This window comes from Pipistrellus hanaki (genome assembly GCF_964339955.1).
Source record: "Pipistrellus hanaki genome assembly, chromosome: 1".
In the NCBI taxonomy this organism is placed as follows: domain Eukaryota; kingdom Metazoa; phylum Chordata; class Mammalia; order Chiroptera; family Vespertilionidae; genus Pipistrellus; species Pipistrellus hanaki.
This window is the reverse complement of record NC_140503.1, coordinates 37,012,613-37,130,675: the sequence shown is the minus strand read 5'-3', so window position 1 is coordinate 37,130,675 and position 118,063 is coordinate 37,012,613. Positions and strand designations below refer to the sequence as shown.

The 118,063-nt window shown below is 38.3% G+C and overlaps 1 protein-coding gene and 2 pseudogenes across 10 annotated transcripts; 1 reads left to right on the top strand and 2 right to left on the bottom strand.

Moving 5' to 3' along the window:
* The first annotated feature begins 288 nt into the window (after nucleotides 1-288).
* LOC311611814 (small ribosomal subunit protein uS15m-like) lies at nucleotides 289-4,783 on the top strand (annotated as a pseudogene). The gene is made up of 3 exons: nucleotides 289-315; nucleotides 1,183-1,800; nucleotides 4,643-4,783. The product of its transcript is annotated as a small ribosomal subunit protein uS15m-like (transcript).
* An 11,025-nt stretch (nucleotides 4,784-15,808) lies between these two features.
* On the bottom strand, nucleotides 15,809-101,840 carry DDHD1 (DDHD domain containing 1). Of its 8 annotated transcripts, XM_084877596.1 has the most exons (15): nucleotides 100,735-101,840; nucleotides 76,122-76,295; nucleotides 75,537-75,557; nucleotides 66,181-66,282; nucleotides 62,821-62,949; nucleotides 61,282-61,429; nucleotides 49,178-49,284; nucleotides 43,343-43,449; nucleotides 37,243-37,505; nucleotides 35,626-35,701; nucleotides 28,897-29,046; nucleotides 26,886-27,138; nucleotides 25,728-25,919; nucleotides 23,146-23,229; nucleotides 15,809-18,452 (listed from the first exon to the last, which is right to left on the bottom strand). In XM_084877596.1, exons 1-15 carry the CDS (start codon nucleotides 101,642-101,644, stop codon nucleotides 18,271-18,273), a joined length of 2,898 nt encoding a protein of 965 aa, XP_084733722.1. In that variant the 5' UTR covers nucleotides 101,645-101,840; the 3' UTR covers nucleotides 15,809-18,270. The 8 variants fall into 8 exon arrangements, with proteins under 8 accessions (XP_084733722.1, XP_084733728.1, XP_084733724.1 ...); XM_084877602.1 differs by lacking the exon at nucleotides 25,728-25,919; XM_084877598.1 differs by lacking the exon at nucleotides 23,146-23,229 and having other exon boundaries at nucleotides 100,735-101,839.
* On the bottom strand, nucleotides 54,506-57,460 carry LOC311630497 (large ribosomal subunit protein mL50-like; annotated as a pseudogene). Its single transcript has one exon. The product of its transcript is annotated as a large ribosomal subunit protein mL50-like (transcript).
* Nucleotides 101,841-118,063: the final 16,223 nt, after the last annotated feature.

The window sequence follows — 118,063 nt, the reverse complement described above, 5'->3', positions numbered from 1 at the left end:
TGGGCAATACATTACAGAATAAAGTTATTTAGTTCCATGAAAAAATTGTCTTTGATTTTCTTTTAAAAATCCGCAATTACTTAGTTGCCGACCCAATATGTAAACTGGTTCTCCTACTCCCAGAGGGCACTGGCGTCAGGAATCCAGAAAAGTGGAGAAACAGAGGCCTCTCCACCCTCAAGTCTCCTTGGCAGAGCAGGCAGGACCAAGGCTTCCCTTTGAGAAATACAATCCGGGATTCAACCCTGGCAGAATTTAGGGAGCCAAACAAGAGCTTCATTCAGGCTCATGAGGGTTTCTACAAATAATACTGCTGTGAGAATCTTTCTGACTACTGAGCATGCATATTAACCAGTTTAACTTTTGTTTCTTGTTTTTAGTTATGGCAAATAATCTGGGTCAAGCAATCCCCCTTCTCCCTGTTCTGTCTAGTGACACGTATTTCTACAAAGTCTGACTGAGGCTAGTAGAGCCATCTATACCAGTAGGACAGGCTTTCAGCTCCTTCAGGTAGGGAGCAGTAGAGAGAGGGGAGTTTGGCTTATTGAGTTTTCTCTCTCCAGCACTTGGGACAGTCACAAGTAAAAAGTAAAAGGCTGCTAGATTGCCTTGAATTAAAAGAAACAGAACTAACTGGTTCATCATAATACCAAAGCGGCACACACAAAAAAGGAATACTGGCTAGGTTGCTAAAGAATTAAATTAATAGATAAAGCAACTTCTTGGCAGGGAGAGAAGCTAGAGATGTATTATACTTTTTCTTGATCTGCAGATTATAGCTTGACTCACTGTATAATAATTTATTAAGATATTAGGGAACAGAAAAAGGCCATTTTAAGGAAAGTCAATAAAAAGTGTATTTTTTAAAATTTCAATTGTCATTAGGTGTGTTGTTTAGGAAAAGTTAATTGCCAACAATTCCAAAATAAAAAAACCCATAAGACATTTAAATTTATAATTATATTTACCTAATAGAAAAAGAAGAATTAAGAGCTTCATTCTCTTCACTAAAATTTAATTCTTCCCCTTTAAAAGAATAAACAACAAAATTAATAAGTAAGCCATGTTTTAATAGAGAAAGCACACCAGGCTGAGGGCTGCGAGGAGGGTGCGGACTTCCCCCGGGCCACAGGCCCCAGCCCATAGGTGGAAGGTGCGCCCAGCTTCCCCTTGACCCTCCAGGTTCTCCCCTCACCTCCTGGCCATCTCTTCCTCTTCCTCATCCAGAAACCAGTCCCGCCCAGCCAAGGAGATGACCTGCCCTCTTCCACATTCCTCAAAGATTACCAAAAGGTCCTTGGCACTGAGAAGGTTGATGATGTGATGAAAAGACTCTTGTCTTTGGGAATGGGGAACCAGAAAGAGAAACTAAAATCAAGAAAGAACAATTGTGGCAAACCCTGAGGACACCAGCTTCCCAGAGGCTCAAATTGTTGCCTTGAATGTCAAAATCCACAATTATGAAGAACACACAGGCAGAAACATGAAAAGAACAAAGCTCGCAAGTGCCATTTGCTGATGAGCATTGGCCAGAGGAAAAAGATGCTCAAACATTTTGTGAGGCCAACTACAATGTCTTTGAGACGATATGCATGAGGATTGAGTATACCTTTGGCCCTCTGCACTACTGAAAAGCCCACTACCGCTAGGCGACCAAGAAGGCTCTGTGCATTTGGCTTTACCAGGAGGTTCAAAAGCTGAAGAAGCAAAAAAGGGCCTTGAAAGCAGCAGCAGCCTGGAAACAAGGCCAGATGAACCCAATAAGCTCTTCCAAAGCCGGACCAGAGGCCATCAGGAAAAGCAATACATTTTGTTCAAGTTTTTTTTTTTTTTTTTTTTTCCAAAGGGGGAGAATAATGAGGGTAAACTATCCCCACAAGATAGCATAACATTATAAAACTGTACCAAAACAGTGTGCTCTGTGAATGAAGTCAATGGCATCCATTCCAGAATCCAGAAATAGACTTACATATGAATAATTTTAGCATGATAAAAGTGGCATTTTAATTAAATAGGGGAAGGATTGATTATCCCCTAAAAAAAATGTTTCAACAGTTAACCGAGATGGGAAGAAAATACTTCACTCTGTATACCAATGTAAATTTGAAAAAGATCAGCAGATTTAAATGTCAACAAACTGATTCATAAACGTACTAGAAGAAAAACATGGAAATATTTTTGTGAGTAAATACTTAGGAAGTTCTTTGGAGGAAGCAAGTATTTAAAAAACATCTCAGGAAAGTCCTAAGAAGTTTTATTTCCTGACTAAGAATTGGAGAATGGGTGAGCTTATATCTCTGAACATTTCTTGAGAAAGGAGTGATGAATACCCAGCACTTCCATTGGCCTGCTTAATGCTGTTGATATAGAAATGTATTGCCCATTTCATAATCTCATTGTGCAGGTTTTGAGTGGTGGGGGGTGTAGCCCAGATGTCAGTGGGATTACTTTCTCCTTTGAAATTCAAAGGAAATTACTTGAGCTCTTGTGTTCCTCCTCAGGGAACTCTGGGTAATTTAAGCAATTTCCAATCACCTCAGGATTTGAAGAATTACTTTGATTTATCAACTGTTTTGCTTTACCACATGCTTTTACTATTCTACATTGTTTTGTCCCAAGTGAGGAATATCAGCCCTTTCCCCATTGTTCCCCTAAATTATCATTCACACAGGCATCTGTGTGTGCAGCAAACTTTACAGAGGTTTTTGGTTTCCATGTCCCTTGGAGACAGACCCCTTTCATACCTGGGCTCTAGGGTTCTCCACTCCTCAGCTCAGTTCTCCTATTATACAGAACTATTTTGAGCTTTTCCAGGCCTGTCCCAAAACATGTTAGTGTGTTTTGCAAAAACAATGGCTCCTCTAAGGGAATGTGAACCTTGAGGCTGCAAGGTGGAGTACTGGCAACGACTTCTTCTTTGGCTTTTATGTGAAGTTGGGAGCAAATATTCCCCCACTGGTAGTGGCTACAGTCAGTTGTTATTTTTTTTAAAATATATTTTTATTGATTTCAGAGAGAAAGGGAGAGGGATGTGTGTGTGTGTGTGTGTGTGTGTGTATGTGTATGTATATATATATATATATATATATATATATATATATATATATATACACATCCCTCTCCCTTTGATATATGAACATCAATGATGAGCAAGAATCATCAGCTGCCTCCTGCACACCCCCTACTGGGGATCAAGCCTGCAACCTGAGCATATGCCCCGATCAGAAATCAAACTGTGACCTAATGGTTCATAGGTCGATGCTCAACCCCTTAAGCCACTCCAGTGAGGCCATTTTGATATTACATAATTTCCTTCATCTCCATCATAGGAAGAACTGGATTTCATAGTCATCTGGATACATTTCCCTCCATTGCCTATCATTATTCACCACATAAAAGAAACAAACAATTCAAAAGTACAACAAAACAAAACAACAAAGTCATTTTAGAATTCCCAGGTTTATGAGAAAGTATGTGATCTAAATTCTACTGAGCATATTTAAATACAATTTTTATAATGTTTGGACCACTCAAAGCCTAGGGTTCATGGGCAAGAGTTATGACTTTAAAAGTCATTTAGATTATTAGATTGACTTATAGCCATGTCTGGGCCAACAATTCTGTTACTGAAGTTCTTTCAGAATGCTCAGACAGATAGTTAAATCATCCTACTTTTAAAGATCCTGGTCCTTTATTTCTCTAAATGTCTGGGAAAGACACTTCTTTCCTATTTTTTACATTCTACAATCTCCCATATTGCTCAATATTCTCAAAAGAAGAAGAGTATTTAGATGGAGGTATGTAAATTTATCAGGGTTGTATTGTTTGTTGTTTCTTGAAGACATACACCCACTTTGGGATAGGTAACTCATGCATACAATTAAAAATTCAAAAGGCACAAAAGATTATATAGTTAAAAGTGGTGTCCTCCCCCACTAGTCCTTCAATTACCTAATTCTCATTTGCAGAAAAAGCCATGAGAATTAGTTTATCTTAGAGGTATTTTCGATTACCCCCACTTCCCACAATAGTATACATTCTATATATTATACACTCTATCTTCTATACATACTGTTCTCCGTTTTGGTTTTCACTTAACCATGTAGCCTGAGGATTGTTTCATGCCTGTACTTATAGAACTGCCGTACCTTTAATTTTCTTACTCTTTTAAAAAATATATATTTTGTTGATTTTTTACAGAGAGGAAGGGAGAGGGATAGAGAGTTAGAAACATTGATGAGAGAGGAACATTGATCAGCTGCCTCCTGCACACCCCCTCCTATTGGGGATGTGCCCACAACCAAGGTACATGCCCTTGATGGGAATCAAACCTGGGACCCTTCAGTCCGCAACCCTTCTATCCACTGAGCCAAACTGGCCAGAGCTAATTTTCTTAATTTTTAAACTGCACATCCTTCCACTTTATGGAGATAACATCATTTATTTAATAATTCCAAATCCATGGCCATTTACATTGTTTATAATCTTTTTCTGTCACCAATTCTGCAATGAATTACTTTATATGTAGGTCATTTTGCTTGTGTGAGAATATCTGAAGGGTAGCTTTGCAAAAGCAGACTTGCTGAGTTAAAGGGTATGGGCATTTTCAATTTTAATAGCTGTTGCTGAACCCTCCAAACAGGCTATACCTCTTCACATTCCCACTAGCACACATTTGAGAGTACCTGTTTCCCATTACTTTGATCAACAGAGCATGTTATCGAGCATTTTGAACTTTGTCATTATTATAGGTGAAAAGTGGTATCTTGTCCTTTCAGTTTAGATTCTTCTTCCTTAAAATGTCATCTCCTTCATAAACTAAGTCGGTCTATTTGATGCAGTTCTGGTTTTTCTTAGTGTATCCCCCTGATCTCTCTTGTCTTGTCACACACCGTTCCTCTCTGATCACGGCAGCTTTCTGCTATGTCTTCCTCTATAGTAGGTGTAGATCATCCTTATTACATTTCTTCCCCCTAAGAGGTTTCCTGGCTATCCTTGTTTGATTGTTTGTTTTTCTATATGAATTTGAGAAATTTTTTCTGGCTTCCAAAAAAATGCTGTTGCATTTTTATTGAGATCATATCCCCATTAATAGATTATTTAGGAATACTATGACTCACTTGTTAAAGCTTCTTAAAGGCTTACCATTTCTTGTTCATATCTTCTGAGTCCTGTCTTCTTTGTGCTTATAACAACATCGTAAGTAAAATGTTTTCTTATTCATTCTTCACAGCATCTTTGAAAACAGGGGCGACAGAAGGTAAGGGATTAGCCTGATTATATTTGATAGAAAGCCCTAATCCAGTTTTATACCTAGTATTTGGTAATGCCTCACCAGTAGGTTTCACTCAAATTCAAACACAAAACAAACTTTTCTACCGATATGTAAGCACGCGTCTGTGGTGTGTTTCTTGCATCAAGATCTGTGGCCCAGCACTGTTGAATGCATTTTGATTATTGAGTAACCATCTCAAAAGAATTTTGAAACCACAATTGGCTTGAATGCTATATAATAACACACAGGATCCTGGCCTGTTTCCCAGAATTCTCTTCTGGTTTCCTAGCAAGTTTGGTCATGCCTGGGAATTTGCTGAAGATGGTACTTGGACCAGTGACTTCCTGAATGTGACATTGAGATCAATGGCATTTGTCTGCCCGAGGGTTTTAGGACTATGATTTTTAGATATACTGCAGTCTTTACTGCCCTGGTGCTCAGGCAGCCGTGGTACACGGTGCAGACAGAAAGGGCAGTTTGCGAATTGGTTGTGAAAGGAAAAGATCTTGAGGGACAACCTTCTGTTGCAAAAATCTGAGTTACATACCCGGGCACGCTGGCCTTGCAGCTGGAAGATCGTCAAATCTTCAAATAAATAACTGAAGGATTTAAAAACTATCTTTATGCCACCCTTGCTTGACAACTGGCCACTCACTAAAGGTCAGCCAACACTTGATAAACAGTTGGTTATGTCGGCTACCTGGGCACTTCCTACCATCACCTCCCAGTTCAGCTAATACGGAGGGCGGAGAAAGAGCTTGCATTCATTGCTGAATTAGTTAAGGACACACATACGTGTTGACATATGTCTCTGAGTGTATTTTTGGATTACATTTTCACCACAAATATTGTCTTCATAGTTTTGTGTTTAGTCAACACTGTTCTCTTCAGTGCCATGTGCAATTAAGAGCCTACTTAGGTAAAATATTTTTTAACATGGAGAGCAGTATGATATAGGTAACGTCTGAGGTTTTTGCTACCCCATAAATGAGAACATTCTTTAGCTGGTTCCTCTGTAACAAAAGGACTACTGTGTTCTAAGCTGGAATGTTATGCAAGAATCTGAACAGCATAGTTTACTGAAGGCTCAGCCTGTTTAGAGCCATACCAAAAAGTAGGACAAAGGCCAACAGCAAAAATGTGGGGCAAGTTTTAAGCAATGAAGTTAAAGGCGTATGGATGTTGAAATATTTAATTCTCAAGGCTGAGACCAGGCTGTAAAATCTAGCTATGAAAGTATATAGATGAACCATGAACGGCATAGCTATTTGATTCAATGATCTCACTGCTGAGCATTAAGAGGGTTGCCAAAATCATGAAACCCCTCCAAACAGAGAATGGTGATGGCGTCAGATATCACTTGCCTTTCATTCCCACTATAATGGTAACACGTTAGGCTGTAAATATTAACGATTTTTAAATGAGAAATGGGTAGCAAAAGTAAACGAGGCATATGTCAATTTCAAGTCTAGACAAATAACACAAATTTTATGGTTCTCATGTTAATAAGATTGTTGTATCAACCAAGTCCTATGAGACATACTTTTCTACAAACATGACTGTGCTCCCGCGTCTTAAAATTTGCTTTAAGTAATCATTAAGTTCTGTGGTCACAGGATTCTATGAATGTCAGCTGAGTGGAAACCTGAGTCTGACAAGCCTCTCAGAGAAACTAACACATGATTTAAACGAATGGGAGTTCTAGTTTCTCTTGGTGACAATTATTCACTCCCCTAGGGTCCCTGTACAGCTGAGAACCTGAGTGCCTTTATCTCTATTAATCATTTGAGAGAACTGATGGAAAGGTTTCAGGGTCTGAATTCTGGGATTATGACAGATTACAATACAGGGTATTTTCAGCCTTCTTAAACCTGGGTAATGTGGCCTGACCATCCCCGGGACTATTTTACTCCTGGGTAAGAATATTTAGCGGCTGCTTGTGCTGCAAGGAACACAGATAAGATTACATTCCTTGGGCAACTCACGTGTGAAGACACGGGTCCTTCTCCCAGCTGACGGAGGCAAAGCAGGAAGCGCTCGCTTTGGTTTATTCTTCTGAGGAAACAGGCTCCTTTCTCTCCCACTTGCTGGCACTGTGGATGTTCTCCCGGCAATCGAGACCACCAGCAGGAGAGTTAGCTAGAATGTTGACACCGAGTTACCATGCTCAGGCCTCTCTACTGGAGACAGGTGTGTGGGCTCTGGTCCCGAGGCCCACCTAGAATGGGCCTGCAGCCGGGGAGGCGGGGAGGCGGGGAGCACAGGTTTTAAGTGCTACCGTGTGAGTGCTGACTTCCACGGGGCCACACCACCATCATCTTGCAGCTGTGTGCCTGGGGGCTTTACCTAAACTTTCCTGTCTCTTGATTGGTTTCCTTGTTGGAAAATAAGGCCTAACTACAGTATTTACCTCATAGGGGTACTGGGCACATTGAATGAGGAAACACACCTAAAGGCATCTAGAACAGCAGACCCTTCCATGTTAACAATGACTTTAATGGCCACACGATTGAAGATTTAATCTATCTGGCTAGTAAGCTTCCACTCCTGTGTATGTAGATGTATCCTTGAATCTTTTTAGGGGAAACATGAGCAGAGAAACCTTCGAGACAGGTGGTAGTAGCAAATCTTTATAAGCATACATCTGGTTGAGAAAAATTCCCAGGATTTGAGGTGTCAGAAACGAATGTCTAAGTTGGCGTTACTCTGAGGGGTGGGCTCAGACAGCCCCCAAAGATGCCCTCTGCTGCCTAGGCGACTGTCCACTCGCACCACCTGTGTGAGTGCTGACACCCTGACTAGGCCTTTCTTCGCACTGAGCTGAGATTCTTCCCACAGAAGTCATCATTAGTACACCACGTGGCCAGTCAGCCATCAGAGGCAGATGTTTTGCGGAGGGACTTATCTTGGGGTGCATTTATATTGAGGTACAGGTGATCTTTAGCCTCCAAAAAGGTTGTGGACCTGGTTAATTGCTATTTGACACTTAGAATACATTCCCTTCTTTATAAATAAAATACAACAAAACGCAGTACTGTCTCTCACAAAGGCAAACTAATTGATCAACTCTCACTTCCCATGAACTCCATCTTTTCTTTGCGAGTCCTCCCTTCCATAATGTTTCAGTTGCAGAGGTTAAGTCTTAAAGTACTGTCTGCTATAGAGAACTGGAAGGAATTGGAAATGCACTGAAGACCCTCCCCCCAATTGTGAATGCAGTGAATACTTCAGAATAAGTAAAAGTTCAATAAATGGAGGGAAACACAGCAAATGCCGGGGTGAGAGAACAGCAAGTACAAAGGTAGAGAGCTGTGAACACACGCGGTTATGCTTAGGGAATAGCATATGGCAAGAATAAGGTGACCAGACGTCCCTCTTTCCAAAAATTCTTTCCAAAAATCGGGTCGAAGGACAAATTGTTAAAAATCGGGTCTGTCCCGCCAAAAGCGGGATGTCTGGTCACCTTAGAAGGAAGTACTTGGTCAGCAGGGAACTGCCACTGAGTCACTGTGGGGCACAGGTTGTGGAGTGCCTGTAATTCTAAACATGTAGTTAGGCATTTTCCATTTTCACAGGTACAACAGTCTTTTAAAGTGGTACACCCAAGTTCTATTTTCAAGCTCATCCTGATGTATCCTTCACGCTCTTCTGCTGCATCTTAAGAACTATTTTAACCCATTTCTTTGGTGGTGAACAAAGCAAGGTCTCTTTTGTCTGATCCCAGGTAGAGTTTACCTTTTCTCAAGGTTTCTTCCGATTCAGAAATTTCCATGGATTTTGGACATGTGATTTCCCTACTAGAGTGTAAACTCTATGAAAGCAGGAGTGTTTATATTTTTAAACGCATAGCATGGCACCAGTCTAGATATACATAATTTAATAAACTGAAGCACCTATGAGGTGATGCCCTGTGGGAGGTCCCATGATGATTAAGACATGCTCCCTACCTTCAAAGAATTGCAAAGGAGTTGGAATGAGACCTGTAATCAAACCCCAAATCAAGGCAAATGAATGCAGTGCAGCTACTGAGGTATTGTTAATGGTGGCACTATGCACTGAATACATCTCCCCAAATTCACATGTTGAGACCGAATCCTTAATGTGATAGTTTGGAGGTGGAGCCTTTGGGAAGTGACTAGGTCATGAAGGTAGAGGATGAATGAGATTAATGCCCTGTAACAGGGACCCAAAGAGGTCCTAGTGCCTTCTGGCATGTGAGGTTGCAGGGAGAAGACAGCCAGGAGATGGAGGGCTCTCACAGACTCCGAGTCTGCTGGTGCCATGATCTGGGGCTTCCCAGCCTCCAGGACTGTGAGAAATGTTTATAAGCCACCCGTAATGTTTGTTTTTTCTATAGCAGCCTGAAGGGACTGTGACAGGAGATTCAGAAGCAGTTATTAATTTCAGAGGATTGGAGAAAGGCTTTATGAGACACTATCTCAAGGACAGAAGTCCCACTAGGGATATGGAGGTTATTTTTGCTCAAATGATGACTAACTTGAACTCTTCTGGATCTAACAGAGAGAAACCCACCTGAAAATAGCTTAAGCTAATAAAAGTGTAACTGGGAAATCTAAAGATGGCATTTGCTTCAGCCCCCCAAGACCTCCTGCCTTGTCCCTGTGTATAAACTGCCTTCTCCCCCACAGCAGGTGGACACAACCCATGTGGCCGAAAAAAGGATGGAACCTGGCCACCGATGGCTCCATGCTCATATCACACCATGTGCCACTGGATTATATTGAATAGCCGTAGAAGGCTATCCGCATTTCAGGGCCAGCAAATAAAATCTTATGGAGGGCTGCTGCTTGGTCTGGTTTGGGTCATGTGCCCATCTCTGGGCTCATGCTGGCTCGCGGGGCGGGAAGTATGGTACTTCTCACTTGGCCATGTACATGGTGCTGCACCTGAGCTGTACTAATAGGGACTTACACAAATCAGAGCATGATTTTAGCCAGGAGTGAGGAAAGTTGCAAAGACTGTTCTAGGATCTGTAGCCTATTAGACTCACATGGCGTGAGCAGGGCCAGGGCAGTCCTTCATGAGGAGATGGGGAGGACCCAGGAGAAAATTTGTTGGGCAGATTAAAAACAACAGGTAATCACTACAATAAATAAAATGCATGCACTCATAGGAGAATGGCATGCAGTTTGCTGTGACAGAAATCTGATGCTGAAGGCAGGCAGTGGCAGATCAGGCCGGAGTTGGACTGGGCTGTGAGGAACCTCCAATGATAAATGCAGCTGTCAAAAGGCTTCAGTCAAGGGAACGCTGTGATCAGACATACGGCACCTCATTCCCCTTTCTCAGAAACAGCTTCTGGGCTAACTTTTCTGAAATGTCTAAGTTGTCAGACCATCACGATCATGCACCAAGTCTCCTTCCTTCCCCACATCTGCCATTTCTTCCTCCCATCCTCACATTGTTCCAAATGTGAGGATGGGAGGAATCCTCACATTTGGAACAATGCCTCTCTCGAAGGACCTCCCCACCCCTCTCCAGAAGAGAAGAGGAGACACAGCAGCAGCGCCCGGTGCAGAGCCCCAGTCCCTACTTCATGGGTGTAAAATGCCCGGGATGCTATCTACGTCATCCCTACATCCTGGACCTTTCTTTTCCAATCTAATACCACATTTTAGGGGATGACTTTGTCTAGCACTGCAGTTCCTGGGTTCTTACATACATCTAAAATCCCACTGTGCAGCCCGCTGGTTTGGCTCAGAGGTTGAGTATCAACCTATGAACCAGGAGGTCACAGTTCGATTCCGTCAGGACACATGCCTGGGTTGCCAGCTTGATCCCCAGTGGGGAGTGTAGAGGAGGCAGCCAATCAATGATTCTCTCTCATTATCGATGTTTCTATCTCTCTCTCCCTCTCCCTTCTTCTCTGAAATCAATAAAAATTTAAAAAATCCCACTGTTCGGTCAGTCTGGCGCCACCCAAAGGGTGGGGCATGGGAAGGTAAATGGAAATGTAGTAGTAGTTGCAATCTGCATGGGTTTTGGGGCTTGACTTCCTACTAGTCAACCTACCTTCAGATCAGCCTGAGAACCACATCATCTTTTGAACCCTGAACTGAGAAGTTGTGTTTGAGTGGATTATACTCTGAAAGATCAGAACTTGCCAATCTTTTCCTATATGTGTACTTTATCCTCCGATGTTCTTGAGCGAGACTGTGTGCCACCATAGCCACCAACCCTCCTAGTAGGAGGTTGGTGATAATAGCTCATCAGTAGGTAGATTTTAATATTATTCATTCCTCATAAACTTTTTGGGAGGATTACCAGGAACTGTACAGAATCAGGAGGGTTACATTCCCAAGAACGCTTAGATCAGCCTATTCTCGTAGGCTGTTTACTACAGGGCACAATTACTTGCTTTTGGTGAATGAGGTGGCACATGGATCAATTTAGCTAGAGAAACACAGTATAATCCAGAAAATTACACTTAACTCACTGACTTAAAATTATTCAGTGTTGCTCAGTGGTTTAGAGCGTCAACCTGCGTACCCAAGGGTCACAGGTTCAATCCCGGACCCCAGGCAGGGTGTGTGCGGGAGGCAACTAATTGATGTGTCTCTCTAACATCAATGATTCTCTCCCCCTTCCTCCTTCCCTTCCATTCTCTTTGAAAGTCAATGAAAAAAATATCCTCAGATGAGGATTAACAACAACAAAAAAAGAAATTATTCAGTTCTAATTGAGAAATATAAAAACCAGACAATTCTAAAATCAGTTACAGTATCCCCCCCCCCCCCCGCCCCCCCATCCAAACTGATCACTCCAGAGATAGAAACAGGAACAATCCTTCAGTAAAACTGAGGAGCTGAGAAAATTAACCGGCCTTGACCACTGAAAAGGAAAGTAACGAAGGGAAGGAAAAAGGCCACGTAGTTGGTACCGCAGTCATGAGCGCGAATAGTACTGTTAAGGAGAGGGACCCCAAGAGGAGACACAGCAGCTGAGAAAACACGCCTTTCCGGCGGGGACGACCTCCCCACAACATGCCTCTCTCGAAGGACCTCCCCACCCCTCTCCAGAAGAGAAGAGGAGACACAGCAGCAGCGCCCGGTGCAGAGCCCCAGTCCCTACTTCATGGATGTAAAATGCCCGGGATGCTATAAAGCCACCACCATCTGTAGCCACGCACAAACGGCAGTGTGGTGGGTTGGCTGCTTCACTGTTCTCTGTCCGCCAAGAGGAGGAAAAGCAAGGCTTACAGAAGGATGTCCCTTCGGAAGGAAGCAGCACTAAAAGGATCTCAAATTATGATAAATGGGAAACTATCTCAATAAACACATTTTAGATAATACATACATACATACATACATACATACATAGATGGAGAAAAACCATCTTTGGGGTCTCAGGAGAGTCACAGTGCCAGCTGCTTCAGAGAAATGTACCTACGAGCAAAGAGCAAAGGACTCCCCAGGTGCTTCCTGGCAGAGATGTATGTACCACGACAGCCAGAAAATAGTTACACCTTTAACAAAAAGCACACAGGAAATCAACTATTCTCAGAGATCAAGCAGAGATGGTAGTGAGTGTGGGTGCAGTCAAGGGAAGAGATGAATGGTGCTCACAGATATCTGATGTTCGCAGGCGAAAGCATTAAAGGTGAAGTGTTAATATACTTGTTTTTCATCTTACTCCAACAGAAGACCAGATGTAATCTTCCTAAAGAATAGCTTTCCAACACATCCTGATAACTGCAGGGTGGGGAGGAAGCAAGTTGCACCCTGTTGTGTATAAACGAAAAACCATAAGGTAACAGACAATACTAAGCACACTCCCACAACCTCCTCAAACACAAAGACAGAGGAAAAGTCTTATGATTTGCCAAGAGACTATTTTTGGGGAGAACACACGCGTGCGCAGTCACACACACATTTATACCATTTATAAAGGCAAAACCTTTTCTCCCGTTCTCCAAAATGTGTATCACTTAGAATTTAAAATTCCTATTAGTTAACCTATGTTGTAACTATTTTAAAAGGGTCTGCTTATAATACATTGCTAAAAGGCTATATATAAACATCATGAGAATGAAAGGAACATTAAACATTTTACACTATGCAACTTTTCCCTACCAAATTTGTGTTGGTCGCTGGAGTGAAAAACAAAATGTTTCCTGGGTATTTCTGTTTTTTCACTCTTTTGCTTTTCTTTTTCCTGGATACCCTGGGTCTGAAACTGAAAGGAAGGCTGTCCGGACCAGGGAGGGCATCTTTCAAGAGGGTCAGGGAATAGAGAGGACCCCAGGGAACTAACTCAAGCCTGGAGGTATTCTGAGTTTGCAGCACCTAAAGCATCAAATTACAAAGAGGGCTGGGGTAAGGGGTGGGGAGGAGGCGCAAAAACAGAGGGGCCATTTCTACCTTTAGGAATTCCCTACCTACCAGGGGAAGGAAATAGGTAGTGTGGTCTTAGACATAGCTGGCAATTAGGACAAGGTTCTAATTCTGTCTTTGGCTGGCCATGTGATCTTAAAGGGTAGGAAGGGCCACTTGTCAAATGAGGTATTCACAGGAAAGGATGAATCTTCATAATAAAGGAATTAAGTGTGGTGGGCAACTCTAAGTATGTTCCAATTTTTTAAAAGTCTGGTTAAATAAGTTTAGAAAAACTCCCCTCCCTCCTCCCTCCCCCATAGCCCCAGACTCACACTTTTAGTGTGTCAAAGGCTCCCAAAGCCTTGCTGTAAAGGAATCTTTTACATTTGTCATTTCCCAACACACGCTTTGGAAAATTATCTCTATACCCCTTTCAGCTCCAGAATCCTGTTGTTCACGATATCCTTCCTTGGAGACTTCACTTCTTCCCTCTTTCTGTTGTGTAGTCTTTCATTGAATCTTTGGGCTGAACCTAATGTACTATCCCATCACTTTCCTTTCCATGACCTCTATGTTATTTAAATGCTCGCATGGAACTGAAATAGGGTGTCCAGCCATGGCGGCTCAATGGTGGAGCATCGACCTATGAACCAGGTCACGGTTCGATTCCTCATCAGGGCCTAGGTCCAGGTCGTGAGCTCAATCCCGTGTGGGGCATTCATGAGGAAGCCATTAATGGTTCTCTCTCATCACTGATATTTCTACCACTCTTCCTCTCCCTTCCTTACCGAAATCAATAAAAATATATTAAAAAAACCACACGGGGTTGGACTAGATGATCTCTAAAATTTGTTCACACACAGAAACTTTAAGATTTTTTTTGAAAATGATCACAAACATCCACTAAAGTATGAAACCTGGGCTGTTCCATCACAGCACTAATGTTTACAAACTGAGACCTTTGAGATGAAATCCTATATCCTGCCTTTCTGTATACTACCCTAAGCTCAATACTATAAACATTTCCTTGGCAACTTCCTTCTGCCCTTGGTCGATGCAAAAGGAGAAATGAGGGAGGTGGTGTGGGAGTTCCCTAGCCCCATCTTCGAGGTAACAGAGTTCAATGGGGATGCCTCCTGCCAAGTGTGCTCTGTTTTTCTTGTAGGCAAAGGGTTATAAAACGTTAGGGAACTATACATATTGCCCATGCCTAACCACAAAAATATTTAATGAATGTGCTTCCAGTTCAGCCAGGGCACCATCTGATTCCTGGCAGAGGCTGAGGCTTAGAGATGGCAGCAGAGCAAGATAAGAGGCAATCTGAGAATAACTGCACAAGTCAACTATCCAACAGTCACACGTGTTAGTCATATTCCAGTTCTCCAGCGTCTGAATGCCATATCCTTTTTGTACCCAGTCCTGACCCTTCTTTAACATCCCCCTTTTTAATCCTCATTTCCGTCCTAACAAAAGATTAAAAAAAACAAAACAACAGTAAAACATACACTCAAATTAGTTTCCGCCGCTGTCCCAAAGCCTTTTTAGTAGCTGGAAAGACAGAAATATTAACCAACCTAATTAATCAAACAGCAATGCACTAATTTCCCCTCGTCCAGGCCTCCCAATGAACCCCCTGGGGTAGGTCTGACTCCACAGCAGTGCATGGGGTCACCGGCCGTGACACTGCACTGGCGACTTTTCTGTTCCTGTCTACTCTTTGCAGGAACAGAGCTGGGATGTGGGGTTTTGAAGCAATGCTTTGGAGAGCAGGATGCTTCAGTTCACAATAAAACACAGCGAGGAAGAAAATGAATGTTTACATGTCACAGAGGGCTTCCATAGAACATGCTCAGTGTGAGAATTTTCAGAGGTTGACAGATGCAGTTTGACAGAAATAAATAAAACAAGATTCCCACGCTTGCTTCACATATAAAGGAGTAGTTATTGGAAAAGAGTATACTTTATAATTATGTTCCAAAACAGAGTGACACTGGATTATAAGTATAATTACTATTAAAAATAAAGGAATAAACTAAGAAAAGGCTTTAGCAAAGGCTAATTTTAAAGTAAAAATAAAACAAAATTTAATCTAAAAACATTTTCATTTTACGTTTAAATAACCCTAGGGAGCCTAACTGGATTAAAATTGAACGATCTGACCAGTAATCAAAAGAATCATCATAGCATGTACACAAAATAGAGAATAAAATTTTAATGGTATAAAAAAACAAATCTTTTTGGCCAATTTAGTACTTGCTGGAATAAAGTTGTAAAATGTTACTCAGTAACTGACTTAGCTTCTAAATCAAGCCAAAATCATACATATTCTGTATATTACTTGAGTATAAACAAGTACATTACATGATAACATGCAGACATGGAAACAAGAAGAGTACCGTGAAGTCAGAACTGCCATCTCTGTTGACGAAGTAATGAGCTGAAAACAAAACACCTGCCCAGTAATCTGGGCTATCTCATTTTGAAAAGGGGGTTTTAACTGTTGTTCCAAGGGTTCAAATTCCATGTGGCTAAGTTTGATTTTGTTTTCTGGATATGAAAAATGGGAAGCCGATATATTTCGACAGTTATGGGAATATATATTTTTAAACTTAATATTAAACTCAAAAAGGGCTCTTCACACTCCAGTGGTTAAGAATGAATTCCTTAAAGCTCTTAGGCATTTGAGTGCCATGCCACCCACAGCAACGTATGCTCAAGCATTTACTAACAGTTGTATGAGATGCGTTGAACTTTCCTGAGAACTAAGTTAGACCTAGGAAATAAGCAGGGTATGAAAATGACCTGAGTTTACAGGAATCTCTAAATTCAGAAGAGATTACTTCAGTTTTGCTAAGATCTCATCAAAAGCCTTTTATAGCAAGGGTTTCGTAGTCACATATTGGGTCATGGAACCTTGGAATCTTTTTAAACACTAAAAAGGAGTGTTTTATGTTGTGCAAATTCAATGAAAGGCCAAAACAGACAAGAGGACTGACTGATGGTGCTGAGTAAAACCTACAGGTAAGCCACAGATCCCACTGCCTTATAAAGAAAGAAGGCGAGATGTGCAATTGGCCAACTGTGCACCAGGCTGACGGTTTCTGGAAGCTAGAAAGATCCTGTGCGGGAAGTGAAGACAGCACCTTAAGTGGAACCTAGTGGAAGCCACTCAGAAACGAGGATGGTTGTGGCAGAGACGGCTACTGATCCCCTCTAGGTGACTCTTCCTTTGTGTGTGAGAACCCAAGAATGTGTAAGACAAGCAGAGTAAAGTATCAGCTTCAGTCATTTTTCCAAATTATGAATTACAACTTCTGTTACCGTTTGCAAACTACTAAAAGGTAACCTGTGAATTATTAGTCATTGCTATCAAAGAATATGATCTTGCTTCAAACTGAGCTCTTCTGATTTGCTGTTATCTAATTCAAGGCACTTTACATGTTTTGGTGCCTTCGTGTATTAACATGTAACATGAAAAAAACACTCATTTACTCACCTCGAGGAGCTACTACATGGACCACTGACTCTTAAAGCACTTTGAGCTCATCAGATGAAAAGCACTGTGGGAATGAGTAAGCCGAGGAAAACTCTTCTAATGCCCTGGAATTCTGATCTGTTGTGCCTTATGTCTCAATCATGTTTTCTGAAACACTTTTAAAATAGAACCTGTTAGTGGCACTCTGTCCCTTTATTTATGTTGTTTGGCACATAGATGTTTATATATTTAAAATAGTTGTCATATTCCTGATTCCAAAAAAGTTTACTAAATTTTCCAGTAAAGTTAATGAAATGTACTCCTTATGGAGTACTATGTTAAGTTTAGAAGTCTTTAGCTTTCTCTGAGATACATGTGACATAATAAAAGGTTCCTTTTTTTTTTTCTCAAAATAATTCAACTAGTGTTATTTTGTGAAACTACAAGTTTTTAATGAAAAAAAAAAAATACTCAAGGTATGCCACAGTGTCTATATATTCATCTGAAGAGTACAAAGATAAGTTCTAAAAAAAAAAAAAGGGGGGCCTTAACACTATAGAAAATAAATGTGCTTCTTAAATTGTTCAAAGAAAACATTTAAAAAAACAATGTTTCATACATTGAAATAAAGCAATTTGTCAGAAATAATAAATTATAAATACAGTAGTTCAAATATTGTTTCTCTTTTAGCATTAGTTTTGCTAAACAAGTTAAATTCAAAACATTAAATCTGTTACACTCCTTTTTCAAAGGAATTGTGGAAATCTAAAACAATGATACCACCTTATGATCTTTACATAGAATATACTACATACTGACCATTTTAGATTTATAACATATTTTGATTAATACGTTACATTCAACCCATTAATATGTCTTTATATTTGGGAGAAATTAGATTGCAATTTAAAACCTTGAAGTTTACCCAAATGTTCCTTACTTCCAGGTCTTGCTTGATTCTCTGCAGGGGGTTCTATCAGACTCTTAATTAAAATGATGAAAACTGTAAATTACTTCTTTTGGACTGAAAAAATGTTTTGTTTTTAAATAAAATAAAGTGCTTTTAAATTCAAATATTTCTTGCTCTAAACAAAACTGAAACATACTTAAACCTTAAATCTCTGTATCTTGACACACTTTAATAGAAAAAAATCATTATTGGACCATTAATGTCTTTCACGATTTCAAATCGGATCTAAATCGGGTTTTGCATTATCATCGTGCTCATGTTTGTGCATGAAGGTTAAAAGAAAGAGGGCAACATCCAAGGATGACCAATAGGCAGTATGTGACGTGACAGCTGACCAATAGCGGCTCTCCACAAGTCCTTCTCTGAGTTCAAAGTCAATTCTGTGATCCAATTCCACTAAAAAAAAGAAAAAAAAAAGAAAAAAGAAAAAGGAATCAAACAAATGAATAAATTATTACAATAAAAAAGGTTCCAAATAGACTTACGAGTTGAGGATAAAAATTTAGCTAATAGAAGTGATTCTTCTAATGATAAATATGTATATATATTTTAAAGTGACTTTCCACTCTAATTATATGGAAAAAGCTCAGAAGAGCCTTATTACCTCAGGATTCTACGTGGTAAGTCCTTTTTTTGTGTGCCCAGGTTAATATGGAATAATAACTTAACAAACAAACAAAAATTCACTACCAGGCCGATGTGGCTTAGTGGTCTGAGTGTCAACCCATGAACCAGGAGGTCATGATTCGATTCCTGGTTAGGGCACATGCCCGGGGTGTAGGATTGATTCCTACAAGAGGGTGCGCAGGAGGCAGCTGATTGATGATTTTTCTCTCCCCCTTCCTTCTCTCCCCCAAATTAAATAATTTCAGTTGGTATATTTGGAGGGAAAAAAATGCTGGCTTTCCCTTGTGCCTAACCTGTAAAATAAGGAAAGCAGCCCTCCTGCAGAATTATGGGCCAGGATTTCATGCAATAATACCTGTGGGAGTGCAAGAGGTCACTAACGACCCCTCCAGAGCTCTGGGGATACTCTATAAGATAACCATCTTTTTACAGTTCCATAGTTTTCTTCCCCACTTGGCAGCCTAGATTTTTGTCCAGCTAGCAGAGCCTAACATGTGGAACATACATGTGCTCAATAAGTGTCTGCCGTGGCTGGGAACATTAAACTGGGAGGAAGAGTGCTGATCCTTGGGGGATAGGACTTCATTTGTAACAATGCTGCACTCAACAATTCAGTGAATTTAATCACATCTTTTCTAAAATCCACAAAAAGTCCTTGTAATACCTGTTCCAACTAACTCCTTTAAAATTGTGAGTGAGCCAAATAGTCAGTATTTTGAAGGGTCCATCTTCAAAACAAAAAACACCCAGTCCCTACCACTTAGACACAGAAAGTCTGTTCACTGTCCAGAGCCAGAAGATGTGAGAAGTGGAAACTGGCAAAAATTGAGGAGGAGGTTGGAGAAGTTGTTGGGTTTTGTTTTACACCGAAACTTTGGTAATTGCATATAGGAAATCATATCGTTCTAGAGACTAATTTCATATAAATGTTAAGCAAATACTTATTTTAACAACTATTTTGTGACAATACTATTTGGTGACTTAAAAATGCATCTACAGTTGTTATTTTTCTTTTTTTTAAAATTTGAATTTTAGAGAGAGAGGGAGAGAAAAACATCAATTTTTCCACCTATTTACAAATTAATTGGTTGATTCTTATGTGTGCCCTGACTGGGGATCGAACCCTTAACCCTAGTGTGGGGGAAACTGAGCTATCTGGCCAGGGCTACAGTTGTTACTTTTCTATTCACTTGTTCTTTTCTGACACGAAATGTCCATGTATCCAACTATACATTTTCCAGTAAGGTTTACATTCCAGCAGCATGAAATACCAATTAGGTTATTAAACCATTTGTTAGATATATGGACAGAGGCTTTTATAAGGTTTTTTTAAACTGTCATTTAAATTATAATAAGCTAATCCGTAAGTTAGAAATAGCTGAAAGCCGTATGTGGAAGCTGAGTAGTAATGTCAGCTGCTTTTATCTTCTGTGTTCCATGTGTCACTGGAGGTACATTCTGGCACAACGGACAGGAAGATGATAAAAGAGGAAACGAATTTTCAAGCACGATGAGAAAGAGTCAAGGTGAAGTTAGTTATAAAGGAAAAGGAGAAATAAGAGAAACAGAAAAGATGAGAAACCTATGCATGAATATTGGTGAAAACCACCAAATAACTTCTAACTATTCCCTTTAAAATGCTACTGTAGAATATCTTACTACCTAGTCTAACTAATCTTAAATTGAACCATGTTTTAAAGTCAGAGTGTGAGACTTGTTATAACAAGTGCTATTGGCTCCACTTTAATATTATGTACCTAAAATTTATTCTTACTATGCTATTCTTATGTGTAGCACTGCCTTTCATGTATTAGACAGTGAAATGCCTAATTTAATTGTTACCCTTGTTATTCTTATCACCTAGAGGGACTTTAATAATTGTTAACTGACTGGCCCTTCCTATCCCTTTCTATTTATCTTAGTTTGTCCCTACCAAATGGGATCTAGGTAGCCAGCTTGTATCTGGTGAAACTGTTCTGTCTTGCACCTTCCTTAAACAGTTTACATCAAGCAGTCTGGCTGCTGGTGTGGCTAACCTCACATTTGTATTGATTCTACAGGTGGATGGATAGAATTAGGTGGGCTTATGTCTCACCTTCTCTCCCCTATGTATAGAGATTTCCCAAGGGACTGAGATTCTATAGGACAGCATCATTCTATACAGGTGGGAAAAAGTAGGTTTATAGTTGCGAGTATGCAAAAACAGTTTATTCTTGTATTAGTATTTTATATTATTTTTCATACAAACAACTGTACACCTACTTTTGCTCCACCCTGTATGTGCTGTGAGTTGTCTTGCCCAAAGTGGGCCCAAATCTACCTGGAACTGCCATGGATCTACTTTCCTATTTCTATATAAAAGCCGAGCGACTGTTATGGTGGAATGACCGGTCATTATGATGTGCATTGACCACCATGGGGCAGACACTCAACACAGGAGCTGCCCCCTGGTGGTCAGTGCGCTCCCACAGCTGGAGCACTGCTCAGCCAGAAGGTGGGCTCAGGGCTGGTGAGTGCAGCAGAGGTGGCGGGAGCCTCTCCCACCTCCGCCACAGCGAGCCCAGCAGTAAAAAGAGCAGTGAGCAGGTGGGTGATAAGAAGGGAAAGGTCCCGGACTGTGAGAGGGTGCAGGCAAGGCTGAGTGACTCTGGGCTCCCCTCACCCCTGCCAGCACACGAATTTCATGTACCGGTCCTCTAGTTACCATATAAAGAATGGGCAGCACAACACAGCTTGGTAGTTTTCCCTCAGTTTCTCTCACTGAGTTAAGTCAAAGAGAAAAAACCATAAAATTGTCACTTTATCCTTCTTTCTCGGATGACTAAGTGCTAGAATTCTCCTATTCACAAAGGAAAGAATAAGATTCCTGAACAGCTGAAGAGAAGTAAAAACGTGAAAAAAAATGTTGGCTTCTAATAATCATCAGCAGTTTGCTTATACGCTTTAAAACATGGACCATTTTCTTTCCCGGGGAGGCATGCAGACGAGCACATTTCCCTCCCTATTCTCCAAAGCAAATGCCTGCAGTCCACACCGAGTGAAGGGAAGTGTCTTCAGTGCTGGGCTTTCATCAGAGGATTCCTTTGTGCACAAGGCTTGTCAACATGGATGTCTTACTAAAAAGTAAGCAACATCTTTCTGGGCAGTACCTAAGTCTGTTTCATCTTGGAATCTTTTCTAGTTGACTACCTTGGTATCTTGGCTCCTGATAAACATTTAGTAAATAATCTAGAATGAATAAAAACAGGGGAAGAGAAATAGGAGCCATATACATATTACCAAATGAGTTACTTTGGTGTGGTTACGATTAGTGGTCTAACAGCCTATGTAGTTGGGAAGGCTTTAAGACAGTGGATACAACAGCTGCTTGAATGCAGGACAAATGTATGAATAAACTGATTTTCCTTTCTCCAACTAAATATGCAAACTGAATTATTTCTTTACATAAGGAACAACTACATGAGCAGAGACCAGAGTGAGCACTTTCATAAGCTCATTTCTCGAGGGGAATTCATTGAGTTAGATCAACACAAACTGTGGCTAGGGAGAAACAAACACACAAAAAAAATGAAATCAGCTTGTTATACTAAAATATTTTAAAACTTGTATCAAGTAAGAGTTGTTTTGAAAACAGAAAAAAGGCAAGCAAATAAATATATTGTGATTTGGATATAGTTAAAACACCCAAAGAAAAACCTGTAACATATCTTTTGTTAAAGACAAAATACAGTATTTTTTAAAAAAATGGAAAAAGGAGTTGTGGAAAAAGGAAAATTGATAAAAATAATTTAAACTGCCAAGATTAATCCTTCATGATATTTAGAATTTACTGAAGGAGAGTGAAAACATCTCTTGTATCCAAAACTAATTTTTTAAAGCAAACCTACCCTTCCAAAGAGTATTAAATAGAGGGTGTCTTAAAAAATGTATACGCACTTTGAATTATTTTTATCGCAGTGTTTATTAAAATACAATTCATTTTAAAAATTGAGCTATCAGCTATTAAAAATATGTATACATTTTTTGGTGACACACTGTATTTTTACTAAAACCAGATATCAGCTATGACATACTTAGTATCAGCACTAAGTGGTAGTGTTACTAATATCTGAAGTAGCTAGAAATAACTACATCCTTTATGGTATGAAATCCTTTTATATCTAGTGTAGTACATAAGAAATATAGTGAAGCCTTTAGGATAACAAAGAAGGAAAAAAATGACGTGCTTTTCTCCCTCTCTAAAAAGTTCCTTCACTGTAGGAATATCATATATTTTAGCACATAAGGCATTAATCAAAGTTGAGTTTCAGAATCACTACCATTTAAGATTAGAAAATATAGAAACATAAAATAGTCTATAGGCTGATTTCATAGAAGTAATACAATTTTTCAATGAGCAGAACTCTCTAAGTAGAGAGCATTTTCATAGTATTCTGAATGCTAGTCCTAACATATACCATACCGAGGGCATTATCTTTATTCTGCATTACATTTTCCGGAAAAAGAAGATGTGGGAGACTTAAGAACGACTCCTGAAGTTTGAAATCTGTGAAAAGAAAACACAAGATGCTGTAAAGTGTTGGCTGATAGTTACAAATGGCCTTCAATGATGCAGTGGCCAAAAGTCAGAACAGTCCTCTCAAATAAGCCGATTGAACCTAGCCTACATAAAGAAGTGCACATTTTGATTTTTGTAAAGATTTCTTTCATGAAAAATGTAAGCCTAATTAATTTTGAAATAAAATGTCAATCTTTTACATCCAGATATCCCTAGAATGTATAGTTCATTTAAGTTCTGATCTAGAGAAAAAATAATGCTGCAAGAAATAGATCTTTCCTTTTTATATTATAAACACAGGGGAGCATAAGAAATGAAATAGTAAAACCACTAGGAATAAACCTAGACTTTTAAAAAAGAGATGAAGATTAGTTAGTGCCATCAAATTGATGACAACTGATAGAACTTACTCTTCAAAGAGAGAAACTCTGATTGATCATGAACTCAAAACCTGTGTCCATCTTACCTTCAAAGAAAGAGGGAATCAAAGTTGGTAGATTCAGAATAAAGATTATGGAGAATAATCGAGGCAATGAAGGTGAGCAGAAAGAAGGAAAGAAGCCAGAATCACCTAATCACAATGACCAAATTCCAAAAGGAAGGTTTAAACAAGTTTTATGATTTGCAAAAGATAGCCAAAATAGCAATTAAGACTTAAGCAATTTGTTTAAATCAGGATTACACAGAAGAGCATATTTTTGAGGCAAGTCCAAGAATTAGTAAGGCAAATTTTGAGGATTTGATTTAAAAGACAGAATTCTAATATAGGAGTAGTGGCCCAATTTTAATAGTTATATCTATATCTAGAGATGAATATATGCAAACAAGATTCATGGTTAGCTCAGACTTAGTTGTGTGTATAGTTGACTAGAAATTTACCATTAGGCCCAACAAAGAATTTATATGTAAGAATGACAGCAAATGTATTTTGTTAAGCTATCAAAATATATGATGTAATTCAGCTAAGCACCTCTATTCACCGTTGTCCTGAAATAATAGGTTTCTCTCTATCATTTTGAATATTACTGTTAAAAAAAACCCAAAAACTAAAGAATAGTTTTCCTCCCTCAGATCCTATAGATTGTCTCTGTCTTCACCGTCCTTTCTCTTATGCTACTTACTCTGCTCTTTTTGTTCTCCCATTCTTCCCACTATTGACTAGCATCTTTGTTGTGCATTAACATTATGAGGAATTGTGACTTTTTATCTATCCTGTCACAAGATTCTTTGAGAAAAGTTATTTTTCCTCAGTAGTTTTCTTTTAACATCTGCATGTTACAATAGACGTTTGTATTTTCACAATCACAATCCTGATATTAAGTAGAAGTGAGAGCTTAAGTCACCAATAGTATAGGAATTACAAGAACATATGAAATTTGTACAAATATCAAAGTATAAAATGAATTTTCTAGGCAGCATTCAAAAGGCTTGCAATTAAAGAATTTCCAGCACTTAGAATCTGACAAAGATAAGATCAAGTTAAAAAAATGCCATTGGTCTAAATAGAAATGTCCAATGTCCAGGATATTAATCCTGGGGTGGGGTTCACTTGGAGAAAGATCCAGCTTCTAAGAGGCCACAACTGAACTTCCTTTTAAGCATGTTTTACAGATGGCAATGCTGGCCATTTTGAAATTTAGAGCAGCAGACACAGTAAGAAAACAAGTCTTTAAGTATCTGAAATAAAATATTTAAACATCTCTAGAGAAAGTTTTCCTCTTCCCATAGTCACAGAAAGGAAGTAGGCTAGTTTCAGAATATACATTTCCTTATATAAACTAATGGGAAAATAGGACTTGACTTTTTAGTCTTATTTTACTGGACACTTAGAAGCGAGGGTCAAGTTTAGACCCTTGGAAGTAAATATATACTAAGTAAGTGTATTAGTGTTTCACAACAATTCAAGGTTTTAGACCTTTTAAGTCCACTGGAAAAAAATTAAACATAGCTCCATTCTAATGCCACATCCAGAATAAACTATCCATTCATTCACTCATCTCTCAAGTACCTGCTTTGCACCAGTAGTGGGGCTAGAACTGGAAGCCATCGTTTTAGTATTGGGTTGGATAAAAGAACAGTGGGATAAGTAGCAGAATGGCTTTGGCATAGTGGTTTTGAAAAAGTATCAAGAGTAGATACAGCATAGGTTTGATGCAAATACATGAATTTTTAAGGTTGAGAAGACCATATTTTTAAAAATCTAGTTTTTAAAAACCAGGGGGTGCTTACCTCATAGAGATTTGTTTTATGCTTGATGCTTAAGACCCCCATGCCATAAGGCCCTGGTTATTATTAATTCACCAATGCAGAGAATAAAACTGCATTTACCTGGGATTAGTCTTAAAAAATATAAGCAGCAGAAATAGATTTTTTTTTTTAAAGCTTTAGATTTTAGAGTTGACTGCCTGTGTTAACATCATAATCCTCTCTGCTCTCCTCAATTAAAAAAAAGAAATAGCATAAAAAAAAACCCAGTATGAACTAACATGCAGAATCAAGAAAGCCAGAACTGCTATGTGGAAGGGTCTGTGTTGCCACAGTGGTAGTAGGAGGCGAGGCAGCTGGCTTCTTCTCGTCTTCCATTGAGTCTTTAGGTGTCTCAGATGGCTGTGCAGTAGATGAACGTCCAAACCTTGAGAACAACATTCCTCCAAGTCCCTTTCCAATGCTAGCAGCCCCTGTATTTCACAAAACAGGGCAGTCATTCTGCTGAATTACACCACATACCAAGCCAACGAGCACCACCCATAATTATTGCCAATTGGCAGAGGCACCAAGCTCTAGTCATTTTTTTTCCAGAGTGGGAACATAAGTTACAATTTATATTGTAGGTTTCTAAATAAAAATGTTGTTGAACAGAGAGTACAGACTTTATGAATATAGCTTACAAAAGAATAAAGATTCTATTTTACTCAAGTAATCATTATTTATTAAAGTATTTGGTAAGATTAGAAATATACGACATAGGCATATATTTACTGTTATATGCTTAACATTGAAGTTAGGTGGGTATGTAATAAAAAGTTATCAATAAACCAAACTGTATGACAAAGAGAAAAAACAATTAAACCAGAAGGTAAAGCCTATTTAGAGTGCCATCTTGTGGCATTTTATATTAAGGCAACTTATAACCAAAAGCAATGGGCAAATTCAAGTGGCACATTACTGAACTCCAGGTGCTACACAAATATGGAGAGCATTCAGAGAGAAATTAAATATCCTTGTTGCCCTCAGAAAGGACACAATTTAAGAGACTTTTGGGACATGGATCAGAGAACGAGATGGCAGGGGCACTCTTAGAACTCAAGTACCTCCTCATTTCACAGATGAGGAAGCATTAAGATCTATGAGACTTGCCCAAGATCTCACAGGAAGTAGTAGGGACAAGTTAAAATGAGGGACTTGATTCTCAGACCCTTGTGCATTCAACTATCTCACATCTAAAACTACCGGATTGGATCTAATTAGAGAAATTCAAGGTTTTTGGCCCTCAAATATGAACAGCGAGAGGGCAGTTGATTCTAAACACATGGATTAACTATTGGATGGTTTGTAATACATAGAATATTTCCAAATCTCCCAAATTTAATGCCTGAATAAAAAGTACTTATATTCATGAATAAGGAATATTAAAGAGAAATTACCTAATATGCTTGCTTTGCCTATATTTGTTATAGATTCTCCATAGTGTCGGCGAGACAAGACAGGTGAGGTCACAGGGCTTGGTAGTGTGGAAATGCCTTCATTCTCTGAAACTGAGGTAGATTCTTTGCACGGGTGAAGAAAGCATGGCTTCATATGCTCATACGGTAAAGGATTGGAAGTATTATACCAGTGTATCTGGACAGGTGAAATGTTGCTGTAGTGTTTCAGTATTAACGGTTCTAATCTATAAGCCTTGATTAAAAAATAAAAAAAAAGAAACACAACATTAAGGCTCAGATTTTAGTAAATTCTGTTTATTCTTATTCTACTGCATGCTCAGCAGACATTAGGGTATTTTTTAAAAACCTGATAATTTCTAACATGTATTTCCAATTTGTTCACTCTTAATAACAGTAGTTGATCTAATATTTCCTTAATATGGGACTATGTAAAAAAAAAAAAAAGAGTTAGTTTATGATAATAGTACTCAGAGAAAAAAATTCATTTTTATTATGCCCTGATACCATCTAACAGATTAATTTTAGTCTCACAAATAAAGCAGAAGCAGTCAAGAGTAAACTGGAACACAGTAAATAAAGGCATTTATTACTAACTTAGAAGCTCTTAGAAACTTTACTTTCAAATAGATTAACATAGTAACACACAAACAAGATCCCAATAGAAGACTATTTGTCTACTGTGAAGTGGAGGCGATACAGCAGAAATGGCAATGGATTTGGTGTCAGTATCCCCCGAGTTCATATTCTAGCCTCTGTGACAAGTCTCAGTCTCAGGTTCCTGAGCTATAGAAAGGCGGTAACACTTCCTCCCATACAAGGATGTTGGAAATAGATGTTTGTAAAAACTGCCTAGCACAGTTATGACATAAACACTAAAAAAGCACTACTTAAAAAAAAAAATCACAAAAAACCATAAAATAATAAAAATAATTTATATTAATGAAAAGAGTTTGGAACCCTCCTTTATAATTGAACAAACTTTAACATTATACAAAGGACAATGAAAGCTCAGATTTCACCTATTAACTCAAGTTCACTTTCAAGTTATAAAAAAAAAAATGAGTACCTATGAAGTAAACATTATCATCTGCATCATATAGATAAGAGTCTCTGAAATGACTTGGGTTAAGACTGTGCAGTCTGTATTTAAATTTATTTCTTAAAGATAGCAGTTCAGTTAAATTTATTTCTTAAAGATAGCAGTTTTGATTCTTTAACATATGGAAAATTTTCTAAAATTCTAGTGTTTAGTCAGTATTTTATTTATTTGGTACTATCTAACAATCTTTAAAAAAACTTTACACAATTATATAAAACTATTTTTCAGAATGCTACTTAAAATAGTTTGTTTTAATTTTAGGCATATCTATAGCATAGTCCCCCAAAGGGTTTAAGGAACCATTTTTTTTTCACCTGAAAAATGATGATTTAAACTATTTACCTGGATGAAAGACCCTTGGACTGTTCGTATTAAAAAATTATTTACAATAGAACATGTAAAAACCCCCAAAATTTATAATCCCATCAGGCTAAACCAAGCTCTTCCATCTTTTCATGTTTAATACATAATATTTAAATATTTTCATTTCTAAGGGAATCTACCACATACATTTTCAATATTGTAGCATATTTTAGAGAAAAAATATTTAAAGTGAGATTCTCAAAATTTATGATTGCTAGGTTATTGGTTATTACAACTGGCTATGGTTTGGAAATATAGAAGATTCTCATCCCTTGTATTAGTTATCAAGATAATATTTTTACATTATATTATTATACTATAAGTACAACATAAACAGGTCATCTCTAAGGTATTTTACTTCCTGAGTCCCACATCATCCAAAACACAAATGTTTTAAAAATATGAACCTATGCAAATACAAAAGATAAATGAACTCTTTCTCATTAATTCAGTACCTAGTAAGTTTCTTATAGATTCTTTTAGGAACAATTTAATATTGAGAGGAAAATATCTGTATGTGCAACTCACCACTGGATCCGTTGGGTGAAAAATATTTAGTAACCGGTTACAAATCTCTCTGGGCAAAATATGGTCTTGACTTCCAGTGTTCCCTGGGCGAATGCCACGCAATGCCAAAAATACTGCTAGTGGGGATCCCATGCAGAAGAAATTCTCAACCTAAAATATTCAAGCAATTGACAAGTTAAAAAATGGTGAAGTGTTTTTCAACAGAATTTGAGCACAATATAACATATGGTAAAATACGAAAAATAAAATTATCTTCAACTATGTCTTTTTTTCTATGAGCTTTGTCTAGATGGCATATGCATTATTTTTTAATTATATGCTAATCATTAGTTATTCTATACAATCTTCCTAGCAACAACTTCAAATATATCTTTCAATATAATAGAAAATGAAGGATGAGAATGATAAGAAGATTAATTCCATTGTGTTTCTACACACTAATCAAAGATTTATTAAACTACTATTTTGTGTGAAGTAATATACTTGGTTCTATGGAGGATATAAAGACAAAAAGAGAGACATCTATTATACTTTCAACAATAAAGATAAATTTTAAAAAAGATGAATAAGGCAGAGCTTCTACACTCAGAGTTTATAATCTTGTGAATGGTAGAATAAAATAAATTCATAAGTTAGGGAAAGTATGCTATATGACAGAGATTCACAACCTTTTTCATTTCATGGCACACATAAACTACTAAAATTCTGTGGTATACCAAAAATTAATTATATATTTTTGCCGATGTGACAAAAAAAGGTATAAATAAACCTTGGCTATTTGACTAAGAAAATTGGACTTCATTTTATAGGTAGTGAAGGAGAACAGGATTTGATCCATGTTTTAGGAGTTTAAATTCAAAAATTGAGAGGCTGGTGATTTGGAGACAAGGTAGGAAATTATTGGAAGAGTTTAGGCAAAAGATAATCTGAACCCAGGTAAGACTAGCTATCCCATTCACAAATGAAACTATGAGGGGCCAGGGTAGAGTCAGCATGCATGGGTGAAGACATAAAAAGTTTGAGATATCTGTAACATCTCTAATGGGTAGCTGAAATTTAGGACAAGAGATATAGAACTGGATATGCCACCATCCAAGTCTAGTTTTTGCCATTATGGAAGTGATATGTAAAAGCAAAAGAATGGGTAAGATTGCACAGGAAGCCCTAACTGGTTACGCTCAATACATAAAGTATTGGGCCTATGGTCTGAAGGGTCCCAGGTTCGATTCTGGTCAAGGGCATGTACCTTGGTTGTGGGCACATCCCCAGTAGGGGGCATGCAGAAGGCAGCCAATCAATGATTCTCTCTCATCATTGATGCTTCTATATCCCTCTCCCTCTCCCTTCCTCTCTGAAATCAATAAAAAAAAAAAAAAAAAAAAAAAAAAAAAAATATATATATATATATATATATATATATATATATATATATATATATATATATATATATATATATATATATAAAGACTGCTTAGGAAGTGCACAGAATAAAATGGGTTTAGATAGAACTATGAGGAATGTCTTCATTTGATTAGCAGGTAAAGGAGGAAAAAAACAAAGGAAAAGTGAAAGGAGAAAACTAACCAGGAAAGTGGTATCATGGCAAATAAGGGAGTAGAGGGCATCAAGAAAAATAGGGTGGTCAACTGCATTGGATTTCATACAGAACGAAACATTTTTCCTTCTAGACCCACCCTAACTGTCTCATATGTACCATATCTTGATGAGTGAGACACCCTAAATTCGTCCTTCCCTCTACTGGTAATCCCAAACATTAAAGAAGTCATTCCAACAGATTCTAACATTTCACTTCATCTCCTCTCATCTGGACTAGACTATAACAGTGTCCCTGCCTTCAATTTTATGTTATCTTTTAATCCCTTCCCACAAAGCCTCTGAAGTGATTCTTTTTCTCCAAATGTATGTATGTATGTATGTATGTATATGTGTGTGTGTGTGTGTGTGTGTGTGTATATATATATATATATATATATATATATATATATATTCATATTCATATATATTGAAATGAAACCTTTATGTTAAAGGAAATTTGAGAAAGTTTTTTTTTTTTTGTTTCTAAGGAATTGAAGGCTGAAGAAAATTAACTTGTGTTAAGAAAATTAAAAATGTAAGAAAAAGCATTTAAAATCAGAGTGACAGATAAAAGTATCAATTTCTGAAGAAAAGATCAAGGTCATCTATCTATCTATCTATCTATCTATCTATCTATCTATCTATCTATAAAAAGGTTAAATGTTCATCCATCCAATTGGTAGCTATGATGCTCACTGACCACCAGGGGGCAGATGCTCAACACAAGAGCTGCCACGATGTGCACTGGCCATTTAAAAACAAATGGCACCATGGGCCTGATGCCAACAAACCAACACTTGGCTTCCCCCAAGTGGGACACAGGCACCACCACCACCAGGGAGCGACACCCCACCAAATTGCAGCCAATGCTGCCAAGACTCCATGGCACAAAATGTGACACCCAGCCCAGACCAGCCTGAAAACGGTGGCTGTGGGCACTGGGTAATGACATCATGTAGCCACGCCTGGGTTTCTCTCTGTAGTAACTAGCATCCTTGGAGTTTCTTCAGCCCAGAAATCCGACTTGCTTTATAGCCAGGTGCAAACATTTTACAGTTTAACCAAATGTTTATGAAGTGTTTTTCTGTGCTTCATTTCATTTGATCCTCACAGAAACCCCGGAGATAGGAGATTGGGTAGAATCCTATTTTCTTTTCATTAGCAAGATGCAAATAGTGATATGAGAATATTTCTTCTAATTTTCTTTCCATGTGCACAAATCCATGCACCAGGACACTAGTTTCTTCTAAAAGAGAGAAAAATAAAGTATGCCTGGGTTGTCCCCTTCTGGAACCCCTATTATGCAGATATTGTTTTGTTTTGTGTTGTTCCAAATTTCCCTTAGGCTCTCCTCCTGCTTTTTGTTTTTTCTAGAAGATGCTCTAATTGGGTATTTTCCCCACTTTGTCTTCTAGCTCACTGATGCTGTCCTCTGCTTCTCCTAGTCTACTCTTGATGTTTTCTATTCAGCAGCGATGTTATTTTTCATTTTTTCTTGGTTCTTTTTCATTTCCTCTTGGTTCTTACTCATATTGTTAAATTTGTCTTCTATTCTTTTCAGACATCATATGACCATTTCTCTGAATTCTTTCTCTGACATGTTGCTTGCCTCTATTTCGTTTACTTCCTTTTCTGGTGATGCCTGCTTTTCTTTCATATGCGGGCTGTTACTTTGTCTCCCTATGGTCTCTCTTCTCTGGATGTCTAGTTATGTAGTTCTCTCCCTCCTTATCCCAGGGGAAATCTGATCTTTCAGTGGTGGAGTGTAGAGCTCCTCTGAATCTGCATAATTGCACCAATTGGGGACCTGTGTTCTGGAGCTCCAAAACTTTAACTTATGATTACCTGCTCGGCATAGGCCACAGCCTCCTGTTAACCCTGCTTTCTAACACCGACCCCGTGAAGAAAGGGACATGCAGAAGGTTCCAATCGCAGAGAGCATGTATCAATACTCTCGCTTCCCCCCCGAGCGTGGACGGATTTTTTCCCCCCCTATCAAATAATTTTAAAGATGAAAAAGAGCTTTAGACATTTAGTCTATCCTCCTTGTCCAGAGATAACTAAAAAGATGAATTCAGAGATGTTTAATGATTTGGCTAATATTACATAATTAGTTGGTGGCAAATCCTCCTGATCAGAATAAAAGTTTCCCACTCTCCAGACCAGTTTGTAAATATCTATGTTTTTCTTGTATTAAGTTCAGTGGTCACTCATAACAGATCTAACACCCTGTATTCTGAAAGTAAATCTATCTGCTAATTAATAGGCACAGAAATTAGAACTCTGGAGTCCTAAATATTAATTTTCCAATTCATCAGCTCTTCCTTTTTAAACTTCAGATTTCTATGCTTTCTATACTTTTCCTCTCTGAGTAATTAAACAGCAATTAAAAATCCCTATTATTAGACTACATATGACTTTATATTATACTAGAGGCCCAGTGCACAAAATTTGTGCAAGGGTAGATAGAGTCTTTAGGCCTGGCTGATGATCAGGACCAATCAGGTTCTCCGTCTCCCTGCCTCATCCTTCCCTCACTCTCTCAGCCCTGCTGCCACCACTGGTCGCCTGCCGTGTTCTGTGCTGCCCCTGATGGTCAGCATTCATCAGTGTATGACTGAATTCCTGTTCTCCTGGCCAAACTCCTGTGGGGAAACTTTGCATATTAGTTTTTATTTGTGTGTGTGTGTGTGTGTGTGTGTATGTATATATATATATATATATATATATATATATATATATATAGATTAAGATACACAGTTATGGTGCATAATTTCTAGTAATGTGAAACTTTAAATCCTCAGTTTACATGCAATATCATTTTAAGTATTAGATTCAGGTATACAGCACAGTGGTTAGACAATGATATACTTTACAAAGCATTCCTCCAAATTCTTACTATTTAAAAAAAAATTCTGTATGTTTCCATTACTTAACCTCTATGTCAGGGGTCCTCAAACTTTTTAAAGTGGGGGCCAGATCACGGTCCCTCAGAGAGCTGGAGGGCCAGACTATATGAACTACTAATTCCTACTGTAACACCTCGGCTGTGCTCACTGCCCAAAAAACCTGGCGGGCCGGATCAGACTCCTCTGCGGGCCGCATGTGGCCCGCGGGCCATAGTTTGAAGACTCTTGCTCTATGTTAAGTTCCTGTGATTTGCTTTTGACAGCTCCATTCTGGTGCTCAAAAACCCTAAAAAGCTTTGCATTGTACATATCAAATAAGAGAGGCCCGGTGAACAAAATTCATGCACGAAGGAGAAGGGGTGTCCCTCGGCCCAGTCTGCACCCTCTCCAATCTGTGATCCCTCTCACTGCTGGCTCCCAACTGCTTGCCTGCCTGCCTTCCTGATTGCCCCTAATTGCTTCTGATTGCCAGTTTGATTGATGCCTAACTGCTCCCCTGCCAGCCTGTTCGCTCCTAACTGCCCTCCCCTGAAGGCCTGGTCCCCCTGAACTCCCCTTCCCTGCAGGCCTGATCACCCCAAACTTCCCTCCTCTGATGGCCTGGTCACCATTAACTGCCCTCCCCCACAGGCTTGATTGCCCCCAACTGCTCTCCCTTGCAGGCCTGGTCCCTTCCAACTGCCCTCCCCTGCTATCCATCTTGTGGTGGTCATCTTGTGTCCTCATGGGGGCAGCCATCTTTGACCACATGGGGGCTGCCATTTTATGTGCTGGAGTGATGGTCAATTTGCATATTATTCTTTTATTAGATAGGATAAGTCTTTACTTCTAGCTCTTCCACAGCCCCCTTTCCCTGAGTCCTGTCCATGACAGCCCAAATGGTTTGCTCAAGCTGCTCCAAAATTAAACACAGGTGTCATCTTGTGCTTTGGTTACATATTTTTCATTGACTGAAATACCAGCTTTCCATCCCTAGAATCATCCACTTATTTTTCTCTTTTTTCTTTTTTTTTTTTTTAAATATATTTTATTGATTTTGTACAGAGAGGAAGGGAGAGAGTTAGAAACATTGATGAGAGAGAGTCATTGATCAGCTGCCTCTTGCACACCCCCTACTGGGGATATGCCCGCAACCAAGGTACATGCCCTTGACCGGAATCGAACCCGGGACCCTTCAGTCCCCAAGCCTACGCTCTATCCATTGAGCCAAGCCGGTTTCGGCCATCCACTTATTTTTCTTACCATCCACAAATAGCTGGTCACTAAGGTTTGTTAATTCTAACTACTAAATATTTCCCAGATCTGCCTCTTATCCCCCCTCCCCCTCACTTGAGATTATTTTGTTTTTCTTGGAGGTACTACCGTGTTTCCCCGAAAATAAGACATCCTCCGAAAATAAGACTTACTTACAGGTTTCCTTCTGAAGGCATCCCCCCCAAAATAAGCCCTCCCCCACCAGGCTAAACATGAGAGATTTGGTCCACTGATTCTGAAAGAAATGGGAGTCACAAGAAATTCACCAGGAAATGCAGGAATTGGATTGTTACGATGATGTTCCAGAAGATGATGACATGATTGTCATTGAATAAATGAGTAAATTCTTGATACTGTAGGATTCACAGTTTGTCTGGTTTGTGTTGACAACTACCGTACTACCGTAGTTGTACGTATACAGGTAATAAATTTCCTTTATTTTCATTTAACAATAAATGTGTACTGTATTCTTCTTCATGGAAAAATAAGACATCCCCTGAAAATAAGACCTAGTGCATCTTTGGGAGCAAAAATTAATATAAGACACTGTCTTATTTTTGGAGAAACAGGGTAACATTATATCCCTCCATATCTTTATGTTTTTTCTTTTACACAGAATAGCATTTTTTCCTTTCCTCCACTTGACAACATTCCAGTTTATTGATAACAAGTATAAGTGTTATTCCCTTGTGATCCTCTATAGCCAAAATTAAAACCCCCTTTTCATACGTACATCATCCTGCACACTGCTAATAACCCCAATAACACTGTGTTACATATCCTAAGGGCTGGGGAACTGTCTTGTTCATTGTTTTCTTTGTAGAATCTATAAACTAGCAATGCCCAACATATGTGTTCAATAAATTAATTTGATAAAATAATAATTTAGATTTCACTGAATGTCATGCTGCAAATGCTGTCTGAAAAAAAAGTGAGACAGATAATGAAAATCTCATCAGTCTTTTCTTACCTTAAATTTCAAGGCAGGTATTTGTGTCATAGATGATGACTTCAATCCATTTAGCCTTTCTTCTATTTCTCTCAGCCTAGGAAGCAGTATAAAATTATGTATACATTTGTTTTTATAATTTCATAAATATTAAAGTCTAAAGAATTAAAGACCCATTATTTAATTCCTCAAAATCAATTCCTAATAACAGTATTTATTAAGTGTACCTGCTGGAGTACAGAAAGTCTATAAAAGTTTACAAAATAATTAGTAAAAGTATTCTGACTTTTTATAATACCTGCCACTAGTAGTATTTTTTGGTGGATCCTCTAGTAAAATGTGAGGCAAAAAGCAAATCTATAGCCTGGCTAGTGTAGCTCAGTGGTTGAGCTTCATCTCATGAACCAAGATGTCCCTGTTGGATTTCAAGTTAGAGCACATGCCTGGGTTTTGGGCTTGATCCCCAATAGGTGGTATGCAGGAAGCAGTCGATAGATGTTTCTATCTCTCCCTCTCCCTTCCTCTCTCTCAAAAAACCCAAAAAATAAAAATAGCATATAAAATAGCATATATAATACATATACCTTTTTAAAAAATCACACCAAATGTTCATACCATATATATTGCTTTTCTTTTTTCTATTCTTAATAATGAATCTTAGAGATCCTTTTAATTTCATTACTTTCTGATCCACTTTAATCTTTATAACAGCTGTGTAACTGTCTATTTCATGAACAAACCACACTTTTTTTCAACCCTTCTTTGCTAGTGAATATTTGGGTTATTTCAATTTTCCCCGTTAATTGTTCCATATCTACTTATATTTAAAAAAGGGTTCAATTCATTTTATAAGCCTGGTAAAAATTTTTTCTTTCTTTCTGGATTTTATGTCTAAAATGCTGTTCTGAGGTTTACCAATATGACATTTTTGAGTAGATACTTTAGGTATCTACTCTGGTACTGAAGATTATATATAAAACCCTTAAACTTCCATAAGATTAAAACAAACCCAAGGCTTCCTGAGTAAAAATTGGGTATTATATAAATTGGTGATTTTTATATAATGCTAACTACCAGAATGAGTGATTTTACACTGTTTTATTAAGTTGATTGGATAAAAAAAAATTGATTGGATAGTTACTAAAATGACAAAGAAGAAAGAGCATGTAACTACAGATGAAGAGAGGGGTGTAGCAAACTAAAAGACAATATCCAGAGGGCCACAAGTGTTCAGATAATTATAAAATCTATCAAAAACAGATTTGCCAAAAAAGGCTAGAAAATTATTTCTAGAATAATAAGACAGGTAAGGGCATATCTTTAAGATTAGTAAAACTACAAAGGATTCTACAGAGTGATTCAGCTTGGAATAAGTTTTAGATTTCACTCCTAATAAATTGTGAAGGAAAGACAGAAAGAAAGAGGCAGATAACAAAACCATTTATTTTAATTCTAGAGGAAAATGCATATAATTAGCATAAAAACAGTCTCTCCTTGATTAGCCATGTTACCTAGTAATCTTTGTATCCTGAACAATGTATTTTTTCTTTATTGTGAAAATCTTAAAGTTTCCTCCTAAGAATCCCTGCAATTCCATGAAGACATTTTAAATTCTTTTAAGAGACTAGTGTATTTTACCGTCGTTTTGTTATGTAGAGTTCATCAAGAAGGTGTCGTTCTTCATAGCTCATCCATCCTTCATCAGGCAACTCGTCTTCCCTCTGCATCAACTGTTCATAGAATCGAACTGGATTCCAGCCAGTCATTATGTCATAAGTGATTACACATCCCAGTGAATGTGACACTATTGAGACTTTACCCCCTTTTTCTTCAAAGTCTGGATTCCGAGAACAGAAAAGGGAATATAATCGATTCAGCTCTTGCTGAAGGCCTTTAACTAGCTGTTTGAAATAAGAGAACATTATCATATTAGAGTAATCACTGACACTATAAACTCTATTTCTAAACATACATTACTGGCCAAATATATCTAGATTATTAAAATTAACTCAGGTGCCTTAAAATGTAGCAGGAAATGAAGATATGCATTATTATAATCCATATCATCATTAAATAATAAAGGCAGATACTACATAGATACATTCATAATCCTTAAACATGCTATATGAGCCCAGCAGTTACATACATTAAGCAAAAAAGGTTCACAAAGATTCCAGTAAGCTTTTCAAAGAGCCCATGAAAATTTTTCCTTCACTGCAACTTACATGCAATTCTAAATCTTTGTACCTTGTAATTTTTAGGCCTTAACTGAGTTTACAATAACAGGTATAATTATATAGTATATATATTATTACACTGTGCATTTAGATAAGAATGATAGAATAAAATGTCACTGTATGATTAAGAAAAAGCTAACATCCATCTACTTGATATTCCAAAATTACCAAAAGTTGGTAATACAGATACAAGTAAAAAGTTGTTTTACATGGCTGGAAAGCAGAACCTTTTAAGGTTTTGGCAGTGGTCTCAACCTTTCTAATGCCGTGACCTTTTAATACAGTTCTTCATGTTGTGGTGACCCCCAACCATAAAGTTATTTTCGTTGCTAGTTCATAACTGTAATTTTGCTACTGTTAATGAATCGTAATGTAAATATCTGTGTTTTCCGATGGTCTTGGGCTCTACAGCAGGGGTTCTCAACCTGTGGGTCGCTAGCAGGGTTGTCTAAGATCATCGGAAAACACAGATATTTATACTATGATTCATAACAGTAGCAAAATTACAGTTATGAAGTATCAATGAAAATAATTTTATGGTTGGGGTCACCACAACATGAGGAACTGTATTAAAGGGTTGCGGCATTAGAAAGGTTGAGAACCACTGGTTTAGGCATTCATAATGTGGGAAGTATTTTAGTCATTTTTCTTTGAAATTTAGCTTTAACAAATGGTGCTGAAATATGCTATGAAGTCAGAAGAATAAGTTTTTCTTGTTGTTTTGTTACTCAAATCCATACTGGACCTGCATTTGAAGGCAGTTCTCTACTCTTTGTTATTGTTGGGTATTATAATTAATGGTAAATTTCCTGCTTGACATTTAATTTCTTATTTCAGTACTTCTTATGCCAGCTGTTACTCCAACATACAAATATTAGTTATGTGTGGCTAACCTTTTACAAAGTAGGCATTAGATGGCCTTTCAAAAGCTTAAAAGAGTTTCCATTTGCAATCTTATTACTTTGTCTCAAGGACATCAAGACTCCATCACATTTTACTGAACATTCTCTACCTGTTCATAAACTGAAAATCATCTGAGCATTCATGCATAGCAGGATTAGCAGTGGCATGAATGAAGTCATGGTGTTCTCTTTGTTGACATCTCATATAAGCAACAATGAGGGTTTGGTTAAAGCTACTGAAACCATGTATTGGTTCTGATGAAATATATTCAGCTAATGAAGGAAGAAAAGGACAAGGTGAGATGGTAGCATGTGGAAGGATGATAAGCTACCCTTTCTCTAGGGAGGAATGCAAACTTTTTACTTCAATTGGACATTTTAATTTTTTCCTGAGGAAAAGGAAAATAATTCCATGCTTTAATCAATGGTTCTCCAACTTTCAATGTACAGCAGAATCGCTTGGAAGGCTTGTTAAATACATATTACTAGGCTCCATCCCAGAATTACTGCTTTGGTGGCAAATGCATATAAAAGCCTTCTAAGATATAGGTTGTAAGTAATTCTAGTCAAATAGTTTCAGTAGCAGGCAGTGTGATATGAAAGTACATGCTCTGTTCAAAGTGAGCTATAATGTAATGTTTTAGTTCTGATAATATAATGCTTGGCTTTGATAAGAATATCAACAAACTTTAATTTTTTAAATCATTTTCCTCATTTATAATCTAAAGGCATAGAAAAAGCTAATGTTTAGATAAAATTAGTTCCTTTAAAAGCAACATTTGGCCGAAACCGGTTTGGCTCAGTAGTAGAGAGTCGGTCTGCGGACTGAAAGGTCCCAGGTTCGATTCCGGTCAAGGGCATGTACCTGGGTTGTGGGCACATCCTCAGTAGGGGGTGTGCAAGAGGCAGCTGGTCGATGTTTCTCTCTCATCAACGTTTCTAGTTCTCTATCTCTCTCCCTTCCTCTCTGTAAAAAAATCAATAAAATATATTAAAAAAAAAAAAAGCAACATTTGTTAATAGTTTTTACTTTTGAAGGCCTGGTTTTAAGACTCATACCATGTAAATCTAGAAACTCTAAAAGATATATACTTATGTACTCTGGCAAAAGATACTTAATCCATTTGTTTTTTAAAATACCAACTTCTTTAAATGCTTTAATAAATCATCCACTTAGTAGCAAAAGGAGAAATCTACCACTCTGCTATATCTAAAAAGTCAACTCTGATTAGGTTTTTCTAATTAGGTTTCCTTTTTCCTATCTGATCCAATTATATTCTTCTAGCTAGGATCCCTTTGTGACCAAGTATATTCATTTGGGACATCTGGATCAAGATTAATGATATATCCTGTAATCTTAATTTTATTATCTCTACAATATTATCTAATTAAGTCAACTAACCTTTTACAAAGTAGATATTAGATGGCCTTTCAAAAGCTTAAAAGAGTTTCTAAATCTCATAACCACTACCCTAAAGTTAAAATTTATGAAGCAAATCAATCCAAAAGGAAAAACCCCAGCATTTTAAAGAGAAAATCCAAACATAAAATATGGCTGACTATAACTAATCCTTTCTCCTACCTGATTCAGGATATTTTAATGGGAAAAAATTATTTAGACAGTTTTAGTTATATGTATCAATTAAACAAATTTCTTAAAAATAAAATTGTTTTTTAATTACAATAGAATTCAATCAAACAATTTTCAAATAACAATGACTAGATACTGCAATAACAATTTTAAAAATAATTCTTCATTTTTAAATGCTATTAAAAAGACTTCAGTTGTATGTAAGAAATACAGTTGTCTCTGATTTTTCACATTACTTTACTTAAGGCTCTTTAATGCTATTTTGAAAGTCTGTTTTAGAAACTTAGTTCTATTTTAGAAACTGGTTCTCAGAAAGTGTAACCTGAGAAGTACTGATTTATACACAACACTTTTTCTCTATGTTCTTTTAGTGATTATTTGCACAATTATGAGTTAGAATCCTCCCATGGGCACCTCAGAATCTTGAGTGAAGAGGAACCTTGGAGATGAGCTAATTTAAACTGTGGTGAAGGGAGGAGTCCCTTCAGTACCATTCCTGATAAGTTATTCAGCACCCATCCCAATGAGTATCTCTACTCTACAGTGGTCACTTCTATTTAACAACATTCCCCCCCCCCCCCGTTGTATTGAGATATAATTGACATATAACATTATATAAGTTTAAGGCATACAACATGATTTGAGATATGTATATATTGTTAAATGATCAACACAATAAAATTTAATTAAAACCCATCACACTTCACATTATTCAATTTTTATTTACCTTGTGATGCTTTTATTTTTTAAAGGCAGCTTTAATTATCTAAGTCCTTCATTAGTAAACAAATGTGCTCCTTTCCATATTGTATTTATTTATTTTTTAAAATTAATACTCACCTGAGAATATATTTTCCATTGATAGAGTAGGAGGGCAAGAAGAAGAGAAACATTGATGTGAGAGAGACACACTGATTAGCTGTCTCTCACACTTACCCCTACTGGGGCCGGGGATCAAATCTGCAAACCAGATACATGTCCTTGACCAGAAATTGAATCCAAGACCCTTGGGTGTGCAGGTTGATGCTTTAACTATTAAGCCATTCGGCTAGACCTTTCCATATTTTCTATTCTCTGATACTAATTTCACTTATTTCTAGAGTTAAAAAACCTAAGTCTAGCCCCTGACTGGTTGCTCAGTGGTTAGAGCATTGGTTCACAGATCAAAGGATTCGATTCCCAGTCAAGGGCATAAACCTCACTTTGCAGGTTCGATCCCTGGTCCTGGTCAGATGCATGCAGGAGGCAACCAGTTGATGTTTCTTTCTCACTTCCATGTTTCTCTCTCTCTCCCTGAAGATCAATAGAAAAAATATCCTCAGGTGAAGATTAAAACAGAACAAAACAAAAAAAAGGTCTATTCCTTTTTTAAAAAAATGGTAGCCCTTGAAATAGAGATACACAATCACAAAATGAAAATCTAAGGACAAAAAAAATTGGGGACTCATCTCAGTACATTTTAGTCTGAACATTCAGGATATATTCTTAGGAGTCTACCAATGATGTGTGTGTGAGTGTGTGTTTATGTGTTTGTCTATAGCTGTGTGTGTGTGTGTGTGTGTGTGTGTGTAATATGCTTTCAGCCATTTCTGCTCCTGCTCCCATTGGTTTCACTTACAATACTATAATTCAATTTTCTAAGCTTTAGGGCCCAGTAGATACAATAAAGAACTATGAACATATATATTGTAAGTATTATACTTCACCAACTAAGCCATCATTGGCTGGCTAGAATTAGGTCCAAAATAGCAGTTCTCCTTATAGCTTCCTTTAGTATTTTAATCAGATCAAGGCAGACCTTGCCCAATATTGGTGTATGGCAATAAGGTGATATAGAAAGAGGAATGAAAAAGAAAAAAAAATCTTAAGGAGATGGCAGTCAGAAGAGAAGGAAGTTTCTGTGGTAACCAATCAAACGTACTTCTGTAGCTATCTATATAAAGGATATCCTGGATGAAGTCAGGGGATGACTTCTAATGAACAAAATCAGAAATGGTTGTCTTGGAGCAGTACAGAGCAGCTCTACTGGTAATTACTCCTTGCATCCCTTTCACCATCCTTCAAACGAGGATACAATCATATCTACTTCACAGGGTTCTAAGCAGGATTAAACAAGTTAATGCATGTTAGATAATTAATAAGGTTATGCCTATGCAACACAATTCTTTTTCTCTTACCAATAAAGTGAAAATGCACTGGTAGAGATTCTCTCATCCCTCTAAATAAATTTTCAGCCCTTATCCACTTTAGGGTTACCTTTTGTGTTACATAAGTAACATTACCATTTAACTATACGAATTTACTATAGACATGCCAATAAAAGCAAGTCTGTTATATACAAACTAGAGGCCTGGTGCACGGATTTGTGCACCAGTGGGGTCCCTTAGCCTGGCTTGCGCACTCTTTCAACCTCAGATCCCTCAGGGGATGTCAGACTGCTGGTTTCAGCCCAATTTTCAAAGGCCAGGCTGAGGGACCCCACAGGTGCACAAATCCATGCAGCAGGTCTCTATATGCATATAAGATCTTTGTTTAATCTCTTCCGGCGTTAGTCTCTCTTCCCCCTCCCCCCACCAGTTCCACGGAGATTCACCAGTCTGTTCAATGTTTCCATGCCTGAGCACTGAGCATTTGCCCCCGGTGGTCAGTGCGCATCATACTACCGATTACCTAGGTTTTTATATATATAATTTGAAGGAATTTTCTTTCTAAAACTCTTTTGTTAGGACAACAACAGACATAATTAATCAGATTTATGAAAACTGTATTTTTCAGAGAGCTGTTTTCTAAACAATCTTCTACTTCCAAGATTATTCATTTTATTAAGGGTACTAATATAGAGTTTGAAGATGTTCAAATTCACTATTAATACAGGCTATTTATAGATTAATGGATTCCTGTAATTTCACACGTTTGTAAAAAAAAAAGCATAAAATATTAAAATTCAGGATATATACCCTATAACTCTAAAAAATAACCAACAGCAATAAGATAATCATTATACTTACTTCATCTCTATAAAGTGGGCTAGTATAATACATTATGTCCATTGCACTGCTGTTCAACATATCCCTTAAACCTCGTACTTTGTCAGGAGTAATGGAATCAACAGTGTCTACAAACAAACAGACAAACAAACAAACTTACAGAAGATCTGTCTTTGGGGAAAAATAAATTGTGAAAAAAAATTACATTATCTGAAATCACAGCTATTTAAGTTAACATTTCAATATGCAAGACTAGTTTTGGATCTAATGATATTTTCCTTCTTGCAAAATATAGCAAGAACAAAAATAGACAAAAAGGGGAAGAGAAAGAGCATTAAAGGATGAAGGCCATTGTCAAATCTATGAAGCCTGACCATTTTCTGTACTGGCGTTTGCGTGATATTCTGGGGTAGTCAGAGCAAACCAGGCCATCTCTATTCCTGGAACAGGTGTTAAGGGACACGATCTCACTCTTTCTGTATCTCCTTTTCTGTTTTGGACTATGCACAGGGCCTGGCAATACCCATGTGGCACTGGTGGCAAACCAGCAACAAATTAAAAAGTTTCTTTACACTTTACATTTATCTATTTTTAGTAAAATAAAGATTTTATGAGGAAGAGCTGTCAAATTAAAAATATGCACAAAGACATATCGGCAATGGGCAGCTGCAGTAATAAGATAAGGTTGGTGTAAGTTACTTTGGAAAAAAACCTGTACATAAACTGTATTGCAAATATGTGCAGACTCTGAGTTTCAGCTAACTTATGAAAATTCTACCATGGGAAGACTATTCTATTAAACACTTAATAAGATAATTAGAAATGCAGAAAAATTTGCATTTCTCATAGAAATACGAAGAAGTTCTATGCTTCTAATAACACTGTTTTATGTTTCCTGGTGCACATGTGCAAGATTTTCCTTAGGGTATATATATCTAGGAGTGAAACTGCTATGTCACAGGGCACATATACATTCGACTTTACAAGATAATGTCAAACTGTCTCCCCAAGTGATTGTACCAATTTACAGTCCCAAAAATAGTGAATGAGACTCCTCACTCCTACACATCCTCATTGAAGCACAGCCTCACCTTAAATTTTTGTTAAACTGAGGTGTCAATGATATTTTATTGTGGTTTTAATTTGCATTTATTATTACACTAGTGAGATGCATATTATATATAGTATATACAATATTTTAAAATATTAACATATAAAACATATACATATCGTATATAAATAATTTTTTAAAAAAATATATTTTATTGATTTTACACAGAGAGGAATTGAGAGGGATAGAGTAAGTTAGAAACGTCGATGAGAGAGAAACATCGACCAGCTGCCTCCTGCACACCCCCCACTGGGGATGTGCCCGCAACCAATGTACATGCCCTTGACCGGAATCGAACCAGGGACCCTTCGGTCCGCAGGCCGACGCTCTTCCACTGAGCCAAACCTGCTTCGGCTATATATAAATAATTTCTTTTAGTGCTCTCTTTTTTATTCTGGATATTAAAACTTTGGTGGCTATATCGGTTGCTCTGTTGCAACCCCTCTCCTTAGTTTGTGGTTTGTCTTTCATTCTTTATGTCAAATGAAATAACTTTAATCAAGTTTATCCATGTTACTTTGTAGTTGTGTTCCCTGTCTTAAGGAGATACATCCTATATTTTTCTAACACTTTAAAAAAGTCCTGGCTTTCACATATATTTGATCCATTTGGAATGTGAGGTAGGGATTGTTTTTACTCCTCTCCTCTCAAAGAATAACCAGTTACCAAATACTATTTATGGAATAGGCCATCCTTTCACCAATGATCTATAACAGTGGTCGGCAAACCACGGCTCGCGAGCCACATGCGGCTCTTTGGCCCCTTGAGTGTGGCTCTTCTACAAAATACCATGTGTGGGCGCACAGGTACAGTGCGATTGAAACTTCATGGCCCATGTGCAGAAGTTGGTCTTCGGCCTGGGCGAGTCTATTTTGAAATGGCGTTAGAATACTCAAGGGGCCGCCGGGACTGGTTTGGCTCAATGGATAGAGCGTCGGCTTGGGGACTGAAGGGCCCGGGGTTCGATTCTGGTCAAGGGCATGTACCTTGGTTGCGGGCATATCCCCAATAGGGGGTGTGCAAGAGGCAGCTGATCAATGACTCTCTCTCATTGATGTTTCTAACTCTCTATCTCTCTCCCTTCCTCTCTGTACAAAAATCAATAAAATATATTAAAAAAAAAAAAAGAAAAAAAGAATACTCAAGGGGCCAAAGAGCTGCATGTGGCTTGTGAGCCACAGTTCGCTGACCACTGATCTATAGTATCAGCTCAGGCATATATCAAGTTTGTTTTCTAAGTGCAGGTCTGTTTTCCGGAGTCTCTAGGCTAGTGCACTGACCTATCCTTGTGCCAACATGACTCCCCTCATTCCCTCTTGTTCTGTATCTTGGTTATTTTGGAACATTTGCTCTTCTATAATAATTTTAGAATCAGCTTGTAAAGTTTCAGGAAAAACTATTAGGATTTTGATTGGAAGTGCATGAAATCTATAAATCAATTTAGGAAAATTAACAACCCTAAGACATTGAGTCATGTAATCTAAGAAAATTATCTTTATATTTATTTAACTTGTATTTAATAGAACAGTTTTTTCATTTTTAATATAAATGTACATATTTTATTAGATTTATTTCTAGGAACTTAAAAATGATTTTGCTATAGGTAAATACCTTTTATCATTATTTAAAAATTTACAAACAGTAAAAACCACTCTTGGGTTTTTGGTGGTTATTATTGTTAATCCTCACCCGAGGGTATTTTTCCATTGACTCCTTTTTTAGAGAGAGTGGAAGAGATGGGGAGAAACAGAAAGAAAAACATTGATGTGAGAGAGACACATTGATTGGTTGCCTCCCCTACAGATCAAGCCTGCAATAGAGGTACATGCCCTTGCTTGGAATTGAACCTGGGACCCCTTCAGTCTGCAGGCCAATTCTCTATCCACTGAATCAAATTGGCTAGGACAAATAACTCTTAGTTTTAATGCACATATGGTTTTACATAATTATCACCATGATTAGGATACAGAATTGTTTCATCACCTTAAAAAAACTCCCACATGCTGCCTTTTTTAATTCAAACCCTAGCCTTCCCATAAACCCTGGCATCCACTGACCTGCTCTCTGTCCCTATTGTTTTGCCTTTTCCAGTATGCCACATAAATGCAGCATAAGTATGTAAACTTTGAGACTGGCTTCTGTGAGACTGTGGATAACAATAAACATATATTTATAGTTTTTGTCCCTGGTTTCTAGCTCAAGATTCCTAAAACCCTTGTAATCTCCTGAGTAATAGGGGTGACCAGTATGTCTTTTATTATTCATAATAATAATAAGCCTCTTTCAACTATACTTAAGCTTATGCTAATGAGGTGAGTCTTGGAAGATGGGGCTGGTTGCCGGAGGAACCAACCATATAAGTAGAGGTTGAAGTTTCTGTCCATTGAATTAATCATCAATAGCCATTTAGTTAATCAATTATATCTACATAATGGAACCTCCATAAAACCCCTAAACAACAGGGACTGGAGAACTTCCAGATAGGTGAACACACACACACACACACACACACACACACACACACACACATGTATGTATGTATGTATGTATGTATGTTGTTAGTCCTTACCCGAGGATTATTTCCCTTTGATTTTTAGAGAGTGGAAGAGGGGGAGAGAGAAACATTGATTGGTTGCCTCCTACACGTGCCCCTACCAGGGGTGGGAATGGAGCCTGCAACTGATGTACGTGCCCTTGACCAGAATCAAGCCAAGACCCTACAGTCTGCAGGTCAATGCTCTATGCACTGAACAAAACTGGTTAGGGCCATCTATATCCTTTAGACCAATAAATATAAATAAATGTTTCCTGAATTTTTTAATGTAGATCTAGTAAATTAAACCTCAGGATGGGCTTATAGGACTCCCTCCCCACCTCCCAATTTATAGCAGGCAACAATCTGGGACTTGTGATTGGCATCTGAAGTGAGGGGAGTCTTGTGGTACTTTAATCTGTGCTATATCTGGGTAGTATAATAAATGAGTTAAATTGTTGGACACCCAATTGGTGTGCACTAAGAACCACACAATTGGTGGTAGGGGGATAATCACGCCCCCCACACCTTTATTTGGGGTCAGATGTATTGAGAATAGAGAGTGATATTTTTCCTTTAGCTTCTTTTACTCAGAATAATGCCCCCTTCAAGATTCTATCTTAATTTAAATATAACAAAAAATTATAAACTTTTGAGGGTTTTATTAAACATGAATTCATCTATGAATTCCTGATTAGCCCAAGAAACTTATCTGAATGAGTGGGAAAAGCCCAAAAGATAGTATTTTTACATTACAATTTTCACATATGAGCTATTGCTGATATGAAGTCTTCTTTGATCACTAGCATTTTTGTTTTACTGTTATTGCAATTTTTGATGCCATTTTGGTCTATTAGCTATAACTGACATTCTTGCCTATGAGACAGAACATGACTTGAAAATCACCCAGGGAGGCAGTTTAGCAATGTGAATGAATCAGAGCCATGGCATCAAACAAAGCTAAACTCTGCTTACTATTCATAGGTAAATTCACCTTTTACCGAGTTTCAGTTTAATTAACAGTAAAATAAGACAAAATAATGTAGTTATTTCATATATTTGTGAGAGAATTGAGATACTCCATGAAAAATGAATTGCAAAGTGCCAGGCACACAGTAAAGGCTCTACAAATGGCAGCTGCTATTGTATCTAGTATATTCTCTCATTTCCAGATTATGTAAATAACAAAAACATTCTATTTTAATGGTTTTCATACTGAAAGGATACATTTTGTTTAAAATATGCATATTTTGGCTAACAATTCTTTAAGAAGAAAATAAACACGATTTACTTAACAACAAAAGAAAACAAAAATCCTGATATTTTACCTTCCAAATATAGGGAAGGGAAATTATTAGGAAGAGAATGTAAGCTCATAAAGAATTGTACCCTAGCTGATTTGGTTCAGTGGATAGTGTCGGCCCTGTGGACTAAAGGGTCCTGGGTTCGATTCGGATCAAGGATACATGCCCAGGTGGCAAGCTTGATCCCCAATAGGGGGCATGCAGGAGGCAGCTGATCAATGATTCTCTCTCACTGATGTTTTTATTTCTTTCTTCCTTTCTGAAATCAATAATAATAATAAAAATGAATTGTGATAATATGTTTTAAGAGTATTGACAAGTTAGGTGGCTCCATTGTGTAATGAATAGTGCACTGGACTTCTAAAAATAAACAAATTACTTTTTTGTCAAAAACTATAGAAAACATTTTGTTCTATCCACATACCATCCACCCCCACCCTCCCTCCCCTCCCCAGTCCATAGAGGGCATGCATGGAAACTGCTATATGTGAAATCTATACGGTGCTCCTAAGTCAGTATATAACTATTTTTAAAATCAATGAGTTTTATTTTCTTAAGTGATCTAGAACAAAGAATGAATATACCTCAAGACAACTAAATAAAGACCCTTTGTTCCCAATGAGCATCACTCTGTTGCCATTGGCTAAATCATTTGTTATTCCTCACCTGAGGGTATTTTTCCATTGATTTTTAAAAAGACTGGAAGGAAGGGGGAGACAGAAACATTGATGTGAGACACACACTGATTTGCTGCCTCCTACAAGTGCCTGACTCTGGCCTGGTATGGACCTCCAAACCAGATAAATGCCCTCGACTAGGAATTGAACCCTTGATTCTTTGGTGTGTGGGATCTATCACTGAGCCATACTGGACATGGCCAAATCATTTAATTTTTAAAAATACTGTACCTCCATCAAGAGTAAGTTTTGACCGCCACTCAACAGGCAGAAATTCAACATGTGTTGCATGGTTGGAAAAATGTCTTTCTTCTATTTTTCTAGCAGCCTCTCTCATCCTAAAAACAACAAAATAAAAACAAAACAAAACTTTATCAGAATAACTTCACAAATATAATTATACGGTATAAGATGTTTTTATTATAACACTTAAACTTGTTTATAACCACAACCAATTATGTTTTCATTACCATTATACTATAAAATGGTTCATTTCAAAGCATATTCTGTCCATGTCAAATGTTCCTTCATATTTGGTCCTATGCAAAATGTCCATGCTTAAGACAATGTTGCTAGGCTTAAACAGCCCATAGCACTTATTTATGCTTTTGGTTTATAGGATTAATACATAAAAGATATATCATGTTTTATTAATTCAACTAGAGGCCCAGTTGTGCACCAGTGGGGTCCCTTGGCCTGTCCGGCAGGATTGGGCTGAAACCAGCTCTCCAACATTGCCTGTGGGGTCCTGGATTGTGAGAGGGCACAGTCCAGGCCAAGGAACCCCACTGGTGCATGATCAGGGCAGGGGAGGGATGTGGGAGGTTGGCTAGCCAAGGAGGGACCCCAGGAGGGCATGTCCAGCCCATCTCTGATCAGTCCTGATCAGCCGACCCCAGCAGTAAGCTCACCTACGAGTCACAGCATCTTCTCCCTGGTGGTCAGTGCACGTCTAGCAAGTGGTTGAGCGTTCTTAGCATATCATTTACATATTACACTTTGATTGGTGGAATGGCCAACCGGACGACTGGACACTTAGTATATTAGACTTCTATTATATAGGACTGTATGCCAACAATACCTCTCCTTGCCTAGGTAGCCTAGATGGGTCGGCGTGGACCAAAAGTCTCCATGGGCATTTTGGACAGGAGCAAATATAAAAAACCTTTGTTGTGGACCAAATGTCTGCTAATCTTGTGGATATCACCATCACAATCAAGATACAGAATAATTCTATCGCCCCTTTTCCCAGCTGCTGATAAGTGCTTGGTCCTTTGGAAGCACTAAGGCTGAGTTGGGGTGAGACCCTCACTTCATCTGGGGACCAGCACCGCTCCTCGCTGTGCTCACCCAGCACTTGCTGGCTCCATGGCCTGGTCTCGGAGATCATCTGCATGTGAAGTGCCAATGATGGAGGATAAGATCAATGCTCCATTAAAACAGCCGGTGTAAATGTTGAACCTTTCTGGCCAGGCTTATTTGCAAAGGCTCTGACTAATATCAACACTGGGAGCCTCCTTTGCAGCGAGGGCTAGTGCACCTTCCCCACAGCAGTGCTGTACCAGAAGGAGGTCCTGCCCCCTCCATCATTGTTGCCCCACTGAAGAGAAGAAAGTGGAAGCAAAGAAAGAAGAATCTGAGGAGTCTGATAAGGGTTTTGGCCTTTTTGACTAAACAAACCTCTTTTGTAACAGATTTAATAAAATCTGAACTCTGGGGGGAAAAAGAATAATTCTATCCCCTCAAACACCTTTGGAGTAGCACTTTCCCTTCATAATACTTTGTAAATCCCAGCTATCACATTATTTCACCTGTAGATTAGTATTTGTTTCTAAAATATAAGGAAAATATAACCCATTCAGTATTATTATATCAAATAAACTATTTTGGCAAATATATAGTTCAGTGGTACCCTTTTCCCAAATTATAAACGTTAACATTTATAATAACCCTGAAAATATTTTATTACACTTGGTTAAATTGAGCTCCAAATACAAACCATGCATTATAATTGGCAGATGGCTTTTAATCTACAGGTTCCTCTCTTTTGCTTTGTAATTTTTAAAATATGTAGTTTCTCAGAGTCTGATTTTTAATGACTGCATCTCAATGGTGTTATTTGTTCTTTGTTCCCTATTTCCTGTAATTTGGTAGTGAGATATAAGGGTTTGCTCTGATTCAAGTTCTACTGTTTTGGCAAGACTATTATTCCACAGGTACATACATCTGGTTTTCTCTCTTTTTGGTGATGCTGGCTGATGACCACTGATTAGATTCATTAGTTTATTATGGATGAAAAAAGGTGCTTGGGTACTTTTAAATGCTATAACTCCTTATACTTCTAAAAATAAAATTTCTCAATCAGATATTTATCTATATTATGGTATACCAGATAGTTTTGCAAAAAAGGCAAAATAAATGGTTAATTTTTCCCTTTTATTAACAATTTTCAAAATACTGGTTAGGTTTTATATATACAAGGTGTCCCAAAAAATGTATATACACTTTAATAGCTGATAGCTCAATTTTGAAAATGAAATGCATTTTAATAAAAATACTGCCTTTATAATTATGGGCAATTTGTATAATTATTTGAACAAACGTTTATTTAAATCCCTTACCCATTTAAAAAATTGGGTAAGGGATTTAAATAATTTTTTTTTTTTTTACTGTTGAATTAAGAGTTCTTCAAATATCCTAGATGCTAACCCTTATCAGATATATAATTTGCAAATATTTCTCCCATTTTGTGGGTTGTCTTCACTGTTTCAATAGTGTTTGTTGAAGAATAAGTTTTAAATTTTGACAAATCCAACTTATGTATTTTTTTCTTTTATGGCTTCTAGTTTTGATGTCATGTACCATTTTTTAAAAGGCCATTCTTTCCTCATTGAATCATTTTAGCACTCATAAAAAAAAAAAAAAAAATCAATGGAACTCTCAATTCTATTCCATTGTTCTATCTTTTTATCAGCCAGAACCACAATGTCTTGATTACTAGAGCTTTGTAGCAAGTTACAAAATTGAGAAGTATAAGTTCTCCCTTTGTTCTTTTTCAAGATAGTGTGGGGGCTGTTCTGGGTCCCTTGCTTTTCTATGTGAATTTCATTATCAGCTTCTCAATGACTTTGTAGGTCAATTTGGGAAGTACTACCATCTGAACACTAAATGCTCTAAGAAGGTACAACCTGGGTTGTCATTTCCATTTATTTAGGTCTTCTTTAATCTCTTTCAATGACATATTATAGTTTTCAGTGTGCAAATCTTCCACTTCTTTTGTTATTCTTATTCCTAAGAATTTTATTCTTTTTTTAAAAAAGTTTTTATTGATTTTTTACAGAGAGGAAGATAGAGGGATAGAGTTAGAAACATTAATGAGAAACACCGACTAGCTGCCTCCTGTACACACCCTATTGGGGATGTGCCCGCAACCAATGTACATGCCCTTGACCAGAATCGAACCTGGGACTCTTTAGTCCGCAGACCAACGCTCTATCCACTGAGCCAAACTGGTTTCGGCAGTACTTTATTCTTTTTGATGCTATTGTAAGTGGAAATGCTTTCTTAATTTAATTTTCAGGTTGTTCGTTGCTAGGGTATAAATACAATTGATTTTTGTATACTGATCTTGCATCCTGTAACTTTGCTGAGTTCATTTATTAGCCTTTATAGTTGTATGTGTATGTATGTATGTATGTATGAATTCCTTAAGATTTCCTATATATAAGATAATTTCATCTGTAAACAGTTTTATTTCTTCCTTTCTAACTTGGATATCTTTTATATCTTTTTTTGTCTAATTGCCCAGGTTTAAATCTACAGTACAAAGTTGAATGGAAGTGACAGGAGGAAATACCTTTGTTTTGTTCTTGATCTTGAGAGAAAGCTTTCAGTCTTTTGCTGTTAAAATATGCTAGTTGTGGGCTTATAGATGCTCTTTATCAGATCAAGGAAATTTCCTTTTACTTCTAGTTAAGTCACATGTGTCTATTTTTCCTTTTGCTCCGTTAATGTGGTTTATAGTACTCTTGATTCTTTTAAATGTTGAACCAATCTTGCATTTCTGGATAAATCCCACTTGGCCATCTATAATAATAAAAGTGTAATATGCAAATTGATCCAACTACCGAACAGCAGAACAACTGTTTGGACGACCTTCTGGACAACCACGCTATGACACACACCAGCACCAAGCGAGGCAAGGTGGGCATGATGTGATTGTTTGGGGGGCCCCACCACTGCCCCATGATTACCCCACAGAGGGAGGACCAGGCCACCCTCTGTGGGGCGACCAATTGGGGGGGGCACTCCATGATCTATCGCCCTACAGAGGGAGGCCCAGGCTGCTGGCCAGTGAGGTGATTGATGGTGGAGGGCCTTAGTGATTACCCCAGAGGGAAGCCCAGGCCACTGGCCAGCGAGGCTGTGGTGGGTGTGCAGGGCCGACCAGCGATCACCCCGCAGAGGGAGGCCCAGGCCAGCTAAGTGATCACAGAGGGAGGCGGATGATGGTGGGGGTCGGGGGAGGATGGTAGCGCCACACGGATGGTAAGCAGTGGCAGTGGTAGGGGCGGGGCCAGCTTCCAGCCAGAAAGCCCCGACAGGCCCTGATCGCTGGCCAGACCTAGAGACCATAACCAAGAGGTCCCAGATTGTGAGAGGACGCAGGCCAGGCTCAGGGACTCCCCTTCCACCCATGCACAAATTTTGTACACCAGGCCTCTAGTAGTGTATAATCCTCTTTACATGTTGCTGGTATTCGGTTAAAATTTTTTGTGTTCATAAGTGATCTTTATTTTTATTCATAGGGATTATTGGTCTATAGTGTTCCCCTTCCTTGTGATGTCTTTATCTGGTTTTGGTATTAAGATAATACTGGCTTCATAGAATAAGCTGGGAAGTCTTCTATTTGTTGGAGAGTTTGTAAAGAATTGTCGCTGATTCCTTTTTTGATGTTTTGTAGAATCACAATAAAGTCATCTGGAATTGAGCTTTTTTTGTGTTTTGAAAGGACTTTTTTTTATTATGAATTCAAATGTTTTACTTATTAAAGGTCAATTTGGGTTTTCTATTTCTTATTACTTATTACCAGATCAGTTTGTCAGTTTGCGTCTTTCTAGAAATTGGGCCACTTCATCTAGCTTATCTAATTTGTTGACATAAAATTGTGCATAGCATTCCCTTATAATCCTTTTGAATTTTGTCAAGTCCCCTTTTTCATTCCTGATTTTAGTAATTTGAATTTTCTATTTATTCTTGTATAGTCTAGATAGAGGTTTCTCACTTTTGTGAATATTTTCAAAGAACCATAAAAATATATTTTCTTCATTGTGCTTTATAAACGCATAGTTTATCATCATATATTAAGTAGTTGTTTATCAACTAGTCTCTTTTTAAAAATAAATCTTTATTGTTTAGGTGTTTTTATTTTAAAAAACAAATCTTTTTTAAAAATAAATCTTTATTGTTTAGGTGTTTTTATAGATGTTCCTCTTTCCCCCCCCCCCATAGCTCCCCTCCACCCGATTCCCCACCCCACTCCATTCCCTTACCTCCCACTACTATCTTCATCCATACGTGTAAAACTTTTGTCCAATCTCTTCCCACATCCCTCAGATCCCCTTCCCCATGAGAATTGTCAGTCCACTCCCTTTCTATGTCCCTGATTCCATTATATTCACCAGTCCATTCTGTTCTCCAGACTTTTTATTCACTTGATTTTTAGAATCACTTGTTGGTAGGTATGTATTTGATATCTTTTTGTTGTTCATAATTTTTATCTTTACCTTTTTCTTCTTCTTCCTCTTCTTAAAGAATATCCTTCAGCATTTCATGTAATCGTGGTTTGGTGGTGATGAACTCCTTTAGGTTTTTCTTGTCTGTGAAGCTCTTTGTCTGACCTTCAATTCTAAATGATAGCTTTGCCGGGTAGAGCAATCTTGGTTGTAGGTACCTGCTGTTTATCACTTTGAATATTTCTTGCCACTCTCTTCTGGCATACATAGTTTCTGTTGAGAAATCTGCTGACATTCATATGGGTACTCCCTTGTAGGTAACTAACTGTTTTTCTCTTGCTGCTTTTAAGATTCCCTCTCTGTCTTTTGCCCTTGGCATTTTAATTATGATGTGGTCTTGGTGTGGTCTTCTTTGGATTCCTCTTGTTTGGGGTTCTGTGTGCTTCCTGAACTTGTAAGTCTATTTCTTTTACCAGGTGGGTAAAGTTTTCTGTCATTATTTCTTCTAATAGGTTTTCGATATTTTGCTCTCTCTCTTCTTCTGGCACCCCCAAAATTTGGATGTTGGTACACTTAAAGCTGTCTCAGAGGTTCCTTATATTATCTTCACATTTTTGGATCCCTTTTCTCTTTTTGTTTTTCTGTTTGGGTGTTTTTAGTTTCAGATCTTTGGTTTGATTCTTGGGTACATTGATCCATAGTTGAGTTTCTGTAAATTCTTTATTTCAGTGTATTCTTCTTCTTCTTCTTTTTTTTTTTTTCTTCAAGAAATCTACTTTAATTTCAATAGAGATTACTTCAGAATGAACAGAATCATTCGCCACTATTTCTAGTTGTGCAGTAAACCAAACAGTGTAACATCTTTCTATGATATCCCCCCCACAGACTTTTATATTTTTATTATACATGTCTAATCTGTTTGTTCAACTGTATATATACTGCTTATACTACCTTAGACTTAAGAGTATTGACAGAATTAAAACATTTTCTTGCCTATGAAGAATGCAACCACTTCTGAACATGCCATAGCCTTAAATTTTAAACCCAAGTTAGAGTATCTGAATAAATTTTTCATAAATTATTAATGAACTGTTTCTATTTTTTTAATGTTTCAGCAAATGTGAAAGTCTTTTTTTATTTGTTATTTGTCAATGCGTGATATTATGAGAAGATAATGCATTCTTCCACAGAATAAGTGGTTTTAGAGAACAGTTCTGATAGTATTTCAAAGTATCAAAAGGTCTGATAGGTAGCCTCCTTGTTGAGGGGGAGGGGGGGTCGATGATTACAATTAATTTCAATTCCTCTTCTGAATTGCTCAGTAGCCCCAAGTGATTTTTATATTGGGAGGCAGATGACTGGCCACAAGTTCATCAAATTTAGATCTGTCTTGAACAGGCACATTATAGAACTCAAGAACATATCTGACCCTGCACATCTCATGGAGCCTGGAGTTAGGCACCGCATGGCCCAGGTCATCAGCTAACCGTGCCAAGAAGCTGAACTTCAGACAACCATCATCCAGGGAGATGTCCTGCCAATTGCTAGGAGCAGATGAGCCAAAAATGTCTTGATGCTAGATTCCAAACGACTCTGGAGATCTTCGGGTGGTATGTATGCTGTTTCGTAAGGGCGGACATGCCAGGATGGGTTCTTTCTTCACCTTCTCTACTGTCTCGCTACTACAGGCTTTTTCTGTTCTCTGAATCGAGACCAAAATTCTCTACGTGGGACCGCTGTGATTATCCACGTGAGGCCTTTTCTTGAAAAGCCGAGCACTGAGACCACTGCCATTGCTGTGGAGAGCTCCAGACAGTGTATTCTTAATTTCTGACTGGTCCTTTTCCATTTGTTTATTTATTTATTTTTGGCATTCTTATTAAAGTCCTTGAAAGTCTCATCAAGTTTCTCAGCAGTTTTTAGAAGATTCTTGAGTAACCTTATGAATGTGGTCCTGAACTCCCTGTCGTCTCGTAGTTTGCTTTCCTCCATTGCCCCCTTTTGCGACATGCCTCTGTGTCTCCGCATTTTGGCTGCTTCCCTATGTTGATGGAGCAGCTTTGTGTGGTAGATGACCCACAGGGGCCAGTAGCTCAGCCTCCTCAATCACCCGAGGTGGACAGTCTTGGTACACCCCTTTGTGGGCTGAGGGCAAAGTCTTGGTGTAGTTAAGCCTTGATTGCTCTTGGTACCCTGGGAGGAATTGTCCTCCAGGCCAATTGGCTATGGGGACCCGCTGTGTTTATAATGGAAGAACTGCCGCGCCGGAGACACGCTTATGGTTTAGGACTTGTTTCAGTGGGGCTTTGGTGCTCACTGAGTCTGCCTCTTGAATGTGTCAGTTATGGATGTGAGGAGTTGAAATCTGTGTCTCACACTGACCACTAGATACACTGCCTTCTGATCTCCAATGAGGTGCAGTTCAGGTACTGTCTGAGGTCACCCTGCAGGAACTACAGTCCTCTCCTCTCTGCTTGGGATTTATAGATTATGGAGCTGACTGAACTGGTTTGCAAGTTAGCAGTGATAGTGAAGGCAATTCATATGCAAAAGTTGCTGCTTGGAGCTTGGGTGTTTGTAGATTGTGTGGGGTAGAGTCTCAGGGCGTCACTAGGCTAGGGCATGGCAAACAGCAATGGCTGGCAGTGAGCTATTCCGCGCCTCCAACTGCATTCCCCCATCTCGTGCCCCAGTGCAGCAAACAATTATTCCTCCACGCAGCTCTGCAAGCCAGCCACCCTCACTTTCCGACCTGATGGCAGACAGTCCAGCTTCTCCCCGTAGGAGTTTTGGTCTCGTGCGTCTCCCCTTCGGGTTGAAGAATGCAACGCAGCCCATATCATGCACCCCCGTACCTCAGTTTTTCAGCGTTTGTGCACTGAATGCTCCCCCCTCTTTCCGTCTGGCTGTAGAACATCCATTTAACTAGCCCTTCCATGGCTCTAGGTGATAGACATTTTGACTTTTAGTTGTAGTTTTGAAATTTTTGTGCACTGCTGAAGTTTAGGTGTGTTTACCTATGCCACCATCTTGGGTTCTCTCAACCAGTCTCTTACTGCTGAGCATTTGCAATGAATAGCCTGGTGCATATATCTTTTTGTATTTTTTTTTAATCCTCACCTAAGGATATTTTTCCATTGATTATTAGAGAATGGAAAAAAAAGAAGGAATTGAGAGAGAGGTAGGGAGGATAGGAGGTAGAGAGAGAGAGAAACATCAATGTGCGAGAGAGAGAGAAAGAGAGAGAGAGAGAGAGAGAGAGAGAGAGAGAGAGAGAGAGAGAGAGAGATAAACTGGTTGCTTCCCACATGGGCCCTGACCTGGGGAAGGAATTGAGCCTGAAATTGAGGTACATGACTTTGGGAATTCAATCCACGACTCTTTAGTCTATGGGCTGATGCTCTAACCACTGAGCAAAACCGGCCAGAGCTCTTTTGTATTTTTGCTGATATCTTTGACTTAAAAGTAAGTTTTGTGAGTTACTTTCAACAATAAAGATAAATTAAAAAAAAAGAAAAGACGTAGTTTGCTGGGTCAAAGGACAAATGCGTTTACACTAATAAAAGAGCAAGATGCAAATTTACCGTACATTCGTGATGCCCACCAGCCAATCAAAATTATGCAAATTAACCCAACAAAGATGGCGGGTTAATTTGCATATACAGGCACCCAGCGGCCAGGGGCAGGATGGGACCTTGTGTCGTCACCAACCCAGTAGCTCTAGGCCTCAGGGCAGTATGGGAAGATGGAAAGTCAGTTCAGGGCTGGAGCAAAGGCAGAAAGGCGGCTCCAGGCTGGAACAAAGTGGTGCTGGCAGGGAGGGGAAGGAAGGCCCATTCTTGCATGAATCTTCGTGCATCGGGCCTCTAGCTATTGCCATATACACTCTCCTCCATTGTTTTTCACTAGAAGTATGCCCATTACCCACAGCCTGACCAAAAGAGTATACTGTCAAATTTTGGGTTTTTGCCTAATCTGTCAAGAAATGACATCTTATGTAATTTTAATATACATTTTATGAGCATGATTGAGCATTTCCTTTTCTGGGAATTGGCTGATCTTCCTTTAGCTCAATTTCCTGTAAGGTGGTTAGACATTATTTCCTTTATTTTTAGAAGTTGTAGATATTAACTGTTCATCTGAGATATAAGTTGCAGATGTTTTCTCTCAGTTTGTCTATGTTTTGCCATATGGCTTTTTGGGGATGATTTAATATTTATCAATATTTTTCCTTATTGCTTCTGAATCAAGTCATAGGACAGTTTTCTCTATTCCTAAGGTGCAGAAGAATTCAAACTCCCTTCAACCCTATCTTTTAAATTCATAATACTTGTATGGTTTCATTTCTTACGTTTAAATGTTATCTAATTCAAATTTATCTTAGTGTGAAAAATGAACCTAATTTTATTTTTAGCCATATTGTTATCTAATTATCCCAATACTATTTGTTAAAAAGTATTTCTTCATTTTTAATATATTTTAAAAGGCATTATTTACAACATAATATAGTTAACTCTGTAACAACACCAGTTTGAACTGCTCAATTGCACTTATATGCAGATTTTTTTCAATTGACCTACACAGTTTAAAACCATGTTGTTCAAGGATCAACTGGTGGTTGGGATTTTTTCTACATGGAGGGCCAATTAAAGTTATACACAGATATTCAATAGCAAAGGACATCAGAACCCATAACCCTTGTGCTGTGCAAGGGTCAAGGGTCAACTATAATATTTTATTGATTGTATATCCCCACAGTTGCCATTTAAAAAAAATATATATTTTATTGATTTTTTAGAGAGAGGAAGAGAGAGGGACAGAGAGTTAGAAACATCGATGAGAGCGAAACACCGATCAGCTGCCTCCTGCACACCTCCACTGGGGATGCGCCCACAACCAAGGTACATGCCCTTGACCGGAATCGAACCTGGGACCTTTCAGTCCGCAGGCCGAAGCTCTAGTCCAGGGGTCCTCAAACTTTTTAAAGTGGGGGCCAGATCACGGTCCCTCAGAGAGCTGGAGGGCCGGACTATATGAACTACTAATTCCTACTGTAACACCTCGGCTGCGCTCACTGCCCAAAAAACCTGGCGGGCCGGATCAGACTCCTCTGCGGGCCGCATGTGGCCCGCGGGCCGTAGTTTGAAGACCCCTGCTCTAGTCACTGAGCCAAACCAGCTTCAGCAAAGTTGCCATTTTAAAAGATCTAAATACATTACAAAAAAAACAATTTCTTTTTCATCCTCTCAAATATTCAGTTTTAACAAATATGAGTATATAAAAGAAAAAGTATTTTAAAATTTCTATTATTCTACTCACATATTCATTTTTTACCCCCCTCCACCCTGCTCCTGCCCCTTCCCCAGGCCTTTACTCCACTGTTGTTTGTGTCTATGGGTTATGCATATATATATGTGTGTGTGTGTGCGTGTGCGCGTGTGTGTGTGTGTGTGTGTGTGTGTGTATATTCTTTGACGGCTATACAGTTTTTATATTTTTCATTGTGAAATAATTATTAGGAAGTGGTAAGTTTATCTGAATTTACAAAAACAAAAAAAAAGTTCATTTAGACTAGTGGTTCTTAACCATGGACAATTTTTTCCCTCCAGAGAACACTTGGCAATGTCAAGAAACATTTTTGGTTGTTACAAGTAGGGGTTTTAATTGCAACTAGTGGGTAGAGGTCAGGAATATTGTTAAATATCTTTTATTTATTTATTTATTTTTATTATTATTGTCAAATATCTTACAACTGATAGGTCAGCCATCCACATTAAAGAATTATCTGGTCAACACCAAAAAACAGGTTTGGCTCAGTGGATAAAGCGTTGGCCTGCGGACTGAAGGGTCCCAGGTTCGTTTCTGGTCAGGGGCATGTACCTTGGTTGTGGGCACATTCCCAGTAGGGGGTGTGCAGGAGGCAGCTGATCGATGATTCTCTCATCAATGTTTCTAACTCTCTATCCTTCTCTCTTCCTCTCAGTAAAAAATCAATAAAATATATTAAAAAAGAAAAGAAAAGAATTATCTGGTAAAAAAAACATCAATAGTGATGAGTTTGAGGAACCCTGATTTTGAGTTAAAAACTCAAAAACACTGCATTTGTTTAAAATGCTGTTCTTTTTTAGAGTAAACTTATACAATTCTAAACTCCAAGCATCACTACTAGTAGTTCTCAATGATCACATAAGTAGGTATTGAATAGGCAAGCAGCCATTTCTACTGAATCACTTGGTTATAATTATCTGGAGTGGCTTTTTTTAAAAAAGGAAGAAAATATGAAAGAAGATAGTGAGGAACAAAGTTTAGATTCTAAACTAGATAAAGAATGAATTCTGCCGAGACCGGTTTGGCTCAATGGATAGAGCGTCGGCTTGGGGACTGAAGGGTCCCGGGTTCGATTCTGGTCAAGGGCATGTACTTTGGTTGCGGGCATATCCCCAGTAGGGGGTGTGCAAGAGGCAGCTGATTGATGACTCTCTCTCATCGATGTTTCTAACTCTCTATCTCTCTCCCTTCCTCTCTGTACAAAATCAATAAAATATATTAAAAAAAAAAAAAAGAAAAAAAAAAAAAGAATGAATTCAACAAAGAACTCACATGGCTGTGTTTTTTATAATTCTTCCTTGGTCCATCTTCTGCCCGATGCCATGCACAACGAACACAATGTGGGTTGTCTGAGATGGTTTGTCTTCTAAAGAGGCTTCTTCTACATAACCTCTATGAAGTCTGGTCCCACTACTTGATGCTGTAAAAAATTTATGACTCAAAATTTATTGTTTATTCCAAAAATAGCATTCTCATAATATATTGAAAGAAATAATGAAAAAAATAAAGTACTATTAAAAAAAATTTCACTGGGTTAGGAAGGGATAAAATTTATAAGATGATGTATATTGATTGGCTTTGATATGAAGTGTTAAACTGGACAGGAAAAAAAATAATAAACTGGACAGGACACCAAAGCCAGAAACCATAAGGAAAAATAAAACAAAGGAAGGAAGGAAAAAAGGAAGGAAAGAAATACTTGAATACATAAAAATTTTAAATTTCACTATAAAAAAATACCATGAAGCAAAAATAAAAGATGAATAACTGGGAAAATTTATACAAAATATGATACACAGTAAGTTAATTGCCTAAATATACAAAGAGAGCTAGCTTATGAAAAAATGAAAAAGATAACCATTCAAACAGCAAAACAAGAAAAAGATATAAGGTAATTCACACACACAAAAAAAAACCCCAACTAATGAACATATAAAACAATATTCAAGAACACCTGCTATCAAAGAAATTAAAATAAAAAATTGGATAATAGAATAAACTAGATATATCAGACTTGAAATTTTTTTTTTTTTAAATTCATTTTTTGATAATGCTCTCCTATCTCCCCTGGTACCATTCCCTCTTTTCCTTCTTTTTTGTCAAAGGTCTTTAAAGAGTCGTCTAATACCCTGCCTCCATTTCTTTACCTTGTACTTAAGCTTCAACCCATGCCACTCTGGCTTCTGACTCATCAATCCATCTAAATAACCAATGACCTCCATTTCATTAAGTCCGATGAAAAATTTTTAGTCTTCATCTTCCTTAATACTATGGTTCTATATTGAAGCTTTATTTTCACACTAGTATCTTGGATTTGACTGCTTTTATAGATATAAAAGAATTTTTTATTAATCTTATCAAATCATTCTAAATATATTATTCATTGATGAATACATGTTAAGTTAATCACCTTAATAAATGTTTCACTTAACAGGTCAGTAAATTGTCATTAATTATAACACATACTTAAAACATACTAAAAATAGCCAAAACCGGTTTGGCTCAGTGGATAGAGTATTGGTCTGTGGACTGAAGGGTCCCAGGTTTGATTCTGGTCAAGGGCATGTACATTGGTTGTGGGCACATCCCCAGTGGAGGGTGTGCAGGAGGCAGCTGGTCGATGTATCTCTCTCATATATGTTTCTAGCTCTCTATCCTTCTCCCTTCCTCTCTGTGAAAAATCAATAAAAATATATTTTTTAAAAATAATAAAATATACTAAAAATATAATTTGAATAGCCTATTCTAAATAAAAGAGAAAAATTCAGGTTCCCAAAATTTTAACAAATTATAGCAATATTTAACAATTACCTTTAGAAAATCCCAGTTTTTGGGTAACTGTTCTTGCAATTTTAGATGTTGTTGCATCACTATAAATATATACTTCATCCATATTGTGCCAGTCCACGTGGTTTCGAGTCAACTTGAAACTATGAACAGCTGTTGCAAAAAGGAAAAACTGATTGAAGGTCTCCAAGATAAACTCCAGTTGTGTGAAAAATTATAATACACAGATTTTTAATTAAAAAAAATCCTATTTCATTGATTTCATTGAAACACATATTGATGTAAAGCAAGTAATGGATAGGGACTTTATTTTGTAAATGATTAGCCATGCTATAGGGAATGACTGTTTATTATAACAACATGGAATAGTGGCTTAACTACCATAAATTATAACCTCTAACATGTAGTTAATGTGTTTTTGTAAAACACTGCCTTCCCAGGTGATGTACTACTCCAAAGTCCTCGGCATCTTTAACACAGAAACTTAAGTTCCACTTCTTCTGTTGATTTTTACTTTTGGATCTGTGAAAATTTCACTCAGTGCAAAACAAAGTCTCATAGAGAAAAAAATTATCTTTAAACTGAGAAGAAAATAATCTAATTTACTCGAGTATAAGGAATTTCTGGAATGGATACTAAAGCCAATTATTATTGGATATTGCTCACCATAAGAAAAATTCAAAGTTGAAAGATGTTTTAGTAAGAAATCAATTTTTTTTTTTATTATAATGCTCAAATCAGTATGTTTATTGCATTTCTATAACTGCAGTAGTAAGCCGTAAAAGCTATATTAAGGTGACCAGAAATCCCGCTTTTGGCAGGACAGTCCCGATTTTTTAACAATTTGTCCCACATCCTGTGGCGTTTTAAAAAGAAGTCCCAAGTTTTGGAAAGAATGCACGACAAGCTAGGGAACGGCGGGAGAACGGGAAGGGAATACATGGTTTTCGGCGGCATGTGGCTATTTAGCCAGGATATGAGTTTTATGTTATTTTTGTTAATTTTATAATGTTAAACTTTAATAATAACAAATAATTGTTGAGAACTGATTATCGAGAACTGCTTATCAAAGTTCGCATTGTTGATCAGTTGTTAGAATTCAACCACCATTGTTTGGACTTAACGAACAATGGCATTTTTGGGATTGGCAATGACTAACTGTCTCTCAGATGATACACATCGTACTGTGTGCTAGTAAGCTAGTTAAACAAGTGATGTCATTACAAATCAGCTATTCAGATAATTTAGGTAAGTTATTTATTTATTTCATAAAAATCATAAATTTTCTTGAATTTAGCAGACAGTACTTGTATTATTTATATTTTATAGTGGCAGCAAAAAGTCTAGCGCTAGCCTTGAAAGTGACACTTACGACTATACATAATTTTTATTTATTTATTATATTTGTAAATTATACTTATGTTAAAATTTAAAAAAAATATTACAATACTATTTTTGCATTCTATGAAAATTTTTGTTGCTCCATATAGACCAAATTTTTAATCAAGACACCTCCCCCCCCCCCCCCCCCCCCCCGCTGCCCCCCATCATTGGTGTCCCGCTTTACCAATGTTAAAATCTGGTCACCTTAAGGTATATGCTCCAGAAATTCATAAATTCTGTAAGGCAGGAACTATATTATGTATCATTAGCACCAAACACAGTGTCCTTACAAAGTGTCTGACATGTATCACAAAATTATTAATGTTTGTGGAAGCAATGAACAAAGGAGATTGTCATAACATGCCCACTAATTCATAATTTAATAATTATTATATTTTAAACAACTTAAATATTTCCTCTATCTCTGATATAGCTAGGCACCTTCAAATAATTATGCTTGATTTATTTTCTAAAAATCCTCTTTAAGCAAAATATTATCTCACATTATATACAAAGACACATAGGTACAAAGAGATAAAGTGACTTGACACAGAATAATTACTGGCACAATCTAATATTCTTTTGATTTGAAGATGGGCTGAAAATAACCTCAAGCCAAATATGAAAAAATATATATAACCTTGGTCAATATTTAAGATCCTAAGACATTTTTATGTACAGTGAAACCTCGGTTCTAAAACTTAATTTGTTCCGGTATGCTGTTCTGGAAGCGAATTGTTTGAAAACCGAATAACTTTTCCCCATTAGAAATAAGGTAAGTTGATTAATCCATTCCAGACCTTGAAATAATTCCTGTTTAACCTTTCTTATATACTGTACATGTCTAAGGTACTGTTTAATCTATAAATACTTCCCTTAAATTTATTGAACCACTATCCCCTACCAATCTTAAAGGAATCAATTTTAGCATTCAGTTCAGGGATGTCTTTCAGGTCAGTATGCAGCATCTTTTCTTGTTTCTATATCACTGCCTCTGAAAGGACTGCTACTGGTTAACTGCTTTTCCTTTATCCAAATCAGCAAGATTTTCTTCCTCTTCAGTTGCCATGATCATTATTTCTTTCACACCCTTAGCAACATTAGCACTCTTGATGGCCTCGTTATGTTTGAAAAATTGTGCTAGATTTCATCAGCAACAAAAGCATTCTTTCCTTTGTTGCCTGAAAGACGCTTTTTGTCATGCTGATGTATCAGCTTGAAAGGGTTGTCAGTTCAAGGACTGAAGCTTGGTTGGACAACCTAGACATTTTTCCTGTGAACAACCAAATTGTTCCAGATGGGACATATTCGAGAACTGAGGTTTGACTGTAAACCTGTTTCCTACAAGAATACATAGAAAAGTAAATCCATTCCAGGAAAATGTATTTATTAGCTTTGTTACAAATGTAATTCAAAAATTTTTTAAAAAACTAATTTGTATTTAACTTACCTGCCAGGGCACATTACTAACATTGAACACAAGACCGAGATGCAATTAACATAAGAAACAATAATATCTTCAGTTCCAAAGAAAACAACGTACAAACTCAGCTTTATAAAAGGACTTTTCATAAATTAAAGAAAATATTTGACTACATTTAACAATTATTTACTTTTCTAATTTTATGTTCAATCCAAGTCACTATTTTAAGCCTTTTTGTCTGTTTCTAAACCATATTTTCGTTAAAATAGTTTTGAGCAACATATGGTGAAAACAGTGAAACTTCAAGATCAAGATATTAAGAGAATCGTGTTAGGCCAACAAAATTTCATTCTTAAAACTGGCGAATATCCCATTATTGGACTACACATATCATTTACAAATGTTTATAGCACTTATAATTAACACTAAAAAAATAGCACTATGTATATATTTTTATGCTTTAAATACTGATACTAATAATTTCTATGTCTTAAATACAACTGAATGCTCTAAATACAACTAAGTGCTATAAGCCAGGAATATAACTACATGGAGAAATGAAACTACAATTACTGTACCTTGGGAACGCTTTCGTTTAAGACCTGCCGCATCTGTACTCGCCTTATATCCTCTCCATTTGAACAGAGAAGGGAGGGAGAAGGGAGGGAGGTGGTAGGCAACTAAGAAAGCAAAAACACTGAGCTTCAAAGTAAATTTTAAATGAGGTTTGCTATTTTGCCTTTTTATTTTGTTAACTTTAAAAAATGAGTTGTATTTGACAAACATTCTAAATGTTTTATTTATGTAATTTCTAATTAAAAGTCAGTGAAGCAAATATCAATGTTTATCAAATATATGCTCTACTTTTACTGAAAAATGGCAAACAATATCTAGATTTCTGTTAAAGACAACTATGCAACCATTATTTTTAATGTCTGCATAGGTAGAATAAAAAGACAGAGCACAGCACTTCTGTATGTGCAAGAGATTTATAATCCCCATCTTTACAATACTAAGGTTACTTATTCTCACCCAATTTGTGGCTATGACAGCTGAAAACTGATGTGCAAATTGAGAATGCAATAAATAACATTTTAAATATCTAATTCAGCTTTCAGTGAGAAGATAGGACAGTATACATTCCACTAGATGTTTTCGACTACTGGAGTATAACGGAGCCTTCCTACAGAAACACAATATCCTTTTCACAACTGTTCAAGTGGTTAAAGGACTTTTAAAAATGAAACTAAAAACAAAACAAAACAAAACAAAACAAAACAAACAAAAACAAATTGGATGCTCTACTTTGAGTTATTAATAATAAAAAATGAAAGATTAGTGATAGAATAATGAAAAAAGGTCATTAGTAAAAATATATGCTGACATCTTGTAAGCATGAAACAAGCTACACCAAGTACAGTTGGTCAGACTTGATATCTGGCAAATCAGTAGATGACTTGAACCTTAAAATCACCACTTCCCCTGTCAAATATTGCTAATTATAGATTGTTTTTATACTTTAAGGATAAAAGTAAAATTGCAATTACTTTACAATCCACTTTGAATTTACAAATCCATTTGTTAATAGTTCAGTTAATATGAACTACCCGTGTTTCCCTGAAAATAAGACATCCTCCGAAAATAAGACCTAGCGCATGAAAAGATAAGACATCCCCTGAAAATAAGACCTAGCGCAACTTTGGGAGAAAAAATTAATATAAGACACTGTCTTATTTTCGGGGAAACAGGGTATTATGCACCACCGAACCTTTGTGATTTAGTTTAAATTTATGTTCTAAAGCATTTGATTTTCATCCTCACTCCCTTCTACATTAATGTGACATTCAAAGTTTAGTTACTGTGCAAATGGGAAAATATTTAATTCCTGTTGTATGGTACTATAAATATAAAAAAAAATCTTTACATACAAAGATGAAGTATAAAGATTGGTGCAATCACTGTAATTGAGAAATGCTTACAAGGCACTTTACATAAAAAACTATAGACTAGGATTAAAAATGGGTAGTAATATGATTATAAAATCATTTCATTGTCACAGGGGGTGGAAAATGACAATTGAAACAATTTTCATCACTAAAAGTGTTTCTTTGTTCATGAGCCTTCTGGTCAGTTACCAAGAAGTAGATGTACTACTTGTACAAAACATTTAGAAAAAAATATCAATAGGAAAAAGCTAACATATCCAAGTAGATCAAAATGGCATAGATTTGACACTTTATTCTTATTTATTTATTTATTTATTTGTTTGTTTTTAATATATTTTATTGATATTTTACAGAGAGGAAGAGAGAGGGACAGAGAGCTAGAAACATCGATGAGAGAGAATCATCGATCAGCTGCCTCTTGCACACCCCCCATTGGGGATGTGCCCGCAACGAAGGTACATGCCCTTGACCGGAATTGAACCCGGGACATTTCAGTCCGCAGACCGACGCTCTATCCACTGAGCCAAATCGGTTTCGGCTAGATTTGACACTTTATTAACCAAGGAAACAGAACTTAAATTTTCTAAACCTACTAGTACAACTAACATGAATCAATTCCATACTTACTAAAAGAGAACTTATGGGAAATATATTAACCATAATGACCACTTTAAAATTATGCAGAAGCTTTCAGAAAGCTTGTCAAGATGCAAAAATGAAAGGCTTTCCTTTCTAAAGGAATAGTATAAATTAGGAATTAACAAAAGGGCAAACACCCCAAAACATACAAGACAGAGGAGCATATTTATTTAAAACATTTTTATAAAATTAAATAGATATGGTTCTTTTTCCCAATTCCTATTTTCACTTGAAAGTCATTTGCTCTATTTGTTACAACATCCTGTTAGCTTAGAGAGCTTAATTTTTCAACTCAAACTATCACAAAAGTATAGTAGACACAAAAGGGTTGACTATCAATCCAAATAGAAATCACTATTAAAAGAAATTCAAGCCGAAACCGGTTTGGCTCAGTGGATAGACGCGTCAGCTTGGGGACTGAAGGGTCCCGGGTTCTATTCCGGTCAAGGGCATGTACCTTGGTTGCGGGCACATCCCCAGTAGGGGGTGTGCAAGAGGCAGCTGATCGATGACTCTCTCTCATCGATGTTTCTAACTTGCTCTCTCCCTTCCTCTCTGTACAAAATCAATAAAATATATTAAAAAAAAAAAAAAAAGAAATTCAAGTGCCAAAAAGCATTACTTTTTTCAAAAATAAACATTTAGTTAGAAATTCCTATGTTGTGTTAGCAAAAATATATATTAACTCAAAATACAATTGTAAGTGCTAACTTTTTAGATGCTAACATTTAATAAAAAATTTCTTTTAAAATCCTGCAGAAAAATAAAATATTTAAAGTATAAAATAGAGCATTTCTAATAAATTTCTTTACTATAATTTACCTCTTAAAGACACTTTCTTCAATATGTAATTCTAAAAGCAACAGAACATCAAAAAGGTGGTTGCTGATGGCATACTAATTCCTAGAATGGAACAACTCAGTAACTTTTCCCTTTATAAAAGCTGGCAATCTGGTTAAACTCAACTTCAGGGGAAGAAGGCCTGTGCATCTCAAACGTGCCAAATGTAATGAGAAAACTTCTGCAATCTTCTCGGAACTCAGAGAAATTAAGTTAGATAAATTTATAAAAATTAACAACTAAGAACTAGATGGTGGGAATTCTCTAAACCTTCCCCTTTCCTCTCCTGCCCCAGTCTTTTTGACTTTTGAAATTCTATATTGATGTTTGGGATATCCCTATTCAGCAACAGAGACAGAAATGAGTACAACTTTACATGACAAATGTTAAATGTTGTAAATTCTTACAGATCTACTAACAGCTGTACAATCATAGCACTCGAAATTAGTTTGAACAGTAAAAAATCCACTTTTAAACTTTCAACCCATATGCAACATTATATTAATAATGTGACTCGTATAGACAGCATATAGTTGGGTACTGCATTCCTAACAAATTTGTCAAGCTCTGCCTTTTAATTGGATTGTTAGCTCACTTATATGTATTTACTATAGTTATCGATATGGGTCAATTTAGATCCATCATTCCCATTTATTTTTTCTTTATTCCATCTGTATTTTGTTCCTCCTTTCCAGTTTTTGTTTTCTTTTTTCTTTTTGTGTGTATGAGGGTTTAATTAAATGCTTTTTACTATTTTATTTCAATCCCTCTACTATCTTTCTCTTCTTCTTCGTTTTTGTTAATTCTCATCTGAGGATATTTTTCCATTGATTTTTAGAGAGTAGAAGGAAGGGTGAGACAGAGAGAGGGAAACATCAATATGAGAGAGACACTTAAATTGGTTGCCCAATCAGGGCTGGGGATCAAGCTTGCAACTGAGCTATGTATTCTTGACTGGAATTGAATCTGGAATCCTTCAATCCGTAGACTGATGCTCTCTATCTATGGAGTCAAACTGGCTAGGGCTTTAAAAAAAATGTTTCTTATACCTTTTTATTATGGAACTAGAGGCCCAGCGCACAAAATTCGTGTACTGGGCAGGGGGTGTCCTTCAGCCCAGCCTGCACCCTCTCCAATCTGGGACCCCTTGAGGGATGTTAAACTGCCTGGGTCTAAACGGGCAATCTGACATCCCTCTCACAATCCAGGACTGCTGGCTCCCAACTGCTCGCCTGCCTGCCTTCCTGATTGCCCCTAACCATTTCTGCCTGCCAGCCTGATCACCCCCTAACCATTTCCCTGCCAGCCTGTTTGCCCCCAACTTCCCTCCTCTGCCAGCCTGGTCACCCCTAACTGCCCTCCCCTACAGGGCTGATCGCTTCCAACTGCCCTCCCTTGCAGACCTGGTCCCTCTTAACTGCCCTCCCTTGCAGGCCTGGTGCCTCCTAATTGCCCTCCCCTGCTGGCCATCTTGTGTCCACATGGGGTAGGATCTTTGACCACATGGGGGCAGTCATCTTGTGTGTTGGAGTGATGGTCAATCTTGCATATTACTCTTTTATTAGATAGGATAATTTTAGACATAGTAAAGTTTCAAAAATAGTACAGCTTCTCCTAATGTTAGTGTAGCTATAGAAAAACTGTGAAAACTAAGACATTAACATTAGTACCATACTATCAACTAAAATAGAAACTTTATTCAGATGTCTCCAGTTTCTTCACTAATGTCCTTTTCTGTTTTAGGGCCCAATCCAGGCACCATGGTGTCTTTTGTTGTCACGTTTTCTTAGTCTTCTCTAACCTGTGACAAATTCCTTAATTTTTTCTTGTCTTTCATGACTTTGACATTTTAAAAATATTTCACTTTCAAGGTATCATTGACAAAATATTTAAAGTATACATTGTGGTGAAGATATACATTGTGAAAGGTCCCCTCCATCTAGTTAATTATGACCTTGATATTTTTGAAGAGGTATTTTGCAGAATATCTCTCAATGTGAGTTTATTTTTTCACAAACAAATTGAGGTTATGCAATTTTTGGCCACAGTGAGGTGCAGGAGTAACTCTTTTAGTTCAACTGGCTATTTTTTTTTTTTTTTTTTTGGCTGATTCCTGCTTTATATAGATGAATTAGAAAATGAACAAGATACTAATCTAGTACTAGATTGCAGTATTTACAAAATTACTTATTTGAAGGCCTGATTTTATTTGTATGATTCATCGCCAGTGAAATTTAGACTTTCATTTGTTGGCTTCTAGATAAATGTCTCTTAGCCTAGGAAGTGGTGTGATAAGAACAGTGTTTTTATTTTAACTCTCAAAAAATAAAAAATTTAGATGAATTTTTAAAAAATCTAAATCACAAATCTTTGTGTGCTAAAAGAGTTATACACAATCTATTTAATTCAATGCTTACTTTGAAATCAGTAGGAAAATTAACAGGGAGAAAATACTAAACATCCAATATACTGTGGCAATAGTTATCCTACCCAAAATATAAAGTCAGAAAGAAAAAGTACTATTTTAGTTTAATGTCTTTCAAGGCAAGAATTCTGTTTAGTTTCTTAGCAATTCCCCATAGAACGTAATAAGAGTTGCTAAATACTATATTTTAAAATGCTTTCAATTATTAAATGGTATTTTTCCCCCCAGAAAGCCTCACCTGAATAACGCCACTGCACTGTAATAACAACTCTCTTTATTCCAAATCTCTTTTCAGAGTGTATAATAGTCACTATCTACTGTGTTATCTTGTACTTACTCATTGTAACTGTTCTCATCTGTAAGCTTTTCCTTCCCAAAAGGCTTAATTCTAGAAACCCTATTTCTTAAAAAAAAAAAAAAAAAAAAAAAAAAGTGCCTAGCACACAGTATTATGTGCATGTGAAAGCATTCAAACTCTCCTGAAAATATAAAGAGCCAGGCTTTATCAGATATAAATGAGAAAATTTAGGTGGAAAGATCTTTCCCCCTTCAAATTAACATGAAATTTCAGAAGCCTAGTGGTAAGAAACAAAATAAAAGTTTGTAATATTTTATCTTTGTAGTTGTAAATTTGAGTTATTTTTCTAACAAAGATATCTCTTTGGACAGCAAATTTTTTTTTCCTTAAGACCAATGATAATTTTCAAATGTACTACCAAATTTTCCATAATCTTCAAAGTCAAATGTCACATCTTAATACATAAATGTATTAAATATCGAATAACCAATAAAATGGTTGGAAATTTAAGACAACAGCATATATACTGAATTGAATTTATAACCTTTGTTAATAATAAAATATGCTGATATTTTGTTGATATGCCATAGTATATTTTTTGAAAAAAGTTTTCTTCTAATGAATTTCAAAGAATCATCATTTTGAAATATTACAATGCAAAAGTGTTTAACAGTTTAACAAATTTCCTGTTAATACTAACTAGAATTTTACCACTCAGTGTATTTGGTATATCCTTAAAGCTAGCAAAAAATATTATTATAATATCCTACAATGATACTCTAGAATCAACATATACACACAAAGGCATAATGAAAATCTACTCACACAAATAAACTATGTTCTTTATCAGACTTATTTAAATGATTGGCTCATTTATATTAGGGTACTGCGAAGAAAAGGGAAGTATCCTGCTACATTTATCCTTTTTTAAAAAAAAAAGTGTTTTTTTTCATTGATTTTAGAAAGAGTAAAGGAGGAGAGGTGGGTTGGGGAGAGGGAGAAAGGGAAAGAGGGAGAGACATAAAAGAGAAGGAAGAAAGGAAGGAAAGGGAGGAAGGGAGGGAGGTTGGGAGGGAGGGAGGGAGGGAAGGAGGGAGGAAGGGATTAATCAGTTGCCTCCTGAAAGCACACCTACTGGGTTCCACAATCTGGGTGTGTGCCCTGAATAAGAATCAAACTGGTGACCCTTCGGTGCAGAGAACCACGCTTAACCAACTGAGCCAAACTGGTGAGGACTACATTTAACATTTTAATAGGGAGTAGAAATATAGATGACACGTGAAATTCTAATTTTTACTGTAATAGAAACAAGATTCCAAGTACATGGGATCTAGAGATAAAACAGAGCTGACGAACTTGTACAGGATGAATTAATATGTGGAATAAAAAATGTTTTGAAAATAGATTGAAAAAGAGAAACAATCTACTTATATTTTTATGATTCACACCACACTTTTTCTCCTCTAAACTCTTAGGATTTAGGGGTTTATTTTTCATACAGACAGTCCTCGGATTCAATGTATGTCATTTTGTGGTTACCTCGCCATCTCCCGTTTGTTTATTAAAAAACCCAAATTCTGTCATTTCGATGTATGTACATATGTGCTTTTATGTTTTTTTGTTATTTATTTACCACAAGTAAAGGTCAGAAAGGGTTATCTCTCTTTTAAATTTTTTTACTGTTTCACTTCATTACTGCTGTGTATGTGCTCCATGTGAGTGACGTAGGTGCTTATGTAGACGGGTTCCGACTTATGGCAAAAATCACGTTACATCGCGCTGTAGAAACGGATCTCCGACGTAACCCGAGGACCTACTATACATTAATAGTAAAAAAAAAAAAACAAAACTATGGGGAGGGAGGGCATGTTTGGGAATGGGGTGGGGTGGGGATTGGTAAGGTATGTACACATATAATATCTTAATTAAAAATAAATAAATAAATAAATAAATAAATTGCAAAAAAAATAATTTGGGTGGATACACTGGGTTAGTTAAGGCAAGACTTAAGGAGAATTAATAGAAAGGGAAAAATCCAGAATTCAGCCTTTTCCAATATCAATAAAATGATATAAAGGTCAGTTCTTCAAATACTATAAAGTAGGCTTTTGTGTTTATTTTGGAGTGGTGAAGAGAGGTTACAAAATACTTCAGGCACTAATAAAAGATCACAGATATGTAAAATTTACTATTTGTGCTATAACTGGGAAAGTATTGTCTCTACAGCAATCTGTAGGAAAACTTGCTCTGTAGACACTGAATTGCTCTTTATATACTGATATGTAAAAATCTTGATGTTGGCTCTGGCCTACATGAGTTAGTTGGTTGGAACATTGTCCTGTACACCAAAAGGTGGTGGGTTTGATTCCTGGTCAGGGCACATACCTGGGTTGTGAGTTTAGTCAGGGTACCTAAGGGAGACAGATAACCAATGTTTCTCTCTCATATTGATGTCTCTCTCTCTTCCTCTTCCTCTCTCTCTCTCTCTCTTCCCCTTCCCTTCTCTCTCAAATCAATAAAAAAAATTAAAAACATTGACGTTGGATTTTACACTGAAATAAGTACATATTTGACTCTGCAAATTAGGAAAATGATATTTAAAATTTATAGAGTATGTTATCTAGCATAATAGACAACTATTATTATACACACTAGAGGCCTGATGCACAAAATTCGTGCACGGGGGGGGGGGGGGGGGGGAGGGAGAAAGGGGGGGTCGGTGGGTGTCCCTCAGCCCAGCCTACACACTCTCCAATCTGGGATCCCTCTCACAATCTAGGACTGCTGGCTCCCAACCTCTCACTTGCCTGCCTGCCTGACTGCCCTAAACCACTTCTGCCTGGCAGCCTGATCATCCCCTAACCACTCCCCTGACAGCCTGATCAACACCTAACCGCTCCCCTGCTGACCTGATTGCTCCTACATGCCCTCCCCTGCAGGCACGGTCACCCCCAACTGCCCTCCCCTGCAGACTTGTTTCCCCGGCAACTGCCCTCCCCTGCAGGACTGGTCTCCCCCTCCCCCCCCAACTGCTCTCCCCTGAAGGCCTGGGTTCCCCCCAAACTGTCTTCCCCTACAGGCCTGGTCTCCCCCAACTGCCCTCCTCTGCTGGCCCTGTCACCCCTTACTGCCCTCCCATGCAGAACATTTTGTGTCCACATGGGGGCAGCCATCTTTGACCACATGGGGATAGCCATCTTGTGTGTTGAAGTGATGGTCAATTTGCATATTACTCTTTTATTAGATAGGATTTGTTAGATTTAATTACCAATTTATTCAGAAGCCACAACTTTCCTCAATTATGAAAACGTTTAATCACCTAGATACAAAAGATATTTTAATTTGGTATAAGCTAAATTATAGTTGCCATGCCTGTGTGTGTGTGTGTGTGTGTGTGTGTGTGTGTGTATGTGGTGTATGTGTGTATTTAGGGAGAGATAAGAGTAAAAATTAGGACAGAGAAAAGACTTGAGATGTTTCTTATTACTTATAAGAAAAAAAAATAAGCCAATTTAATGCTTGTTGTTTTGCCATTAATTTTGTTATATAAACTATAAACAACTATTTCCAATTACATTCATTTTTTCCAAAATGCATTCAGTGAATTACTTAATCAATTCTGCTTTGGAGATGTTTAAGAGGGGAAGAAAAAGAATCACTTAATTAACCAGATTTAACAGGGCTTGCCAAGAAACCTCCCAAATAAAGGCAAGCATGGATGAAGAAACACTTAAAAAAAGAAAGACGAATCTACAAATTCTAATCCACCTATACCGTTATACTTACCAGAATAGTTGATCCCACTGCCTGCAGTAAATGGAACAATAGAAGTATTTTTAAATGTATCACATATTTTGAATTTTACTCAAGTTTAGACATAACAAAACATAGTAATCTTGGGTATTATATAATTATTTTAAACTACTGCAAACATATTCAAGTGGTGAATGAGGAAATGTAAAGAGTAGATTGTTTAAAAAAGTTGGTTATTAATATGGAGACGTCTAAGATATACAAAATAAATTAATATTAACAAAACTGCTCTTTTGATATAACGACAGGGATCCTTTTTTAAGTTCAATTTTCTTTAATAACTAAAAAGAATGAATTTAGAGAGCACATTATAACAACTTGTCATTTATAGTAAATTATGTTATGCCACTGAACGTACACGTTAAGTAAAATAGAAATTGAGATAGTTCAGAAATTTACAGACATTTTAAATTTTAAAATAATTATCAAATGTTTAAAATAATGAGAAGTTTTATAAATTTGAATACTCCTAACTTACTTTGTCAAAACTAAAAATAACTCTAAACTTTATCAACAAGTTGATTTCTATAATGTATTAAATATATTAATTGGTCTTACCATCTTTTCCATCTATGGATTTTGACACTTCCGTATCAAAACTTTCTTCTATTTGCTGACCTCTAAAACAGCTGAGATGTTCTTGCTCAATTAAATTACTTTCTTCTTCTTCTAAAGGCTGCCAAGTACCATCAATAAACCACTGTCCACGCATTACTGGTATTTTATCAGCCTCTAAAAAGAGAAATCACAGGATTATACAACATTATAGGATCTTCTAACTTCTCATAAATTCCCAACAGAATTACAATTTTATGTTTTGCTACTTCTAAAACAGACTTTCATGACTAAAATTTTAAATTTCAGATTTTAAGCCACAAAATATAATTTTTTCAGCATATAATTTTACTTTCACTAAATATTAAACATAAAAGTTACTTTGGTATTGGAAAGGTAGATGAGAAGTTATTTTGGTATTAGAAAAGTAGATGAGAAGTTATCTATATAACTGAGGTCCTGAGTAACCAAATTAGGAGGATAAGGGGTTTAAGAATCCTATCTAATAAAGGGAATATGCAAATTGACTGTCACACTGTCACAAAGATGGCAGCAACTATAGCCACAAGATGGCAGTGCCCAGTCCCCTCAGCCCTGCGGGGGTGGGGGTAGGCGCAGGGTGCGGCCGGCCCCGCCCTCAGCCCCCCAGCCACGCAGGGCTGGCCGAAGGTGCAGGCAAGCCTCGGATCTGCCCAGGGCCACCTGAGGCTCAGGTAAACAGGGCCAGCTGAGGCTTGTGCTGCCAGCAGTGGCAGCAGCAGAGGTGTGATGGGGGTGTCACCTTTTCCTGATCACCATGTTGCCTCCTGCCACTGAGGGCTCCCAGGGGCAGGGTGGGCTGAGGGACCCCCACTCCAGTGCATGAATTTTGATGCACTGAGCCTCCAGTATTGCTAGAAAATTCCCAGAGGTAGTGGTAGTGGCTGGTGTGGTTCAGTGGTTAAGTGACAACCTATGAACCAGGAGGTCATGGTTCAAATTCTCAATGGGGCACTGGTATTTCAGGTTTAGTCTCCAGGAAGGGGCGTGCAGGAGGCAGCTGATCAATGATTCTCTCTCATTGATGTTTTTATCTTTCTCTCCTTCCTTTCCTCTCTGAAAATACATTAAAACAAAACAAAAACTCACAGAAGTAGTTTAGCAATAACGTGTGTGCACTTCCTAGAGCTACTGTGTAGGTTATAGGTTCACAGAATTACTAAATAACTGAAACCTTCAATTTTAGTAAGTGCCTCAATTTTTTAAAATAATTGAGAAAAACTTTTTTGAATAACTAAATAATTCTTTGATTAAATCACTGTTCCTATAAGCCTAAGACTTTCAGTTGCTATTTATTTAAATAAACAATGTCAACTAAGCTATGTTGAATCCTTTAAAATTTTAAAAATAAAGCAAAAATAGAGAAACCAAGATGGCAGCAGAGGTGAACACCTGAACTTGCTGCCTCGCACAACTTCAAAACTACAACTAAAAGACAAAACGGACACCATCCAGAATCACAGGAAGGCTGGCTAAATGGAAATTCTACAACTAGGAGGGAAGAGAAAAGCACCCTGAGACTCAGAGGAGCTGCAGAAGTAAAGTGCAGAGGTACAGAGGTGTATACTCGCGGAGAAGGCTGGCAACTGAGTACGTGGCTGGCTTTTTCAATCCACAGGGAGACACAAGCTCCTGACTGCTCTGAACTCCAGTTCTGGGCAAGACTCCGGGGACCCAGACTCATACGAGGAGAAACTGGACTGTCTGGCAGTGGGTGGAACTCAAGGGCAGCTTTCTCTCAGAGGTGCTTGCAGTGATTACCAAGGGACACTGAGACCCTGGGGCGTCTTAGAGCAGGGCTGACGGGAAGCCATTGCTGTCTGCTCTTCCCTGAGACTCCGCCCCATCCAAGTGCAGAGGCTTTTGCATATGAATGGCCTCGTCCTTTAAAATCTAAATGTAGCTAACAAACTGCAGCTGAGTCAGAGAGACCCAGAACATCCAAAAGACGGCCCAAGGCCCCACAGAAGCTTGCATTGCTTCATAGCTGGGCCTCATCTGAGCACCTCCAAAATCCAAACAAAGAGGAGGAATCTGCAGATCTCTCTGTAGCTCCTGTTGGGTGGCCTTAGGCAGAGGCTAAATTAGCACCTCTTGGAGATCCAAGAGCCGGTGTACCCAGGAGTCAGAGTAGGACCATCCAGATTACAACTCCTCAGATCCACTAAGGGAAACATTCAGGGAGCAGACTCAATGAGCACCAAAGCCCCACTGAAGCAAGTCTTGCCTCATAAGGGTGTCTCCAGCACAGAAGTTCTCCCATCATAGACACAGCTGATTCTCACAGCCAACTGGCCTGGAGGTGAATTCTGCCCACTGATACCAACAATTAAGGCTTAACTACAAGACTGTGCACATCCCACAAAAAGGTGCAACAAGAGTGTCCACCTCAGGTAACTGAGGAGGCTGAGCCACTGGGCCATATAGAAGGACACCTAGCACACAAAGCCACTCTAACAACTCAGAAGCAGCAAAAATGCGGAGACAAAGAAACAGACCACAAATGAAAGAAATGGAGGAAAGCAAATGACTGGATATAGAATTCAAAACCACAGTTACAAGGTTTTTCAAGAATTTCCTAGAAAAGGCCAATAAATTTAGTGAGACCCTCGAGGATATGAAAAAGGACCAACTAGAATTAAGCATATACTAACTGAAATAAAAAATAATATACAGAGATCCAATAACACATTAGAAGATCACAAGAATCAAGTTAAAGATTTGAAATATGATGAAGCAAAAAACACCCAACCGAAAAAGCAAAAAGAAAAAAAATTAAAAAAGTTGAAGATAGTGTAAGGAGCCTCTGAGACAACTTCAAGCGTAGGAACATCAGAATTATGGGGGTGCCAGAAAGAGAGAGAGAGCAAGATACTGAAAACCTATTTGAAGAAATAATGACAGAAAACTTCCCCCCACCTGGTGAAAGAAATAGACTTACAAGTCCAGGAAGCACACAGAACCCCAAACAAAAGGAACCCAAAGAGGACCACACCAAGACACATCATAATTAAAATGCTAAGAGCAAAAGACAAAGAGAGAATCTTAAAAGTAGCAAGAGAAAAACAGTTGGTTACCTACAAGGGAGTACCCATACGAATGTTAGCTGATTTCTCAACAGAAACTATGCAGGCCAGAAGGGAGTGGCAAGAAATATTCAAAGTGATAAACAGCAAGAATCTACAACCAAGATTACTCTACCTAGCAAAGCTATCATTCAGAATTGAAGGGCAGATAAAGAGCTTCAGAGGTAAGAAAAAGCTAAAGGAGTTCATCAATACCAAACCAGTATTATATGAATGCTGAAAGGTATCCTTTAAGAAGAGGAAGAAGAAGAAAAAGGTAAAGATAAAAATTATGAACAGCAAATACATATCTAACAACAAGTGAATCTAAAAATTAAGTGAATAAAAAATGTGATGAACAGAATAAACTGGTGAATATAATGGAATCAGGGGCATAGAAAGGGAGTGGACTGACAATTCTCAGGGGGAAAGGGGTGTGGGCGGTACGGGAAGAGACTGGACAAAAATCGTACACCTATGGATGAGGATGAGCTAGTGTGGAGGACAGAGTGTGGGAAGGGAATGAGGTGGAGAGGAGCTATGGGGGGGAAAAAGAGGAACAATTGTAATAACCTGAACAATAAAGATTTATTAAAAAACAAAATTAAAGCAAAAAGAAAATGGAAATAACAAAGTCCTAAAAATAAAAAGCAAAATGAAATGAACTTAATTAAGTTGTGAGTTGATGATTTAATCACATGTATAGAAATTATTTCAAATAAATTATTTCAAACAGTAATTTGTACATATATATTAGGTATTTGTCATGGATAAAAAATGCAAACATATTTAAAACTTTTACAGTACCTACACTTCATAGTTGTTAATTTTATAATATTGGTATTGTTAATTTAAAACTGTAGGTTATGATAACTAAATTAACTTTGTTAATATAATCAGAAATCAAGACTCTTTTGCACTAGAAGAAAGATACAATGTAAAAGTCAAAAAAATAACAACTATAATTTTAAATTTCAATTAGAAATGTCACCATGAACTAATGATGCATTCTCTCTTTTAAAAATATCCTAAGCTTTGCCCACTTGATAAGGTCAAGAAACAAAGACCAATCCAGGGTAAGTGAGTACTCCTAACATAAAGACTGTGATCTCTAAATATCATTTCCCACTAAAAGAAACCAAGAGTCCTTGAAGAAATGACTAATTTCAGGTGTAGGATGGGAAATTAACTAGATGGCCATGAAACATCTTATTGTAGCAGACTTGTACTGGGATATATTCAAAATCCATTATGTGTTTCTATTTCTTCTTGCATTGTGCTATACGATTGACTCTCAAACAACATGGGTTTGAACTGCGAGGGCCCAATTACATACATAATTTTAAAAATATACATGTTTTATTGATTTTTAGAGAGAGAGGAAGGGAAAGGGATAAAGGAGACACTGATGAGAGAGAAATGTCACCTATCAGCTGCTTCCTGCCCAGCCCATACTGGGGATTGAGCTTGCAACCCAGGCCTGTGCCCTGACTGGGAATTGAACCACTGCCCTCTTGGTTTCCAGGTTGACGCTCAATCACTGAGCAACAGAAGCTGGGCATAATTTTTAAAAACTTTTTCTTAAAAAAAATGGTGGCAGAGTAAGTGAATGCTGCATGGACATGCTCCCAGGAACAAACTGGTATTACAACTAAAATACAGAAAAACTTCCTGAATAATCAACGGAAAATCCGCAGGAGAGAACCCTATCACACAAGGACGGAAAGTGAAGATCGCATAAAGACTGAAGAAACAGAAACTCAGAAAAAACATACAAACAAACAAACATTTTCTTTAGCTTTTCATTATAAGAACACAAATATATAATATACATGAAATATGTGTTAATCAACTGTTATTAGTAAGGATTCTGATCAACAATAGGCTATTACTGTTAAACTTTGGAAGAGTCAAATGTTATAGTACATGGATTTTTAAAGTGTGGGGGTCAAGACCCCTAACCCCTGGGTTGTATAAGGATTAGTTGTATTCTAGTATAGCAATTCTGCTATGTTGATGTGTTTGCTATATTATTTGGTACATAAGGTATTAAAAAATGTATCACAACTTCATTGAGAATTATGGCTTTTAACGGTGAAAAGTATACCCTGGCCTGGCTGATGTGGCTTAGTTGGTTTGAGTGTCGTCCCCTAAACCAAACATGAGTTTGATTCCCAATCAGGGCACAGATTTCAGGTTTGATTCAGTCAGGGCATGTACAGGAGGCAACCTTGATGTTCCATTCTCATATTGATAACACTCTCTCAAATCAATAAACATATCCTTGGGTAATAATTTTTTAAAAAGTATACTCTGTTGCATCTAACAATTTTTTGCCTAGTTTTTTCTTTGACTGGAGATGGCAACCTCTGCTTTCAGACTATTTCAGTATGCCTGTGATTGTTTTTTTTTTGTTTTTTGCATATCCCTTTATGTTTATCCTTTTAAATCACTGTGCTTTAGATGCGTCTCCTGTATACGGCATAAGACTGAGTTTTGCTTTATGAAGCCATTTGACAATTTTTTCTTTTAATAGGTGAATTAAGCTTATTGATGACTGACATGTTTAAACTCTATAATTACCATTTTTATTATTCATATTTATCCTTTTTCTTTCTCTAGTTGCTATTTTTTGCCTTTTTTGTTTAGTGGTTGCCTTTGTATGTGTATGAGTACACGACATGTATTTCAGAGTTTCCTAAATCTCTCTTCTGCTTACTTAACTTTTTATCATCTGGCCCCTTTAAGTGGTATCCCCTAATTCCCACTTATTACTTATACAATAGGGCAGTGGTCGGCAAACTGGGGCTGGAGAGCCCACATGCAGCTCTTAGGCCCCTTGAGTGTGGCTCGGCATTAGAACCACTTCTTCAAAATAGACTCGCCCAGGACAAAAGTCAACTTCTGCCCATGGACCACGAAGTTTCATTGCACTGTACGTGTGTGCCCGGTCCTGGTATTTTATGGAAGAGCCACACTCAAGGGGCCAAAAAGCAGCATGTAGCTCGCAAGCCACGGTTTGCTGACCACTGCAATAGGGAATTATTTTATTTTACTTTTCCCTTTATTTATTTTTAGTTTTATTCTTTCTACTTTGTTGGAACATGTAACAATTATATTCATGTTACCACCATTTTAGTATTGAATTTATAATGAAATATATTAAATTCTCATTAAATATTTCCTAAATTCTTTTATGTTCAAAACTGATACTTGAAGGACAGGTTGGCTAGCTTGAACTCTGCTTCCTTGTTTTTTTTTTAAAAAAAATGCTATTGTATGTAGCCTTACTTTGTGTATTTTTCAGATGTATGAAACACATTCTACTTTTTAAAAATTGGCAATACAGTCTTTTTCCCCTCTTGGAGATCCAGAAAAAAAATTGTCTTTAAACTTTAATAGTTTCACTAATCTTTAAAATCTAATAATTTATGACTCAGAGTTCACTGTTCCGGATTAATCTGTTCAGGGTAGGTAGGCCCTTTTAATCTGCAGATTTCCATTTTTCTCTAATTTCTGAAAAGATTCCCAATTATGGTTTAAAATTTGTTCTGTTCTGTTGATTTCTTTTTCTTCTTCAGGGGCTCTATCAGTACTCTAGGTCTCCTTTTGTCTTTACAGCATTTTACCCCCTTTCTCTCTGATACTTTTTGCTTCTCTCTGTATCTCATGTTCATTCTTTTGGTTGTTTTCCTTCCTTTCATCAATGCCCTTACATTAATACCTCCATTAGTATGTCCACAAGTTTAAGGATATTTTATTTGGTCAGAGTGTTATAATATGGTTTCTCTTTGTTTTGTGTTTGCTTTTGAGGGAAAAATTTTTATCAGTGAAATGCATTAACTGACATTTTCTATATTCCTCTTAAAGTAACTTTGTATGATATTTTATTTATTTTTATTCCTGAGCATTTTATGGATAGAGTTCAAGAGTGTCTGCTTCTGGAGGTTAGTTAGAGCAGAAGCTTTAATGGATGATGCCATGGTGATAGTGGGCAGGTGGGTATGGAATTTGTGTGCCTTGTTTCTCTTTCATTTCCCTAAGACCCTAATTTTCTCCTTCCTTCTTTCCTCTCATTGCCATGGCTCCAAGAGGCACCTTACTTCCTCTATCTTCTCCCCTAGGAGGAATGTTTTCCTAATGGTGCTACTTCTGGTCCCTCTCACTTTCACACACCTTCCCTTCAGCTGCTGCTTTGAATCACTAAGTCCCCAGACTGCGTTCATATTTTGCCAGTTGTGTGGGGGAAGTTTTCTTTCTGAGGGTAATTCTGTTTGAACTTCATTTTAATCTCTGATACCCTCTCCTGTTTTTCAGTCTCTAAAGCCTTTCTTTCCCCCACTCTCCAGAACAGAACAGAACAGAACAGAACAGAACAGAACAGAACACAAACCTGCTTCCCCACCTGTCTCCCCTGTCAAAGCGGATGTAAGATTAATATTCAGCCAGTCACTCAAGAAAGTAATCTGGGAGTCATCCAAGATGCCTCCTCCTCAAATGGAGACCAAGTACTGTTCATTGTATCCCCTAAATCACCCTCATTCCTTACTCATCAGGCCTACAGTCAATGCCTGAGTTCACACTCGTATCATTTCTACCTGTTTTACTTCAGAAACTTTCCATCTAAACTTATATCCTTAGCTTCAATTCTTACCACCACTACCAAATACCTGCTCACAAGCATATGCATGTAAAAGTACATGCACATACATACACAGATTCCCCTTAGTTTCTTCTCTTTAGACACTCAGTTCATATTTTCTAGAGTTGTCAGAGAACCTTTCTAAAATTCAACAAATCATATTATTCCAATACTTAAATTATTTTATGGTTCATCACTACACTCCAGATAAACTCTGATTTATAAGCTCTTTATGATTCACTACACTCCAGATAAACTCTGATTTATAAGCTCTTTATGATTTTTCCTTGGAATACCTCTTTACACAGTAACGCTACTTTAGGTATTTTTTCATCTAACTAATATCTGAATGTCTACCATGAATCAGGCACTAAGGCAGGCTCTAGGGACATATAAGATGATGCTGATGGTTCCTGTGCTTCCACGTTGAGGACAGTTCTCTGAATGTGTTATGGTGAGCTGTACTTCTGTATCCTGCACGCACTGCTCCTCCTAGCTGGGATGCTCTTCTCCATTTTCTTCACTTAGCTAACTTTTATATTTTTCTTCAGGAAGCCTTTCATCACAGTGGTCCCTTACTCTGTAATTCCAATGAATTAATTATGCACATTATCTACCAGTGTGTGTATTTGTATGTATGTATAGGTTTGTGTGTGTGTAGTGTGTGTGTATGTGTGTGTGTGTGGTTTTTTTTTTTGTATTCTATTTTGTCTTCTTCACTTCAGTGGATCCTTGGATATAGGTGCAATGTTTTCAGAAGCTAAGTATCTATCATAAAGTATGATTTCAATAAAGGGATGTTGAATGTTGCTGATACCTCTCATTGTGCATTACCCCACTGGTTTGGTAGACTGAACACTTTCATTAGTGTTCCAAATTGGGCCTTCCTCAGGTTGAGTGGTGCTTGCCACCTATCTGTTTAAGTTGGTTTATGCTGTAGGGTGTGTCACATTCTATTTCCTGATAATTATCTGATTCAGAGGAAAGATTTGACTGTTTTCCAAGAATAAAAAAATGGAATTTTGAGATGGTGACCATTTTGTTAAAGGATGACAATAATATAAATTATAGCATACAGCTCAATGGCTTTTTGCAAGTTAACTATTGTATATCTAGATCAAGAAAGAGAACATTATCAACACCTCAGAAGACCTCTTCTCACATCTTCCCTTCAACCCTCACCAAGGGTAAGCATAATCCTAACTTTAGCACCACTGTTTAGTTTTATTTTTTAATAATTTATATAATAGAATCATATAGCATTTACTTTTTAATTTAGCTTCTTTGGCTTAGCATTATGTTCGTAAGAGTCAGCTACATAGATGGGATTATTTTTATGGTTAAGATACTTGCCAGAGGTGAACATCATATGGCTGTGAGCTATGTTCCTGATCTAGCTACTTCTACCATTAAAACAATTGTAATTAATAGAGGCATCAGCCAGCAAATCCCTAATTATATGCTGAAATAGATATTCAATCATCAAGTCAATAATGGATCTCTATAGGGACCAAGCTCTAATTCTGGAAAATCACCCTAACTGGGCCTATTAGTCATATAAATAAAGAACTCTCTGTTTTGGACTGGAAAAGACTGCCCTACCTCTCCAATAGATACCTTTTCATCCTGGCTCAGGCTCAGAATACCCCATGCTAGGCTGCCCTCGTGCCTATATATACTTTTAACCCCACTTGAGCTCTGACATCCCACAATAAGCCATCATCCCTTGTGGCTGCCCTCCTTACCCAACTAGGCCTCCAATATCTCATGCTAGGCTGCTTCTTATATGGATACCTCTTTACTCAACCCCATGCCAGACTGATCCTATTGTATGGAAAGAGGAAAAGAGAGAAGGGCTAATGTAGTGGTTCTCAACCCAGCACAATTTTGTCTTCCAGGGAACATTTGGCAATATTCAAAGGAGTTTTTGATTGTCACAACTTGGGTGGTGGTGGTGGTAGTGTTACTGGCATCTAGGCCACAGATGTTGGTAAACATCCTACAATGCACGGAACAGCTCCCCCCACTTCACGCCACCCTGCCTAGCAACAATAAATTACGCGACCCCAAATGTCAACAGTGCTGAGGTTGAAAAACTCTGGATTAGAAACACCTTTTAAAACCAAAAACACTGGTATTTTTTTTACAGAGTAATTCTAGAAATATAGACATCTTGCAAAAATGTCTAAAGGTATGGTACACAAAGATATATACCTCGGCATTGTTATAACAGAAAAAAGAATAACCCTAGGCAGTCTGGCTTAGTGGACAGAGCATCGGCCTGAGGACTGAAAGGTCCTGGTATATACTCTAGGAATTCTGGAACATTTGGACAAGAAGATGCACATAAAAAACTTTATTATAGAAATGTTTATAACAGCAAAAAATTGCAAACAACCTAAGTGTTCAAAAGGAAAATAAACTATGGCATACCCAAATGGCCTCATTTAAACTTAATCATCTCTTTAAAGGCTCTGTCTCCAAATACAGCCACATGCTAAGTTAGTGCTAGTAAGGCCTTTAATAGATGATGTTGTTAAAGACACAATTCTGCCGGTAACAGTCCTCAAGAGTTTTTATTACATAACCAGAGGCCTGGGGCACGAATTCATGAATGGATGAGGTCCCTAGGCCTGGCTGGCAATCAGGGCCAATTGGGGCCTTCCCGCCCAGTCTCCATTGGGGCTGGGCCGATTGGAGCCTGCCGGCCAGGGGAGCAACACAGGGAGGGTCTGAGGGAGGTTGGCTGGCCAGGGGTAGGTACTGGCCGGTGAAAGGGACCAGTTGTGGGGAAGGACCATGGGAAGTTGGCTGTGGGAGCGAACTGACCACAAGGGGGCAGCTCCTGCACTGAGCATCTGCCCCCTGTTGGTCAGTGCATGTCATAGCGACTGGTCGACCTGTCATTCCAGTCGTTCGGCTGTAATGGTCGCTTAGGCTTTAACATATATAGATCCTTGCAGACATCCACATTACATTTTCATCCTTTTCTCAAATTGTAATTCACAGAAGGCAGATTTTACATGTTGTTAGCAATTTCTACATTTCAAAATGGAAAATGGGTTTAAATCAGAGGCTTTTTGGTCCTTACCCCTGAGAGTTTAATATTTTGGTGGTTCTAGGCAGTGCAGAATTTTACATGCTTAGGAAAAAAGTTCTCTCTAGGTACCTAGCTAGTAAAAAAATGCTGCATATAAGGGAGAGAAATCTGTGTCAAAAAAGGAGTATATAATCTTTACACAGATTTTTGAATTTTTAATGTTAATTTTAGCTTACTGGAAATATTCAATGCAATACTGACTATGGACATCCTATCAGATTATTAAAGTAAAAAATGAATTAACATAGTTGGAACTTTTAGAATCAGCAGTTTGCCATTCAAACCTGTCTATCTTATCTTCTTCTACCTTCTCATTCTATATTCTCCATATTTTCCAGCTTTAATCTGTGGTTCTCAAGCTTATCAGAATCACTTGAATGAAATTAAAAAATGGATTTTTAAAATTCATTGCTATATACAATAAATCAGTCTCTGAAGATAGGGCTCAGAAATGAAATTCTCCAGGTTATTATTATAAAGCAAATGCTCAGAAGTGACTATTCAGCTTAAATTAGTAATCTTCAAAAATATTTTGAGTACATTCTCACATATATACATATAAATTATGCATGTGGATAACTGTACTAAAATGTTTTATACAGTATAAAACACACAGAAATAAAAATTTGAAAGAATGAAACAAAAAGTAAATATAAATTCAAACATTTTCATTGTGATGCCTTCAACAGAGTGCATACACCATTTTAGAGCCCAGTGGCTAAAATTATGAGGATGTTTGCATCTTTAATTTTAGCACTGTTTCTTTCTGAGCTCCAGACCCATATATGAAAACAACCACTAGATGCTTCTGTAGCTGGATATGTAATAGAGACCTTAAATGCAATATGTCAGAATAAACTATTTTTTAGCTTTCCTCACCCTCCCTATGGTGAACGTGGATAGGAAATCTCCAGAACCTAAGTTAAAAACATTATAGAAATAATCTGGATTACTCTTCCACTTACTCACACGGCACTGATAATGTACATATTCTACTTCTTTAACATCTCCCTCCACCACTCCAGTAACCATTCAGAGCACTGCCCTTGACCTTCACTGTTTCTCACTTGCAATCCTTCAAAAACTCCTTAACTAGTCTCCCTGATGATACCACTTTTCCAACTTCCTAATTAAGTTCCACACTATTGCCAAAAAAATCTCAATTTATAATCTGACCAAGTAATTTCCTCATTTCATATTTTCATTCTCATAGGATAAAATTAAATTTTCAGTATGAAAATTTAAGGCCTGTTCTTATCTAGACTCTACCTATCCAGTTCCTCCTTCTCTACCATATTGCCAATGCTCTTGCCAAACAGAATCTCTGTAGTCCGTTGAATGCAATAGTCCTCTTTTATGACTCTAAGCTTTTAAACATACCATTCTCTCTGCCAATAACACCCAAATTAAGCATACATTTCTCTGGAAAGCTTTTTGTAAACTCAAGGTAGTTAGTTCACTCCCTTCTTTCTTAGTATAGATCAGTGTTTTTCAACCTTTTTTGGGCAAAGGCACACTTGTTTCATGAAAAAAATCACGAGGCATACCACCATTAGAAAATGTTAAAAAATTTAACTCTGTGCCTATATTGACTATATATAAAGTAATTCTCTTGAATAGGAATCAAATAAACACAAAGAAAGTATTTTATAATTACTTTATTATGAAATATTAAGTAAACAAAATAGTGAAAAATTATAAAATTCTTGTCTTGTCTGCACCTACGGCACACCAGGCAAGGGTGCCGCAGAACAGCGGTTGAAAAACGCTGGTATAGATGAATATTTATGGAATAAAGTTATAGAAAAACAAACATCTTTTGTAAAAGAGAAGAACCGAGTAGTAAAAGGAGAAAAAGATTTACGTAGTTAAAATTCAGAATGTCAGTGCCCTGGCTGGCTGGGTAGCTCAGTTAGTTAGAGCATCATTCCAATACGCCAAGACTTTGATCTCTAGTCAAGTCACATATACTAGTAAGCAGCAATTGATGAAGGCAAAATAAGAGGAACAACAAATCCAATGTCTCCCCCGCCCCCAACCCTCTCTAAAAATCTGTAAGAATAAAAGTGTAATGTGCTAATTAGACCAGACGACCTTCCAGACAAAGCCGGGGCTGCAAAGGAAGCCCGGGACACAGGTGACGGAGAGAAGTGGGTGCTGGCAGCCGGGAGAAGGAAGAAGGCCCTTGCATTGGGCCTCTAGTCCACATGTGTCAAACACAAGGCCCGCGGGCCAAATCCAGCCCGCCAGGCCTTGCAATGTGGCCCGCACCGCGCTGTCATCACTGCACTCCGCTGTCAGTTTATGACATTGTCAGTTTATGACTGTTCAGTAAACCATTCGGCCCGCGATTTAGGCTGGATTTTAGATTTTGGCCCCTTCTCTGATTGAGTTCGACACCCCTACTCTAGTCAATAATAAAAAATAAACATGTAGTTCAGTTGTTTATAGCTGGAGACAGGATTTATTTTAAAAAATAAATTCAGACTGCCAGCAAACATAAAAACAAAAACTTGAACACATGCAAAAAGAAGTTGAGGAAAATATTTATTCCTAAGACTAAAATTATAAGAACCTTATTTGAGCGATATATTTAGAAAATCCTCAACTAGATGGATTAAGCAGTAAAAGCAAGCAGTTCTTACAAAGGTTACAAAATAATCCAGGATATTAAGTATTGTTGGCATATAACCTTCACATCTGCTCAGGTGGTATAAATTGTGAGTTCATACATGGATATAGGAGAAAGGAAACTGGCTAAGAACTCAGAAGGCATAGACTCTAATTCCAGTTCTATCCCTTAACCTCTCTGAGACTCAGTTTATCATCTGTAACATGAGGATATTCTATGTCACTTCAGGGTTATACTAGGAATTAGTAAAATAATGTATGTGAAAGCACTCTGTAAACTATAAGATCCTATACCAAATTATAGTATTATTCTAACTTACATAATATCTTTTAAAGTTTTTAAAACCATATGCAAAGGTTAAATCTGGATATATGAAAACCAGCCTTTTAGAATTCTCACCCATTTGGCTTAACTAAACTTCCTTTCCCCCTAATATTTCTTCCAAAATGAAAATCTCACACTTCAACAACAGGAGAAGCATGCTCAGAAAATCAAAAACTAAATATAAGCTAAGATGTGCAGAGGAGCTCACTATAGACACACTGTGATTGGCTGGTTAATGCGGATTTACTTCCTGGTGATATCAGTAAAAGATGGGTCCTTTGATGTGAAAGGATCTTTAAAGAGTCTGTTTTTTAGATCTTTACAGAGCTGTAAGAAATAAGAGAAAAAAGAAAGGTGGACAATTGGAAACATGAGAAGTTAAATGCAGCAATTGGTTTGGTACACCACAGGTATTATGCCAACAAAAAGAGGCAGCAGCAGAGGGTTTTGAGGTACAAGTTTAACAATTGCTTCTATCCTATAACCCATTAAAGCAGCAATAGACTTTACTTAAGAAACAAACCAAAGACAATGGGGACATTTTAAAATGATAAAGGCTTGTTTCATCGAAAGGATATAACAATCCTAAATGTGTATGCACCTAATAACAGAATTTAAAAATACACAAAATAAAATCTAATAGAACTAAAAGAGTAAGTAAATAAATCCACAATTATAGTTGGGGGACTTCATTCTTCTCAATAACCACTAGAGTTATTTTACAGAAAATCAGTAAGAATATAGAAGTTTTAAACTGGAAGGACAGCAGAAATAGGTAGGTAAAAGAACAGAGTTGTGAAGCAGCTTTGAGACACTTAGACTGGCAGAATTAATGACAATGTTATTAATGTAAGGTCTATAAACCTGTGCAATCAGAATTACTTGGGATACCTATTAAAGAGGAAGATTTTCAGGCTCTAGGTTCGGATCTCTTGAATGTAATATCCTGAGATGATCTGAGAATCTACATTTTTAACAATATTGCACTTGACTGTTAGGCTCAATGAAGTCTGCAAACTACTGGTAGATAGGATGCCATTCCATAGGCAAGGGAACCCAGGAGAGATAATTCAGAGGCTGAAGAGTGTTCCACTGTCCTCATCTCACCTGGAAAGGTCTTCGTTTTGTTCAACCTCAGCATCTACAAGAGTAATCAAAGTCCTTGAATTGTGAAACTTTGTGATTCCCAGAACTCTCAGGGGGTGAGATTAAGCAGTTCTAAGATTTGCGCAAGCAAAAAAAAAAAAAGGAGAAAGAAAGCAGAAAGACAGGTAGGGGAAAATATGTATGTGAATATATATATATATATATATATATATATATATATATATATATATATATATGTGTTATGTGTATACATATCTCAAATTTAGGGTGAAGTGATGTAGATAGAGCCATAGATTCTCACTCTTCTTTTTTACAAATAAATTTCTAGAAGCTAGGCTTCTAGGTTAAGAGCCACTATACCAGCCTTGCTTAAGTAAAATAGCTAGCACTTATTGAACCAGGTACCATACTAAGTGCTCTACATATGTGTATTTCAATATTCATAATAACCCCATGAAACAGGAATTATGATCCCCATTTACAAAGGAGAAACTGGGCCACCAAAGAGATGATAATTTACCCAGAGTAAGAAGGATTCAAACTAAGGGATTTGGCAATAAAGATCTGTTTTCTGAGCTTATGTAGCTTTTATTGCCAATTCTGGATAAGGAATCACTTGCTGTTTCAGGTCCCTAGACTAAGGGTAGATTGATTTAAGAAGCTTGATGTTGCACCAGGTGCCAGAACCCAACTGTCATTCCTACTCTAGTGTGGTTCAACTGCAGGTCAATTAAGAGAAATTCCTCTAAGTCCTCATGTTGAGATCTCTACTGTAAGGGGGATTATGGGCCATTTCTGTCTTGCCAACATGGCAGAAAGCAAAGAACACTACTGGCTCTGCCTCCACTGAAAACTGAGTAGTCTTTTAGAAAGCTGTAAAGTTCTCTTTTCTATCAAAAGTCCTGGTAGCTGATTAGATAGATGCTCTAAATGAGCTTTTGGGATTATGTCAGTACCTCCCCATATCTAGTGACAGGATTTACACACCAAAAAAGTAGATGGTCAAGAATTTAGAATGCTTTTTATGGGGAAATTTTTCTCTTTTCTCACAGGCAGATTTGTAAGAGAATCACTGGTGCACTGGTGTACAAGCCAGGAAGAATCAAGACAGCACAGCTCTTTCTGGGACCTGAAAGACTAGGCAAATCAGTCAGTTCTCCCAAGAGCAGGCAACAATTAGAGGGGTTCTAGGACTATGCCTAATTGACAGTCAATTACCTAGAGACAAGGCCAAGAAAATGCTAAGTCAGTAAAGAGACAAATCAAAATACGAGACTTGAAAGCCAAGAATGTAAAGTGGGTTATAAATTTGAACAGATAGAAGAGGCAGGCAAATGGAGAAGTAATAATAGCTGTTATATAGAGCTTACTATTTATCATGGGATGTTTCAAGATCTTTAGATATTTTAACTAATGCATTACAACAATCTTAAGAGGTAGATACTATTATCCATATTTTACAAAAGAAGGAACTGTGTGTCAAAACCGGTTTGGCTCAATGGATAGAGCCTTGGCTTGGGGACTGAAGGGTCCTGGGTTCGATTCCGGTCAAGGGCATGTACCTTGGTTTCGGGCATATCCCCAGTAGGGGGTGTGCAAGAAGCAGCTGATCGATGACTCTCTCTCATCGATGTTCCTAACTTTCTATCTCTCTCCCTTCCTCTCTGTACAAAATCAATAAAACATATATTTTTTAAAAAAAACAAAAGAAGGAACTGTGGCACCAAGAATTTAAATTGCCCAGTTAGCAGATAGTACATGGAAGGGCTGGAATTTGGGCCCAGAAAGTCTGCCTTCATTTACATTCATAAACATTACACAATGTTGCCTCTCTAGAAGAATAAAAATTGAAATGGAGATGGCAGAGTTGAAATTGATGAGCTAAAGTAGGGTAAGAATTTACTTGAAAACAAATGTATACAAGGTTCATCCTTTATGTTACCTCTCATACATTTTGATGGGTTCTACATCTGGCTCTAGAAGACAGAATCCTGTTGGGCAATCAGAATTCCAAACAATCCAGTATTCCAGGAGTAGGGACATTCATTATATGTGAGTTACACCCTTCTCCAACAACAACAAAAAAGGTGTAATAATGTAGTTTACCTATCAGGCTAAATAGTAAACAGGTTAAAAACAAACTGCAACTATATAAAAAAAGATATTCTAAAATACAGGATCCTAGTTTTTTCTAATGAAAAACAAAAGAGCAGAACCATGGGTGGTGGTGGTAATTTTAAATGAGAATAGTTAATAGTGGTTGGTTATACAATTAAAATGTCAAGCAGCCTGGCCGGTGTTGCCCAGTGGTTGAGCACTGGCCCATGAACCAGGAGGTCACAGTTCACACACCAGGTTGTGAGCTCGATTCCTAGTGGGGATGTGCAGGAGGCAGCCAATCAATATTTCTCTCTCACACCCATATTTCTATCTCTCTTCCTTTCCCTCTGTAAAATCAATAAAAATACATTTTTTAAAAAAGAAAAAGGAAAAAAAAAAAAGTCAAGCAAAGGTATGTGTCTTTCATAAACCTTATAGATAGGTAGACCTGTCTCATTTAGTGCTGACTATATAGGAAGGTTTCATTTCAGCAATAGATAACCAGCATGGAAGAGTGAGTGCCATGAAAAGTGCAGGAGTATCCATCCTGTGCTTTCTTCAGTGGTCCTCAACAATCTCTTTGTAGACTCTTTCCAATGACTATCTTTGATTCACAGCAGAGATTTTCTTTTTCCAAACAGACAAACTTGTGGTTACTTAATGTTAAAATATATTCCAGATGTTAAATTCAAGTTTTACTGAGGCCTACGTGGGTGAATTTGGTAGCCGTGCGATACCCTGAGCCCACCTAGAAGAAACTCTATAGAATGAGAAAAAAGTAACAGATTTAGTCAATAAAATACTAACTAGAAGTTGATCATTTGTAATAAGCAGTAAAATACAAGGTGGGACTGCTTTCCACTATGTTTATATTGAGGCTCAGAAGTAATTCTAACTACAGTTCCTGAGCAGCATATTTCATGGCTATGATTTAGAAGTCTTATGTGTTCTAAATCACTGTGTTCTAAACACAGTTCATCCATTCTTTGTCCTGTATCATATGTCCCAAGGGCTATCCTGCATCAATGTTCAGAATGATGATGGCTCACTGAGAGGCAGCCCAAGGAGTATTAGTAATAGATATATTTTCATTCATAGAGAAAATCACACTCTACAAATAAAAAATTAATTTTCAATTACTTGAAAAAGCCATCCATTCAGATGGAATTTATATTTCTCTAAGATTTCCAAATATGTGAAATCTCAAGGTACAGAAGTACCAATAATAATGCAATTTTTAAAGGCTGGCCTGGCCCCCATAGCCATCATTCAATAGATTTTATTTGAACATACAAGTGCAATGATTATAAAAATCATGTAGATATAGCTTATTAACTATATTGAATATTAACTATATCGAATATTAACAAGTGTATAATTTATTCTTGTGTAGAAATTTGATAAAATTAGAAAGAAATATATAAAACAATTATTTTTATATGACCATATCAATATTTCTACTGTTTTTCTTTAGTTTTCTGACAGATGATTCCTACTTTTCACAACCTTGAATTTAACTTATCCCCTTAGCCAGGGGTATCAGAAAGTATCTGTATTATGCTTCTCATCCATTAATCCATTAGTTTGTCAGTGACTCAACATCTTTTGCTGGCACACTTTCCCTTTTCTAAGGCAGACTTTTTAAAGTAGAATTATAGGTTATACACAGTGGCTATAAAATTTATTTCCTTGTTCTACTTTTAACTGAGCTTTCAGGAATGTATTGTGGCACAAGAGAAGAGACTGTATCTACACTTCCATCAGTGTTGAAGTTTTTCTTGATAAAAGAAAACATGCACAGGTCTTAAATCAGATTACCCCACAATTAGTGATTCTAGAATTGCCTGCCTCTCCATTTCTTCTGCCAGTAATTTTCATTGTAGGCTTCATGTGAAAACATCCCCATTTCCCTAGCTCTTTTCTATACCCCCACTCTCTTCATCCAATGTCCGTAATTCTCAGAGGATTCTGTGACTAGCTTTTTCTTGCGCTCTACAGGAAAGGATCAGCCCCAGGGTTCCAGACATCAAAGATCTTAGCAAAGTAGAAATGACAGATCATGATGTGGAGATTAAAGTTCCAGGAAATAAAATTTGGAAGAAGCGGTAACAAAACGTCTCTTTTATGACAACATAGTAAAGGAGGAAGGAAAAGAGGGTGCAACAGATGGAGGAAGGAAAACCATACTAAATACTTTGAATCTCTATATAAAATATGCTAAGTGACCATTCGACCTATAGCTATCACGCACCCTGACCACCAGGGGGCAGAGGTTAAACACACAGGCATGGAAACATGGAACAGAATGATGAATCTCAGAGGGAAGGGGGTAGGGGGAAGGGTGAGAAGAGATTAACCAACGATCTTATATGCATACTAAAGGCCCAGTGTAAGCATTCATGCACCAATGGGGTCCCTCAGCCTGGTCTGCAAGGATCAGACTGAAACCGGCAGTCCGACATTCCCAAGGGGTCCCAGATTGCAAGAGGGCACAGGTCGGGCTAAGGGACCCCACTGGTGCACGAATCCCATGCATCGGGCCTCTAGTATTCATATAAAGCACTTGCATGACATGCAATATTACACTTGGGCCATATACAAACAAGGTGGACCAATGACTGACATTAGATGAGTTTTTAAACTAATGTACATTTGCAAAGTGAAAGAAACGTCCTGAATGCCTTGGTCAGATAGTGACAAGTCCTGTGCTCCATATATGTCATTCACTAGTAATTCATATCCTTGTGTTATTTCAGTAGGTCAATGAAAAATGCTGTCTAAAGCAGGCTTAATCTGGAATGGGGTGCTCAGAAGACTTCGCCAGTTCCACAAAGCTGAGCAGCCAGGATTCTAGTGCCACCCAAAGCTGCTTTCCAGCTTGGGCTAGGAGGAAATAATATAGTGGGGGGGGGGGAAAAAAAAAGAGATTAAAGTCTCTTAATACTTTTTCAGTCAGGCATGTCAATCCCTGGTCTCTATTCCCTATAATTCTGCTTTATTGGAGGCAAAAACTGATCAAGAAAGAGTGCCTTCCACCAGCTTGGATTCCATTACTTTCCCATGATGCCTTGTGCCTCATAAAAAAATTATTAATTAGCTCTGGCCAGTTGGAGCATTGTCCTATGCACCAAGAGGTGGCAGATTTGATTCTCAGCCAGAGCGCATACCCAGGTTGGGAGTTCCATCCCTGGTCAGGGTGCATATGGGAGGCAACCAATAGATGTTTCTCTCTTTCCCTCTCAAATCAATAAAAACATACCCTCAGGTGAGGATTGAAAAATATTTATTAAGGTTATTAATCCTTGAATGAAAAAGGATGGTTACAGTTAGGCCAAACTAATAAACATCATATAATTTGGGTACTCACAGGAAAAAAAAAAAAATTCTCAAAAAACTTTTCTACCTCATTTTATTGAGAATTTTATTTGCTCTTCAATATAAAGGGTGGGGCAAAGGTAGGTTTACAATTATTCATCTGGAAAATAACACAATAATTAAGAAATAATAATACAAGAATAAATTCTGTTTCATGTACTCACAATTGTAACCTACTTTTGCCCCACCCTGTATTATGAAGACTACTTAACTTTTAAAATATCTGAAACTTATAGTTAATGACTGCTTCTAGAAACTACACCTTCATATAAATATTTGTCAATTATATAACTTTACAAACTTAGTCAATGAATGTATATTACAAACTCCCTAGTGCATGCTGCACTTATTACTATCAAAATTGCTATGATACTATCCTAAACTCATCAAATATCCCTATAATGTTCCACATGCCGTCCCATGGCTACTACTAAATGCTTTGGCTATGTTCTTGCTAATATTTTTTACATTCTTTTGCCTGTGATGAGGTACAGTTATGTACTAGTCAGCCTTTTTAATTTTCATGTGTTTCTATAAGTAAGGTATGGTTTTCTAAGATCCACAAAAAGTTAACACTTAGTACTTTGGGCCAACTACTGTTCTAAACACATTATACATAATAATCAAAACCAGCCTATGAGGTAGTTACAAAGCAGCTTAGGAAGAACACAGGGAGCAAGGGAATTCACTTAGGGATTACTCAGCAGTGAACAGTTTTTATCTAAAATGTCCACAAGCAGTCAGAAAAATATCTGAACAGTCAATGAAACAAACTAATTTCCCATAATTAATACCCTTTTCATATATTTGCTTCCTATCTATAGAAGATTAATTCTGTACTCATTTTGATTCATGTACCACCAAAGTGGCTCAAATTTTATCTGCTAGTAAGAGTTCAAAAGGAAAAGTAAATATAAATTTAAATGAACACCTTTCTTTTACACTAGACATAGATAACTTGTTGGCCTTGACACCCAGATGCAGTGGACTTAAATTAGGTCACAAAAGTCTAGATGACCACTGACTGGAATGCTTCCACCACTCTGCAGGAAGTTGTTGGACTTTTTAAACTTTACTGCCAAAGCCGGTTTGGCTCAGTTGATAGAACGTAGGCCTGCGGGCTGAAGGGTCCCAGGTTCGATTCCAGTCTAGGGCATGTACCTTGGTTGTGGGCACATCCTCAGTGGGGGTTGTGCAAGAGGCAGCTAATCGATGATTCTCTCTCATCGATGTTTCTAACTCTCTATCCCTTTCTCTTCCTCTCTCTAAAAAAATCAATAAAACATATTTAAAAAACAAAACTTTAATTACCACTATTCAGAAATTTTCTAGAAGGTTTAAAAAAAAAATTAAATGGAATAAAGGTCAAAAGCTGCTAAATATCATAAGAGTCCTTCCATTTCGAGAAAGGCTGAATAAACCATATGGGGAATGAACTTCCGGAGAAGATGTGAAAACATAATACACAGAGACCTGAAGAGCCAATTAGACCAAAGTTACATGGGATTCTGTGAAAGGTGGTAAATTATGGACCAAAAGCACTATTGTATTGATATTTTCACTATAGCTTATATGGAGGCCTGGGACACCCATGGGATTGAATCTTACATAAAATTATTTAGAAAATGCTAAAATAGGTGTTGCTGTTAAAGAAGAATGTTTCCTTTCGGTTAACTTTTATAGGCCCTCACTGTTTCTCACTTGACTTATAATATTAGCATTCTAAGATATTCTCCAACTCTCCAATTCAACCTTTGTGTTGTCACTAATCATCCAACAGAGAACCTTTAACTGTTTGATTCCCCTTTACTCGTAGAATAAAGTTCAAACTTCTTAGCACTGGGTTCTTTTTCTGGCTGCTTTCCCAAATGTGCCATTCACAGGCAAGTGCTTCTTTCACAAACCCTCCCTGTCCCGGACCTAACACCCGTCTCTGTGGTGGTCAAATCTTAAACCTACCCTGTGCAGCCCTAATTTCCTCAAAATGCCATGCAATTTCATGCTTCTGTGTCTTTGCATATGTAACCCCACCTAGCTGGAATTACTTTCCCTCTATCTCTCCATTTGTTTTGCCTGATTAAATTAATCATTTAGGGCTCAGACTTAACTTATCTGGGGAGCCTTCCCTGCACCTTCACCCCTGGGTGGGTCAGATGCCCTCTGAATACTGAATGCACGAGACTATGCTTTAACATTTTTTAGCTGCATGACCTTGGGCAAATTCATTAATTTCAATGAGCCTACTTCTGCATATATAGAATGTTAACATTAATTTGATATCATTATAAAAATGAATGTGAAAAATCGCTTTGTAAACAGTAAAGCACTATGCAAACATTGAGAGTTTTATCATATGCCAACAGAACAGAGTATTCTAGGTGAATATAGTTCAGTTGACCGAAGGGAAGATTCAATTCTTGGTTACCAGTCCCTTCTCTAAGGATCTCTAAAATGTTATTCAACTTTCTGGCTCCACTAAGTCCTTGTACTTCTACATTCAAAGGAAAAATGCCTATAGTGATGTTTAGGTCATTTGAGGAAACTCCTGAAAGGTGAGGATTGTCCTTCCCCCCACCTTTCCGAATACCTTTCCAAGCATACTGGGTTATGCACATACCAATACTAGGAGAATGAAAGAGCTGAATGAATGAGTGAATACAGCATACCCTGTCCTTAATAAGCTTATAGTCAAAAGGAATAAAAATAAAGTGAGTGATGTGACACATCCATTATGAATCTGGCCTTGGGAAAATGGTAAATGCCTTCAATGTCATCTTAAATTGTAGTAAGAAATTAAATCTCTTACTATGCTTATTTTATTTGGGGATTTTATATACATTGTAATTGCTATCATAGTGACTCACTTACCATATGAATGTTTTAATATTATGCAATTCAATATCTACTTAATATTTACTGCACTACAACAGTTCAAGATAAAGGTGATGGACTCTGCTCATAGATACTAATCATAGAAAGCTAAGTCATCAATACATATCATTAATACTAGAGGCCCCATGCATGAAAATCGTGCAAGAGTAGGCCTTCCTTCCCCCAGCTGCCGGCACCAGCTTCTCTCCAGCACCCCGGGCTTGGGCTAGCCCGGGCTAGCCCTGACTTGGTCCAAAATGTCAGGTCTAATTAGCACATCACACTTTTATTATTAGAGATAAAGAAGAATGTTATAATATGTATGGAGGACCTAAGGCTAGAGACATGTGAGTTATGGCACTGGGCTCTAAAAATTAAAACTGTACATTACAAATTATTGGTGGCCAATAGCTCCTTTTACTATAGAATACTACCTGTTCTGCTACAGGCAGTAGCAGGTTTTTCTAATAGTGCTCCTCCTTAATATAATTATATGCCTAATTGTGCCGTTATCTAGTGAATAAGGACCCACTGCTAACATATATCACAGATATGAGCCAAGCAGTTTTAAGTTCTTGGGGTGTATTCTCTCATTTAATCCCCGCAACACTATGAGGTAGTTATCCGTATTTTACAGACCAAGGAAACCAAGGCACAGGCCTTGTCATTTTCCAAAGTCGAGATACAAAATATGCAAACAAAGGCCTAAGAGACAAACAAACACACAAGTATTCCACAGAGTGAGCGGATGCCCTGGCCGGAACGGCTCCACGCGGCGCTTCCCATCGCTCCCAAACGCACCCGGAAGGAAGGAACGCGCGCTGTGTCTCCCTCCCTCTCCGCCGGGGATTCATTCTCCTTCCACGATTCCACAGCTGAACCGTGGATCCCCCGGAGCAGATCCCCTCCGACACCCCTACCGTCAGAGAACAGGCTGCTGTTTAAATCACAGGCAGCTCCGGGTACAGGAGACCGAATCCGATCCCCAGGGGGAAACAAAAGCTCAGGTTAGAATCTCGAAATTCAACCTTTTGGGGCTGGGCATCGGTTCCTGGATGTCTCCGGGGGATGGCAGCAGCGGCGGCGGCGGCGGCATCGGCTCACCCGGGAGACGCTGCCCCCGCAGGCAGGATCCTCTCCGCCTGACCCCGGGCGACTCGGAGACCGCCACCTGCTCCTTTACCCTTCACCTGCCGGCGCCGTCTCCAGCCTGCTCCCGCCGAGCACCAGGCCTCACGCCTCCTCCTCCTCTCCCTCCCCCTCCTCCGCGGAGGCCAAGCCCCGAGCCCCCTCGGGTGCGGGGCGATCCCCCCGCAGAGACCCGACCCCGGCCCCGGCCCCGGCCCCGGCCGGCTACTCACGGTTCCAGTACACCGGGTGGCACTCGGCCTGGGCCAGGTCCACCTCGTAGAGGCCGCCCCGCACGCACACGCGCTCCACCGTCACCAGCGGCTCCATCTCGGGCTCGTGCCTCGAGGCGCGGCGGAGGAAGCCGCAGGCGCGGTCCTCGTCCTCGTCCTCGTCGTCGTCCTCCGTCCCGAAGCCGGCGGCCGGCGCCGCGGGGGAGGCCGGGCCGCACGCACGGCCCCGGTCCGGGCTCGCGGCCTGCGCTAGGCCCCCCGTGGCCTGCAGCAGGGTCCGGAAGGCGAGCTCGATGCGGAGCGAGTCGTAGCCGATGAACGGCTTCCAGGTCTTCTTGTCCTCCTTGTAGAACCAGCGCACCTCCTCCGGGCCCAGCTCCGTCACCACCTCGTAGCGGTGCCGGGCGGCCGCGCCGCCGGGCCGGGTGCGCTTCCTCTCGCCGAGACCCCCGCCCCCGGCCCCGGAAACCCCCGAGTTCGCCGGCACCACCAGCGGCGGCGGCGGCGGCGGAGGCTGCGGCTGCAGCGGCAGCGGCGGCGGCGGCTGCAGGGACAGGGAGCTGCCGCCGCCGCCGCCGCCGCTCTCGCACTCGCTGTAGTAGCGCAGCGAGGAGCCGGACTCGGCCGAACTGAAGTCATAGTTCTCGTCGCTGAGGCAGGGGTCCAGCGCCAGGTGGTGATTGAGCTCCTCCGCGCCGGGCGCCAGGTGCAGCCCGGGCTCCCCGTGCAGCAGCGCCAGGGGCACCTCGCCGTCGTCCGGGTCCCCGCCGGGCAGGTGCTCGAAGCAGCGGACGCCGCCGCCGCGGAACGCCGGGTCCGCCTCCGAGCCCAGCTGCCAGGCGGCGGCGCCGCTGCTGTCCCGGCCGTTATGCTCGGGGCCGAGCGGGGACCCGAGGCCCGGGTAATTCATGCTGAGGGGACGCCGCCGCCGCCGCCCCGCCGCGCGGCGCTTCCGCCACACGTTCGCCGCCGCCGCCGCCGCCGCCGCCCTCTCCAACGCGACTTTTTAATCTTTCAAATCCCGACCGGGGCTGCGGCGGCGGCCGCGGCGGTGGCTCCGCCCCTCCCGAGACCCGCGTGCCGCCGTGCGCCCCATTGTCACGCAGCCCGGCGTGGGCGGGGCTTGGACCTGGCCCCGCCCCTCCCGCCCCCCGCGCGCGCCGCCCCGGAAGCCCCCTGCTCGGGTCCGCGCCGCGGGCGAGCCGCGCCTCCGGCTCCTCCGGCAGCTGGTTGGGCGTCAACTCGGGGCACCCAGCCGCCCTGGGCGGGGAAAAGGGGGGAGTTCGAGGCGCTCCTCCGATCCCTCAGTTCTTTTCCGCTTGTTTCCTGGCTTTACTCCCTGCACAGCTGCCTCGGCCTCCCCCTCCCTTCTGGGAGTTAGCCCAGATGTGGAGGGGCTCCCCCACCAGTCCCGCCATGGCAACCGGGGACCGCAGACCCAAGGTCCAATTAGGATACAGATCGAGAGAGCCCTAGTAGTTCCATTTTTTTCTGACTTTGGTTTTGTGACCTTTAGACCCGCCTGCGGCCCCAGCTGGACCTCAGTCACCTGGTTCTGGTCCTTCCAGAATTGTCAGCCCACAATAGGGCACCCCGCCCCACTCCTCATGCCTACTAATTCCTATCCTTGGCGTCATCACACCCACTCAGAAACCCCATTCTAAACCTCCCTTCATTGGGCCACCTCCTCTTATTGCTTATCTTCCAATACTTATATTTCCTGTTTTCTCAACCTTAGTGTAAGGCTCTCGTGGAGACAAAGTCAATATGTCTCCACTTCTCCCACACAGTGGGTACACACTGTTTGTTATATTGCTGGCAAGTCCAGCCAGTTGTGATAGAAAGATGGTTGGATTGAAGCCAGAAACCAACTAAGGTTCTAGACTGACTTTTGCTAACTAGCCTCAGGCAAGGCACTTATCTCCTTGATCTCTTTGATTCTTCATCTATGACAGAAATTCATTATTGGAATAGGTGTTCTTTAAAGTCTCTTTTGGCAATGGAATTCTGTGACTTGCAAGGTTTCTTCCTGTTCTTTATGTATGTCTGATTCTTTATCTCATTTTCTGGGTTCAGTTAAAATGCGGAGGCTCCACTTTTATATATATAAAAAAACCAAAGTTGTATAACCCTATATTGCCTTATGTTGAGAAAATCTCCAACCTCAGTATTCTCAACTCAACATCAGACAATATTCACTGTTTTTTCCTCTCTCCCTTTGTGGTAGAACTAGATTAGTAGGACCGTTTTTATTGCTGGCATCTAACATGTCAGAGATTTAGTTATTTAAGCAGAGCAATCTCAAGCTTGTACAGTGTCTTTGTAGGAGTTTGAAGAAAAAAAAAGGCATTGCTTTCTGTGGGCAGATAGGGAGCCATGTATATGGACTGGATTTCTGTTTCAATTTGTGCCCATGGCTGGATAATCTTATGCAATGAACAACCTGCTCAACTGGACATGATGGCCTTGACTCAAAGCAGTTAAGATCAGAGCTCTTGTTTCCATTTATACTCCTTTATGAGAGTTTGCTTATCAATTTCTTCTCCAGTCTTTCTGTTGACAATGTGCAGAATATAAAATCGGGTGTGAGCTTTGATCTACTTACTAGTGATGAAAGCATTCATTCTAGTGTTTTGAAGGTCACCAATATGTCAGGCATCTCTGGTAGGTTGTGATACAAAAGAGAATGGAAGAGTTTCTTCTTTAAGGGCTTTAGAACCTAGTGAGGGATAACAGAAAAGGGAGCAGATACATTATAGTGCAGTGTAAAGATTTTTATAAAGGGGATGTAAAATAAGGAATATCACAATGTTTAAAATATCTCTATCCCTTTAGGTTTCTTGATGGGATACAACCTATGTGTGTTGCTATCTGGTCAGATTATTGTAGCCAAATTTTAACTATTAACTAGAGTATAATTCCCGTTAATGAATATTATCCTCTATTTAAAAAGTTACTTCTGCTATGTATTGTTTAAATGTTGTGTTTTAGGTCATATTGAGAAGGTTATCTTCTTGTGGTCCCTGTGTAAGGCTACACTCTTTTAGGTAGTGTAGTCATTCTTGAAGATGTTGATCCTCAAAGATTATAATAATAATAATAATAATAATAATCCCAACACAAACTCCTCAAACAAACCCAGGCAGGAGAAGAGAAACCCAGATTCTCTCCTGATCTCTCTTGATATAGACCTTGGTGAGGAGAGATGCCAATCAGTGTTTGTGGGAGTTGAGATAGCTCCTGCACCTTGGATGTGAGCTGAGGCTAAAAGAAGAGACCCTAGTAGTCAGTCCCATGCTGACAGTGAGTAAAAGATACTTGAAAATATAATATATAATTTCATTTAACTTATGTGTGTTAATTTCCTTATTATTCCTTAGTCATATGAAGGCAAATGCCATAAAGCTGCTCTCAACTTTCTTTTCTACTTTATTTTAAAAAATATGATGCTATTAATTTCAAAGAGTAAGGGGGAGGAAGAGAGAGAATCATTGATTGGTTGCCTCTTGCATGCCCTCTACTGGGATTGAGTCCACAACTTGGGCACATGCCCAGACTGGGAATCAAACCATGATCTTTTGGTTCATAGGTCAAGGCTCAACTACTGAGCCATATCTGCTGGGCTCTTTTCTACTAGAAAGTCATTCTTTATCTGATTCTTCCTTCTATTATTCTCCTATTTTTGCTTTCTAGAGCATCTTTCAGTCGTATAATCCTGACAAGAAGGGGAAGGGTTCCTCTATTATAGTCCCCAACTGTTGGAACAGATGTCAGGTGGCTTCTCACCACTACATCATTAATGTATGCAATTGACACAGCAGTATCTGAACTTCCATGGTTATGTGCAAAGCATTCAGTTGCATTTTACTAATTCCCCAAGACCAAGTCTCTTTCAGATAAGCCAACATACTTATTTTGCACTTATGGAATCCATGCTGCTGGCACTTATGGATCCATGACTTCTGGCACTTATGGAACCATGCTGCTGCAATAACCAGGTGGAGGTAGAACCACACCTGAGGGTGCTCTCATCGATGCAGGAGAGGAAAAGAGGCAAAGTTTGTACCATAAAAGATGGAAAGAGCTCATTTGCACATCCAGCCATCCTCCCTCCCCTATTGGGCATATGGCAGGGGCTATCTATTGTAATAACAGCCATCATCCCCTCCCCACCTCTCCATTGTTACATGGTGCAATTTTGTGCCAACTTTCCTTTTTCTTCTCCCATAAGGTTTTCCTCCCCAAATTGTTCATTTTAACCCATATTTACCTATCTAAAAATGTTAGAGGTAGCCTTATGCCATGTAATTTATTCTGAGCCATTAACTCACACCACTTGGAATGGCTTTGCACAAAGTATATAATGGAATATTTAGAAGAAAGAGGGCAGTTATATAACCATACACCATCTGTTGTGTCTCTTGTTGATAAGCCATCCACTACAGTTTCAATTTTATTTTACTTTCTATTTTTAGTATTATTATTTATACAGTTTCTTAAAATGAGTATCTTAGCCTGTTCCTCTGACTATAATGAAATACCATAAACAAGTAGATTTTAAGCAATAAGTATTTATTTTTCACAGTTCTGAAGCCTGGGAAATCCAAGGTCATTGTGCCAGTAGATCTGGTGTCTGGGAAGGGCTTTCTGGTTAACAGAATAGCATCTTTTCACTGGGTCTTCACATGTTGGAAGGAGTTACAGAGCTCTCTGTGGGGCATCTTTTATGATAGCCCTTCTGATCTAGTCACCTTCCAAATGTCCCAATTCCTAACACCATCACCTTGGGGATTAAATTTTAAGGGGTGAGTTGTTAGGGGATACACAGCAGAGAGTATCTCCTTCGGTGCACAGACTAAATGGAACGATAGCCTAGACTGGAAGCAAGGAACATTCACTGGTGTGCATTAGATGTCTACTACGTTTCAGGTACTATGCTATGTCCTACCGTGAAGTATTCACAGCGTAGAGGTGTTTTTAAATAAAACCAGAGTGCCAAATTTTTAGTTCTTATGGAGGAATATAATTGTAATGCCAGACCTCAAGAGCTTTTCTTTTGCTAAAGACAGATCAATAGAGGAAGCCAAACTACAATCAAAAGGTCCTGGATGAGCAGAAACAACATAGGAATACATAATGAAGCCATTGCTACTTCCACTTACAATATTGTTTAGTGTTATCTTGATGATAGCTTGTTTTAATTTTTATGTTTAACTGAAATTACTTAAATATAAAATTATTAAATGCATTTACTTAAAAATTTGAGGTCTGCACACAAAACTGTACTTACCAATACCCTATAATTTTTTATATTCTTTCTAGAAATAAAGGTCAATGGTTATCGATGACATATTTAAATGAAAGAAAAGGTAAATCAATACAATATTGATGCATAGTCTATGAAGGCAGTCACATAATCCTCATCAGCTTATTTTTATGAGATTTGACTATACTGTTTTCTTGAACATTCATTGTAAAAAGTGAGTTAGATGATAGCATAGGCTGCTGTGAGGTTTGCATTATGCATCCCTTGTAGATGCATTTGATGACTTTTTTGTGCTCCAGGATTTTTTCCTATTTCACCCCAGAGATAAACTGAAAGTACACTTTTATTAATCACAGAGTACCTAACTCATATGAGCCTTCAACAAAATGTAACCATAGTATTGGGCCGAGAAAGACTTAGAAGTAGCATCTTGTATGTGACTTTCACATAAGTGAAAAAGGAAAGGGGAAAAAGCCATGTTTCAATAGGGATTTCTATTAGTCCAACTCTGGGTAATTTGCTGAGCTTTGAAAGAACTGAATGGCAGAATCGATTCACTCTTTTTACAACTGCTGCTTAAGAAAGTGTGATTATCTACACAGTCAGTGTTTCAAATGTTTCAGCTTGAACAATGTATGATTCTGGACTCAAAAGTCCATAGCCCTTTCCACAGCTCTCCCACTGGCTTTTTGAATCATATTAGACAGAAAGAAATTGTTCCATGTCTCTCTCTTATTATATTATATATATATAATAAAATTGATTTTAGAGAGGAAGGAAGAATGAGAGAGAAAACATCAACGATGAGGGAGAATAATTGAATGGCTGTCTCCTGCATACCCCCAACCAGGGACTGAGCCTGAAACTCAGGCATGTGCATGTGCATGTTAATGTGTCCTGACTGGGAAACAAACTGCTTTATAAGTAGATGTTCAACCACTGAGCCACACCATCCGGGCTCTCCTAACTTCTGATGGTTGCTGGCAGTCCTTGGTGCTCACATTCCTTGATTTACACTTGCCTACATCATCACATGGCCTTCCTCTGTGTCTTTTCTGTTTTGAAAACAGTAATAACAAATAAAACCAAAAAATAATCCATAGATGGAAATACCAACATTGGAATAAAAATAGCAGAATTGTTAAATAATATATTGTATGTCTATGCAGAGAGCAGTTAAAAAGAGTGTACTGGGTCTTAACCAGTTTGGCTCAGTGGATAAAATATCAGCCCACTGACTGAAGAGTCCCACATTGAATTCCAGTCAAGGGCAGGTACCTCAATTGTGGGCTTGATCCCCAGCCCTGATTGGGGAGCATGCAGGAGGCAGCCAATTGATGTATCTCTCTCACACTGATGTTTATCTCTCTCTCCTTTCCACTCTCTCTAAAAATCAATGGGAAAAAACCCCCAAAAAGATTTCTATGTCATATTATTAATTAAAAATAGCAAGATACAGAAAATTATTTGTAGTTTGATCTTATTTTTACACTAAAAGCCCAATGCATGAAGATTCCTGTAAGAATGGGCCTTCCTTTCCCTGGCTGCCAGCACCTGCTCCAGAGCCACCCTTTTCTGTTCTGGTCTGCCTTCCCACGCTGCCCAGAGGCCCTGAGTGGCTGGAGTGGTATAGAATGCCTGTGTCATCACCATGGCGATGACATAAGCTTCTCACCCCATCTCTATTCTCTCCCTGCCTGAGCATGCAAATTAACCTGCCATCTTTGTTGGGTTAATTTGCATACCCCCTCCTGATTGGCTGGTGGGTGTCTCAAAGGTACGATCAATTTATACCTTTTGTTTTTATTAGTGTAGATTAAAAATGCAAACAGCCAAAACCGGTTTGGCTCAGTGAATAGAGCATCGGTCTGCAGACTGAAGGGTCCCAGGTTCGATTCCAGTCAAGGGTATGTACATTGGTTGCGGGCACATCCCCGGTAGGGGGTGTGCAGGAGGCAGCTGATTGATGATTCTCTCTCATCGATGTTTCTAACTCTCTATCCCTCTCCCTTCCTCTCTGTGAAAAATCAATAAAATATATTAAAAATAAATAAATAAATAAATAAAAAAATGCAAACAAACCCACATTCTACATATGCATATATATACACATATCTATAATAATAATCTATAATAATAGAAGCATAATATGCCGAAACTGGTTTGGCACAATGGATAGAGCGTTGGCTTGGGGACTGAAAGGTCCCGGGTTCGATTCCGGTCAAGGGCATGTACCTTGGTTGCGGGCATATTCCTGGTAGGGGGTGTGCAAGAGGCAGCTGATCAATGACTCTCTCATCGGTGTTTCTAACTCTCTATCTCTCTCCCTTCATCTCTGTACAAAATCAATAAAAATATATTTTAAAAAAAGCATAATGTGTTTATTATCGAGAGATCGATGACCTTCTGGATGAAGCTGGGGCTGTGAGGGAAGCCCAGGTCCAGATACCTGCCAGCAACCAGAGGGAAGCTCGGGTCCCAGGTGCCTGCTCGTGGCTAGAGGAAAGCAGGTGCTGGCAATCCGGGAAGGAAGGCCTATTCTTGCACGAATTTCGTGCATTGGGCCTCTAGTTTGTATATATTTGTACATATTCACATTTATATAAATCATTGGTAAAAGTTTGAAAGGATAAGCTACACATAGCTACTTCTGGGTGGTGGGAAAGAAATGATGTTGGACTTGAAGTTCTCTATTATTTGCACCTCATATGATTACATTTGTATGTTATTTGTAATTAAAAATAACTTTTAAGACAAGGAACACAAAATGGAGAATAATATTACTTATTATTGATCACTTTCACCTTTGTTAGAGGTTTTTCTTTTCCATGTCAATCTAATTGATTTGAATAAAATCACTATCTACAGGTGTCATAAAAATGACACATAGGTGGCAAACAGACCTAGATTCAAATCTCAGTCCTGTCAAAGACTAGCTTTGTGAGCTTTGAGCCTCAGATTCACTATCAGTTTTATGAGACTAATGATAATACTTGCCCCACTTTGTTGTGGTGAGGATTAATTAAGACACAATGAAATAAAGTGTATAAAAGCTCTTATAGAGCCTCCCACTATTGTCACCTGCCATAACTGGCAGCAAACACACTATGCAATAGAAGTCCTTCCTAGATTTCAAAAGATTTCCTTATTTTTTTTCCCCACTTTGCTTTCCTTTTATGGATCTATAAGTCTTATGAACTAGAAGTAGTGGTATTCAGCATCTTATTTATTTTTATTGATTTCAGAGAGAAAGGGAGAGAAAGAAAGAGAAACATCAACAATGAGAGAGAATTATTGATTGGCTGTTTCCTGCATTCACCCCCCCCCACCCCCCCCACCCCCCCCCACCCGGGACTGAGCCTGCAAGGCCTGTGCCCGACCAGAAATCAAACTGTGATCTCCTAGTTGGATGCTCAACCACTGAGCCACGCTGGCTGGGCTCTTATTTATTTACATTTCAACAAACCCTGTGATTCCTCAGTTACTTAAACATGTTCTTCTTAGAACTGTTGGCCAATCTATACAGAGGTCAAGGAAAGGGACTCCACCTCACAGTTGTCTAAGAGCCTATAATTACTCATATTGTTTTCTCTAGATCTGTTTATAAACCCATTTTTTGGCTCCTTTATCTTAGTGCAACTTCTTGGAGAGACCGTAGGCTTAAATTGTAGGTGACATGGAATAACTTGTTGCAACTCTGCCCTCTCCCCTACTTAATACTGCTGGCCTTCTTAATACTGGTCGCACAGCAGTGGGTTAAGAACTAAATTAAACACGCTATTCAATGTGCTTTGAAATCTTCTAAGAAGTCGAGGGTCCCACAAGATCCTTTGGTACCTACAAACTTTTGATCTCCCCCAAAGATCATGACAACTATGAGAATCTCATTAGAGCTAAATGACTTTTAAGGTAAGTGAAACTTGAATTTTTTTTTACTTGAAGACTTACTAGTCTGAGTCAGAGGTGAAAACATGAAATTATTGTAATTCTCAGGGAGGAAAAAGATGCAAATAGAATTTGATTCTCAGTGGCACCTTTTTACTTCTTTAAATAATGGTGAGACAATTTTTTCCTGCTTGTAAAATGAAGGGCAATTGAAATGACCTCTCTCTCCAGTGGTATCAAATATTAGGGGAACTGACAAAAGTTCAATTCAAATGAACAAATATGTATCAAATGTTTATTAAGTGTCAGTCAAACACTGTTTTAGGGACAGAACTTACACTCCAGTGGGAAGGACTGACAGTTAAACATGCAGTGGTGAGGTTGAAAGGAGCTATGAGAATGGCCTTGATGGTGGCTGTTACAACACTTAGATGAATGCTCCACTGGGCAAGGATGGGACTTTTCAGTCCCAAAGCTTTCCCAGAGCAAGAGATGCCTTAAGCAGAACCTGAGAAATGAATAACACGTAGTTGAACAGGGGAGCAGGGGTGGGGGTGCAGAAGAAAATTGAAGTCAGAAAGAGCCAAGAAAGGATTGGAAGAACTAGAATAGAGAATAGGGCAGGAGAGATGAGCAAATGCACATTATCAGAAAACAATAATAGATACTGTAGATGTCTAAGGTATTTTGAAAAAAAAAAAGATAAATTATGTCATGTGTGCTTCTTGGAGAAGATCACATCACACTGCATTTAAATGATGGGCAATGACCAGAGAATTGACCTTCTTTAAATCAATCCAGTTGTTCGTTCTTGGATAACTCCTGCATCATCTAGCACAGAGCCTTGCCGCTCAGTCTGTATTGCTCAGGGCACTTTCAGATATTTATTTTATTTTGAGACCTGCACTGATTTGATCATCATTCTCACACACTCCGGAAGTCATTGTTCTGCTTTTGATAGGAAGGGCATCGCAAAGCTCAAGCTGCTTTAGAATATTTCCTCAATAGGTGGGCCATGGTGGGGGTCCTTCCCTCCTACCTCGTCTAATACACAGGGGTGGGGCAAAAGTAGGTTTACAGTTCTGAGTAGGGGAAACAGAATTAATTCTTGTCTTATATATTATATTATTTTCCACTCAAATGACTGTAAACCTACTTTTGCCCCTCTGGCAAAACCTAATTTAAAGCACTTTCTTGAGTTACATAATAAAGGCAGGAGCATTGTCCTCATATGTATATCTTTAAAACGTGTGCAACTGGTATGACCAGGTTTTTCACTAAGTATAAATGAGGCCATTTATGTTTTTACTGCCCAAATGATAACTTGGGCTCCCACTGATTTAACTGCTGGTCAGATGTTTCTTCTTGTTCCCAAAAGGGTGTTTTATATAAATTCACAACCTATTCTGTCCACTATAATAATCATCCTCACCATCTAAGTTCCTTTTCTTCTACTCTAGCAACACAGTGTCTACCCAGGTGCCCTTCCTGGTCTCCAAGTAGCTTGAAGAAACCTTTCTGATGCCTTGCTAAAGGTGCTAACCCCTCCTGATATTAGTGGTGGCCTTACCAAGGCTCTGTCTTCTGACTCCCCTTATGTTTCCACCATGCAGGAGCCAGAAGAGTGTCATGCTGAGTTGGGAGGAGGGATCATCCCTCTTCTCACCTCTGAGCCATGCTTTTCACCTGGAATCTAGACACCGATGTTCTGCCTGGACACACAGCTTCTCCTTCAACTCAACCTTCAATTTCCAGTCTGCAGGGTCAACTCTCAGCTTCCTGTCCTCATCGCTAGGTCCTCTTCCCTTCCCCAGATAAAATCACAGAAATTTTCAGAAATAAAGCTTGGGGTTAACTAGAATAGAAAAGTATGTGGTCAGATTGGAGCATCTAGCATCTGTTGTTAACACACTGACAAGGTGAAGCATCTTCACCCACAGTCAAAGGAATAGTCTCCTCCAAAGGTGAAGAGTCTCTACTTCCGGGTACAAAAAAGACCCTGTAACTCTTAAAATGACAACTTCCTCCCAAATATTCATTTACCCAGGTTTCAAGAATCTTAAGGCCCAGGCCCACCTAGGGCACCCTGAACACAAAGGAAGCTCTGCCACACAGAAGGAAAAGGTTAGCTCTTTTCCATTAACCCAATAAATTCCCAATAGTTAATCAGATTAGAGAGGCACAGAACTCTTAAGGCCAGTCAATGTCACTCTGGCTGGCGTGTCTCAGTTGGTCAAAGCATTGTTCCACACACCAGCCAGAGTGACAGAAGATTGTGGGTTCAATTCCCCATTGGGCCACATATGGGAGGCAACTGAGTGCTCTCTCTCTCTTTCTCTCTTTCTCATAATCAATATGAATAAATAAATAAAATATCAAAAAAGACTAATCAATGTCCATGTATGAAGTAAATGGAACAAGAAAACTCTGGGTAGTTCCATTTGAATCTGGTAGAAAACAAGAAAGGCAGAGAGTAAGAGGGAAATCTTCTAAAAAAGAGATTCTAGACATGAATTGTGTGGAAGACAAATTCTGGCCTCATCAATTAAACTGCAAATATTTTGTCTTTATGAATCACCCATAAGTTAATATCAACAAACTGAAAAAGTTGTCATGCATATACCTGACATAAGATTACAAATCTTAATAGTAAAGAGCTCTTAGTCAGAGATTGGAAAAATTAATAATCCCGATTAGAAAACTTAGCAGAAATTATAAATAGAAAATTAGCTAAAGAGGAAATGAAAACCTAAAAATGGTTAAAAGAATAGGATAGCCCAGCCACCATGGCTCAGTGGTTGTATGTTACATATGAATCAGGAGGTTGTGGTTTGATTCTTGGTTAGGACACATGACCAGGTTGTGGGCTCCATTCCCCAGTGTGAGGTGTGCAGGAGGCAGCCAATCAATGACTCTTTCTCATCATTGGTGTTCCTGTCTCTCTCTCTCCCTCTCCCTTTCTCTCTGAGATAAATAATAATATACAAAAAAAAAAAAAAAATAGGATAAAAGTTCATTGGGCACATTAACAAAAAATATAAAATAAACAATAATTGCATGCCACTTTGTGTTAAGTGAAGTTATTTTTGTGCCGGATTGTGAAAGGACCTGGATTACCATGCTCAGAAGGCTGGAACTTATCTGTACACAATAGAAAGACACTGACAAATTATTTTAGTGGGAAAGTAACATCATCTCAGCTCCCTCCCTTTTAGAAAAAGGAAGATTAATTAGTCAGCGGTGTATAGGATGGATTAGAGAAGATGACATTGCCTGCCATAATTATAAAGATGAGGGAACAGTTCCAGAAACGGTCTGTGCAGGTATGTTATTGGAGATCTAGCTTTGGAAAAACCCATGAGAAAGGACTGCATTATGCACTGACATCTTCTATCCATTATACTGTCTCTCAGGTAGACTTTGCTGCCTGATAAGTGATGCTAATGTACCACGAGACTTGGTATAAATTGACATCACACAAAAACAGCCCATAACTCATTTTTCAAATTGAACAGAAGTGTCCTTTTAAAGAAACTTTGCCTTTTCACAAAGAGTAGGAGGCATTAGCATCGAGAATTAGGGGATTTCCATTTTCAGAAAGTGCTTTATTTTCCTGTTTTCTCAATGCCTGTGACCCAGGAGGAACTGCTTTCTCAGCCTCTTTAAAATGGCTATGCCATCCATTTTTAATGGGCCTGCTTCGTGGCAGAGATAGTCTGCTGTAATGAGGCTTCCTTAAGTTTGGCTTTACTCCCAAGACAAAGAGTTTTCTGATACATATTTTTAAAATATTGCAACCTTCCTAGAAGAGCCATTCTCTAAATGAACATCAATACTGTTTTCTTCTTTCAAAGAAATAGCTGAACAACAATTCTGTTTAATTGGCAATAACATTGAGCAAACTCCTCCTTTTTCTGCCTGGATTTCTTCTGTTTATTTCCTATTCTTTAACCACATTCCCCCAAGGACATGGTGATGCAATGATGGCTTATCCTTGCCCAATTGAGGCCTGCTGACAGCCAGACCCATCAGCTCTTTCCAAGTGCTAATTCATAGTTCCTATTGTTTATTACTATTGCATGAATGTATTTTTCAGAACTTTCCCAGGTAGAATTCTAGGTATGGAAAAACAGAATATTTGGGCTGTAATTACTTTCTCGTGCTTTTTTTGTAGATGGATACAAAAGCCTTGCTGATCGCAGCTATCCTTAACAGTGTCTTTCATAGGAAAAAAGGGAAAAAAAGTTGGACTATTGACAGAAATCAGGTAAAGTATGTGTGTTCAAGATATGTAAAGAAGAGCAGCTTGCGGGGATCGAGGAGTGGCATGAGTTCGAGACAGGAAATTAGGAAACCTGGATTACAGACTCGGTTCGGCCACTAACTGGACACGTGACCTCTGGAAACCCTTTTACCCTCACAGTGTCTGACTTTTCTCATTTGTAATATGAGAAATTTGAGCTAGGGTTAATTCTAGTTATGGCCTTTTATGATTATTCGCTCTATTCCCAAATTCAGCATCTATGTCTCTATCTCTGTCATATATTCAATAGTTCATCCAGGGGTCACTGTTGTGTTTCCCCTGTCCCAACCTCAGGCCCTCTTTAAGCCTGACAGCTCTCTCAGTTGCATGCTGAGCACTGTTCAGCTTGAGCGTGTTGAGCACTGAAGGTGTCTCAGGCCCTTCGGGCAAGGGATGCCATTGTACAGCCATCTCTGCTCTCTCACACCAGGCCGAGAAGCAGAAATAAAGATCCCAGCAGGCTCCCTCCGCTCTCTAAAAACAATGACTGACGAAGATCCTAGCTAAGGGGGCCAGAGAAGGGCATTGGGCTACTTGGAATTACAGTCAATCCTTGAACAACATGGGTTTGGGCTGTGTGGGTCCACTTACAATATATGCTGATTTTTTTTTTTTGCAATAAATCCAGCTTATTTACAGTTAAATACAAGTTATTCAATGGCAGTTGGTTGAATTTGTGGATGTGAAGTGCCAACTGTAAACTTTTTGAGGAGCTAGTAATGAAATAATAGCAGAGTAACTGAATAAGAATCCTGGGAAAATGCTCTGGCCCTTTAAAATTCACCTCAATAAAATTTGTAGAACTTCCAGGTATTATTGCTGACATGGATTCTCACTTCCTTACTATATTGCTTCTCATTTCCCTATTTCATTACTAGCTTATTTCAAAATATGAGCTTAACTCCTGCTAGTTACAATCAGAGGACAGTGATTTCATAAAGTCATGACTCTTTACTCTGTTCCTTCCATTGTCCTTCAGTCAATCATGTAGAATGGTTGTTTGTGCAGTGCCTCTACTGCCTCGTCAAGTCATGGAGAATATTAGAATCTCTGTCACTACAGACATAATCATCATTGAGTAGTGTTTATCATAAATTCATCATGCACAATGCCAAGGGAAGGCAGGTAGGCAGAATAATTGCCTTGAGTAAAGACAGTCTAACACACAGATAATTTCACAGAGCTCTGTGAAATACCAAAGCAGGACCTTCATAGGATGTTAATTTATAAGAAAGGCAAATTATATAAATAAAGGGACAGGAGAGTTGGTAATATTCTAAAAGTTACTTAATTACAAAGTATATATTGCTATCTCCTTACCGTTAAGGTCTTAAAAAAAGGAAAGTGGGAGGTAGTGTACTATAGTTCAGTGGTTTCTAGATATGTGTTTTTCATGAATTAAATTTAGAAACAAAAATTGGAGGGATGAAAATAAGGTGGCCAATGTTTTTGCAAATTTTGTCAAGTAAGGAAATTAAAAAAGAGATTTACCATAAACTATTGCAACAATTCCATGAAGAAAGACATTTGAATACCAAAATTAAAGGGTGGGTATAATTTCAGAATAAGAGATGTCTTTCAAATAGAATAATAGTGGCTAACATTTATCGAACATGTGCAAGGTGCTATTCTAAGCCGTTTGAATGTACTATTTTACTCACACAACCTTGTAAGATAGATACCATTAGTCCCATTTTACAGATGAGGACATTAATGTACAAAGAGGAAATATATCTAATGTAACACGATTAGTAATGGTAGCATTTGGATTCGTTTCTCCAAAGTCTATGGTTTTCAAAACTATGTGACTGGCCTTACTAATGCCTTACATTTAGCTTCACTAAAAAATCAAATAAAGTAAATGGTTATATAACTTATTTTTAAAATGTTGAAAGCACCAGGTGAAAACCTGGTTACAGACCGGCACTAGTTTAAACATCAAGGTATCTCTAGAACAGTGGGAGTGGGAGTCTGGAGTAGGGTTGGGCCTTTGCCTCATGAGGGGCCTCAAATTAATTAATGAATTTGGGGGGGCTCACATTTAGACTTTTGATGTTATGTTCAAATATTGTTATACAGATAGACACAAAGAGACAACAATTAGTTTAAAAGACAACCAAAGAAGTCATTCACTAAACTTTAAACTTGTGTACTATCAGCAGACTTACCACCTGTAGTGCACTATGAATTGATATTTTTCCAAAGTAAATTTTGTAATTATCTTGTCAAAGGCATCATTCTATTGGTGAGAGAGAGAGAGAGAGAGAGAGAGAGAGAGAGAGAGAGAGAGAGTGAGAGAGAGAGGACTTATTTCCTATTCCTCATTGTTTCAGATAGGGGATACACATCCACTTCCTTCCCAGAGGGTAGGCTTGCCAGGATCCCTTTTATCTTTTGCCCCTCACTCTTTCTTCCTCCAGGGAAATAAAATAACTTCCCTGATTGGTGAATCTGTTTGGTTCTGAGCCTTTTGGGTTTGTCTCCAGGATGCCTATTTCCTCAGCTTTTCCCTGTGATTCAACTAAGGCAGCTTGACCCCTAAGGAGAGACCTGCTGCTTTGGAGCTGGGGTGAATTCAATTCGGGAGGGTGTTGTTTTAAACCCCTTTGGCGTTATATCTAAAATCACATCCAGTCGGCTTTTTCTAAAATTAACAGATTTTCTGTCTCTTGTGTTTTATTTCTTACTTGGTTATAGATTTTGGAATGAAATAAAGGAGCTGTTATACATTTATTCCCTAAAATCAAAAGCTGTCTGGAACACTACAAGTTGGAGTTTGAATGGGACCTTAAGAAGTCATCTGTAACCACATCCAAGCTAAAGACTTCTACAGAGTAATCATCCTTAATAGTTTTCCTCAGCACTTACTCTTGTGACAGGCACTGGGCTGCACACCTGCGTGGATGATCTCATTTCTTACAGCCATCCTACGAGATGGGTACTGTTGACATCACCATTTTACTAATGAGAAACTTGAAGCTTGGAGAGGTTAAGTGATATGCCCAAAGTTACAGAATGATTCACCAGAGGAGCCCCATGGAGGGATGAGTAGGATAGATTCCATCCCAGCCCTGTACAGAGAAGAGAAACACTGAACAATTCATCAAATATATAATTGATGACAGCTGTGATGCGTGCCATGCCAGGTGCTAAGAACACATAACCTGTGGTCTGAAGGGTCAAGGAAAACATTCTTCCCTGACAAAGGAACATTCAACTGCAAATCTCAACAGTGTGTAGGAGTGAGCAAGGCAAAGGGATGGTGCATGGATGGGCTGGGAGGTGTGAGCATTATTCCAGAAAGAGGGTACAACAGCTGGGTTTGAAGTGAGAAGGGGTGTGGTGGTCTATTGAACTGAAAAAGGGCTTATCTTATGCAAAGAAGATGAGGGAAGAGGTAGTACCAGGTGAGGTGAGAAAGCCAGATTGGGGTCTTGTGGAGGCTTTGCAGACCATGCTAAGGATTTTGAATCTTATCTCAGGAGCAATGGCATCCCATTGGAAGGTATAAATAAAGAAAGTGACAATTGTGTCCATTTCCCTCTGTAGCATCCCATTTCTAATCTTTGAATTCTGACTACAACATAGAGAAATTTTCCATTGGGTGCTCATCTCTCTTTAACACCTTGAGGTTTTGATGAGCTACTCATCTAACTCTTAATAGGGGGGAGTGTGTGTGAAGTCTGTTCAATAGTTCTCAGCCTTGGCTGCTTAGAATCACCTGAAAAACTAAAACTAATGCAAGTCCTCCTTCAAGACCAATTAAGTCAGAATCTCTAAGCACGAGAGTCTAGCATCCGTATTTTGTAGATACAGCAACTTCTGTATCAGTTTAACAAACATTTATTAAAACCCCATTGATTCTAAATCTAGGC

Excerpts from the sequence above, each read along its gene's own strand:
- DDHD1 (XM_084877596.1), bottom strand. The coding sequence starts at position 101,644 with ATGAATTACCCGGGCCTCGGGTCCCCGCTCGGCCCCGAGCATAACGGC. Across the intron at positions 35,702-37,242 it reads CTCTACATAACAAAACGACG|GCTGAGAGAAATAGAAGAAA; the intron begins GTAAAATACACT and ends ACTGCTTCCTAG. Across the intron at positions 18,453-23,145 it reads GAATAAAGATAATGCCCTCG|TGGAATTGGATCACAGAATT; the intron begins GTATGGTATATG and ends TCTTTTTTTTAG.